We start from the raw sequence: 144,179 nt of genomic DNA, 5'->3' as shown, positions 1-144,179 counted from the left end.
CTTTTTGAAGTTTCAGCTGAAGGAGTGTTTGCTTTTAAGTGTTTGCTCAAGTCTGTCTAGTCGAGTGTTTGCAGCAGCTGAATGTGAAGAGAATTGACTCTTGCAGTAGAGAGGTCAAAGTTGAGTTGCAAAAACCTACATTTTTGTGATGTAAATCTGCCTCAAGTCTCCACCTCTGCTCCGTCTACAGGTTGGAAATTAATAAATTCTTGCACATAAAAAGATAATGAGCTAAAATGTGCAAAACCACCAGCAGGATGCATCCAGGAAACATGCCATGACTCTGGCTCTGGTCCCTTCTCTCCACCCTCTTTGGAACGTCTCACCATATTGCCCCCAAAAAACAATTTTGGGCCCCCTCCAGCAGCTTCTCAGTGTGATGAGATGCTCTATATTTTCATCCATGCTAATGCGACTTACTCAGTGATGCACAGGATAACACCTGCATGCATCTTGAAGACCGCTCTCTGGGTAATCAGATGGAATGCGTACCAGAAAATTTTTTTGGCATTGCACATCTCTGCAAACCCTGGACATGTTAAATTTGTACATTATTTTGCACGATTGTCCTCTGTCACCAATTCTATTTGCAGCATTCCTGGATAGGATCTCAAGGTGCAGCAAGGGGAAGAAAGAAGTCCAGTTTGGGGACCTATGAATTGCATCTCTGCTCTTTGAAGATGCTGTGATTCTGTTGGCTTCAGCACAACTGATCTCAAGCATGCTCTGGGGCGGATGGATGGCTTATTTTGTAGCGGCTATGTTGAGAATTTACTTTCAACTACAGAAAACACTGTCGTATGGATGCCAGGCCAGTAACTGGCGATGTATCTTTGTAATGACAAACCATAGAAGAAAACCACACCCCTGCAAGAGCGGAAAGTATAAACAAACAAGACTATGATGAATGCACACACGAGAACTGACGGCCTTCGTAACTCGCGCATGGCTATTTGTCTAAAACACAAAGTGCAGTCATGATGTCACAGGATCTGCACACTGCCAGTTTACACGGCGACAGAAGGGGTGGCATTTTCAAAAAATTACAGTCTGGAACCCAATTTTAAAAATGTGCATTTTCAGGCCCCCAAAATGCTGCTGTCATGTGAACAAAAGGCCAAACAAAAGTTTAATGTTTCATGCAAGAACTGTCGTCATGTAAATGGCCCTTTAGTGCCTCAAACACCAGTAGAAACGATGGGTCACCAAAAAGCAGCTGGTGTTGTTGTTTGGTGGTCTGAGGCAGTGGTCTGCAGCTTGGCGGGCGTCTAGGTGTCACGCCATCCACCATCCTCTCCACCTCCTGATGACAAAATCAGCTCATACTCTGTCACCTTAGAAATGTTGAAGTATTGCATACAAAAACATAAAAATGTAATGTATCCGTGGTTTGCAAAAACTTACATCGCCAAAATTTTCTCTGGCGACTGGACTGTTCATATGGAGTTGGAGGTTCTCACCAGGACAGAAGTTTAACTCTCTCTTGCACCACACACACACACACTTCCTCCCTCCCTCCCTCCCTCCTTTCCAAACCAAACCACAGTACAGATGTGGTGGGAGCTCCGCTGTGCAAGGAGGAGGAGGGGGGGAGAAATAAGAGCTTCTAAATAAGATGGCTTGAAAGAGGAAGAGTCCACCAATGAGCTGCCAAGAGGATATTTCCATCTTTCTTTAAAAACGTCTGTTAAATAGAAAACAAATGTGCGATTGATGTGTTGGAGTTCGGCGATGACGACAGACGAAAGAGAGGAGACGGCGTCCCCATCTCTAAACATTCGCTTTGAAATGAGAGACCGGCGAGAGAAGAGTGAGGGTGAAATGTTATATGGGATGCAGAAGAATGTGAGGTCACTTTGATGGTGAAATAAAGATTTTCTCTCAAAAAAATATTAGACAAATAAAAAGGCGTGAATGATTCGTGAAGATTTAATTAGTGTACTCAACCTTGACGAAGAAGCACTTAATGTACTTTGACTACAAAAACGTTAACCTTGATAAAATGACTTACAGAGACATCAGGGCCTAAACTCCAATTAAATCGAGACACTGACATTTGGCTCGAGAACTCAAACTACAAATGCTAAATAAATCATTAACTTCCTGCCACAGTCAAAGGCATCCCAGCTGTCACCAGAAAAATTACTTCTCAATCCCAAATTCTCCCTCTGTATTTGGAACCAAGCCTTTATTTTCATTCGTTGCATAGTTATGGCTGGAAAATGCTAATCATCTGTTGGTGGAAATTCCTGATTAACATCGGAAATGACTGTTCTCTGGCCCGGAGTCTGTCCGTCAAATGTCACAGTGATGTGTTGATCAGGTATCGAGACATCCTGCTGGCGGCAAATACTTTAATAACGGTGAAAAATGAAAGCTTTTTGACCAATGTAGCCATGACTCACACCTCTATTGCAAAACGGATAAACGGATTATCTTTGCACAATGAGTCCTTTCAGTCTTTTTAAAGACAAATCATCAAGTCCAACATTTGGTCCATCAGTCATTATTTAGGATTAGTTGTCACTTTATTTTTTCTTTTTCTGAAACAATCCAACAAACTTGTCAAAAATAAAGAGGGAAAGTAGAGGAACTATGTGCCAAAACTGCAAAATAAAATGCTTGATTTGACTTCTTTTTCAGCGTCTCCTCTGTGAATGACATTATTTTCTCCACCATAATACGAAAGTGCAAAATGTTCCTCAATCATCATGATGCCTATAACCACTGCAAAGGCTGTTTTTTTGTGCTGTCCTTCTCCACAGGGCCTTGACTTTCACTGCTTGGGTTTTTTATGATAAGGCGGCCACTCTTAGCAGGACACTATTGTGTGCTAGTGCTTTTCAAAATGCATATTATGATTGCAGAAAAAAAGCTTTAATTTATGAGCAAGAATATTTTAAGGCTCATGCAGAAGTTATCCCTCTCAACAGCCTGTTTTCATTAGGAACTAGCGAGAGACGGAAATTAGAATTTAAGAGGGTTGTTCATCTTTGAAACATGTAAAGTGAGAATGAATTCAAAACAGTATTTCAGTTTTGGGAATCAAATTATGGGAAAGACTAAATGATGAGTTGGATACTTTGGAGTATAATGTTTTTTATTGCTTCATTTATTTCGTTTCTTTGGTGTTGTTGTTATTCTGGGTTATCCTTGGGTTAACTCACGCTTCCGTCTATTCCTTATTTGGTTATTGATTAAAAAAATGTATGTGAAATAAACTGTCTCTCATGATGCATGTAACAGAAAAACGCAGCAGGACGGGAGGTAAAAACGTTGCTGTTAACGAGGTAATATAAGGAGCACGAGGGTGCATATCGGGCAGGTGGGGTGTTGGATGGGTCAAACAAGTCCGCACTTATACATGGGAGTCTGGTGTTCGCTTCCTGTGCCAGAGTGAGCATTTGTTGATGTCCTGGCATTGACTGCCATGCGCTTTTGTTGTCTAAACATGACCACGTGCAGCTTAATCCCACCATGTGCTTTCGTTGACATCACGGTAGCTACATCCTGGAACGGCAGAAGGATACTTAGAGCGTAGATGCATGAGTCCACTGCAAAGCGGCAACATTTAACAATTTGGGATGAGTTGGCTTCTCTTACAAACCATTCGGCACCTAAAGATCTCTGCTGATGCACACTAAAGAGAAGACATCGCACTTCATGTGATAACGAACTAAAACTTTAAATTTTTTACATTGACAGTTCAGAGATGAGATGTGAACCATCATCTCCCACGTCAAAGTCACATGCTTTAGCATCAGCCTTGTGTTATGTAGTTTGTTGCACGTGGTCGTTCCTTTGCACATATATCATGATATCATGTTTTTTATACTGAGATATGTTTGATGTTTTGTACTTGACGTCAGTGTTTTTCTTTCCCGTTGTACTGTTACGTAATTTTTTTAACTGTTGATTGTCAATTGTTCTGCCACCCTTGGTGGTCCGGATGGTGACTCACACCTGCCACCATAGAGATCATCAGGTGTGCATTATGCATAAATACAGGTGTGGTTTCATCTTTTCAAACATTTCACCTGACGAAGATTCAAGCAGGATCGAAACTTTGTCTTCAGTAAACCTGTGTGGCATGGAGTAAGTCACGTTTTTATCTCATGTATGTTGTTTTTTGATAGCCTTACACTTACCTGATGTGCGTATAACTACCCTCTTTCAACCATTCCTTTGCACATCTTTTATTTTCGGTTTGTTGTACATGTCCTGAAAACATATAATTACATTTTGGAATAACATAAAAAAGAACCAGACAAATTTCCAAAAGGCAACTGTGGCACCAGACAAAAATCCTTATGAAAGTTTGTTCTTAGTAATTCTGACAGGCTTGACTATATGTGTGTGTGTGTGTGTGTGTGTGTGTGTGTGTGTGTGTGGGTGCATGAAACTCCACCTTCCCAACTGCTGCAACACACCTTTTTGCGGAAGCTCCCCCCCTTCCCTCCCTGCAGGCAGGTGACCAAAGGACACACACACACACACACACACACACACACACACACACACACACACACACACACACACTTTTTTAAAAACTTCACGGTGTTTTGGACGGTTGAGGGCCTGGCAGAGGTCTGGCTGGACGACCTGCCACCACCTTGGCATCCAAACAGACGGGACATTCTGAGATTTAAGGGGTGTGGGTGGGACAGCGGTGGAAGCCCCCCCACCTCCTCCCCTTACCCGCTCTCCCCCCAACAAACAGTCTGGCAAGGTGAGCAGAAAGATGGCGGGAGGAGGAGAGAGGTGGAGCTCCACTGTCCTCCAATGTAAGACTCTGGCAGGACGGAGGAGAGGAAAGAAAAGGGGAGGAGAAAGAGGAAGATGGTGAGGAGATTGGAGGAGGTGGAGGGGTGGGGCTCACCTTGTAGGAGACTCCCTCCATCCCTCACCCCCCCCCTCCTCCAACAACACACCCACAGACGCAGCCTGGCAGGAGGGAAGACAGGTGGAGCTCCCTCCTTCTCTCCCTCTCCCCGCCTCTCTTCTGCGTTTTCATTTAAGTCCAGTGTGTTTGAAGGGCGTCCACACACACACACACACACACACACACACACACACACACACACACACGAGGCGGTGGTGGTGGAAGGCTGCCAGGTTGCTGCTGCTGTTGATGAGAGGGAGAGAAGCCTTTATAGTGACGGATGCCGTCCTGAATCCAGCTCTCATCCCCACCCACCAACACCAACAGCAGCGCCGCTCTTTGTTTACCGCCTTCAACTCCAGGAGAACAAAAAGAAACCACTTTTGGGTTTAACATTAAGATTTGAAGAAAAAAGGAGAATTAAAAAAAAAAAAACACATATAACTTCATAAATATTAATACATCTTTGTTTTAAAGCTTTTATTTTTTCTGCTTTTTGCACTTGTCTATTTTTCATCTATTGTAAAGCACATATTAGTGTTGTAGTACTTGAGATCGGCCTTTGGCTCGAAACCACTTTTAGAGTCTTGTCTCTGTCTCGGACAAAGCATACTCCATTTTTAATCAAGAGCAATCGAGATCACAACGGATTTATTTGTTTACAGAATTACTGTGATTGGATGTAAAACTTCTTTCTTCAAATCCAGCCAATCATGTAAGTCACTTGTAGTTTGCTTTTTTTGTCACCGATATCAGCTTTATGTGTGTAAAGTATGTATGTGAGTAAATTTCATGCCAATCCATCCATAGCTGTATAGACATTTCAATCAAAACTACAAATGTCAACCTCATGGTGACACTTGAGGAAAAGCTGGAGCATCACCAAAGTACTGGGAGTCATCCTCTGGGGAACATGAATATTTATACCAAATTTCATGGCAATCCATTAACTTGTTGAGAACTGGGGTGCCAATATAGTCATCCATAGAGGTGGGCCTCTAGCATTAGCAAAAATGAACATCATGTGTTGTCTGATTTTAATGAAAATATTGTCATAAACTCGTAATATGACATTATACAATATAGTTTAGGAGTTATTTCTCATGTAGCACTTGGGATTCAGGTGCACGTCAGCCTTCGCCAAGTGGAGTTATATCGTGTCCAGAATCTTTTATTACTTCCCCTCTTCATAGTCAGTGTTTTTGTTTTTTTCCTCGATGCTTTGTTTGGTTTTGCATGGGCGACTCCCGTCACTCAGTTGATTGGTAATTTCAAGGCCCCAGCAGGCAAAAGTCCTGAGTATGAGCAGCAAATGAAGCAATTTTTACCTCTCCTCAGGCTGTAATGGAGTCAGATGAACACTATATGTGCCGGGAACGTCATTCTTCTATAATATCAGATCCAGGTCGGAGCAGTTGAACTTCATTAGTGAAGTTTTGTGGCGTTGCGTGTATGCTCTGTTGCAGTCACGGCTTGACTTCGTATGTGATGCAAGTTTTCACAAACAAGTCCTGCAGGTTGGTTTGAGTTCTCTGCAGTGGCGCGATTAGGGCTGGGTGACCGAGTTCAACCCTGAATGTTTTATAAATGGCCCTGGATCTAAACATGCATATAAATATATAATTTCAAAAATAAGAATAGACCTAGGGCACATGTTCTTTATTTATTAGAGGAGGGGGTTGGCTGGATTTTTGTTTTTGACCCACCCCGAAGCTACAAATATGTTTTCCTTGAGCCCCACTGAGTGACTCAAGCGTTCATACAACACGATGTGTTCAAGGATGTTAAGTTTAACAGTTTCTAACTGTGATAGTTGTAATTGTAATTGTTGTGATTTTTATTTTGGTAGGCCTGTGGGTTGTTTTCTTTGTAAATCATACATAAAAGAAAGAAAAAAAAAGGAAGAGGGCCAATATTTTTTAAAATCACCAAACATTTTTAAAGACAAAAAACGAATACAAATGTTTATAAAAAAACACCAAAAAGTTTAAAGAAAAAAAACATTTTTTTTAACGAAAACAAAAGTAGCAAAACACACAGGCTCCCAGATTTGGAAGACATGTTTTCTTTTAAAATTGGCTGTAAAATACATACAATACCATCTAAAGTTGTGCGTTCCTCCCCTAAGCCAAGGGGGACAATTCATTTTAAATGATAGCATTTGTAAAGTATTCTCTCTTTATTTAGTACTAATTACTATTCATTTTAAATAACACAACTCATAATGAAGTTTAAAATAAAGTTTTTCAGGGTAAATTAGGTACCAGAGTGCATAAAAAAGCATCAAAATAGAGCTTGTTAATCAAAAAGAAGGATCCACCCCCCACAGAGGTCCAGACTAAGCCCCCATGTCCTCAAATCCTAGAAATGCCCCTGGTTCTCTGGTACTTCTTGGTACAGTTAGTACTACAGTATGTTCCAAAATCAATTGAATTGAACACATTTAGGAGCCTGAGCCCAGTCTGGAGGAGTAACTGCAGTGATGGGACTTTGGGAGCTCTGCGTCCTCTCGCCACGATGGCGAATAGATCTCATTCAGATGGGGATGGATGATGCTGCGTGCACAGTCGCTGCAGCGCGGCTACATCACCATTTGTTTTCATTACGCAGCCAAAACAACCTCGCCAGACAGAGAGACAGTGGAAAAGCACAGTATGGATTTTGTGCTGTGCATCATTGTTCACGTGTGAAGAGTGCAGCAAAAGACAAAAAAAAAAAGTTTTTGTTCTTTTTGTCGCCACTCTCTAAACTTCTGATTCATGTGTGCATAAGAGATTCAGTGCAGGTTAAACTGAGACTTGAACGGCTCGACTCCCTGCACACCTCACACGCAGACAGCTGAGAGTCCGTTTTAACCACCTCTCTGTGATTTCCCCGCCATCAAACCGTCTCAGGAGCTTCCCGAGGGTCGAAGTTTTAGCGGCAGCCTGCTCTCCTCACAGTAATGTGTTGTGTTGTCAGTGGACAGGCTTTGTGATAGAGTTATATTCTCAGGGGTCGAATCTTCTTTTCTTATTCAGAGACAGACACACACTTAAACATGAGTGAAAAAAAACTTATGAGCCACACACGCCAATTGTTTTATTTTGGAGCAGGACAACAGGAGACATTTTGAAGGATTTTTCAGCGGCACGTCAAGTCGATATTCCCCGAGGTGCTTCAATGTCAATGCTATCGAAAAACTTTGAAATGGAAACTAGTACTAGTCAGTGTGACATTGTGTAAACTAGAAAAACACTTCATATGACAACACCTATAAAAAGGATGCAACTCTGCATGTCTGTGGGAGTGTTATTGAAGGTACTGTGAGAGAATCAAACATGAACCAGAAAATCTAGTCAGGGTTTTACATTTTGAGTTTTAAAGAAGCAGTAGGCGACAGTCAGAGAGTATCTATGATTCAAAGTCTAAACTGGGATTGCACAACTCTTAACATGACTGAACCAGCATCTGGTAAAAAACAGTGCGACCAGTACTACCATCGTCAAAAATGATAACAGTGCTAATGGTGTTAACATGGAGGGAGAACTGGAGGATGGGATTCATGCTCTGGGTCGGGGCAATGTTATCAGCACAAACCGTTCAGTCAGTGCACAGCAGCAGCCATTATTTAGCTGGTGGGATACACTCAAAGGGACTAACATGCATTAATAACCTGTTTCCATTCCCAGGGCGCCAAATACTACAGTCAGGACAGTAGCTCTTGGCTTCTGTCACTAAAAAAAATACTTCACAGTATCTGTTCTCAAATGCAATCTCCTTCACAGCAATAATATATTAAAAAAAGAAAAAAGAGAGAGAGGTCTGATTAGGATGGGAGGGTGTGAGGGTAAGTAAATGGGTCAAACACACACCAGACTTTTACCCAGAAGACAGGTGTTTGTGTCCCATTTGAAACCAAAAGTCAACTTGAGTTTTTTCAACCATGCAATGTAGTTAAAGGCCTACGTCATGTTACATCATCATCAATGACAATACTTGTTGAGTTACTGTTGATTTGTTGCATAAGCCAAAAGTTAATTTAAGTGGCAGAATTATCTTGTTGCTTAAGTCCAGGTAGTTCTGGTAGCAAAACCAACCTTTCCAGTGAAGACCCAAGTTTATTTTGAAGGACACTGTTGCATTTAACAAGCAGAAACTGATGATAGAGGAGTTACTCGAGGGTCGTAGTTTGAACTGCATTATTTGACGTTTTGGGAGTGAGAATGTGTTGGCAACATGCAAGCACAGCGGACTGGCTCCCTCAACAAAAAGCAGAGAAACTCAGATTAAATCCACAAAAAAACAGAGAAGCTCAGATTAAATCCCAAACAGAAAGACCTAATTTGTGACTCATTAGTCTGAGTGTTTTGCTGCTATATTAATGCCCTGAATGCCACATAGAACTCCTTTAAGGCTTATAAAGATGCCAAAACATTTTCTGATGCAGTTTTTTTAACTGCTTTTGAAGTATCACTGATCAAAGCATTGGTTTGGACATTTCCAGGGAAAAAGACATCCAAGCGGCGTCAAGGTTAAAAACTAAACTTGGTTGATATGTGAAAGTTTTAGATGTTAGGGTTCAATATAATCATTGTTTCAACACAACAGATGAATCTGACCCAGATCCCTAAAAACTCTCTTTTAGAGTTTTACTCTACTCGCTCCAAGAGTTTTGTGACCTACAAATCAAGAAATCGATGCTTTTTAAGCAGCAGAAGTTGCTGGACTACCTGGGGACTGTGTGACGTGAATGTGAAGCAGCGGTTTGCTCTGGCAACTTCTTCCTGATGACTGAAGGTTAAAAACATCTGGGCCTCCGATTGGCAGACAGCGCCAACAAACCTGACTGGAATTGTGCGAACCTGCTGAGTGGAGCGTTTCCAGAACGACGTGTGAATCCAAATGCAGCAGAACCCGCAGAGAGCTGCCAGTCCAGTTGTGCTGAGTTGAAACAATGTGTGAATTTGGCCTCAGTTTATGAACACTGGTCCCTTTTCTTCCTCAACCTAACAAATGGGGACAGTCAGAAGGGGATTTGAACAGCCGCTTGTGTAAAAAGATATGACAAAAGGTTTTTTTCTAATATTTTAAAATGATGAATACAACTGCAGTTCCACACGATCAGTAGGATGATACCAAAAACCAAAAATGTAACAAAGAGACAACAAAAAATTAATTTCATTTTCACTAGCCACATTTTTCTAGTTGTGTCCAACACATTCTTTTTGAATTTTTGAATTTTGTTTTGATTTGATATATTTCGAACACGTAAAAAAGAAAATAGAGAAATTATTGTACAAACAAGCAGACGATGAACAACATAAAAAAAAGAAATGGTCAAACACATGATTTTTTGGTTTTACATATTTGAAAAAAGGAGTGAGAAAAAAAACAAACTTATTTAATCCCACCCCTTCTCCGTAAGTCATTGAATTTAAATTAACCAGCTTCCTGATTAATTTAAAACTATCTTTAAATTAATTAAACATAAATGCATACACCAGCACACCCAAAATCAAATATCAACGAATTTTTGGAAACATGAGTCAGACTATATTCTAAACTTGAGTTTTCTCACTTCATAAACAACAAATTATTACTAATATGAAGTTTTAATACTAGCAATACTAAGGGTGATCCGCTGAATATTTTTTGGGTCACAGTAAATGCACATTGAGTCAATGACAATGAAACTTTAACATAGTCAAGCAGATTAAATAATAATAATAAGAAAATTTTGTTTGTGTTACACTTTTCTTGACAGAAAAAAAATGCACTAAAAGAAAGTGTATGAAATGGAAACAAATTGTACACACTGTGATGATTTAAACATTGACTTCTCTATTTCAAACATTTATTAAGCCAATGAAGTAAAAATCAGCTGTTGAAACATTTAACTGCACAGCGATCTGTCCACTACAGCAGATTAATTCTCTTTGTATATTCTCGTGTGAGATTTCGGTTGAAATATAGAATTAAAGCAGGAGGCTTAACTTATTTGCCATGACATTATGCAGAACTGGTGGGATAGAAGTGATTGATTGACTCGGGCTTATCCTTTTAAGTGAGCGGGCACTTATGAATCTCAAATATTGGTCGATTTCACGGATAACCGACACTCGGGCTTCACGTCACGCTCAGCTTTATCTCTCTCTGCGGTTTTGTGCGGCTACAGGTCGAAAACCTCAAGGAGCAGTTGATGAAATTTCATGAAAGAACAACGAGGAGTTAGTCACACCGCTATACTTGGACACGTGGGAAAGTTGATGTGTTCCCCCCATCGGCGCTCCCCCCTCGGGTTAGCTCATACTGTCTCAGTGTGAGAGAGAGACCCCCCAGATGTCTCATTAGGTATATCATTAGGGAGACAGCTGGAAGGGGGTGCAGACAGCTGACACGGGGCTGCAGGGGCAGGATTAGCTGTGACTTTTTGGAGGGGTGGGGGATATATTCAGATCTCATGTCCAGCGTTTCAGGGTCTCATATGATATCCCACAGAGCACAGTGGAGGGAGAAATGCTCAGAGCTTTTAAAAACAAACCCACCAATGTATTTACTCTGCAAATTTTTGCTCACTGACCAAAAAAGTCTCTTACAACATTGGAAATTCTCAAACATCTCCTGCAGAATAAACCACTTACTAACAGAGGGCTGACTACACAGATAAGAGGCTTACAATAGTACAATAGGCGGGTTTCCATCATCCCTCAAACTGTGCAAATTATAAGTGCGAATATAAAAATATGCCTAATGGAAACGTCAATTTAAAAAAAAAAACAAATTCTGATTTAACACAAAAAAAGTTTTTAACGCTCGATGAGGTGGTATTTCAGGCAATTCAAAAAAGCCATATTTTGCAAAACTGCAATGGAAACACTTTTTTGGCTTTTATAGGTCATATAACTTGACGTGTCACATGTGCTTGTCAGTAGGAGCTGGCTCCCTCATGATGCAGCAGGAGCTACAAGAGCTGTTATTGCATCACAGAACTCCTCAAAATTTGAGTGGATCATTCAGAGGTTTTGAATCCACAATTCCTCCGTAAAATCGTGGACGATAGCCTCCCAGAAAGCCCTCATATGTGGCGGCTCACACATGTGAGGGGCTCGTCTTGCCATTATCGCTCCAAAACACGCCTAAGTCACCTTCATTTGGAAATAAGGCCGCAAAGAAATGAACCAGCTAATGTATTAAACATCCATCGTCATGCTTCTTGTAATGTTATCCTGAGAGGAAAAGTTGTATAAAGCTACTCAATGGAATCACAGTCATCTTGCAATTTTGTTTTATTGACATTTCAAAAATATTACATAAGTTTTGTCCAAGTCTGTAATGGGAACCTGCCAAGCGGCGACTTTTCCTCGGCGGAGCATCAAAAGTGATGCATTTTTACCTTCACCAGTCAGAGCTAAAAGGGGCAGCTGCAGTAGGATCATGGTGGAAAATCCTAAGAAGTGTTGAAGAAAAGTTTCGGAAGTAGATTCACCAGATAAAAAAGAAACTTGATGATCAATACACCACAAGCAACATCTGAAGTGATCTGTTCCCACAGAAAGGCTTCTTTGTCTCTGTTGTAACAGCAGCCTAGCTACAAAGCGGCAGTGACATCATGAGCGCCTTTCTGAAAAGTTCAGAGGTTTTCAAATGGAAACACCTGAAGCAGCCACACAAAAAAGGCGGAGTACACTGAAAAAAGATGCTCGGTGAAATGCTTTTTCTCCAGACGGAGAAACAACGCTAAGTGGACACATTCCCACATTTACGTTCTTTTTGGGCAGCGCCCTCTAGTGGCAGCATTAATAATTTCAGAGGAGAAGGAGGAAGTCAGGTGGTATAAAATAACAACCGACAAAGTGTAATGAGGAGGTCAAGGTGATCAGATCGGTCAAAAATCACAGGACTTCCACCCAGGAGACCACTGTTTGTGTCCCATGTGAAGCATAAAGTCCAGGCTTATTAATTGTGACTATGTAATGCAGTAGGTACTTTTTTCAGACATATAGGCTGTATGAAAATAATGGACATAGCCACAATTACGTCGCTCATTGATTTATGTGAGATATTTTAGACTGGAGGCTGTAGGTGTGGCTCTGTCTGAGAACATGAAGATACTATCCACAGACAGTGACAAACAAAGACAAATTAGCAACATTTTGTAAGGAAGAAATGCATTAAACACATTTGTTGTAGCTCAAGGTTACACATACGTTTTTGTGAGTAACACTGAACATAAATATTATGTTCATTTACATGACAATTTCATAGTGCAGTACTAATACGTTACTTGTTTGCTGGACAGATTAAAAGTGTAAATGGATCTCAAAATTATCATTATAGTATTTTCAGAATATTCATTGGAAACGGGATAAACAAAAACGGTGAAAACAGCATTTAGAGAAGTCACAACGGACAAATTAGGCAGTTAGAAGTAGCCTGCGGCATGATAAATGAAGAGGCGGGATAAACATTTGCAGCGGGTCGTGTTGATCGGCTTCAATACTTCACCCATTAATGCGCTCTGCATTGACTCATGGATCACTCATGGCTAAATTATAGGCTTTGCCTCTGCTTATGCAGTCGATGGGGAAATTAATGACGTAGCAAGCCACAGTTTTTTACCGTTGATTCGTTTACAGCGTAATATGGTTTCCACATTACAACATGAAAAGTTGCTCCATTGGCTGCAAACCACAGGGATAAAAGCCTCGCTGTGTTTTCATCATATAGAGTGATGTGTGCAATCTAGTGTCCCTAAATGTAAGACACGGGTTATTTTGTATGGCAGGTTTGCAGAGTTTCTCTTCATTAATCTAAGACTGTTCTCTGATAGATTAAAAAAAGGCACACAAAGAAAGAAAGGCCAGAAAAGTGGTGCTTTTATGCTGCACTTATGCTCCCTCAAGAATTAAACACAGCCTCTCTGTGGAAACACAGCACAACAATCTGGGCCCCCTCCCATTTTAATTTTAATACCCCTATTTTCTGTGCATACACCTCAATCAACAATAAACACATGCAGCTGTTGTAGTTATTGGGATAATCAGTAATGACGTGTTTATGTTGCATTAAAGAAAATCTGATATCTCAGCATATTTCAGCCCTCTTTTCTCCACTTACAGTAATAATTACTTTGTGAAGCTTTTAGAATATTACGGAACGTCATTTATGTTTGTGGACCTTCATTTTACTCTGGGAACAAAACAAAAAAGAAAAGGAAAGCTCTAATATTGTTTAGGGTACAAGAACTAGACTGTCAAGCTACTCAGCAGTAAAAGTTTAATTCATATAATGTACAGTTTGACCTTTTCCAGGCTTTTTGAAGGCACTCACTATGTTTTGGCCCTGGGTAGTTATCTCAATATTCCCCTTACTATAGGCCCCTGGTTCTGGGACGCAAAATTAACCCAATGAAACCTGAACAAATTATCTCGACTTTTTCAAAGGCAATGAGTAATTTTTCATTAAAAATAGTAAAAAAAGGAAGGCAAAAAGGAGAAAAAAGTACTTCACATATTTATAATACTGTAACATAATTTTAACATAAACATAGTATAGTATAATATTACATTTTTGCCAAGTTGCTCGTTGCCTTTTTCCACATTCTGGACGAAAAAACAATGCATGAATGTTGCTCAGGGTTTAAAGGTTTAGATAACTGAGTCTGAAAACAGCAAGAAAAATGATGTCACTCCAGATTTCAAAGGGTTAAAAACCCTGCAAAACAAGAGAGACCAGACCAAACAGATATGGAAAAATACCAAACATTATTATTATTTTACTTTGTAACATGAGACAGATCAAACATGCTGCATTGCAAATCCAATAATAACTATAAAAAAGAAACAAAACAAAAGTAAGAAACAGAAAAAATGCCAAAAAGTATTTAGATTTTGCTTAGTAACACAGGACAGTTCTAACAGGCTGCACTGAGAATCAAAAAAAGAAAAAAAACTACAAAAAAAAAATAAAAAGGTAAAAAAGAAAAAATAGTATCTTGCACTCAAGAGCCACCAAAAGAAGACGAGAAAGAAAGAAGTCTGATGGAGATTATACATTTGATAAATAAGACAAGAGTCAATTTTAGTTATATATTTTTAGCACTTCCATAAAAGGCCGTCTGTAGCTCCCTGTGCAGTTCTGTCTTGGAGGAAAACCAGCGTACAAACGTGTGCGATGAACATTGCAGTGTGATAATTGTAAGAACAGCACTCGGGGTGTTCGGGAGGTTTGGGGGGGTCGGGGTTTACATTCTTGGGGTATTGCATTTTGCTGCACTTCTGCTCCCTCAACAATGTCGTGCCTCATCGGGGCCACAATCCTCCGCAACCACAGGGCCGAGCGGGGCGACAGCTGCCGAGCCAGAAAAACAACGGACGCCATTTTACTCCATGTGAACCCGCGGAGAAATTCCTGGAATGGCCCGTGATTGTAATGTGGTCCTATAAGGTTACATAATGAGGGCGCTTCATAAACATAATCTCCGCTTCCTTTTTCCTTCCTCTTCCCTCGATGTCACCTTCTCATCTCCTGCCCGTCCACAGGCTCATGTTCTGGCAGCGCTGGATCCGTTTACCAACCTGTTTTTGTTTTTTTTTTACATTTTCACATGATGCATTTGGACTTACACATCTGTGATTGCACAGCTGTTGTTTGATTATGATTTTGCTTATTTCAGCCCCACTGACAACAGCTCAGTTTGGGCCCCGAAACAGTAAATATCTATAATCCCTGATATGTTCCAGGGCTGAATGATGATTTCTGTATTTTTAGTGACCATCTGATGAAAAGCAAACTCAAGACCTACATTTTTTTTAGTGTGTGTATTTATCTTTGAGTATTTATCTATACATTTTAGCCTGTTTCACAGTTTTACTACTTCCTACTTATTTTATTAATTTTAACATATTTATTATTTTACTTTGTGATGTTATACTGTCATTTACCTCTTATTTACAGCTGAGTATTTTACTGATTTATTCTGTATTATCACTATTATCATTTTATCTGTTCTATCTATTTATTATTTTTTGGTTTGCTTATTTATTTTTTATCTGTTTCCTCACGTATGATAGTGTTTCCTCAGTTCCTGGTTTTAATGATTAATCCTATTTTTCCGTGCTTTACTTAATCACAGTCATGTTTTTATTCATGTGTTTATGTGCTTGTGTGTGTGTGTGTGTGTGTGTGTGTGTGAAGCACTTTGTGTTACAGTTTGTTTGTATGACAATAAAGTCTGATTAATTGATTAAATGACTGTTCATCTTGTGCCACCATAAAACACCTGAAAATCTATTTTCTTAAAATCAGTGTCTTCCAATAAACCATGAGTCCTAGATTTATACACATCAGCCGAAGTTAAAACAATACCGAGTATTTCACAACGATTTCTGCATTTATATTCAGTCTGTGCTCTTCTCGGGGCCGATCAGACCAGCAGCATCAATTCACTCTAACAGAATCAGCCTCTCAGCCGGCTGCCAATTTGTCCCAGTTGCCATATGTGGAACTGCAACAAAAAAAAAAACCCCCTTGTGGCCCAAAAAACATTTTCCCCAAAGACCGCATTATAAAAGAGATGTCTGTAAAACTGCTGACAGAACACCTCCAAGTGCAAAAGAAAAACCCTTTATTGTTGCTCTTTTATTTTTAAAACCATGCAGGTTTTATTTTTGGAAAGACTGTAAAAAAAAGTTTTCTGGGTGTGACGTCATCACTATGTAAGGTGAGTGGGAATGTTTGTCAAGAGAAGAATTATGGAAATAGAAACCTGCATCAATGTGCACAGCACCACTAATTTACTGAATAAGGCTGAAATGTGGAAGGAGAGTCACAGGTTTTTAACCATCTACAGTCCAGCTAACTCTGCAGACGGCTTCCATCACCAAACTTTTCCCGTACGCGTGATGATATTATGCCGCTGTCTATTTGGACGAGGCACACAGCGGTTTGAAGAGGGCAGCCAACGTAAAATGCCCACAACCTCTTAATACCACATTATGTGGCGTTGGCATGTGATGTGTTAAAAGTTGCCTGCTGGCAATGGAAAGTCAATGATGATCCTTGAGGGTTGTTTACACGACAACGGTTCTTGCGCGAAACATTGACCTTTTATTGCAGTTTGGCTGTTTGTTCACATGAAAACGGCATTTAGGGGACCTGAAAATGCAAACTATTTAAACTACTAAAGGGGAATAACCCATTTATCTTTTGATGACTCGATCGTTTCTTCAACCCGACAAAAAGGTCAAATCTTATGTGAGCTGTTCGTTCTGCCAATGTCTTCATTTTCTGGGATGTAACAAACATGGAAGCCTTTCGGGTCATTCTTGCGGCTTTAGACCTTTAGTCCAAATTCTGTTTTTCACAGAACATTTTATGGTTTTGTAAAAAAACAAAAAACTGAATGCATAGCAGTTTCAAGTCAAATCTTTGGTTTCAAAACATCAGACTAAACTTTTTAACCAAAGCATCCTGTTTGAGCAACACTCTCTCTTCCCTTCCGATTTTGTGAATATTGCACAGAAAGCCACTTGACCGAAAGTGTTGACAGCATGAAATAACAATCGTGTAACAGAGGAGAACAACAGCTCACTTTTTCCACAACAGAAGAAACTACAGTTTACGTCTGCGGTCCGTAAACAAGCAAAGATCGGCTTCGATACGTTTGGTTACGGTGCTCTCCTCCTCGTCTTTGGCCGGCTCCTCTCCCTCCTCTTTGTTTCTTGGAGTACTTGGAGTGGGTGTTGTATGAAAAGGCCTATTTAAAAAGGACCTGAGGGACCCTCGGCTCTCCCCAACAGCTGCCCAGCTGTGCCCCTTGTCGCCCGCCCCCCTCTCAGCCCCTTCAGCAGCTCACCAAAGCCTTGACATCACAGCCGAAATGCGTACAACAGCGCCAGCAGCTACTGTACAGCTGTAATGAAAGGAGCCTTTTTCTGGGTTCTCAGGGTGATGCGAGGGTCAGTTTTCAATCTGTGTGAGGTTACCGGCTCACTCTCATAAAAATATACTCTGACACTTTCCGTCTCGCTGCTAAAAAAAAAAGAAAAAAAAGTTCCTTTGATTGCAATGCAATGTAATGAATGCTAATCAGCACATCAAAAACTGCATCTGATATCAGAAAGATGATTTTCCCTTTCTCTTTCCCCTGCATGCATTGTGTCACTCCTCCTGCCTCACCCTCGAGATCCAACCCCTCCTCGCCCTCCTTTTTCCTCAGGCAAGGAGCGGCAGATGAAAGGGAGCCCGAGCGAGCATGAAAGGCAGCGTCTTGGCAGTCAAGTTGACCTCCAGGCTTTTTTCCCCCTCTCTCTCCTGCGTTTTTTAATCCGAACCCTCCCACCTATTCACCTGTAAAGCCCTCCACCTCTCCTTCCTAATGCCCGTCTGCTCCTCCAACAACCCCAAAAACCTCTCCTCCGCATCTGTGGGTGGGACTGAGAAGTTAGGAGAAGGTAATTAAGACTCCATCATCCCATTATTCCCTGTTTTTGCACCAGAGGGACAGCCTTAAAATCTACACATAGAGGCTTAATGGTCCGGGTTTTATTTTTAAAAGCACAGTTTTGTTGATCGCAGAGGGAATATTAGAGTGTTATGGCTTTCTGGAGGTCTTATTTTAGCACTTTGCTGATAAGGAAAGAGGATCAGGGTTTTACGGGGGGGATGGGGGTTTATAAGAGGTTGAATGAAAGTTGCTGATCTGAGGCAGTCGGCTTTGGACGCGCCTCAGAAGGCAGCTGCAGTGTAAGCATGAAGTCATGGACGCATGAAGTCAGGTGTGAATGTTATCAAAGATGAATGATGGAAAACTGAGTTATGGATATGAGATGGTTCCGGTCAGCGTGTAACAATGGAGGTCTGTTTCACAATTTCTCCATTCACGAAAGTGCTTTTAGTAGACGCTGGCCAGCAGACTGACATCACAAAGGCCTGGAAGATGACCAACGTCTGACCTTTAAGATTATTAGTTAACAGAAGTACCTGCAGTTTATTTTACTTTGTTTTACCTCGACAAGCTCAAGATCTTTTTTTAAACTTTAAAACCCAGAGTGGTGTGATTTCTTTAAAAACATGGGGAAAATGCAATAAGCAACTTGGTAAAAAAAATGTTCCACAAATTGCAAGAAATTTGTATATATATATATATATATATATATGTTAACACACATACATGTTAACACACACACACACACACACACACACACACACAAACAAAACATACACCACTTGGAAAAGGTGGCAAAAAAAATGATAATAATTCTGTAAAATAATTTTATATGTAATCATGATAATTATATAGTTTATCCCTACTTTTTTGTTTTACCAACCTTTTTTACCAAAACAAAAATCAATAAATAAAAAACATGTGTGTGTGTGTGTGTGTGTGTGTGTGTGTGTTTTTTTTTTTTTTTTTGCAAACAAAAGTTTGCGAACAAAACAGAGCAAAAAAGAAAGTATATTTTTAATCATATTCTCCCGGTGGATATAAGCGGAGTGAAAATGGATGTTATTCTCTGTCTACTGGATGTGTAAATAGGTAATCTTCATCTGAATAAAAAAGTGAGTAAAGAAAAGAAATTGTATGCCAAGTTTTTTTACAGTCCACTTCAGCCTTGTTCCCAGTGTTGGATAAAATTTCGGTGTTGGTGAAATTCTGCAGCTCGACTCTGTGACAAAGACGTTTTTCTGTGAGAACAACAGATGCCTTTACAACTGGAGAGCACCAAAGGAAGCAAAACATTTAAAGGAAGAAAAAAAAAACCAAACAACTGGATGAACTCAACATCCCATCCCCGAAAGCACCTGTCAGGCCTTCTGGTTGCTAGGCAACAGCTCTCCTCGGTGCTCTCCTCCACTTGGCTTCATTCAGATAGTCTGTTTTTTCCCTCTCTCTTGCACACACCCCGAAAACTAACCCGGTGTTCTGCTCAGCAAAGAGGTCTTATTACCTCAGGGATGGGTATTGTTTTACGACAGCGAGCGGGAGGGAGCTGTGTTCGCTGCTGCGGTGCGGACAGTTTTAGCGTTGGCGCTAACTAGGTTTGGAAAGCAGAGTGTTTTTCTTTCTCTCTCTGTCGTCTTTCCTCTCTGCCTCTGTTCATAGAGATGAACAGCAAGGCGCTAACAGCCATGAGAAATCAGCCATGGAATTTATTCAAAAAGCAATTCAGTCTAAACAGTGGGGAAGATATGGAGCGGGGCTTTCACTGAAGTAGGCACCCACTGAAAAACACCCACAACTCTTCTTCATTTCACCCCGAGAGTGATTAAATGTTGGAGCTCGAACACTCAGGCTGTGACTTCTCTGCACATAATTCATGATTTAACAAGCTTTCATAATTATATACAGAGAAATGTACAGAATATACAGTATATTGGAAGTTCAAAGGGGACATATTATGCAAAACGCACTTTCATGGCTTTATCATAAATATGTTTCTCCAGTGCATCTGGAGAATAAAATAGAAAATAAAGTTGCCCCCTGTAAAGTTTATTTTTTTGTGCCAGGCTGTAAACATGTTTATTGCTGCTGACTGACTCTTTTGGAGCCAGCCTCATGTGGCCGTCAGAGGAACTGCAGTTTTTGGCGCTTTGGCATTGGCTTAATTTTTTTAGCCTCGGAGGTTGCAGCTTGGTACCAACAAGCGAGTCAGATTTGATGCTGAATGTGATTTCCAGTGGGGTTTGTGTGCCATAGAACCACTTCAGGCGGAGTTTGAGCCACTGATCTCGGGTGTTTTTATTGACCCTTTGCTGTGAGCCACCAATCCTGTTTTTTTTTTTTTTTTTTAACCAACTCTTGGCAGCATTTTAGCGCCTGATGCCAGTTTTTTTTTCTACAGAGCCTTTGCTGCAGTTTTAGGCAACATTTTACCTGTGTTTTTTATTGACCTGTCCCCTCTTCAGTGACTTTTATGCCATCAAATGTGAGTGTTTTGAACATGATCTTATTTGAAAAAATGACCATGTGTTTTTTGTGCCCAAACCCTAAACAAACTCATGAGCTTGAAACATAAGCAGTAGCTTGTTGCTGATTCTTCTCTCCATCATTACTTCAAATTCATAAATACTGCTGTGAAGGGCTTTTTGTTTACTTCCTTATATTTATGCTACACAAACTCAGTTCTGTCTTTCACACCTTAAGTTAAAAAAGAGATATTTTCTCAAAACAGAAACAGCAGCAGCTGTATATCTATCTTTAAACATGTTTATCAGCTACTTTGTTTTTTTTTTTTTACATTATTTGTTGTCTTCCAAGTGCTGTTTGCTGTGTATTTGTGCTTTTGTCTTGAAGATCACATCAACAGCAAGGAGAAACCTCAATGTCATTATTCTCAGACCTTCATGTATAAAGGTTTTTGTCAATGAATGCACAAAGTTGCATTCTTTTTCTTTCTGCAGCAAGGTTTGCCATCATGTTATCTGCTCTGTTTGCTGATAAAGAACTCAGTATTCAAACATGACATATCAGCTCCAGATATAAAGCACTTTAACTCAAATACTCAAGTGAAACAACAGGCTGGCAGTCAGATAACCGGCGATCTGACAGGACTGCATGGATGGAGCTGCCTTTATGCCTCCAGGCTGACGAGCCAACGACGAGCAGCTGAGCAGGCAGCAGGTCAGAGGGACCATCAGCTGATGGGAGGCAGGTGTGCAGGAAAACCTGCCAAAAGCTCTCACAATCTGCAATCTACTTTGTGCATTTTATATATCTGCCTTTTTAAGACTTATTTCATCTAAAACTATTGTAGGATTTTAAGATTTTTTTTCTGGAGTTTTAGGACATTTTCAATATTTCAGGACATTTCTAGGATATTAGGAGAATTTTAGACACTTCTTGGATTTGAGGACATTTCTAGGATTTTAGGACATTGCTCAGAATTTAGGACACTTCTCTGATTGTGAGACATTTCTCATTTATGATTTTAGGACATTTCTAGGATTTTAGGATATTTCTTGGATTTCAGGATATTTAAAGGTTTTAGGAAGTGTCTATGACTTTAGGACATTTCTAGGACTTTAGGACATTCAGGGCTTAGGTAGGACCTCTGTGTCTTGCACTTACTACTTTTTATAAACAAGCTCTATTTTGATGCTTTTTAAAAATGCTTTCTGGCATCTTATGTTTAAAAGTACAAACATGATTTATTTATTTTTTACTGTGAATAAGAAAATGGTTAGGGGGACAGGTTTGGCCTACGGGCCATAAATCGAGTATCAATGGTGTAGCGTCATATCAGATAAAAGACATCCAAAGGTTTGCTGCACCATCATCATGACTCCACATTTGTTGCTCAATATTACAATCAGCAAATGCCGGTGTGAAGGGCCTTAAGGGAGAGGCGTTGCCATGAATCATGCCATACTGTGGACTACCAGTTTTTACTTTTACTCCAAACAAACCAAACTCTGTGTTTCGTTCGCACATTTCCCACAAAGCAAACTTTTAAGTACAAAACAGCACACCGAACAGAGCCTCCAGCGATTGTTTCAGATGCTTTCAAATCATCAAACATGTCTTGTATTTTGTATCTCATACATGTGGGTGTGTTTGTTACTAATGGTTGTGTTTTGCAGGGAGTCTGCAAACTGCAGATACTGACTCAAATTGCCGTTTCTGCTGCTCAAACCTCATTCCTGCTGGTTTTGTTCCAAAATTCGTGTCCCCCAGAAATGTTTTTGTCTTATACAACTAAAAGACAAATTGAATCTATAGCCTGGTTACTTTATTTCCAGTTTTTGTAATCCTTACCCCATGATTTTGAAGCATGTTGTTGTGTTTGCCAAAAGAATAATCCATGAATTTGAAATTTGTTATTTCTTCCCACACATAAATTTCTATTAATAATTAATATACTGTAAACAAATGACCAGGGGGAACCAACTTTGCGGGAGAAACAAATAATAGCACGATGCAACACAGAGAAGCAGCTACTCATTCTGTCTTCACTCGTCTGTTACATCAGCCGCTGATAAACAAAACCAAGAAAACAAACTTTCATTTGTTTGTACACTTGCACATTATCTCGTAAAGTTTTTCTGCATCAGTTAAGCGAACGAGTTGCAGTTCCAGATGGCGACATGGCGGTGACCCGGTTGTCTCTGATCAGATGAAAGGTTGAGCAGGTGCTGGATGTTTACAGGAGCGAGGACGTCAGGAAGAATGTTCCAGATGTGATAATTGTTCACAGTTGAAAAGCAAAAGAAGGGAAAGGGGAAAAAGGCAGAAAACAAACAAGCAGAAGAAGATGAGTGGAAAGGCGACCGGAGAGCTGAGGAGACGAAATCTCTGGGTGCTCAGCGGGGGTCAACGTATGATACTCTGTGTTCTACTTTGAATTCACCCTCCAAGCTTTCTACATCTTATTATTGCTTCCTTTTCTTCTGTCTGTTCCCTTTGTCCCCTTTCATCTCCCACATGTCAATCTTTACCTCTTTTCTCTCACACTTCTGTTGTCTCAGCCTTTCTTGTCCTCTTTCTACTTTTCTTCCTCTTTTTCATATTTTTTTAGCCAAGCAGTGTCTTTTTAAGGTCAGACTATCCACCTTTTTGGCCAAGACTGAAATCTTGCAACAAATACTGGAAAGAAATCCATGAAATTGTGTGCAGACAGTCATTGTTTGCAGACGATGCATTTCAACGACTTTGGTGATTTCCTCTAGCGCCACTGTCCCTCCATTTCCACCAAATTTGTTCTGCTTTTTTAAACCATTCAGGATTCTTGGAACCTTGGTGCTTTGTGGCCAATATGTTCACTTCCCAAGACGTGACATCTTGTGGCTTTGCAGTGGACGTCTGCGTCTACATCTTATGCTCTAGGTATCCTTCTGCTTCTGCTGTAGACTTTCTGGGGGTGCCGCCACTGTGATGTCAGCAAAAACACATGGTGGAGGATTATGCTGCACGTGGTTATATTTAGACAACAAAAGCACATGGCAACCAATGCCAGGACCTCAACCAGCTTTCTGGGTTCTGAACCTAATTCTTGGTCAAAAAGCTGTAAATGGTTCTAAATTCAGTGTGGAAAGTGAAATGAAAATAGTTCCATGTTGGTGGCAAAGTGGTATGTGAGGTTCACAATTGTAATTCAATGAAATCTCTCAATGACTATTGGAAAGATATTCAAAAAACTGTGTACAGACATTCATTGTATGCAGAAGATGCATTTGAACGACTGTGATTTCCTCTAGCGCCACTGTTTCCCTCTCTCCACTAAAATTAGTTCTGGTTCTTGAAGCGGTTCTGTTCAGGATTATCGGAAAGTTGGTGTTATCTAGCAAACCGGCACACCAGTTTTGAGTGGAATCATTGTCATCAAGGATGTGTCGTCAATGGAGGGCATTGCACAATGCACAATTGAAAAAGACAGCTTTCTTTCTTTCACTCTATTTCCGCCCTCCATCTTCTCTTCCTCTCCCTTTCTTGTATCGTCTTCTTCTTCTCTGCTTATTTCTCTGTGCACTGCAGCCTCCAGGAAGTGCTTTGTCAATGGGAACTATTGAGCGTGCCCGGCCCTGGCCCAGTTGGGGCCTCTCTGGCCCGTCAACAGTTGTCTTGGAGAGGGACAGCAGCCGCCAGAGCTGGCCGTCCTCCCGCCGTGCTCCTTTGACCCGGCCCGGACCGAAGCTGCTCGCTTCCAGCCCAAACAAGCCGGTCCAGAGCCAGTGGTGGTGCTGCTGACGGAGGATATGTGTGTGTGTGTGTGTGTGTGTGTGTGTGTGGGCTGTTTAGTTGGCTGGCTGGAGTTCAGTATCACAGCACAATAAACCCTCTGGCTCGGATGGACTGTGACAGTCACTGACGACTGTAAGCTACAAGATTTCTGCGATTTCTGTGTTTGGCTTTTTGTTTTTTACATAATGCAGGAGAAAATACATGTCTGTTATACACACAATCATATTTTGATGCATTGTGCAGTGAAATGCTGAGATGTCTGTTCTACTTTCAATGCACGTAGGCTGAATGCATAAAGAAACCTGAAGGACACTCAAAGAGCATAGACCTCCGCAAATCTCTCAGTGTTAAGGTAAAACATTATTTGAAAATAAATTGTAAAAAAATAAAACCCACAAGTGTCTCTGCCCCATGTAATGGGTTCGTCATTAGCTCATGCTGCACCCATCCACCAAATTTCATGAAAATCAGGCCAGCAGTTTTTCCATAATCCTGCTGACACACACACACACACACACACACACACACACACACACACACACACACACACAGAACTGAAAACATAACCATCTTGTGAAGGTAATAACTTTATGAGCATGTTGATTATTGTTGTTAATGTTGCCGTACACATTAGCTTGGCAGCTGGCGTGAGCCACGCGTCAGTATCACACATTCTCGTAAGCTGGATCAATACTGAAATATATCAATAAGGTCTCTGCTGGACTAATGTGAAATTATGCTTGGTGGCTGAAAAAATACTGTATTTTGTATTTGAGCAACTTAAATGACCACATGAAACACACCTTATGAGCCCTTTCCCTTGAATGAAACTAGATTTCTCAAAACAAAAAGAACATAGGTCCAGTCATTTTTAGATTTCAATATGAAAATGTTACGTATTATATCTTTTAAGACAAATGAAGCATAGTGAAGTTCAATCAAAGACTCTTTGAGCTTTCATTTTATTCACAAATCTCTCAACCTCGTTCTCTGGCTTCTACTCTGTCAGCTACGTGTGCAACACGTTCTCATCTCAACTCTTGACAAATTGCTTCTAAATAGTGGACTTTTTCATCTACATATTCTGCTCTAAGAATCGTTCTGTGACTACAGGATATTCTGCGATGCTGACAGAACAAAATATATCACATTCAGACAGGAAGTGAACACCAGACTCCTGCATGAAAGTCTTTGGTGTGTTGGATCCATCCACTGCCCCTCTAGCTCACCCTATAGGGACCTTCATGCTCCTTATAATATGTGATTACCGGCAACATTGCAACTTGACGCTGTCCAGTGGCATGTCTGCATGGATGTCAGCAGATGTTTTCCGGCCGTCCGGCGCTGTTTAATAACACGGAGAAGGTTTCTGACCAGCGGCGTTCTGACGCCATCCAGGGCATGTCATGCGGATGCAGAAATTGGCTTTTAATGTTGGGATCTCTTGCGAAAAGACTGCAAAAGCGGCGGTACATGACAACTTCAGAATGAGAACGGGCTGAATATTCCTAACTAACCATGGCTTTTCTCTCCCTAAATATACACGTCACAATGTAGTCCAGTCACTACAGAACTTTCTACCATTTATCTTTATCCTGCAATATTTAATAAATTATTGTTATTGCTTAAATTCCTGAATTAAGTCTGTCCTGAAATAAGTACATTGACTATGGAGATAAAGTATGTAAAACATAAGAAACACTGTGCCATGTAGTGTATAAAAAGAGCAGCGTGTCATATAATGTACACCCGATATAGATGCAGACACACTAAAATTAAAGCCGACAGTCTGCACTCTAATCTCAGATGTCTTTGTTCAAATTCTCTGTGTTGGAGGACATAAAGAAAACATATCGCTGCCCTGCTACTTTCTGACTACCCAGTGCTATAATTACACATTCAGTGTATGTTTGTACGTTCTGGCTGCAGCCCTCAGTGACCCTGAATAGGATAAACAGATGTATGGATGTATGGATCTACTATATAATTACACTAATCATTTGCAGCCTCCGATTCGCAGAGAGAAAAAGTCAGAAATATGAGATTTATGTGATTTTATTTTTGCTCTCCTTTACAAAGACACAGTCTATCTGTAGAAGTTCATGCAACACTGTAGTTACAGCATATAGAAAGTATGCTCTGGGCCACAGTTGTGGCCTCGACTCTAAAGAAGAGAGTGATTTTATTTGGCTCTTCTTTGGCGTGATGTAGGAAAACACACTGCAACTGTATGACTGCATGTGATACTATAATTACACAATGTACATACGACAGTATGTGATTATACTGTAAACCACAGCCTGTGGTTTCTTTCAACAAGAAGAGGCTGTTGTTGAAGAAAAAAATAGAAAAAAAATATGAGACTTCTGTGCCTTTTCTTAACTCTGTTTAGCTGTGAAGAAACTTTGCCACCAATGTGAACAAGTCAGCTGCAACATTTTGAATATTTCTTAAACAGTCCCTTCATATATATATTTATTTAGTCAGGTCAGATTGCACGGTCAGCGTGTGTGAGATGCTTAAAAATGCTTAAATCCAGCCTGTTGTCATTCCTAAGTCATCGAATACCGTTGTTTTTGCAGTGCTTTTGGCTCAAGACCCAGGTGCCAAAAAACACTTTTACTGTTCTCAGGATATGCTGTTGGACTGTGTCAGCTGAACATGAGGTCAGACAGAACTGTTTGTGGTCTTATATGACACAGGACTTCCGCACAGCACGCGAATGGGTTGCGTCTGTTGAGAATACGGTCAAATGAAACCTGTCTCATCCGCATGATATGCAGCTGCACTGCATCAGCTTGAAGCACCCGAGGCAACAACATAATATAAGGAGCACAAAGGTGGCAGCAGATGGGTTTATCGAACCCCGGACTTTCATGCGGGAATGCGGAGTTCGTTTCTGGTCTGAATGTTCTGTTCTGTTTTTCTGCCTCTTTTGCCTAAATCTAACCATCCGTGCCATCACGGTCGCAGCATCCCTGAATGTCAACAGCAGACACAGAAGGATAACTAGAGTGTAATATGTAAAAGTCCACTGCAAAGCGACAATATGTGACGACCAGAGTTTCATGCAGAAGTTTGGTGTTTGCTCCCCGTCTGAATGTTATGTTTTTTTGTTTGCCTTTTTGCCTAAACCTTAAACTGTCTGTGCAACTCGCGTTCTTATCCCAACTTGTCACAGGGTGCCGCTCTGTCAGTGATCTTCCGCGTCTGCTTATAATGTTTTAGGTATCATTTTGTGTCAGTTGTTTATGCTCCGGGATGCTGTTACCGTGATGTCAACAAATGCACATGGTGGGATGAAGCAGCACGGTCCTTATGTTTACACAACAGCACATGGCAACTAATGCCAGCTGTCACGCCATGTGCTTTTGTTGACATCATTGTAGCGGCATCTTGGAACGTCAACGGCAGACACAGACGGACACCTAGAGTGTAATATGCAGACGCAGAAATCCACTGCAAAGCAGCAACATGTGAAGACTTGAGATTTATTCTCTTTTAAATTCTTACATCTCTACATGTAATTTATGGAGCCCTGCAGGATGTGGGTCAGGCAATAACAGACTTTGCTGTTTTAAACCCAAAGAAAACAGTAACATTTTGTGCTCTGCTTTAAATACATAGAAAACCACACTGTAAATGTAAACATGGATATGAGCTCATAATAGCCGTGCATATATGTACTGTATAATTACACATACCACAGTTGTGCAGCCTGATGTTTACAGAAAAACAATTCACATGTATATGCTTTAATTTGGCTCTGCCTTGACATGTTGTAAGAAAACAGTGTCTCCATCATATGGGTCAGTCGGTTCACCACAGTCACCATCTCTGTTGTTGAGTGTTGTTGTATGAGACATTCCAAGATTATGATTCAGACCATAGACTGTGTATACAGTCTACACTTAAAAAAAAAATGAAGCAACGATATATATAATAGTCAGACGGGTGAACGGGTGGGAACTCGATGTTGCGTAGATCAAAACTGCACAGAATCTGGCTCAAAATGACGTCACTAGCGCAAGATGGCAGCGGTCGTATCCGGGATATTCTGGTTTCAGACAAGATCATTGAAAACTACAATGCAGGATTAGGGCCATGTTAATGAAAAAAAGTTAGATTTCAAGAATAAAGTCATAATCTTAAGAGAATTAAGTCGTAATTTTGAGAATAAAGTCGTAACATTAGGAAAAAAGTCATAATATTTTGAGAAAAAAGTAATAATTTTATGAGAATAAAGTCATATAAAGTCGTACTTTTATGAGAAAAGGGATGTTATATTACGGAAATAAAACTACTGCCAGGCAAGACCCCAGGCAGCCTCCTTGGCAACTAGTTGGTTTCTCATAATATTATGACTTCATTCTTAGAAAATTACTTCTTTTTTTTTTTTTTTGTAAAATTACAATCTCATAAAACAACAGCTTTAGTCTCAAAGTTTTTTTTTTTCAATGTGGTCCTAAAACTCCATCTGGCACTCTGGATGAAGGACTTCTTAAATACATTGTTAGTTACCAGATGGACTCTATAGGGGCTTAAACTTGCTGAAAAGAGGATGGGAGTCATCTGCCAGGATATTCCTCATTTTTCTCCGATGTATGAGCTGCACGTTTCTGATATTGAGTGGAACACCAAACAATCAAAAAAAATCCATTACGTGGTTTTGTTTACTTTGTCGTGTTGAGAGGACAAGAATGATGGCACTCTGGAATACTTAATGCACCGTAATCACTATAAAACACCATGCTGCAAAACAAGCTGCACTTTGAATACATTAAACACTATAGCATCAAAGCAACCGCTGCTGTGACACCTGCAGCCTCTGACTGATGCTTCAATAAAGGAGAGGCATTGAGTTTATTTCGTTCTGCTTTGACTGACAGTAATGTATGAAAATAAGAAGGGTGGCGAGTATATGAAACTTCCCCAAATACTCTAAAATCACAATAACACTGCAGGTCTGAATGAATAAAATATGGAGACATCGGCAGTCTCTGTCTGAGGTGATGAAATCTTAAAGACAAACCCTTTATTCTAATAATGTTTTTAATATGTTAGTTTACCAACATATATCAAAGTTTCCCTATGGAATTAGTAGTATTACCAAAACTAATATTATTTCCACGTATTTATTCTAGATATTTACAATTACTTTGAGTGTCAGACATGGTGACAAAAACCGTAAAGATATATATTATTCATCAAATATATGATGGGATAACATTACATGTGGTATTAACAACAGTGAATATTCATCCTTTTTTATTTAAAAATGTAAATGTATTATCTTAGCATTACTAACTGTACTAGAAAAGGCTATCTCAACAGTTTGGTTAAACATGAATAAAAAACAAATTTAAAAATAAATTATATGTATAAAACAACCAATTTCACTTGCATTAGCTTAGCTTCACAGGCAAACAAGGGCAGACTGTTCAAAGACACAGCGACACCTAGTGGAGTTTTTTCGTATAACAGACTTAAACTGAATGGTAGCGATAGCTCAGTCAGGTTTTCATTAAGATGTTGTGACTGAAAATGTGCTTTATTAAATGGTTGAGCAGCTTGTTGATGTGATGAAACCACCCATAAATACACCACTGTATCATGTATGTATTTTATCAATACTATTGCTATAGAAGCACTCTACCATGATACACTATATTTTCCAATCATTCTAACTGAGCTCCTCTTACAGTGCTAGAGGTGCTTTCAGTCACTGTATCTCCATATTGATTGCGGAGAACAATAGAGACCTGAAGGGGCTTTGTAGGCTCTTGACAAAGGGTCTCGTGCCGTTTGGAGACAGACAGAAATGCAGCGTGCAGCACAGAGCCGCCGGACTCACCTGTCACTGCACACTGAGGAGCGTTTCATCTCCCTCACAGCCCATCCATCACACGCTGACAGCACAGGAGACAGCAGCCGTGTTTACATGCGCACAGTGTTCATTTCTTAACCTGGTTACTGGAGCGTTTTTAGGCTCGGGGACAAGTAAAGGACCTTTTCAGTGAGTAAAACTTTAATTTATTTCTGCAGCACATAGATCTGCTGTCCTTGCTTCGGATGAAAAACAAATAATGCTGAGAGACACTTTTCTAACAGATATTTCATTTACATGCACAGCAGCAGCCCTCTTTGGATCAATGCATATAAATGTCATAACTCTAAATAACCTTGCTAAGCTCATAATTTAATTATGGGTCATAGGTAGATTTGGATGTCAATAAAACTGCATGGCAAGCGAGCACGATCAGCGCCGCCATGGGAATCCTCATTTATTTCCCCTGTAGGCTGTTAGAGGAAGCCTCAGTCACCGCGCGAGCTGGCAGCAGAGCCCTTTCATATATTTTATGGAGACGACTTTTTAGGAGATGACTCGGAGCAGACAGGAATTTTCTATTAACTTTTTTTTGTGACAAGAGGAAACTCAGTCCCACGGTATCAAAGGTTCATGTAAAGGTCTGACAGCTTAACCTGAATAATAAGTGAACAGTAGCAGGGTGGCTCTGTACAAGTCTATATATGCTGTACTGTGTTGGACCAATGCTGTTAGTGCTGGATGAATTTCTATTGTTTTTCATAAAGTTCAGATTAGATATTTAGTGTTTTTGTCCAGGCTGGCTACTTTTAAAAGGGTCTATAAATAAAAAAAAAAAAACAAAAACATAATTCTGTTTAATCCTTGGTGCACTACATAAAGATCACATCATTTTCTCCTCTAATGGTCCTTGGACTGGCGTCCGGCAACCAAATTTCCAGAATAAATGCTGGAATTGGATGTTTCTGCAAACTACAGATGTGTTATATTTGTATGTTATTATGTAGCTGATATGTTGAAACTTTGTGTTTCTTAATCCTTCAACAACAATATGGTTAACTTTTGGTTATCTTTAGGCACAAAAAACACTTGGTTATGTTTGGAAAAGAGTTGGAAAGTTTTTCTTGAAATGCAGCGAGGGGTCACTAAATAACGCCCATGTTTGACGGCACAAAAGCTGCTGGAAATGCAACCATGGTACCCCCCAAAACCCCGACGTTTGTTGGCACCATTGCCACTAGAAACACAGCAATGGGTCCTTATGAAATGTATAAATGCAAAGAGTCTATGGTTTATAGAAACGTACAATGCCAACATTTTTTTCTGGCATCTGGGCTGTATCCTCTGTCCTACAGGAAAACAAGCTGCGTGTAGCTAATAGAGTGTGATCATTTTACAGTGAAAAACAAGCACCCTTGTTTCATTATTGTTCTTGTTAACAACAAACAACAGGATGGTAATGCCACACTAGGAAACACCCTCAAAGTTGGAATAGAGAGCTGAAGTGAAACCTGTTTTTTTTCTAGAAGTAAAATTACACTGACATTTTAATAATATGCTAATAATGAAAAATTCAGCCTTGGAACGGTCTAAATCACCCAATAATTTTGTTTTTTCTACCTTTGAGGGCTAAACATCACTGATGTAGTGTATAAAATATCAGCCTCCAAAATACTCCAGTAAAGTACAAGTACCTCAAAATTGTGCTCACTCACAGTACTTGAGTAAATATTCTACCCATTAACTGCTGTTCAGTTTATCATTTTGCTCTGGATAAAGAGCATAATCTGAATCTGTTGAATGCACTCATAAAAACAGTGACCTGCTCAGTCGAGGCTCCTGCTTCATTCACATGCACGGTTCTGCAGAGCGCACCGCAGTAAAGTTTCTAAAGTTGAGAATTAAAAGAGAAGATGCAAATGGTTGATTTGCAAACTTGCAAAAGCTGGAAAAGTTGTCCGCACTGCTGAAAAATACATGAGCCGTGCTGTTATTTTGCAGCATAAATAAGTGTGTTTCATCACGCTCACAGGATACTGGCTGATGGCAGCGTCGAGGTAACTACAGGGGGTGATGTTTTCATCCCCTTCTGTTATTGATCTGTTTGCAGGATGATATTTCGTAAAGTTGCAATCTGATTTGGATGTGATGCATAAGGTTCACCATGCAAGTCTATTTCCATCAGGAAATGAAAGGGAAAACATGGAAATTAAGCATGATGAAAACAAAATTATTCTTAGTCTTATTCTAAGTCTTATATTGACTCAACAGGTCAAAACTTTAAGATCAGCATTTTTTCAGCATTTTCATACTTTTGACTTAGTAAATCAAAATCCTGATTGAGAAAGTTAAAATTATGAGAAAATAATTAAAATAGTTACTATCTGAGATAGCAAATTATTATTGTGAGTATTTTTATTTAACAATTTTGATAATTTAGTATCTCATAATCACGACAAAATTTTGATGAACCAATTTTGACTTGCTCTCTGTATTTTGAATCTGAATCCCACAATTTTTATTCAGTTTCACCAGTATTTAACATTTAAGCAACAGCCTTGGCCAGAAGCATTTTATGTTTGGGTTGTCCATCTGCCTGTGCCATTCTCGTAAATGCAATATCTTGCGAACACTCAAATTTGGCACAAATGTCAATAATTTGGTGGTGCCAGGTCAAAGGTCAAGGTCATTGTGCCTTTATCCATCTCAATCGTTTGAATGCAATATCTCATCACATTGTGTTAGTCTCTTTTTTGTGAATGTGAAATCTCAAGCAGACCTTGAAAGAAATTTTCTCAAATATGACGCAAAAGTCCAGTTCATTTTTTCAGGACTCAAAAATGAACTGGTAAGAATTTGGCAAGAGTCAAAGGTCAAGGTCATTGTGAGTTCACTTGTCTCATTCTTGGGAACTTGATATTTTAAGACAGCCTTGAGGGAATTTCTTCAAATTTGGCACGAACATCCACTTGGAGTCAACAATGAACTGATTAGGTTTTTTCCCGGCGGAAACAGGCCTTTATTGCTTACAAATCACACCGTATAAACACTATTTTCTCATACTAAGAAAGGTTATTCAGCTTTCCTGTCACAAAGGAAAGGATGCCGGTGTAAATCTCTAAAACCGTGATGCCTGTTCTCCACTTGTTGCCTTTTCATTTCGTGTCAAAAGTGTATCTCACATGACAGTCAACAACGCCAAGGTCACACAGTTTAACCTGATGACGTCATCGTGTGTCAACGTCTGTGAAAATCTCCTCTGCCGCCGTCTGCGAAGGCCATGAACTTCCTGTTCACACCTTCTATCCATCGCCGTGTGCCCGGCCCTCTGTACGCGGTATGCATGAGCCCTGTCTTGATGGTAGCAGCTAAGTTTCACAGGCCTACTTTAAATTCCACATCAGTAGCATTGCGTTACCTTGGTGTCATCAGTCATGTTCGTTTCTGGCTGACAAAAAGAGGAGGAAGTGTGTTTCTCTGTGTGTGTGTGTGTGTGTGTGTGTGTCTGTGCAGGATCAAAAACTCTGCAAGGTCAAACTAAAATGTGAAATGTGAGGGTGAGAAAAAGAGATATTGTTGATGTTGTACGTTGTTAAGTTTGTCATTGATGCTACTTTCTAGGTCAGACGTGAGGGGGAGATTTGTACTCTCAGTGGGGCTACCTGCAAAGAGCTTAAGGTTATAAAAATAAAAGAGTCTGGGCACAAAGACAGAATGTGTGTGTGTGTGTGTGTGTGTGTGTATGAGAGAGAGAGAGCTGTCTTTCTTTGTTGTTTACCTTGAACGTGCGATGGAGGACGGTGTTCGCATGTGGAACCATTTTCCCTAGCCTTAATGACTCCTAATTTCATGGCAAATAAACTAAACAATGATGCCTTTGAGTCTCGCTCCATTTGTGAAGCATTGCTACAAGACAAAATCACATTCTTTTCCAGTCAAAGTGCAGCTTTAAATGCTCCTTTCTTATCTACCAACCGACCTGTGAGTGCACTTTGTTTGTTGTGATCTTGTTTTTCAGGTTTTGCAGCTCATTTAGGATCTGGTACCTCATGCTGGGACACTAGGCAGGTTTCCATTAACCTTCAAATTGAGCAAATTGAAATTGCGAATGTAAAATATTCCTAAAGTTTTTACGCTTGCGTGAGGTGGTATTTCAGACGATTTGAAAAAGCCATATTTTGCAAAACTGCTACTTTTTTTTTTGCTTTTATAGTTCACATGATGCTATAGCTTTGTCAGTAATAACTGGCTCCCTCAGGCATGATGCAGCAGGTGCTAGAAGAGGAGTTATTGTATCGCATAACTCCAAAAGTTTAGTAGATCGTCCTAAAGTTTTAAATCCACAATTCCTCTGTGAAATTGTGGACCTCCCAGAAATCCCTCTGATGTGGCCGCTCCTACTAAAAGGGGCATGCCTTTCCATTATTGCTCACATAACACGCCTACGTCACCTTCGATTGGAAATAATGACGGCTAGTGCGGTGGCTGCAATAGAAATAAAGCTGCTAATGTTTTGAACATCCATTGGCATGCTTCTTGGAACATTATCGTGAGAGGAGAGGTCACATATCATCACATATCGCAATTGTGTTTTATCGACATTTCAAAAATACCGCATAATATTTGTGCAAATCTGTAATGAAAACCCCTTCTACTGTCCCTCCAACAGCCCCTTATTAATTTGGAGGATTGCCCCCTCAAACTTAAGTGCTGAAAGTTGTTGCCTTGAGTCTCAGCCCAATTTTTTAAATTATCATCAATTGATAGTAAATGACAAATCTTTCAAAATTTGCAGAAATAACCAAACTGAATTAAACTTCGCTGATCAAGGGAATAATTTTGCAGCTAATTTGGCTACTTTTAGTTCAGCAGTGCTAACAAGCTGATCTAGATAACACTGTCAGCGGTCACTGGCTAATGAAAATTTTCATGGCGCCCAGGAACTGAATTGTAATTTCCATAATCTTTTGTTTGAAGTAATTAGTTCCAACACTTTTTTTAGGAAGATATGACTAATATCCTTAACATTTCTGTTCATGTTATGCATTAGTGAGTATGCTCACATCTCTGATGGTGTAACATTGAGTTTTGTTATGATGGTAGGCAGAAATCTCTAACATCATATTATTCTCTTTTTGCAGAGTGAAGTGAAACAGAATACACAAATATAAAACAAAGATAACAAAGATGTTTTGTTTTAATTAGCAGCCAGAATGTATCTATGTGAGACCGGTGCAGAAAGAAACCAGATTCTCATTATCCGGTAATTTCCCACGGAGCCGCCGCTGCAGCACAAAGAAGGAAAAAGAAAATAATAGAAGATTTTATCTATAGTTCTGTAACAGCCCGGTCTGTGTTCTGTATTAATATTCATTAATATTCATAATATCCATTCCGTGTTTTATCTCTCGTAGCAAATCTTGCATGTGCTAAACAACTATTTTAAATATCTAGCAAAAGTGTTGTAACACACACTCATCATATATCTCGTCATATGTGATTATCCCAAAGGCTGAGCAGTATTCATTGTATCTGGGGCTGCATGCCGACTGGTTGTAACCAAAATAAAAAGCTTCTTAATGCACATTGAAGTAATACTATAGATGGAAATGTCATGTAACTGTAGGACACTTATGATAGTTCACGCTGCACACAGGGAGTTATGACTTGTTTGGATGACCTCTCTCTGTAAATCAGCCTCAGAAAACCACCAGAGGGAATCATAAACACACCGTGCCCTCCTCGTCCTGTAAAATGCTATCGAACACTGAGACACCGTGACCCGCACCAACATTTTTCCCTCATGATCGCACATCATGGGTGAACATGTCAAAACAGCTCAGAGACGACTCTCAACAACCAGGGCCTTCCCGTCACCCTCTAATCCAGCAATTAGAGACGAGGCCAGAGAGATGGAACAGATGTTCCATAAATGGGAATGGCAGAGGGAGTCCTGGCCGACGATGGTATTCCTAATCTCTCCGAGGAGGACGACCAAGGAGAGAAAGGGAGCAGCGACCCCGCTGCAGCACAGACCGGGGTCAAACGGTGCTCCGCTAATAATTCATGGGGCTTGTTTTAAGCACCAGCCGTTGCCAGGAGGGTGGGGTTTGCTCCTTGATGGATCATTATGCTTCAAGTAAAGTGATTATCAGATCACTTTTCTTGAAGTGAAGTGACCTCGGGTGTTCGACAATTTTGGTAACTTTTTAAAAGCACACATACTTCACACTGTTATTGATAAGTAGCACAGAGGTAAGAAATTAAGCCATGTTTCTACTATTAAAAAAGAAAAATCTTCACACAGTTTGAAACTTTTTTAATATACAAACTACTGCAACACCATGAGCAGCTTCGAGGACAGGCTGTTCGAAAGCGTATGATTATCACGCCTCACGCTTCTGTTTCATTGTTAGTTAATCCCCTTCTTTTAAGTGTCGCCATTGAAAATAAGCATAAACACTTTTACCCTCAAAAGTCGCCCAACGTTCTTTTTTTACATAAATTTTATGATAGATATGTTTGCAGTACACAATGTAAGGATGATGAGTACTCATGGTTACTAGTGGTAAAAAAAAATATGTTTTGATGAAACAGTACATTAGTTATTTTTTATTTTAGAATTTTATAATTAAAATGATTTATTAATGGTCTAGTGTTGCCTAGAATTTCTCCACCACTCATAACTATTGTTAAGTTCAAGTTTTAGTTTAGTTTATTTGAACACAATTAAACTGAATAAAATCCGGTTAAATTTAAAAAAAAAAGTGAGAGGAGACATCAAGAAGCCAAAAACAAACAAAGAAACAATTATCAAACAAATGAATACCCCTTAATTAACATTTTACAGAACGATACAACAAAAGAAAAAAGACAACAAGGAGCAGAAAAATTATCAGTCATCCATAAAATCCAAAAAAACAAGAAGTACATAGAACACACAATACAAAGTGTAAAAGAAAAATGGAAATATTTATGTATATACACACAAAAACATGATGAGCTCTTGAAACCATGTATTTCATCATTCATCCATATCTGTAAAACTGCGATATTTGAGTGTTTTCTCTCGTTAAACTGAAGAAGAGGAAGATGATCAACCTGTCTCGTATTATATGAATGAATCTGTGAATTAAATATAAAGAAATGGGTGTTATGGGCGTCCTTACTATAAAAACACTGAATTTTCATGAATATTTTGGCATGAAAATGTTCACATTTATCAAAACTGATTAGGCCACCTGCTTTTCAGGAACAGTTTGTTGGCTCCAGGTTTGAGACAGTAAAGAGCTTGTCTGCACAGCACTGTTTTAGGTGCTGTGAAACTGATTTGTACAGTCGGGGTTAGGTCCAAACGCTTCGTGTTTTGAAGTTGCGTCCAGTGGTTTGACAGTGATCTGCTTTTGGCTGCAGACTCAAAGGGTTTTATGTGCTACTTCTGGTGTCCAGAAATACAAACGCTGTGAAATCAGTTACAGTAGAAACCCGCTGCGAACACAAAGCAGGAGAGGAGGAGGATCCTTTCTGTTATGAAACGAGGCATTCATCATTCATCTATTGCCATATATGAAAAAAACTTTAATAAATGAAAAAGTTACTTTTTATAGTTTCCTCTTTTTATACTTTTTGTCTCCAGTGAGCTGAGCTGCAGTGGAGTCTCTGCACTGTCACCTGTCAATCAAACAGTATGGGCGGGACTGTGCAGTCTTTTCTCCATATATGGATTTCCTGTCAATGCAGTTTGAGGTTCTTTACTTAGTTTTTCCTTTATTTTTGTACTCAGACATTATGTTCAGCTGCACAGGAAGACTTTCAATAAACCTTTAACCCTTTGAAACCTGGAGCAACGTCACTTCTCTTTTGCTGTTTTTAGACGTATTTAAACCTTTGGATCAAGAGCAAATTGTTGCAATTACAAAACAAAACAAAAAAAAGGAATAAAGGCAGTGAACAACTTGGCAAGAAATGCTCCACAGATTGCAAAATAAATAATTGATCTGAAAATTCATTTTAAATTTTAATTTTAAAAATTATAAAATTAATTTTTATCCCTGACAACAAGCTGGGTCAGTTTCCTTTGTTTAAGATCATTTAAATGGGGAAAAAAATGTACAAAGTGTGATAGAAAATAGATAGTACATAATCAATGTTGTGAAATTACCACTTTATACAACTCAAATGTTGAATAAAAATAAAATTAAATAAATAATTTTATATTTAAAAGAATGTTACAGAATTGTTAGAATTTTCATTTCCCATAAATATAATTACTATTATTATTAAAATTTCCAGGTAATTTCCTTGTACTTTTTCAGGTTTTCTTGATATTTTTTACATCATCTCCTCTTGCTCATTACCGTCTTTGTTGTTCTTGAAATAAATAACGCCAATTTGCTCCAGTTTCCAATGGTTAAATAAACGTAATTCATTCATGGACTGTTCCCCTGTTTTTGTCTTGATTTTCTGCTTTGCATTTAAAAGAAAAAAATGATTGAAAATTAATAATATCAAAAACCAACTGTTGCTTTTCTGGCCGACATTCGAGAAGAACCCCGCCGTCAGAGGGGCATCCACAACCTAAGCAGCAAACAAACCTATGTTGGTCCCCAAACTATCATCAGGTCTATTCCTGCTGCTCAGTGGGACCCGAGTTCTCCAAGGAGCGCTGAAAACCGGATTGTTTTACACACACCTGTTCCCGAACGTCACTCGGCTACACGCCTGTCTCAGAGGGAGCGCAGTTAATCGCTGATTTGGCACACTTACAGTGACAACATACCAAGGTCCAGTTTCAGGAACTTGGTACACACACATACACACACACACACACATACGCACACAAAGATACTCCCACGCCTATACACACTCTCATACACAAATAGATGCACAGTACAGCGTCAAACCTCTAACCCACACACATCTACACACATTACAGTGCACATATTACTGACACACACACACACACACACACACAGGCACAATGGTTGTGTAACTAAACACACTGAAACCTCATCATGAGACGACCAGTCCGGCCCTGCAGCCATCTTTGATTTCCCTCCGACTGTCGAGTCACCAAAATAACTTCAAACTTTGCAAAACACATAAAGCTGCGTTTTCAGAGGCCACGCTGAAACGTGCAATTATTTTCAGTTGTCTGCAGAAAAAGGGCCGATAGTTTGTGTATACTGGAAGGCCTGACGCTTTGTGGCTTCGACTGAATGGGAAACAATTAAAGTGCTTCTTGGCAGCACATGAAGCCAGACGGCGATAAAAATGGCTGAGCTTTTCAGCGAGTGAGGCCCCACAGCTCGGCCCGTCTGGAGTCATGAGAATCTTTGAGAAATCTTTTTCCTCCAGGACTCTCGGTCAGTTTCTGCTCTTCTGTTTCCGCTTTTACTTCTCTTCAGTTTGGGAGCGCAGTTTACTCAGCAGCTGCAAAATGCAACTTTCTCATCACAAAATATCTTCCTTTTTCATTTTCTCAAAATCTAGTCTTTCAGTCAGCATACAGTGGGGGCTGGCTAATTAAAGAGATTATTTCTTTCAAAATATGTATGTATGTAAGAAATGTACAAGTTGCAAGGAATTAGCAGATATAGAAAACTTTCTTTTTTAAAGTTAGGGAAAAACTAAAATGTTTAGGGGGGAAAAGCTAGGGTGAAGCTATATTTCTATTGTCACAATTGCATATTCAAAATCGTATTATAACATATAACATATTTTTTAAAGCATTTTATAAGGTATTTAAATTATTTTTGGGGGGTAATTTTCTAGTTTTTCTTTTCTTTTTTTCTTTTTCAATTTTTTTTTACAGATATTTTGCTAATTTTTGAGTCATTTCATGTTATTTTTTAGTTAGAAAATGAAATCAAGCCAATTTGCTTAGTGTCTTTGTTGTCTTATTACTACAGTGGTGGAGTGTGTCCTCTTCATGATCTGTTTCTGCAGACAGATGCTCTGAACAGAGTCGGTGTCTTGTACAATAGAAGGTACAGTGGTCTCATTTATAGATGGTCCATGCTTGTTTTTGGAAAAAAACAGTAATAACAGAACAAAAGCTTCTGTTGTGCATAGTGCAAAGCCCTCGGTTGATGTTGCATCACTCATTACAACTGGTGGAAAAGCAGACTGGTTCATGAGAAAATAACAAAGCACTGGGCAGTATTTGTTATGTTCTCAGGACCTCTTTATGCTTTCTGTCCCACAGACAGAAACTGTGAAGGGCTTTTGGGTTTCTGCACCCTCAGCCTGGAATTTGTTGCTGAATGACTTGAAATCAAGGAGCTGGTGTCGTTGAAGGTTTTTAAATCTCTCATGAAAGTATTAGAAGCAGATTCTGTGGGATGTTTTTAGACTGCCTGGCTGTACAGCTGACTCCCAGAAAGTTCTCTGATAATGCAAATTTTAGTGCTTGAATTGTATTTTGTCTCCTTTTGTGTCTGTCTGCAACTTTGTGTTTTCACTGCTGACTGTCTTGGCCCTTGAAAAAGAGATCCTTAATTTCAATGAGACCAACCTGGTGAAATAAAAGTTAAAAAAATAAGTAAAAAACAAGGTTACAAGAGTCCTCAGGGAAACTGGTCCAAGAGCTAATCTGGGGAAAAGGGGCAAATGAGTGTGAGCAGCATGAAAAGCTCCTTATATAGAGCCAGCCCAAACCCTCACACAGGTGTCCTGAATCAGGTGTCATCAGTTAGTCAATCAGTGAGCTGCACCTGGAACACACACACACACACACACACAAAAGCAAAGCAGTGAATTAAATCATGACTGAAAGAGAAACCACATTGTTCTCATACTAAATAACAGTTTTAGAGTTACAGTGTTTTGTATTATGGGTGTTTAGTCGGGATGAGAACGTGCTGTATTGTGTCATATTTTGGAGGGAGGACAACTCGATTTATTTTATTCCTAATCTAACATTTAAAAAATATTGCATTGTTTATTTTGGTGAAATGAAAAAGGAAAGCATCAGATTAATTAACCCTTTGAAACCCAAATCAACACCAGTTTTCTCGTACTGCATTCGGCCCCTCTCAAAATCTATTTAACCATTTGAAACCTGAGCAAATTGGTCTGATTTCTTGAAAAGACATGGGATGGAAAGGCAAAGGCCAACAATAAATGTCCCACAAATTTCAAGAAATTAAAAAGTGAAATTACTTAAAAATAATAATGTTTAAAAAACTATATTTTATTCACTATACGTTTTATTTAAAATTATGTTACAGAAAAAATAGACCTTTATATATGTATTTTTTTCAAATAATTTTTTGGGGTTATTTTCTTCATTTTTTTCTCTTTCTTTTCTTCTTTTAATTTTTTTTTATTTACTTATTTTCAGGTTATTTTCCTCCTAATTTTTGGGCCAGGTTTTGGTAAGTTGCTCATTGCCATCTCCCCGTGTTTTTGAAAGAAATCAAACCACTTTGCTCAGATTTTAAAGAGTTAATAAGCCTTGCCACATTTTCTCTTTCGCTGTTACAAAAAAATCTGTTCAGTGTGAATTTGCCGCCTGCAATCATCACTTTTTGTAAATTGACCGGCGGGAAAATATCCCATCACTAACCTATCACTTTATATCTACTGTACAACCACACCTCCTCCTCTCCAGCTCCTCCTCCTCCTCCTGCTGGCGGCCGGGTGAAAGGTGGTTTAAAGGTCGCACAGCGGTCTGAAGAGGCAGAGTGATGACCGGCAGCCAATAGTGAGCAGAGAGGGGAGAGGGGAGGAAGAATGAGGGGAGAGGAGAAGGAGGAAAAGGGGGAATGGGAAGGAGAAAGAGGAGGAGGAGGGGGGAGGGAATGGAAAGCGTCCACCAACGCAAACACCTCTGAAACAGAAACATCCATTTAGCAGCGAAAACAAGCCCCCCTCACAAGACCTCCGTGAATGGGCCACTTCAGCCGGCCGAGGAAGTTCCAACGAGGGGCAGGATGTTCCCCTCAGGACGCACTTGAGACGGGCTGAGGGCCAAAAGCCTGAATACATAGACCCCTCTCTCTCCCTCTGTCACTGTCCAGCTTTGCCCTCCCACCCGGGCTGAGAGGCTTCAGTACCCCCCCGCCACCTCCTCCTCTGCCTGCCAGCCTGCTCCCCCCACCTCCTACCAGCCGTTTGCTGAGCCGCAGCCAGCGAGGCGGCGAGGGAGGGCGTGGAACTGTACTCAGCAAACAAAGACAGAGGGGCAAAGACTTTCCGTGATTAAAGAGCAGTTAAGATGCTATGAGAGGCTAATTTGTTCACTGTGTGACAGAATCAACAGGAACTGGAGGCAGAAATCTGTGCCGCCCGCATTTCCTGCTGCAGTTTAGAGGAGAATACTGCTTCGATTTAGAGTTGGAGCTTGTTTATCGATATCTACGTCCGTTAAAATTACTGCATCTTTTGTGTCCTTATGTAACCACATTTTTACCCTTTGAAACCTGAAGTGACATCACATCTAGTGCTGCCAACAGACACCTCTCATGTGTTTTTAAACCCTTGAACCCTGAGCAAATTGGTTTAATTTATGTCAAAAATGTTGGATAAACAGGCAATGAACTATTTGTCAAGAAACCTCCAGCAAATAACATGAAATTAGTTAAGGAAACTGTTTTTTTTAAAGCTAGGGGGAAAAAATTCAAGAGAACTATATTTAAAATGATCAAAATTATATATTCAAAATTATTTTTATAGAATTTTTTTTATATTTTTAGGATTTTTTTTTTTTCATTTTTAAAATTTTTTTTTTTTTTTTTTTTACTTTTTGTCAATTTTCAGGTAAATTTCATGTACTTTTTGTAATTTCTTGATAATTTCGGGGTCATTTCTTGTGTTTTATGTTTTTGAAAGAAATCAAGTCATATTGCCCAGGTTTCAAAGGGTTAAATACAGATTCACTGAATTATTATTATATTGAATTTAACTGCTAAACATTTCTTGAATGAGAAACTATGTTTAGATGCACACGAGTAATCAAATCAGATTATTGTAAGCATCTGATAATGTGTTTAGATGTGCTGCATTTGTGTTTGGCCGAAGATATATTTGCTGTTAACTACGCGCACGCATGATTGCTGCATGATTGCTGCATGATTTATCTGCAATTCTTGATTACAGTCATTTATTTGGCTGCATTGATGGTGCAGAGACACCGAAAGTGCAGACCTGGAGGACTGGGAAATACCGACCAATAAGAAGGGATTTGTTGAGACAGATGCTAAAATAGAGCGTTTCGGACTGACGGTAAATACAGTTGTATACAGGCACATAGTTTGAGAAAAAAAAGTGTTTTTTTGATCATTAAAGCATAACATATTCTAGTAGAAAACCCAGAATACAAGTATGAACCTGATAATGAGTGTAAGAGCTTCCCTTTTCCACACATTATCCCTGTTTAGCACCTCTCAGTGTACACTCTCAGTGCAGCGTCTGAGCCTTGTTACCCTGCGTCCACGTCCAGAGCTTGTTTGTATTCAGTTTCACCCACAGTTAGTTTGTGTAGAAGGAAAAACAAGCCTCGATACCCACGACTGTGCTGACAAAGAGTTCAGACAAAACAAACCGAGACACTCTGCAAACAAACTCGCCGTTGTGTGTATTTTGGTTCCATTTCATTAACATAAACTTCCAAACCTGCGATTTGTTCGACATGAATCGCAAAGTCTGTTTGGATTTTTTTTTGTTTGACTTGTTTTTGCCACGGGATCCTGTTTGTTTTTCCTAATACATGCTCGCAGTGACAGACAGCAATGACAGCGGACGCTATTATAACATGTTTATTGAAAACCTTTTTTGACAGCATAGTTTGTCAGGCACAGAGAGAGAGAGACTGAAAGAGAGAGAAAGAGAGAGAGAGAGTTGTGAAATTGTTATTTTTCCCCGGTGGGAGATGTTTGCCCAGAGGGGTTGTTGTGGTGGAATGTTACAGAGGATTCATCATGATCAAAACAGGTACATTGCAACAAGCAAGCTATGAATTACAAAAAAAAAAAAATATCACATAATGCCAAATGGTTAGTTCCACCTTTCTATGTTAGAAACATGAATACAGAGGGAGGAAAATAAATTATGTGGGATTGAAAAAAAATCAAAGGACAAACATGATTTTGTCTTGCTATTGTTGTAAAAAAAAAACACCTGATGTAGAATGCAAAATAAACTGTATATGATTTCCTCTCCTTATAAAATAGCTCACACAGCTACATAAAACTCTACTCATGTACATCAGCAAAGCATATTTCAAACTATAAATTATCTGGCCTAACATTGTCAGGTTAGCGCTGCATGGTAAAATAAAAATGGGATGGAAAAATGTTTGAAAACTAACCACTCCAACCCAGAAAATAACGGAAAACAAACAAAAAACATGTATAGTTTGATATCTCTGGAGGGACAGGTGTGTATCTCTGACACCAGAGGACGCCGAGATAATGCGCCTCTCCTCCCAGTTTCATCTTTGATCCTGATTTTCTTTTTGTTGAGCAGAAAAGAGAATAAATAAGTCAGTCAGAGTGGAGACAACAGGTGGTTAAAGGCCGATGTGTGACTGTACATACAGTAAGAGTCCCTCCCTGCTGAGGCCGAGCTGTTTGTCATCCAATAAAGAAAGCACTCTTAAAAGCATGTGTTGTTTTTAACACGTCTGTCGAGGAACATATCCTAAGGCCAATACTTATATTTTTGCATTACTGCTGATGATACTTTTGCTGATACAAATCCTGTTTAATGTGAGAGTGGCATTCCCCAAGGATTTTGCATCTCCTTTAATAATAAAAATGCTTCTGAAACTTAATTTAGACTATTCTTAACTATGAAAATGCTTAACCAAAAACTCCAGATTCTTGTTTTTTTAATGTTTTTACGAAACATCATAATTCCAAGGAAACATTCATATATAATTATGAACACTTTTAAAATAAAATTGCATCCTTTGCCACTGCTGTACAACGACAATGTGTATCTTTCTTCAATTTTGCAGAGTATAAAAATTACATGAACAAAATGTAACGTCTAGCAGGAATCGTTGCTAATATTAGCATGCTAGCACTGATGGTTACAACAATACTAGTTGGTGGCACTCCGCTGTAACTAACGTATCCTATACCCCTTTTCCACCAGATTTAAAGCATGTATGCAGGTTTTTTGAACACGTAGAAAAAATAAGCGATAGACTGCTTTCCCATTGCCAGTAGAGTATTGTTATTTTCTTCATTTTTTTCTCTTCCTTTTCTTCTTTTAATTTTTTTTTTATTTACTTATTTTCAGGTTATTTTCCTCCTAATTTTTGGGCCAAGTTTTGGTAAGTTGCTCATTGCCACAGTAGTGACACAGTAGAGCAGTGTACACGGCTCTGCAGCAGACGGGTGAACCTTTCTGTGTGTGTGTTATTGTTTTGGTGTGTCATGTTTAACATCACTGATAGAGAAAGCAGCATGGAGGCCGGCGAAAATGTTACAGTGGTTGGGGATATCTACCTAGAAGCTTGCAGCTTTTTATTACTATTTCTTTACATTTTTAATAATTCATACTATTCACTAAAATGGAACTGAATCATCGAGGTCTCTTGTTTGCAATGTACCTACTGATTTACAGAAAAAGTATCAAGATCATGGTCCATGGTCATGAGTGTTTAGTGTGTTTTTTAAAGGTATGTGTTGTTTGTGTAATTGTGTGTCTAATTTGTGTATGAACTTCTTAAGTGGAGCTGCCTGAGGATACAAAATTAATTTCAGTCTAAATTGACAATAAAATTGTATCGCATCACATCGCATCTCATCGTATCACTTCCATACTGAAAAGAAAAACCCCGGTTATTCCTTGGCAAATTCTGGAGTTATAGCCAATGTCTTTTGCTATGATTTCTAAGCAGAATTATGTACGTCCCCTGCTGAAACTTCTGCTATAAAATATACTATATTTCCTTACACAAACAAATTTGGAAAATCTAAATTTAGGTATGACTTTAGAACACCCATTGGGTGATCTAAAATGCACGTCACAAAGTTGAACACAGATTTTTCTAAGCTCGTGAAAAGTTGACATTTTGGAGATAAATGATTTCATGCTACAGCGAGGAAATGTTTCAGCAGCTTGACAGATTGGTCTAATATGAAGCTTCATTAGTTCCAAAATGGAACAAAAACCCTGAAGGACAATCAATTAATTCAGTTCTTGGCCATTTCTGTTTGTCTATGCTAGATATACTGTTTTGGCACATGCAGTAATCCTTTACTTTTGTTGCCATAGACAACACGTTAAAAACAACACAACAACCTTTAAAAGAGATCTAACACAGAGACGGAGGCCGTCAGTATCAGATTAAAAAGCTCGACAGGGATGCAGAAAAAAAAGGCCAGGGAGGGCAAAACAAAACAAAAATAAAATAAAAGATAAACTAAGCCAGGAGCAAAGCCTGATGGGGGGCATCAGTAGCCTATCTAGTAAAATGACTACTCTACATCATCATCTTCATCATCTTCTGGCTCTTTAATGAAAAACAACACTGAAAAGCAGATAGCTATGAATAAAAATACTCTCACCATAGGGAAAGCTTTTACCCAGCATGGAAGAATAAATAAAACAAAACACTGTTTCATTAGATCCATCTGACCTTTACACAAGTGCCTTTTTGTCTGTCTTGTTCACTCAAGAGAATTAAAAAAAAAGGCTAATACTTACATAGCCTGCTTCTAGTGAGAACTGCTTCTTTTATTTTTATATATTTTTTGCAATTATACATTCAAAACGTGATCAGAATGAATCCTTTTTTGTTTGCTAAATTATTCCAGGCACTTCATAGATTCGGGCCAAAATTGTACAACAATAACTGGGTGTAACCTTTCACTTTACAAAGGCCTTGTTTGTGTGCATAAACCATTGAAAAAAAAAAACAACACAATTTCGTGCTAGAAAACACAATAATCTCCCAGTGTAGCAAAGAATTAAATACAGATTTTCACGCGTTTAAGTACTTTAAATATTGGGGAGGCATGTCATTAAGTACCGACACAGTATTGTTGGGTGATTACAATAAAAGTCTACAAAAATTCAGTTTCACACACTTGAATAAGGCCGTTGCACAGCAAAGTGTTTCCACCGTTTCCATTTAGCAGCGAGTGAATCGTGTTTCTGAACTCTTCAATTCCACTTGAATGTTCCCTTTTTTTGTGACTTTGCTAAAAACAGACTCTGTAAACATTTCAACCCTTACGCTTTTTTGGGGTCAGCTGGAGAGACGACTGCATAAAAAAAGGGGGAGATATCCATTTGGCAATCCCATGATCCTTCGCTGCACATGTAACCTCCGCCCACCTACATTCCACAGTGCAGTATTTGGTTCAGAGATCTGGAGACTCGGTGAAATAGACTTTTAAGACTAATTTGGCACTTTTTTTTCCGAAGTTGAGGTTTCGCCACAGACTTCAGAGTCCCCTCTAACAAACTGACACATATACTGTATAGTATTTGTTGCTGTGCGATCTGTAAATCACACAGCATGCCTTCATTTCAGTATTAATACTATAGAGCAGCGATAAAATCTCAAGCGTCTGGGCAGTTTTTTTTTCCTCAGTAACACTCAAGCACTAAAGGACATAACAGCTTTACAATTCTGCCTTCAAGCTGATGTTTTATCCATGAGTGTGCACACAGGTGCTGAGTGTCTTGCTCAAGGGCACTTTGACAACCGCACGCAGCTTTTTAGCATCGACCCTGTGACCTTTCTGTTACAATATAAGAGTTTGAAGCCTTCAGAGCAACCTTTAAAAAAAATCCACCTAAAAATGGTTTAACACTGTACAAATACTCTGGATTTCTGGGTCATTTTTGTCATTTGGTGAATTTCATAAATTCTTGTATTTAATGATAACAGTCAGAATGAAGGAGCGAGACCTTCTTTCTAGACTGGAGCCATTGACATTCAGCAATTAAGCATTGCTGTTAAAGAGGAACAGTTTCCGCACTTTCACCGGACTTACAATGTATTCTCATATAACAGTTCAAATAATATCTAACAATTTAGCAACCACAGAATTGGTGCTCCAAGATTTCGGAGAATCATGGATGGATGTCATTATGTTACCTACTTAACATTAAGTTACTTACTTCACCTACATTCAGACTTAACATTATGTAGGTTAGGTTTAAGAAAAACCTGGAAAAGTCATGAAATTTCCCAGTTTTATTTTCCAGGCCTGAAAAAATAATATAACTAACAAAAATCATTGAAAGTTTTGGAAAAGTCAGGGAATTGTGTTGTGTGTAATGAAATTTTCACAGTCCCACAACATAATGCACCTTAACAGAAAATGTATTTGCTGTAACTAATTATGTTTGAATAAACTGAAATGTTTGAAAAATGCCGGGTAAGTTGGGGCAAGACATTTTTGGTTTACTATCATGGGTCCTTGAAAAACCATGGAAAAGTTTTGTCCATAAAAATGTGTGGGAACACCGAACATGGTTTGGCGTTGTCATGTTTCCTTACTTAACACAGTGGGTGTTAGGTTTAGAAAAATAAACATAACTTAAAGATCATGTGGTTTCACACAGGACACAAACACCTGTTTCCAGGGGGAAGTCCTGTGCTGTTTGACCCACCCAAAAACCCAACCCACCTCCTTACACAGACTATCGCTCTCTGCTCTTCATTCTTTACTCCCGTCACATAACTGTAGCCTTTCAATACATGGGTTACATAAAAATTCTGGTGCATTACTTTTGTAATTATACATATGAACAGAGCATGGGGACAGCTTGATACCCAAAACCCCCTAAATGCATTGCAGCTAAACGCATAGTAAGTTTGGGTTTGCCAATGCAACGTCAAATTTTCTTTTTTTGTTTGTTTGGTCTACTGCTAACACAAGTTCTCTTGCATGCTTTAACATTTTTCCATATGCCACAAGTTCAAGTACGTTCTTTAAGAAAAAGAATTATTGGAAATGTAGTTAACCACTAAAATTCAGATTTTTTTGTACATTACAGACTGAACAGTGAAACCGTATGAGTGGGAGGATTTTTCAGACTGCTGAGGTTCTCTGAAGGCTTTTTATGATTCACAGCTAGTTCTTGTTGATGTTCATTTTGTCTTTAAGTACTTGAGTCATACTAAAAGGCCTCTCCGTAAATACCTTGAAGCGCTGCTATTTCTTGCCCAGCAAGAGTTAATCGTTGCTTTGATATTGCAAACGTCAACTTTTTCAAACCAGAATTGGAACTCAGCGGAAACATCCAGCGTCCCTTCAGCGGGAGCCTTCAGTTCACAAGTCCTCCTCTAGTGGTCGAATCACACTCGCTCTCAAAAATCATCTTCGCTTCTGTCATACATTCTCATTATTAAAAAAAAAAAAAACTGTAAACAAACAAACGAAAAAAAAGATGGATCAAAACCAGAGGAGTCTGTGAAAAATAACGTCGCAGTTCTGTTGTAAAATAAGTTACAAAAAAAAAAGAAATAAAAATCTTTGCGTACAGTACTAAAAACCTAAACTAAACCTTTCGAACTTAAGAACCACATGTTAAGTCTATAAATATCTTTACAAATATACACGTTAATTATTCAAATAAACCTTTTCTGTATCACTTTAAATGATTAAATGTTTTACACTTTCATGACAGTGTCTTCTAGATTGCAATGCTTCCATCCTAAAACAATACTTTAAAAAATGTAATTTTTTGTCTTTTAAGTACATGGCTGTGGACAGCAATATGATACATATTTGCATTTATATATTTACAATAAATCATTTTCTAGATACATAAAAAAAAAAAAAACAAAAAAAACCTCTGAACCTTATTGTACTAATTACTGAATGGCCCTGAAACTTCGCCTCACATCTGATGAGGAATTTGTTCCATGATTATCACAAAACTTGTTTTTCGGGATGCTAAAACGGGACGATGGCGTACAAATTTGTGTGAAAACACATTTAAATGCTGTAATCCTCTCTGCTGTTGAACGTCCTCTGTCAAAGAAAAGTTATCGAGTGTCTTCGGAAGAACGAGTCCCATCATCGAGTTGATTCTGGCTTTGCTGGTATCTTTTCTCCTAAAGATCACAATCGTGATCTGAGGCCTCCGTGCAGACGAGAGGATAAAAATCTGAGGTCCTCGCCTACTGGATCGCCAACCAGTCACTGACCAATGCCCTTCATGCCCTCCTATTTTATCCTTTTTGTCTTTTTTTTCAGTTTCAGGAGGGTTTTTTTTTTTTTAATCCCAGTAGGCACGGAATGGTTTCACCCCACAGATTGTCCGTAACAAAAGACTGGCCCGAGTACAAAAATATAATTTCATTTCTGAAAAGAAGAACACAAACATGGTTCAACGGCAAAAAATAATCCTTCAATGTTTCAAGAGTCTCTTGGGGGAGGAGGAAAACTCAAAGAGGATTTCGACCAAGAGTTTAAGACGAAGCGCTGTGGAAGTATTGCATGCTGAGTTTTCATTTCCATATCTTGAGGAGTCACTGAGAGGTGTTTGTTAACCGCAAACTGTGGGAGGAGGTTAAAGTCCGACCCGCCTCCCCCCAGCTCAGGTTTTATGTCCTAATCACCCCGTTACTGGGGAGCTGTTTGGGAAGACAGGGCTCGTCGGGCAGCGGGTCGTGGGCGAACACCGAGTCGTCTCCTGACGAGCAGGTGCTGTTAGAGTCCTGACAGGTGGGCGAGTACTGCTCGAAGGGCACCGCCAGGTCCAGGTACTCCTGTCAGAGGAGAGGTCAAAGGTTACACCGGGGTGTCACAGTCACATCCTTTCTGTGGTTACATGAATAAGTGACGAATTATATATTTTTACTGCAATGTAACAAAATCATTAATATCTTAGTGAGTTCAACAGAACATGTTTAAAAAAGACTTTAACCCTATTTTATTTTGTGCTTTTTTTCCGACATATTTCGCAGATTTATTTGATGTTGTCTAGATTGTTTTATCTCAGCTGCTTGATGACAAGCTGATCATTTAACCCTTTGAAACCTGAATCTTGATTTCTTTCAAAAACATGGAAAAGTGACTCAGCGGTTTTCAGTCTCCAGACTTGGGTGCTTCTCATTGCTATATTTCCAGTGACTTTTCAGCTCCAAATGTGAATGTTTTTTCAAGACCCATCATTTTTAGGAAACTGTCATTCAAACCCTTTTTTCAGGGACAAGTGTGGATGTATTTTTGGGACTCATCGCTGTTTTATTTGCAGGAATAGTGCTTTTCCAGCGAGCATTATGCAACTGAATGCACGTAGTTTAAGCCAAAATATGATCTTTTTCTAACCATAAACAAGTGTTTTTTGTGTCTTTACATAAACACACATTATCCACAGTGCTTTTGAAATGTTAATATATCCCCTACACTAGTGTTTCCCAAACATCCCCTTGAGTCCACTTGCCCTGCTGGTTTAAATCTGCTGCAACACAGCTGAATTCAACAATCATCAAGCAGCTTCAGGAGCTCGTAACGAGTTGATCATTTGACTCAGCTGTGCTGCAGCAGGGAGAGGTCTAAACATGCAGGACAGGTGGTGCTCTGGGAGAGGTGTGGGAAACACTGCCTAATAACGTACAAATGTAATGTATTCGTGATCTGCAGAAATGTAAAACTTGCTTGACTATAACATTTGCCAATACATAAACTGTAAAATAAATAAATAAATAAATAAACAACTGAACATTTTAAAGACACAGAGAACACGTAAAAGCACATTTCTCTGTTAGCTTTTGGGTCATGGTGGCTAAATGAAAAGTTGCGATGGTCCAAGGTGAAACTAAAGGCAGCGTTTTGTGTTTTTCCTGGTGTTTCCCTGTTCTGAGTGGGCAGCAGCTGTGCGGAGAGACTTACATCAGTGGAGGTCATCGATAAAACCCGGTCGTGATCTTCGACCAGCTGTCTGAAGGTCGGCCGCTGCGACGGCACCGCGTGCCAGCACTCCCTCATGATCATGTACCTGAAACACCACATCAAAAGTTTAGTTTCTCTGCATCTCATCCATTAAAATGAAATATAAACCTACAATAAGTACTCTCAGATCTGAGATGGACTGTTTCCAGGGGTTCCTATTGGTCTACTTGATGTGCAGCTGGATGGAGTTGGTCTGTAATTAAGGTTAAAGCAAAGCAAAGGCTCATCACTTTTGGTTTTTACCAGTTTTCACTTTTATTTGTTGTGATTCCAGCTGCAAAAAGACACTGTTCACCACACAGAGGAACTCTTTATGACAAGCACAGACGACAAAACCCAAATGAGCTGCTAAACCTGCTCTATGATCAATAGATCTCTCTGAGTAACTGATGGAAAATGTAATGAATGGATAAACTCCAGTCTTGGATAACTGATCTTGAAAACCAGATTTTCAATGCTAAAAACAAAATGCTGATGAACTTAGCCTAAATTCAATACAATTAAACCTGGAAACAAAACACATAAAATTATCTAAATGAAGACGCTTAGATAATGTCCTTTATATTTTGGCGTATGCAGAGGTTTTTGCAGCCAGTTTCTATGTGTGACCTTAAATTCTGGTGAAAATATATAAACTAAAAATGCATTTTAAGCCTGGCCACCAATATGTTCTATTCCTGTGTTGTATATGGCCTTAATTTAACCACATTACCTCTTTTTACACAGCTCCTAGGCATCATGACCTGGGAGCTGGAGGTTAAGAAAGCTTTCACATTGGCACAATCCTAACACATACCAAAGTGGGCTAACCCCGACTTTAGCCTCAAGCTTACTAACTCTGCTCCGGAGCACGGTTAGCCTCAAGTTTGCAGGGTTATCCCCTGAAATTTAAATAAACACAGGACAAAAAGCTGCCACTGTGAAATGGAGCGAACTTATAACATGTTTTTGTTGTACAATCACACCATTTTTTGCCATGTGAATTGTATGCGCATGCTTTATGTCTTGATTTCAGTCATCAAGGATTTTGTGGGCTCTTTTTGAAGCCTGAAATGCCTGATTTCACAGCATCTTTTGTTTTTCTAAAGAAATTCCGATGCTATGCTTTTTGCAATGAAATTGCAGGGGCAAAGAAAATTGCAAAAATAGTTGTGATACTGTCTTTGATTCAGAGCCTAATATTATGAGCAGCCATTGTTTTGCACCGCTGATTGCGGAGGATCAGCAGTTTCTGCCGTTCAATGCAGCACTGAAGTACCGTCTCCTTCAGCCGCTCACAGTCGCAGCATTCTCACACCAATACCAAAACTCTCGACTCTGTAATTAAAGTCTTTGATAAATGTAGCTGGCTAACTTAAAAAAACAATCTGTACAGAAAAGACTTGAAGGTAAAACAATAGACGTCTTTTTTCAGTCTTTCCTTTCTCCACAGTTCTTGTTTTTTTTTTTTTTATTTAATATTTCAGCACCACTCTTACATAAAACCCTGATAACATTTTAACATTGCAGCTTAGATTAGTCAAGGGTCACTCTAAAATGTAAACATTAATCAGGTGACATATTTTAAATGGTAAAAGTAACATTATGTAATCATTTTAAAAACATTTTTACTAAAAATAAGGCCTTTTATCACTTTTTAAAAATTGTGTCAAATTACAAAACCCAAAGTCCTGGCTACAGGACTTTCTTTCTATATTTTCCACTCCAGGTCAGGTTTATCTGCACTGAGCTGCCTCCTGCTGTAACCGCAGATATTATAAACTAACTGTGATTTAAAAAAGCACCTACAGTTCATGGGTGCAGTTGGCAGGTTTGTCCATTCGATGTCCCTCCTTCAGCAGCTTAAAGAGTTCTTCTACTGGGATCCCTGGGTACGGCGAGCCTCCCAGGGTGAAGATCTCCCACAACAACACCCCATAAGACCACCTGAACACACACACACACAATACAGATTAGAGGTCGAACTGTATTCATGGCCTGAAGCGATCAAAGAGCCGCGTGTTCCCCAGATAACCCATTGAATCTGGTTTGGGCAAATATTGATCTTCAATAATGTTTACTGCACTGAGTTTAAGAATCAATTTGACATTCTTATTGTCTGGGACAGTCAGTCAATATTTGTAAAAATAAACAACTTGTGCCTCAAGCCGGAGAAGAGACAAGTGAAGACTCAAAGTCACTAGAAAGAAATGAAAGACAGATTGTGCAAGTCCATTTCTCATTGGATCATACTGAGGAGACTCATTTGTAAAATGGGTCATAATGTATAGTTTCGCAGTCAAAAACAGTTTGTTTCCTAAAACAGTTGTATACTGTAGTTTATAGTACACGTTAGTCAGGAAGAAATGGTGCATTTGTTTGGAAATCCACAATGCCTCTGTGAAATCATGGACTATCACCTCCCAGGAAACCCTCATAAGTGGCCACTTCCACGTATAAGCGGTTCGCATTTCCGTTATCGCTCCATAATACGCCTACGTCTCCTTCGATTGGAAATAATGACGGATAGTGCGGTGTCTACAACAGAAATAAAACTGCTAATGTTTTAAACATCCATCACCGTGCTTCTTGGAGTGTTATCACGAAAGGAGAAGTCACTTAACATCACTCGCTGGAAACGCAGTCAACTGCTCTTTATTGACATTTAGAAAATATCGCTTAAGTTTTATGCAAATCTGTAATGGAAACCTGCCTACTGTCAACATCCTCTGAAACTGGGCCAGTAAGAGCTGCAGTCTGGTGCAAAGAAATAAAAATATGCCTCTTTGTTTTAAATCCATTAGTCTCCACTGTGAAACTTTTAATAAAGCACCACAGTGGCATTTAACCGAGGCTGAACATTGATTCGGCAGTGCAAGCTCAATAGGATTAAGCATGCAGAATAAAAGATATTTCATTATCTTCACATTGTTTAGACAGCTCTGTTTTGTTAACAAGCTGAAAATGTGGAATAAATCTTCTGACACACGATGTTTCTTGAGTACCACACTGTTTCCAAAAATCACTATTACACTGTATCTACAGTTACAGAGCAGCTGCTGCCAGATCCAGAATCTGCTGCACCTCTAACCCGAGCCATCCTCTCTTTCTTTCTGTCTGCAGCTCCAGTGAACTGCTGCATTATTCCTAAATGGCGAAAAAACGAGGGACGGTAATCAGATAATGGCGGTCTATTAACCCAGTGTACTATTGTTCGGCCGTTTCGTCCAGTGAATCTGAATCAGGCCCCCCCCCTCCCTCTGCGGGCGCTCAGCGGGGCTTAATCTAATTATCCACACTCCGGTCCAGAGGGTGAAAAACAGCCGCTACTGGCCGAGCCGGCGAGCCCTCCGTCCAAACACACAGAGTGAAAGAGAGACATCAATATTCAGAGGTAGAACACGGGAAACAGAAAAACCACCCAGACAACTGAGCTCTTACTAACTCATTGTTATTTTTGTGTTTTGGACAACAAATCAGGTCTTTAGGGTCAGGGCCCATTCAGGACCATCTCAGGGACAACCGCAGGTATCAGCTGCAGACTTGAGCTGTTTATATTCACTGTTAGTTGTCCGAGATGAATTTCCATAATCAGTTAGGCAGCAATAATAAAGTGAAACTGTTGATAATAAAATCCACCCCCCTCCAAGACACTGACAGTGGGAAGAATTAAAAGTAATCTATCTGCATGAAATACCCTCGCATCTGAATTTATAAAAGGCTAACTTAGGTCTTAATTATTGGGAGAAACTGCCGCTTGGAGTCACGAGGAGATGATGCAAACAGTGTTTTTCTGCACAAAAAATGTGCAACGACTCTGTAAAATTCCCCCAAAATATGGCTCAGCGCATGTTCACACAGTCAGCTCTGCTTTCAGAGCTGTAAACGTCTGGAAAGCTGCTTTAGCTGTGATGCCAATTGTGCCGTTTGAGCTTCTGCACGCAAAACTTTCCTTACATCCAGTGTTTTTCTCACTGTTTGCTTGTGTGGAAAAATAGTTTTAATGTGTTTTAATTGTTCTCTGTCTGTTTCGGCGTAACATATTTCAGTAAAAACCATCACGGGTCAAAAGCCAGGGCCCCCCGGGGGTGTGTGAGAGTAAACTGGCTGCGGAGCGACTACTGTATAAAGGGAGGAGGAGGTTTGGCGGGAGGATCGACTCTGTAATCCAGACCTGCTGAAATAACAGAGCAGGCTGATTCTCCTCTCGGCTTGTTCCCAGTCTGGTGTAATCACACGGCGAGCCAGTGTTGACAGGGGCCCGTGTTTGGCTTGGATGGCTGTGCTGGGGACACAGCGTCTGGCTGCATCGGGGGGACGGAGAGCAGTTTAGGGGGTGTCAGCTACCGCAACACAGATTGACTTTGTGACCTCCCCTCCTGAACTCGCCTTTCTGCTTCTGATCGCAGCCACACAGGAGCAATCAGAGGTCGAGAAGGTGTTTGCGGCGCCCCAATTCCTTTGAATTGTTGTGGAAAAACACCCCGAGGGAACTCGTTGAGTTAAATCCACTGACCCTTTTATCGCCGTCTGTTCTGGGGCAGATTGGGTTTATAAAACGCGATAAATCCACTGGACCTCTTATCTCCTTCTGTTCTTGGATTTACGCTGACAAAACAACAGTAAGTTGTCAAGGCTCGTTGTGTTTCTGTCTCGCTCTCATGTCGCGTTGGGAGATTAAAGAACAAACGCAGCGAGGAATGCAGAGCCGCCGATACACAAGAAGCTCAGGATTACCCAGTTAGTGCAGATGACAGTGAGCGGGAGATATTTGGTAAGGGAACGCTACGATTCCATATTCACACGCACAGAGTCGGCGTTTGATGCTAACACGCTCAGTCACGATATTTCAACACCCGGATTCCTCCGGTGTGCAGCGGCTCCACATGAGTGGGCATCTGGCATGTGACCGTTGGTTTGTGCAAACTCACACGTCGCTCTGGTGCGTGTAGACCCGGTCGAACAGAGCCTCCGGAGCCATCCATTTCACGGGCAGACGACCCTGCAACAATAAAAGGGACAACAGAACCGCTCGGTCAGCAGAACCATTCTGTACAGAGCAAAAACATGGACCCAAATACACAGAGTCCAGCCTCGTCCTGCCGTGACTGTCCCGACACCTTGAACTTCAGCTAACCTGGCTTATCTGAAGAATCTCAACAACATGAATTCACCAGAGTATAGAGCTGTGATACTCAACTGACAGCAAATCTAGCGTCCAATAGGGTGCCGAGTGCCCCCCCCCCCACCATTTTCAAATTCACAATAAAAAGTACAGTGATTCATACTGGGAATTTTTTATGCACTTTTAGCATACATCTGGTGCCAGAGTGCATAAAACGGCATCAAAATAGAGCTTGTGCCAGTGGAGGATCCCCCACACCCACAGACAGAAGTCCTAGCTAAACCACTAATATCCTGAAATCCAAGAAACATCCTAAAATCCTAGAAATGTCTTAAAATTCTACAAACGTCTAAATCTGAGCAATGTCCTAAAATCATAGAAACGTCTTAAAATCCTAGAAATGTCATAAGATCCTAGAAACATGTAAGCGGCTGCTGATTCTGGCTGTTGACATTTTGCAAAATTGGCCCCCAAGCAAGGCAATTTGAGTATCTCTGCTCTACCTGAATTAAAAGTTTTCCTTTCGTTTTCTTGAGTTTAAAAATCCTCTAAAAGCCTTCATGGTTATAAAATCTTCACAAATTATTAAATCACATAATCTCAGTTACAAACTAAAGTTCCAACTTTCCTTTTAAGAGCTGCAGATTATTTATTCCTGGGCGCAGTGGCCCTCAGCTCACAGTACCTTTTTCTGTTTTCAGGTTAAAGCCTAAAAGGATGAATCAATACTACTTCTCCGACAAGCTGATGGAATGAGACTCACGTTCGTGGTCTTTTTGTAGTAGTCTATATTGTGCACATCTCTGGCGAGGCCGAAGTCGGCGATCTTCATAACGTTGTCCTCTGTCACAAGGACGTTTCTGGCTGCCAAGTCTCTGTGGATACACTGAGGGGAGAAGTACAAATGTTTCAGAACAACAAATTGAACAAACACACAGACACACACACACACACACACACACACACATTTGCGCATCGATGCACTTGAGGCTGAAAACTTTCATTTACCTTTGTCTGACTATATCACCTCCAACATTAATCCTTGAAACTTATTCCAAACTATTAAATAAAATTCAAATTGATAGAAACCTAATCACAATGGGGTTATTTTTTATTTCGCAAAGATCATTACTGTGGTTATAACTTTTAGGTGTTTATAATACACTAATCCTTACATTTTAAATCATCTAACCCAGGCCAGAGTCCTGCACAGGTCGGATTTTCAAGACTGGCTTCCAATCCGGCACCACGACGACATGCAATACCGCAACCGCCCGGCCAACTGCACATTCGACCAATTAGTTCCGCAAACTGACCCAACCCGTTGACACAAGACCCAAAACCGCAAATCCTATAATAACCATGTCCTGTTTAAGTAATTCAGTTAGGCAGCATGTTGAAAGTGAACATTTTAGGACATTTCATACATGTGAAAACAAGATTTTATACTTAAAAATTAAGGTAAGGTTAAGGTAAAGTAATTCGGGAAATGCAATTTAAATGGATATTTTTCATTTATTCTCATAATGTTGAGCAGCACATTTCAACAGTAAACCTGTTAGCAATACACGTGATCCAGGAGGATCATATTCCAGCTGGTGCAAGAGACGAAGTCGACACAGCCAGATGATTGAAATGTTGAAATGTTAGAATAAATGAACTACTTTTCAAAATAATATATATTAAGCATCCAACACCTGCGATCTGACCCATTTGTTCTTTTTTCAAGACAAAATATCACCTGTGAATTCCCTTTTTGCTGGTCACTTGCCAGGTAAGACTCTGAACCAGTCCTGATTCTAATCCTACCCAAAAAAAACCTTCAAATAACCGCAAAAGTTAACGTGTGACTTAATATGTGACTAGAGCTGCAAAGATATAAATAAATCAAAAAACAACATATCACTGAATATTTTGATGATCGATGAATTGTTTCAATCATTTTTCAAGCAAAAATGCCAAACTTTTGTGATAAACTGTTCTTTTCTTTGTCATTTATTTATGATAGTAGGTGGAGGGTCTTTGGCTTTTGGACTGTCGGCTGGACAGAGGAAGCTAACTGAGCACTGGACAATCAGCATTTTTTTAACCTTTTTTTCTCACATTTTGTAGACTAAACAATTCATCATGAATATAATCAGCAGATTAATCAACAAAGAAAAAAATATTGCCATGTAGATCACATTAGGATTGTAAGATTTAGAAAAAAACATTAAAAAAAATGTTTTTACAACATATAACTTTGTTGTTACCATGTTTGTCAGCCTTATCCAACACGTAAAAACATATCTGATTTCCTCATTTTGTTAGAAAATTTAGAAAGTTTGTCAAAGCATCCTTAATTTTGGAAAAATTTCCTTGTGTTTTTATGTCCTTGGGATTAATAATTATGCTAAAGCCTTGAAGACATCTTCTCCACAACATGCATTCCTCCACACACAGAGGCTCAGCTCAGAGAAACAACATTTGCATATCAGCATCAGTGACATGCAAAGCATCATGGCGGCTGACCTTCTGCGAGGCAAGGTACTCCATGCCTCGGGCCACCTGATAGGCGCAGGACACCAGATCTTTGAAGGTGAGCTGCTCGTCTGGGATTTTGCAGGTGTCGAAGGAGTAGTCCATGCCCGGTGGCCGCCGCGCCCGCAGGTACTCCCTCAGGTTGCCTTTGGAGGCGTATTCCACCAGGACGTACAGAGGACCTGCGTGCAGCACAGAGCACAGGGTCACTTTCAGGACACAGTTAATTATTGGGTTATTATCCTCCTCTGTAGTGCACCAGGTCTCACCGTCCTGCGTGCACGCTCCCAGCAGGTTGATAATGTTTTTGTGTTTCCCGATCATCTTCATCATCTCCATCTCTGACACCAGGTCGGATAAATCTTTATCTGTGGCGTCATCTGAGACAAACAAAAGAGAATGAAGCAAATTGTGTAAATATCTAGTGACAAAAACACAGTATGAGGGGAAGACTTGAGACCAGACAAACCAAATTATTACGTGTATGGAGAATGCAGAGGCAAAGACACAATTCTGATGATTTCTTTCACTCCAGAACGCAACACCATCGCTGTCACTATCAAGGTCGTGTACAACTGTGATACTCAACTAACAGCCCACGGGCCAAATGTGGCCCCCCCCAACCATTTTTTCATTCACATTAAAAATAAAGTGATTCACACTGGGAATTGTTTTTGTAATTTTAGTATTTATATTGTGCCAGAGTGCATAAACAGCATAAAAATAGAGCTTGTTTATTAAAAAGTGCCTGTAGAGGGTCCCCCCACCCCCTGAAATGTCCTAATATCCAATTAATGTCCTAAATTTTAAAAATGTCCTAAAATCCTAAAAATGTCTTAGAACTCTAGAAATGTCCTAAAATCTTAGAAATGTTCTCAAATCTGAGGAATGTCTTCAAATCCTGGAATGGAAAAAAAATAGAATCTTAAAACTGTCCTAAAGTCCTAGAAACGTCGAAAACTCAAATAAATGTCCTGAAATCCTAGAAACATTGTAAAACCCTAGAAAATGCCCTTAAATCCTTAAAATGTCCTAGAACCCTAAAAATGTCTTAAAATCCCAGAAACGTCCTAAAGTGTGAGAAATGTCCCAAAATCCTAAAATCCTGGAATTGTTGTAAAATTGTAGAAACGTCGTAAAATTAGTGAAATGTCCCAAAATCCTAGGAACATGGCTGCTGGGACTGGCCCCTGGCCTCCTGTCATTTTGCAAAAGTGCCCCCAAGCAAAGCAAACTGAGTATCCCCGCTGTACGACAATCACTCACCTTTCAGCATTTTCACAGCAACAGTGAGCGGCTTGTTGGGTTTCTCCTTGTCGATGCCGATGGCTTCGGCCATCACCACCTGACCGAAGCAGCCCTCGCCCAGAGGTTTACCCAGAGTCAGCCTGCAACACAAGCAAGACAGAGTTTGAATTTTTGCTCCTGGCAATGTTGAGGGCCATTTTAAAAAATCAGTCTCTACAGTTTTGAATGATTTGATTGCCAAGTACAATAAGCGTGGAGGAAAGTGTCGCTGTGACCTTGATGAATTGACGGCTCATGTTTTCACAGCACATAACGTTACAAGGACAGCAGCACAGGATCTGTCAACTCTGAAATATGTTTCCTGACAACGCCAAAAAAAATCCAAAGCACATCATGTTTTTTTCTTTCTGACAGGCGTTTAGAGAGCAGCGATGGATGAAGAAGAGTGGAGGTTTTTTTTTTTTCCTACCGTGTTCGAGGAAACTCCCATTTGGGGTCGGAGGGCAGCTCCAGCTCCGAGACGTTGGCCAGCATGGGTCCATCGCTGGACGACAGGCGGGCGATCCTGACCAACGGAGTGTTGGAGTTCATGGAGGAGTTGGAATCCAAGGACACCTGCTTGGGTGCAAAAACAAACTGTTATAGACTCTGAAAAGGACGAGGTGATGAGTGTTTAAACAAAGAGACAGAGGGAAGAGAGGAAGCTCGACAAACCAACAAAACAAAGATTACTTCAACACAGCTTCTAACCCTCAGGGCTTTTCCACTGTCTCTTTTGGCCGCTCTGAGTCAAACCATGCCACACCAATTTGTGTCTCCATTGTCAGTTAAAAAGTGCAGAGTTGTGCCACACTGTACCAAGATGGACCATCATCTCCAGAGTTTGGCCGAAAGCAAGGGAATCAGAGAAAAAGATGTTTTCAAATGTCTGTGTTTTTTCAGCTGTCAGTACTTTAGCAGCTTCTAACTGAATCTTTGTAGTTTAGTTTCTGCTTTATTTTACTGTTTCATGTTCATTTTTTATACGAGTTTGTTAAGGTACTGCTGATGAAAACTCAACTTATGCTGTTTCACAATTAAAGCTTTATAACAACAAAATTACTTTTAACTTTTAATTGTGAAAAAATTATCAGGAATTAAATGTGTTTATTACTGAATTACTTTGTTTGCTTTTCTTCAGTATCAACAAGTCTAATGATATCCCAGTCAAAAAATGAAAAGAGCTAAAGTGCCATTTGGAAGTATTTTGCATACGAGGCAAACAACCATGGAAAGTTTAAAGATATCAATAAGCCTGTATGCAAACAGCTGTAATAAGTGGTGGTGACGAAGTCAAGTAGCAACTTTGCAAAGCAGCTGAAGGACCGACACCCGGTCTTTATGAGGAATTTCAAGAGGTAAGAAAAGCTAAAATTTTAACATTATTGAAGTATTAAACATTTGTCATGCTATATTCATCTCATGCCATTACTGGACTAATTTTTTACTTGTTAGTCTAATTTTAAAAGTTTCAATAACTCAGTGTTGGAAAATTAAGATGACACATTTTTAAAAAAATAATTTAACTTCATTAGTTTTTAAAAATAACATTTAAAGACTGCGTCAATGATTAAATCGCTTCAAGACGGGATGTTTTTCGGCAGACTGCAAACATCACATCTCTGGACCGATGTCGGAGTTCTCTCAGCAGTTTCTCTGAAAAACTGCCGGACTTCTGACACTAGCAGTGACTTTTACAAACAGCCGGCTTGTGGCTGTGCACAGGAGGAGGCAGGCGGTAACAAAGACGAATGAAGGAGGGAGCAGAGGTGGGCGAGCGCATGGTGAGGTGGGATGGACGTCTCTATCCATCAGCGGGCTCCATTTCCAGACTGGCGGTCCTGCCGCCGAGCCCGCGGGCTCGACATCCTCCTACCATTTATCTGACTGCCGAGGGGGAGCTGATGGCTCCGGCCCCGTTTTTGATGAATCTGTTTGTGTCAGCCGCCTCGGCCCCTTCAGGTGGGGTCCTCAAACAAACATGTCCACTTAACAGACATCCCTCCTAAACTTCTCCACTGGAGGAAAATGAGAAAAATACTGTGAAAAAAAACAAAAAAACCCCGACCACAATTTCAGAGGCATGAAAAGTAATATCTGATAGAACATGCCAGGGGGTTTATGGGAGATTTACTCAGAGTTATGAAAAAGAAAGGAGAGAACCAGGAGATTAGCTTTATAAAAACGAAGCAAAGATTACAGAAAAATGCAATAAGATCTCTCCCTGCACTACCTTATAAGAGCATGAAGGTAGCAGAATAAAAAAAGATTTAGAGGCTTCAATTAGGGCTTCTTTCAAAAGACGAGGTTTCTCCCTGATATAACCCAACAAGGCTGCTTTTATGTAACAAGGCCTAATTACAAAAATACATCATTGTACAACCTTTCCAGCTAAATCCAGACATTGGTTTTAAAAGACGTGTTTGTTTTCCAAGAACTGAATTATGACTGTCAAGCAATAGTTTTCCTCTCTAAAAATGCATCTTTTTGCATTTTGAGCAGCACAAGCCTTCAATTATGAAGCTGGAAAGCTGGAGCTCGCACAGAACAACCACACGGCGGCTGCGGGAGTCCAGCAGGGTGGGGCAGCCAGACGGATAAACTCATCTGCATTTGCACTGATCTTTGCATCCACAGTGTGATCACAACATGGATTCGGGATCAGAGTTACTGCAAGAAATGAACAGAATGAGAACCACACTGCACTGCCCGAAGACGACATAAGACAGAGTGATAATAAGACACGAAATAGAAGCTTGGGAGCTCAAATAGAGGTCTTTTGATGAGAGTAAAGCCGAGTGAATAGAGGAGGACACAAAGGTGAGGGTGTTTCAATTAGTGTGGAGGGGGAAAGCCTGCTAAAGGAACTCTGGCCTAACCTGCAGAAAGCTTTGCTCCCTTCTCGGACATGTTTGATTCTGTTTGGACTCCGACTCGTCCCGGTTGAACCACTGATGGATTTTTTCCTCCCTGTCTAAAGAGCATGACCTCCCTCAACAATCTCGTTACAAACATCATTCCTACCACTTAAACTATAACTCAAACCATGAGTTTAATTGATTTCTTTATCTGGAAACACACCTTTAAAAGGGCAGGTCACCACAAAATCAATATATTTTCCTCTTACCTGTCATCCTATTTTTCATTCTAGATAGTTTATGTGTGAGTTGCAAAGTGTTGGCGATATCAGCCGTTGAGATGTCTGTTTTCTTTGCCATGTGCCATGGAACTAGATGGCACATGGTATATGCTGCTCAAAACAGCAAAAAAGTACACCTGAAAAACTCAGCAGCAATGCCTCTGTTCAGATTTTGTGAACTTGTACTCACGATAATCCACAGACCTTTTTGTAAGCACATTTATGCATAAACTATTTTCTTTTTACGAAACTACACAGCCAACTGTATCACAGTGCAGAAGGAAGTGTGCATCTACCGCTCGCTCACTGATTGCCACTGAGCTCCCTAATGTAACAGCTCAGCTGAGGAGGACGCCATTATGGCAGGGTGTCTACAGGTATCAGACACTTAGATTTAATGCCTTTTAACACTTTTTCAAGATGATTTTAACCAAATTTAAGACTGATTTTTGAGTGAGTTTAGTTAATCTACATTTTGCCAACAAGCAAAAAAACAACATCAGTGCAAGTAAGTAAGTAAAGTAAAGTAAAATAAAGTGAGTGAGTGAGTGAGTAAGTAATTGTGGCAATAAAGGCCCCACAAATGAGAAAAAGTTCATATAATGTGACGTAATGACGGCCCTCGTAATAAAATAGAATTTAATGCATTTTTTTTTTAGGAACTGCATGCACCCTGCATGAGTAGATGCACACTTCCTTTTGCGCAGTGATACAGTCAGTAAAAAGAAAACAGCTCCTGTGTGAACTGCTCATAATAAGGTCTGTTGTTTATCTTGAGTACCTGGATCATGATTTCTGGAAAGAGACATTGCTGTTTTGTTTTTCAAATGGTTTTTTTTGGGGCGATTTGAGCACCACAAGCCGAGTGCCATCTAGTTTCATTATATTTGAGAGAAGGCAGACATCTCTGGCCGATATCTCCAACACTCTGCAGCTCACACAAAAACAATCTAGAAAATCTAGGAAAAACATGTAATTTTGGTTTGGGGTGAGCTGTTTTATCAAGAAATGGAGTAAAGTCTGTAGATGATAATATACCAGAATCCTCAGTTCTGGATCTACCTCAAATTATAACAAACCCGAGTCTACTCAAGAACTGTTTGTTTTCATAGCTTTATATTCAGGAGACTCATATGAGAACGATATGAATCTTCTGATCTTATACTCTGCAATAAAGAAAATAAGTACATTTCCCAAGGTGTCCAACCATTTCTATAGTCCTTGAGATTTGCTTCAGTTTATTGCCTATTTTGGTTCTCAGCAGGCCTGAGTTTATCTCGTCCTGCTCTGCGTTCTGTTTGAACTCGGTTTTAGGTTTGACTCGGACTCGACTGAGGTTCGTCTTCAATGCGGCCCCTGAGAGACAATGACGTGCAGGAGCTGTGCAGACTGCAGGCCGCGGTGATGCAGCTGCTCCACTTTATGTTTCTCCTCAAACAGTTGAGGGCCGAGTGTGCGTTACACAGAGTGAAATCTAAAACTAACACTGACAGTCACAGGAGGGCATAAATATCCCTGAGCTGAATCTGCTCCAAGATAAATGTGAACACATGTCACCAGAGCGATGCCTTCCAGCGTCTGCGCGACGTCATCAAAACAGCAGGACGGAGAGAGATCCACGACAGACAGACGCACAATAACTTGCGAGACCTATCCTATGAGTTTTTCTTCTTTAAATGTTATTGACAGATAAAACAAATACACACTCATCTGCAGATTTTCTTTTGTGGCACCAATGCAGAAAATTACAGTATTTTTCCATGACTCTCCATAACTAATTCAGAGTTCTTCCTTGAGTTAATATCGTTAGTCTCTCCGTGACTTTTGTCGTTGTTTTTCAAAATAATTCTGCTGCAGTTCAGTCTAGAGAAAAGAAATGTGGAAACAGCATCTGATGGCTGAATGTGTTAAAAAAAAGTACTTTATATTGCTTGATTTTTTCAAGACAAAGTATGATTTTTCACAAACTTTCTGTGTCGTGAATAAACCTTGAAAATGCAAAGGTTTTCCCACCAAACTTTGTAATGCCTTCAAAGCCAACAAGGTTTGCTGAAATGTTAATGAATTAAAAAAAGATGCTCGGTAACTGTGGAAAAAGTACTTTTAGGAATTACAAGGACTGGGTATCAAACTCTGTGCTTTTGAGGGGATCAATTACACCATTACTACCAAGTACCGATTAAAGTTAAATCTATCAGTGCCAAATCATTACCTGAGACATTAAGCTTTTATTTTGAACAAGCAAAATAAAATGAAAAATGAAATACTGGAATGTTTGGTTTGTAATTGGTTTGACAACCAAAGACACATAAAAACATCCAGTTTATATGTGATTAGAAAAGAGCAGAAAAAGGAGCAGATTTACATTTTAGTCTACTACATCACCTCTGAAACTTGCTCAAAAATTAAATGTTTCTATTTAAGAGTAAGTGAAGTTTGAAAAAAAAAGATTCTGTTGGTAAAATATTACATACTACATATTACAGATGTAGTCTCTGTTTTCTAGCACGTTTTATGATGTTTTTCATTCAGTTTTGTGGAAAAAAAGAAGCCATATTGCTACATACTTTAAACTTCATCATCTGCATAAAGTTTGACCAAAATTGTTGTGCTAAAAGCTAAACAAAACAGATAGGGAGAGAGAAAATGAGGGAAAAGTGTTCATACGAATCTTGTATCTACTTTCTGTTACCTGTCTCTTGAGGGGGAACTTGGACAGTTTTTGCACGGGAGGCGTGGGCAGCGTCTTCTGCGTCGTCATCCTCATGCGGCAAAGAACAACGATGACAACAGCGAGGATGAAGAGCACGCAGCCTGTCACGTAGATGAGGATGTCGGCGTAGTAGTCCTCCTTCTCCGGGCTCACTGCTTTAGTAGGAAGAAGGATGTGAAAATACACACATCAAATGAGAAAAATGACAATCTATCATCAATTTACACTTTATTATTATTACACTTATTTCCAAATATGGTCTCAGCAGATTTTTCTGCTTAATGATTAAAAAGAAATATTGCTTTGCTCAGTAGCACATTTAACCCGAACAGATTCTTTTCTATGGAATAACATCTATAAATCAAAAAACATCAGAAAGTAATCAGCTTGTAGTTTTATCCTGCAGCAGGTAATTGCACCTGTGATACGCTTCTCCCCAGGGAGGTAATTATTGTCTTGAACATAAAAAAAGTCTTTAAATTGCCTCGTAGCCTTGAGACATTTAAGCAGACGATCTGCTCTGATTAAAAAGCATCTTTCAGTGGAGGATGGATTGCATGTTCTGTTCGTTCAATTAAAAGGGCGATTGCATAGTTGCAGTGCACTTTAAACGTGTTAACAAGTAACAAGCTATGATAATGTGCGATAATTAGGTTTGAAAATGAGCGTCAGAGATTGTGCAACTGAGCAAAACAAAAAAAGCTACAGTAGCTATCACAGTAGCTATCATGGTTTTATGGTGTTCAATACATTTGAGGTGGAAGAAATGGATGACAAAGACCCAGAGAGAGCAGAGGAATATACCTGGAAGCACCGTCAGCCAGGCAGAGTGATAAGCATAGCCGATAGAGTTCCCTGCCAGACAAGTGTACTCGCCCGCATCCTCAAAAGACACATTGGTCAAGAGGAGAACCTCTAGCTCCTTATCTGTAGTGTTAATACCAGCAGTCTGTGGAAGATGAGAGGGGGAAAGGATGGAGGAGGGAGAAAAGAAAGAGAGAGAGAAGGGGGAGAAGAGATATCATGAGCCCACAGCTTCTTAGAGGAAACACCAAATACACCCTGGAGGAAAGAACAGGAGTAAGGATTTAAAGGAGTCAGCGGTGCTGTTTTCTTCAGCTGACAGCACAAACACCCAAGCAGCACCATCACCACGCTGGGAAAGAAGCCAGCTGGTTCAATTTAAGATCACAAATTGTCACGCTGCAAAACATATCCCCCTTATCAAGTTATTTCATCTGTCCTAACAGTGAAAAGTTTGACATTTCAGTAAGTATATTTGAACATGTTTCCAATCAGCTTGTTTTAAAAATATTCTAAAATCTACTTTATTCTGGTTGAAATGTTCTTACTGAAATGTCAGATTTTATAACTTGTTTTAAGAAACAAGACTTCTAGCGCTCAGTAATACACAAAAAATACTTCATAAGATGTACATTTTTGCAGCATCACACATGTGAGTTTGAATTAAACCAGTGTAAAGTTTACCTGACGCCAAAGCAAAGCAGTTCCCTTCACCAGAAATGATGCCACCTCATTGGTGTGTTGGCAACAAATGTGGACAACGAACAATTGCCATTTTTTTTCTGGACCTTTCAAAAGCCTTTTCAGTGTTGTTAATCATAATAGTCTTCTTTGAGCGTCAAACTTGGAAGTTAGAAAGTACATTAATATCTTTATTTTCTTCCAGGGGTGCCTCAGGGATCTATACCGGGCCCATTTATCTTAAAAAACAAAATCAATCATAGTTATGGTTTGTTAAGATCGTTTTCTATTTAACATAGAGGGTCAGGATTAAACAAGGTACTGGCATTATACCTTGTATGACTTCATGTGAAAAATAAATGGACTGATTGAAGATTTTAGTTCACTAATACAAGATATATTTATTAACCACATACTTTAATTGTTTCAGCTGAGCAAACTTACATTTAGTGCCATAAAGACAAAGACTTACAAGGACCTCATAATGCTTTGCAATACCCTGAAGATTCAGCAGGGTTACTTTTAAATAACCTTGAAATCACTCAAAAAAGAGCATCACTGCAGTAGCGGCTTTTCGCCTTTGACTAATGATTGGTGTGATGACCAGTGGGGGAGTTTCAAACCCAGTGTCTGATGTGGCTTGGTGGGGGGCGGGGCGGGGGACTCTCATTCCCCGGGCCTCAGTAATGAACAGTGACATCTAGACCCAGTCATGAATCAGAGTCCTGCTGCATGCTTTCATATAAAAGCACATTAATACAGCTGGAGAATGCACTCCCGGGGAAATCAATACTGCTCGGTGTGTGTGTGGGATGGTTTGGTCGACGGGGGGTTTTTACGTGGGCCTTTATGTATGCGTGTGTGTGTGTGTGAAGGTGGTTTGTGGGAGAGCGAGGCTTTTGAGGTTGTCGCAGTAATTAAAGGTGTGATATTGTGTTTGTTATTGATCGGGGAGGAAGACAAAGTGGCACTGGGCGTTAAAATGGATGATAGCAAAAACCTAACATAATATAAGCCTTTTAACTCCGCAGAGGAATATGTATGTGTTTATATATTGGTGTGCTATCCTATTAGCAAGCCAGTGAGCCACTGAAACCCACAACCAAGAGGAGCCCCGCAGAGAGGAGGAGACACAGCAGAGGATCAGACGTATTTAAGGCGGCTGTGACCCGGAGCTCAGGATTTACCTGGTTTGTGTACCTTAAGCCAGAAAGCGTTTTCCGACTTGCCTACAAAGTTTGTGGCACGACACCAGTACTTCCCAGCATCTCTCTCTGTCACGTTGTACAGTTTCAACTTACTGTGGGCCTCAGTGTGTTTACTGACAACACTCTGTAAAGGGAACATTGAGAGGCACAGTGAGGCCGATACAGCGAATTCCTGCGAGAACACATGTACAGAACATACATGGCAACACAGACAAACACATGCAAATATGTTACAGACATTTTCATTCTGTGTTTGAATGCAAACTAAGCAAATGAGATAAAATGTATTAATTAATGAACTTTAGGTGCAGATGGGCTTAATTTTGAATTTGTGAGAGAGCTGTTTTTCAGGTTTTATGCTAAGCTAAGCTTATAACACCTGTAGGCTCTAGTTTTAATAACTGGCATGAGCAAAGTATTACATTTACTCTGTTAGATGTACTTGAGCAATTAAAAAAAACAATTCCAGGGGAAGTTGATTTGCAGAAAATACTACACAGTTTCACCACAACTCACTCTCACAACTGCCAATCCTTTCACACACAAGGTCATACCACATGGCTGTTCTTGGCTTCCTAGTTTAAAAGATTTTTCTAAAATGTTAAATGGGAAATAATATGTCATTCTTTTCTCCTCTCAATCTTATCAAGTACCTTTTCAAGGTCCAAATAAAAAAACAAAACAGATTTTTAAGGTATTCCAGTACTTTTGAGTGCCAAATTCAAGTACTTCAAGCACCTTAAGCCAGCCTGTTCTCGTTCCCAACTCTTCATAACGCTGCTTGGTCAGTGATTGCAGCATTAGACAGGACAAAATAGATGGTGTCAGTTTATGATGTGGCCTGGTGGCACCTTTTGTGGCAGTATGATACGCTGCTGGTCAGCCAGACAGCACCTGTTGTAGCAGTATGATACGGCACTGGACGGTGTCAGTTTAAATGGTGTCAGTAATGATGTAAGGAGCTGGAAAGTCCCTATAGGAGGGGCGGCAGTGGCAACGCATGGGGTCCAGCAAACCCCAGACTTTCACCCTGGAGCCTGATGACTGCTTCCCATATGAATGTTGAAACAAACTGTGACCGTGAACCGTTATTTTGTAAACCAAACCATGTACTCTTGTGACCTAAACGTAACCACTTTTTTGTGTTGGACAAGGAAATAAACGTAAATATGATGTGTTTTTCTGCCGTTCTACGTTTACTCTGAAAAAGACTTTATGCATTTAATGACCAGAAATAGTACATTTACTTTGAAAATGAATAAATGAAAGAGTGTTTTAAAAAGACAGTGCATTTAACAAGTGTTAATTAACACACCTACCTATAACGTCAACAACACACGCAGTAGGTTACTTAGCACGTAATATTATGTGATTATCACTGACCAAGTAGAGATATAAGATGTTACGATGAGAATGTGTTGTTGCTCAAGCACCTTTTATGAACCCTGAAATAAAAGTATTTTCCAGTACAATAGTACAAATGCAGAATTTTAACATGTAACTGACTACTTTGGCATAGGCCTGCAAGTATTACTCATTTACATGGAAACCTTGATACATACGCGTGCACACACACACACACACACACACACACACACACACACATTGCACATGCATAGTGAGGCAGGCTGTCTGAGAGATTAAACACCAAACCTGTAAGATCACAAAAACACACACACATACACACACTGCACATTGCATACTAATAGCAACACAAACTGTGTATCTGTAGATTAAAGGCATTACAATATGTCAATCTCCCCAAAGTGTGTGCACTGAGCACAAAAACACACACCAAATTCTGATCACACACGTGCTCACACACACATTGCTTGTGACGGTTCTCCGGCAGAGACGGCAGATGAATAATTAAACGGGCAAAGCACATAAAGGAGAAAACATATCATGTTTTATGGTTGCTTAATGAACATCCAGGCCTCGGCTCCAGACGCCTCCCTCTCCCTCCCCTTTGCTGAGGCAAGTCGCTCATCGTTAACTTTTTTTTTCCAGGCATCAAAAGAGCGATTCAAGCATTTCTTAAAAAAAAAAATCATGCATGACCCCCTCCTCCCACCCTCAGTATTTAACTCCCACAGTATATATGGCACACATGAGATGTCGCAGAGAGTCTGAATGAACTGCGGTGGAGCCAGAGAGAGAGAGAGACGCACACACAGATCTCAGTAAATACTGTTTCAATTATGTTGGTAGTCGAAAATAGAGCGTGGAGCCGCGGGCTGGCTGCCCCCCCACCCCCCCCTTCTGTTGGCCTGTCTCTCTCCTTCTCTTTCTCCCTGCCCCCCCCTTCATCTCTCTATCATACTCCTTTTTCTCTTACTGTCCCACCTCCTCCTCCTCCCTCTTTTTCTCACTCTATATCAGACAGGCACCTCATTGCTGAAATGTGCTGGAAAGTTTGCACATCAGCTTCGTGTTTCAGTCACTTTTCCGTTAAATTCCCAATCTGGACCAGAAACATTTCTGGAACACCTCCAACACCTCAGACATCTGAATCTAACGCTATTATATTAATGTGAAGCACGTAAAAGGTTAAATCAACAGCGGGAGATATTGAGAGGCCGTTTTGTTCTGTCTTCTTAGAACATTGTAATAAATTTGTCATTTAATTATCACTTCTTATACACGCAGAAAAGAAATGAATGTCTGTATCAGGCAGTCTAATAAATCACGAAATACTGTGAATGAGCCAATTTTAAAGGTACTTTAACATTTAATTAGTGAGCTTTAGAGGTGCTGGAGGGCATATTTTGAAACCATTTGTTACCATTTTTTCACAGATAATGGGATATATTCATATAATTTTAGTCCTTTCTTGTGATAACTGTGTTTCATGTTCTTTTTGTGTTTTATATTGTTGCTTTGGTGTTGTATATTTTGATTTTGCATTTTTTGTCCATGTTGTCTGTCTGTAACTTTTGGTGATGGAGTCAAAATATATAACTAGGTGGGTTTCCATTACAGATTTGTTAAAAACTTAAGCAAATTTTTGAAACATCAGTAAAACATAATTGCGAGATGACTGCGTTTCCATTTAGTGATGTTACGTGACTTCTCGTCTGGCGATAAAATTCCAAGAAGCATGGGGAGCGGCCACTTATGAGGGATTTGTGGGAGGTGATAGTCCCAAATTTCACAGAGGAATTGTAGATTTAAAACTGCCCGATGATCTGCTACACTTTTGAAGAGTCATGTGATGCAATAACGCCTCTTGCTGCATCATGCCTGAGGGAGCCAGTTCATACCGACAAGCACATAGCCATAGCATCATGTGACCTATAAAAGCAAATAAAGTGTTTTGCAGTTTTGCAAAATATGCCTTTTTTAAATCGCCTAAGATATCACTTCATGCAATCTTAAAAACCTTTTTGTGATAAATGGAAGTTCATTTTAAATTGACTAATTATTCCATTGGGCAAACTTTATGTTTGCAATTTTAATTTACGCATATTGAGGGTTCATGTAAACCCACCTGCTTTAACTTTCCTGCACTTTACATAAATTCAACACAGCCGCAGAGACACACCACTGACTACTGGTATTTTGGAGTTTCAGAGCAACACAGGAATTCTACTGCACAAGTATAAACGCTTACAACGGCATAAACACCTGCGGAGGCTAAAGGGTAGGCTCTGCGTGCAGATGCATGACTGTAAATCTGCCTTTTGATAGAGCCATGCTGAATGTTTCTCCTTGTTTCGAGTCTTTGTGCTAAGCGAAGCTAACCTGCTATTGGCTGTAGCCTCATATTTACTGTACAGCTCTAATGAGTATCAATCTTTTCATCTATCTCCAGCCAAGAAAATAATTTAAGAAACCCTCGAAGATCCTAAAGAAACCACAATAATCATCAGACCATCAGTTTACCCCCATTTTTTTCCGCTTTCATGCCAAGTGTTCATAATATATTCTATTTTCTAGCCAGTAAATGATTAACCCTTTGAAACCTGCAGCAACATCACTTTTTTGTGCTGCTTTCAGACACCTGCAAAAACATGGGAAAAAAGCCAATAAGCAATTTGGTTAGAAATGTTCAACAAACTGTGAGAAATAAGTACATTTAGGAAATTATTTTTAAAAGGCTAGGGGAAAATGTCATGGGGAAAAAAAACTAGAGTAATACTATATTTTTAGCTAATTATCATATTTTCACATTAAAATTAATTTACGAAATTATTATTTCAAGCACTTTTTATACGTCCTTTTCTTTTTTATTTTATTTTATTGAAAATGTTTTCTTGAAAAATTTCCTCATACTTTTTCCCTCGTTTCTTACAAATTTTTGGGTCACTTCTTTTTTGTTGCTGATTATCTTCTTGTGTGTTTTTGAAAGAAATGGAGCAAATTTGCTCAGGTTTTAAAGGGTTAAAAAAAGATTAAAAAGCTCATTACAGCTTCCATCAGCGAGATGCTGAGACAATGAGCGTCCCTCACGAAGGTTATTAATTAAAGCTTCAGCTACAAAATAATCCATCATCGATGTAGCCGGCTGCAGCAGTGAGAGCCTGAGAACGCTGTCATAGCTCGATATCGTTATTTTTCAATTCGCTTAAACTCACTGCTGAATAAAGCCTCAAATCCATCACTTCAAGAAAAAGATGAAGCCAGCGATGTTACAGTCTCCTGTCACTCTTCTTCTTTCCTTCCAATTTCTGTCTCTCTCTTCTCCTGTTTCAGTTTCTCCTCTTATTTCTTTCTCTCACTCCCTCCTCTTGTCTCTGTGCCTCTCTCTCCCCCTCCCACTCATTCTTTCAGTCTCTTGCCCTCCGTCTTTACCCACCACTCTGTCACATTCTCTCTCTCTCCCTGCTGACTTTGCCCTTCCTTGTTTTCCTCCACTCATTTTTTCCATGGCTTTTTTGGGTGCCTCTTCCCTCTTTCCTCTCTCCTCCTCCTCAAACCACGCGACGCAGCACATCTGACGGCAGCGGCGGTTAACAGAGCCCCGTCTCTCTCCCTGCGTTGCCGCCACCACGGCAGTTAACTTAGTCCAAACCAGATGTTTGTTTTATTCCCTTGCTCTCTCTAGAGGCAGAAAAAAAGAAAAGGGAGAGGCTAAATAAGAAAGCAAAAGGCCTTCTTATTTTTTTTTTTATTTTTTGCGATGGGAGTCTTCCTCGCTTTACCCCAAATAAAATAAAAAAAAGGGTTTAGGGTGTTGTCCTCCTCAGCTAGGAATGCTTTCTGCTCTATTCTTAAACACCATCGCTGCCTGGGGAGGTGATGAGACCTCCAGGAGTTATTCTTTAGCAGGAGCAAAACCCTCTAAGACTATCTGACACCTTCCCTGCTGTGTTTAGTTAACCCTTTGAAACTTTTGCAGTCTTTCAAAAACATCAAAAGAGAGCAATGAGCACCTGACAAGAAATGACCCAAAAATGAGCGAGATATTAGTAAAATGGCACAAGGAAATTACCTGAAAGTCAGCCAAAAAAAAGAAAAAAGAAAATTAAAACAAACAAGAACAGTAGGGAAAAGATAGAAAAGAAAAAGACAAAAATAATTAATAATTTTTTTTTTATATAATGTGGCATAATTATAAATATAGTTGTCTGGACATATTTTTCATTTTCTTATAATACTCTCTGCCTGTCTTTTCCTCTCTCTCTCTCTTCTTTTAGCAAATTTTCAGGTCATTTTCTCTTCATCATTTTAATTTCTTGGACATTTCTTGGCAAGTTGCTCATTGGATTTAAATGCTTGTGAGGCGTCTGAATATGGTACAAGAAAACTGATGTCAGTATAGCTTTCAAAGGGTTAACCTTCATTTCAGGAGAGACTGCATGTTAATGCTTTCAAAGGAGCAACAAGCTGCAGCATCAGAGCATCATGTAAAGTATGTGACAAAACATCGCTAATGAATGCAGACAGAGTACCTGGAGATGCAGGTCAGATAGCCACGCTCTTTCACACTCTTGCATGTTACTTGATGTATCATTGACGAGTTCATTTCAGAACAAGTAAACAAAGAAATCAGCAACAAGACAGATCATCGGTTAATCAAAGCTGGACTGCCGGAGTAGCAGGTATGGACTCAAAATGTCCAAAACATGACCTTTAAGGTGGATTTATGCTTTTATCATGGTGCTACTGTCTCATATATTTTTTTGTTTGTTTTGTCTGCTGGCATTTTCTTTCCCGTGTCTGCCCTTTTTCTAATATCCCAGAAAGTCGAAATGAAGTTCAAGATGTTGAAAATTCAATAAGTAAAGTTCAAGAAGAAATGGACACACATAACTGATGGGATCGGCTGTTGTAGATAAGATTGCAATCTAGCTACCCCATTAACTATCAACCACAACCTCCTTATTATCAGTCTATATCAGATACTGAATGTAAACAGGATTACTTCAGATATACAAAACACAGACATATCCATGTATTGTTGTGGTAGTGTCGTGGGCATAAATCAGTTCTTTTGGTGGATGCTTTCAGTGCAACACAATCGAAACACTTTGAGGATTAAACAAACAAACCACTTTTCAAAGAAAACCTCACGCCCATAATGATTAGATTTATATCAACTACTCACTCTGTGTTACAGTGAATTCATGAAGAAAACTTTGTTTTTCTCACATGCCTTAACGACAGTGATCAGAGAACCCCAAAAGGCTTACAAAATTAAAAAAACAAGATAAATGAAATAAAAAATAGCCAAGGAATGCTATTTGTGAGACTATGTGTGAGACTATTCTTACTAACATGTTTTAAATGGTAACGTTTTTGCAAAATGCATGTGTTTGGAAAGTACTGAGCACATGACTGGAAAAATGAGTTATATAAGAGTTTGTAAACAGATGTTTTAATATGATTTTGCTGTGTTAAACGAGGATCCCCTTTGACTTCTTTCATCAAGAACTTTCGCCTTTTTGGATTCTTCGTTCACCGTGGAGGCATGCAAGAAAAATAATGTTTTCTTCATGAATTCAAGGTGAAAATTTGTATTAAAATGCTAATTTTAAGGGTAAAGTTTTCCTTTAAAGGTGGATTTTTGATTGATTCAACACTAGAATAAAAGGCCACCCTAATCATTTCAGTTCATTCATTTAGTTTTATCAAAACTGAAGCTGTGCAGGTGCAACATTTAAGAGTAGAAACCTAGACTGTGATTTACAGTGATATTATTGCATTAATGAGTGTACATTTCTGTATGCTGCAGAGTGCACGAAAGTGCAGGTGAGGGTTTTCTTTCTTCATAATGAAGGTGTAATGTTCGAGGAATGAGCTCGTCAATTACACGCTGCGGTGAAAAGAGCCTGTGGGCCCCGCGGACCCACCTACTGTAAAAACTCATTAAACAAGACATTTAGGAGAGATTAATTATGAGTAAAATTATCATAGGCTCATATCTACTCGAGGCTGGTGAAACCCGGACTCATTAAAGATGTGAACAGCAGACCCACCTTTAGGATATTAACGTAGGGAACGCCGTCGGTGCCGTAGCGACTGCCATTGACCTCGATGTGTTTGAGCCACTGGATGTGCGGCTGAGCGTCGCTGTAAACCTTACAGTGGAACTCCACATCGCTGCCCACCACCACCGTCTGATTGGCTGGCAGGCCTGCCTGGAGGATGGGTCTGTGGGGGGAACGCTCTGAAGGAGGAAGGATGAAGTCATTAGTGAGAGCCATGCATGGGAATTACAGTATGTGCTGCAGGAAAGTTAGAATTTTTTTTTGACAAATCTCGTGGGTTATTTAAGGCACTGGCGCATGTTAATGTATTCATTGTTTGCACAGAAGCAGGAGTGAGAGTAAATGTTTCCGTGTTGTTTACCGAGCACATCCAGCTGGTAGGTGTGGGTGATGGCGCCGTACTTGTTCTGCACCACACAGGTGTAGTTCCCCCGGTCTGATGGCACGGCGCTCTCCATCACCAGACTCCACTGCTGGTGTCTCAGCTGAAGGGAGGACAGAGAGGACAGTACAGTCAGGATATGTCATTACAACACCTCTAAGTTTGTGAGGACACTGAAGCTATTTCGAGGACATTTTAAGTCTCTTCCTGGTCGGTAATAATTTGACATTTGACATTCTGCAAGTGAAGGCTAGGGGGCCCCCTGACATTTTGGGCCCCTGGGCCTGTCCAGTAATCCATCCATGTGGGCTCCTTGAGTGTGGTGCTCTGAATAATGGAAGAGTATATTATTACAGCGCACCTAATAAACAGTACAGCCCCTAAAAACAGATAATCAATCAGTGGTGTGGTGGCCCACCACAAACAAACAAATTTGTGGGAAAGCTTGTCTGAAGACTTAGCATCCTTTGGTGCAACACAAGAGCAACGTGTGAAGACACTCTTCACAGATGGAGATGAAATATCGTGCAGTATCTCACAAACCACAGCTGAAAAAGAGACAAACATCTCTTTCACTAAATGAGTGCTCTCTTCAGAAAAAACCTTCACTGGCTCTGTCCTTTGATACCCTTTGGTATAAAACATCAGAGAGCGGCCAGGCTGGTAAAACGGAGCGAGCTGTTTGCAGCACGTGTTTACCGAAGGTGCAAACCCCTTCAAACAAACATTTAAAACGGTAATACACCTTTCACCTATTTAACCTAACGTATTAATTGCAGGCTGGCTGATGCAGAACAGACGTGATGAGCAAAAACAATCTTCTGACATTTGATGGGAAACAGTTCTGTTCGCCCACAGCACAACGTGCAACTGGGATTCAAACGCATTCAAGAGCACGGAGCAGTCTGATTAAGTGTCTGCAGACTGAGGATCAGATTTTCTAAGAAAGGTTATGAAGAAATGTGACGAGACTTAGTTAGTCATCCTCAAAGCAAAAGATTGCATAACAAGTTGCTAAACAACGATGACATTAAAATCAGAATGCCACAAAGCCCCAAATGTTTGAGCAATCACTTAAATTAATTGATTATTTTCCTAAGAGAGAGCTCAGTGAAGTCTCTTGAAATCATTTCTTCTCTCTGTCTGCACTGAGGGCAGACAGAGAGGCAGAGATTTTCTTTTTTTGCACCTCTGAAATTGGTTCCACTGCGCCAGTCAAGAGCAATCCATCCCCGGAGAGTCGAAGGGTAAATTTTGCGTAGTAATTCAAACCAGGTGTGTCTGGATGGCAGCAGCAGACAGATACTAACTTGACAGATTCAGAAGCTGCTCAGAAGCAGAGTGAGCGGCGCAGCATGGCGAGGCGAGAACAGAGAACCTGCTACGCATCGATAGGCAGAGTCTCCACGGGCCAAGAGGGACGACCTCCGCAGCTTAAGTGGAAACATGCGGCGCAGACGCCGACGCTGTGCTCACTGCTGCAAGACAAGCGTGGAGTGAACTCCTCCGAAAGAGGTCAGAATTACTAAAGACGGGAGTGAGTGATGTCAACAAAGAGGCTTTTCAGGGTGGAACACTTAACATCACCTGCGTAGGAAAATGTGCCGACCCGGAGAGGGCTTAGTGTTTTCACAAACGTTTAACCCCACGCGTGTAGGTAGGACGCCAGCCATTCACAGGACGTATATATTTGTAGGTTGAGGATCTCTGGCCCTCCTCCTTCTCCCTCTGTCTTACAGTATACACTCCTTGACTCTCTCTCTTGGAGGCGCATGCGGAAAATAATGTAACAGTGTAAATATTATGCCTGTGTGTGCTTTCTGCAGTTGCGTGGTAACATAGACCAGGCAGCCCGCTCAACGCTGGCAAATGGTTTTTGAGAGCGGCTGGCTCCACCCCGTCTACCCCTCTCAGAGCCGGGAGTCAAACTGAAGTCAATGGCTGCTCTCATGAGCAGATGAGTGACGCCTTCTGCTGCGGTCGCTGAGCCCGAGCTGAACACAGAGGAGGAGGGGGGCAGAAAAAAGTGGCGACGCATGAGGAGGGAAGCTAAAAGGTGGTAAAATACGAGCTGAAGCCGATGCTCAGAAGAGGCCAAGACCACCAACAGAAAGTGAACGAGGCTGCGATCAGAGCTCTGGTTTTATTTCAGTCTCCATTTCATAAAAAGACCTCATTTCATAATAACTTAAAGTCACGGAGGGTACATTTACTTCAGAGTTCTGTGCTTCTTCTGGGGTTGTCGTACTTGAAGTACCTTTTATGCCACCACAGGGCTCAACGTTATTTTTTTTTTTCTTACTTGCCCCATCAGAAATCCATTAGCCCAAAGCCCATTTTTACTTGCCCCAATAATAATTGTCATGAAAAAGTGTTGTTTTATCTGGTTTAGGGTTAGGATTACAGTTTGGGTTAGAACTGGGAAACTCAACTTTGCCTGAGGGCCACTTTTGCAAAATAACAGGAGAATACACTCTAAGAATCACATTTTACTTTCAGTTTCATACAACATGTTTTTTTGATATAATCTGTAGAGCAACATTTAACCCTTTAACTTAATCAGTCAGCATGAATGTCCCCAAACTGGAGATAAAAGATTTATGACCAAGCTGATATTCAATTTGTTTTGCAGCTGCACATTTAGGGATTTTGATATAGTCACTATTCAGTTGTTTTTATTGAAATGAAAATAAATGTAAAAATCTAAACTTCACGATTCACTCCCACTGGAGATAAATAAAGTATTTCAGATTGAGATTCATAAATCTTAACATCTCTCTAAAATGTGTTTAGTTTTATTTATTTTAAGAGAATAAGTCACTTTTGAAGGAGAAAAATAACACAACTTTTCACTCACAAATGAAGAGTTAAATTCATAAATAAAACACTCTCCTGTCTACGTGAGAACACTCAGACATTCTGCTGATGCAGCTTTACTTTGCACTATAACTAATAATTCCCACATGAAACACAAATATAGTGCAGAAACAGACATAAAGTGCATTCAAATACATGAAACACTGCCCTTCAATTTACACCCTTTCTTGAGTTCAGGGGATTCAATGATAGAGGGATGAAAGAGTTTACAAGGACTTCCTTTAAAATTTTAAATAAAGACTTTTACTGTCACCACTGTTAGCTGCTAAAAAAACTAGACAATTATTTGATTTTCAAATGCAACATACACTAAAACTGAATCGCTTGCATGTAGTAGTTCTCAACTTTAAGTGACGTTTCGACTTTAATTCCCCTCCTGTCTTTCGCTGGTGCATTTAATTACTTTCTCCATACATGCTGCTTGCTTTAATGACCATGTTACACTGGCTAACCCCTGTTGAACTTGCAGCATTAGTCCCCAAATGTGATAATCCCATCCATTCCAATCATGCCAGATTCCAAACAGAATTAAATTATTAAGGAGCTTACGTTAGAGTCATACGAGGCTTTAAAGGTTTTAGGGTTTTGGCTGTGGACCTACAGAGGGGCACAAGCCATGGGAATGGACGCAGAGTTTCACACTGCAAAAAGTGTGCATGTGATGGAAACATTAGCATACAGAGTATATGCATAAAGGAAAAAGAAAAGAGGGTTTGTGTTGAATTTAGCATTTTGTGCATGAAATGTCTTGAGACAAATAAAGTTATCGGCTTTATTTTGAGGTCTTTGTGCTGCCTGCCATGGAAAACAGTGAGGTCACCTCACCTTATTGGCTGATTCATTTACTTATTTAATCAAAACAAGAATTCCCGATTCGACTGCCAGATTTAAATGGTTCATAAAGAGAGACAGACATTTTTTGCAGCGTAGCAGTTGTCTGAGAAAACACAGGAAGCTCTGCTCCCTTTATAGTCCAAACCCTCCGTCTTCACCTCGCAAAATAGCCCTGTCAGAACCAGCGGGGCCAGTTACCAGAATTTATGACTGTGTCAGAGCGGACCAGTGGCCCGGATCTGTGCTACCGTCTAATTTGACCTACAGAGAAAGCGGAAATAGATAGAAGCGGCCCTCAGGGCTTGCTGTTAAAGCTGGGAAAGGTTTGTGGGTCTATTGTCTGAGTTTGGCTCTGCGTGCATCAACATACGGTAGAGGAGATGGTTGTAAAACTGGGAACATGAAAGTTCAAAGGACAGAAAAACACACGAGAAAACAAAATAAACACGATAATCTGTCTTTTGATATCCCTGGTGTATTTGGGTAAAACAGCAGGGGGGGAAAGGTGAATGACCGTGGAAGGTTTAAATTTAAAGAGAGTCCAAAAATAATTTTGCAAAGTGTAGAAATTCCTTTGCGTCCCACAGAGACTCACAATCCAGTCTGTGTTAAAATCTGAACTGGAAAAACAAGGATTTAAAGTGCTTAAAGTCTTAAAAAGTAACAGTGTGGAGCCACTTTAAGAGCCTTGGAAACCTGTCAAAACCGGGATTGAAAAATCAGTTAAGCGCCGAGCGACCTGCACAAAACCAAACACAATAATTACATTGTCAACTTTTGTCCCACTTGCGCTGCCGCAGTTTAGCATGAACACAATAAAATCCCTTCCACCATATGTGGCAGAACACAACAGCATTGGCTTTGGCTGTCAAAGCCTCAGGCCGGCTCAATGGGCTGGCGACACGCCCATCTCTCCCCACCTCCATCTGATGGCTCAATAGAGACGTGAACTTTAACCTTTAGGCCCTGCCCCTCCATAATGGACGAGGCTCCGAGCGCCACAGTTGTCTAGGAAGGCGCACAATGCTCCAGCATGTCGCCCTGCTGGAATTTCATTTTCCATTTTACCAATGAGCCACACATCCTATTTACCGTTTCATTTAGTTTCAACAAACGTACCGTTTAGTTCCTTGTGTTGCATTTCAATAGACTTACAAAGCGTTTGTTAGATCAACCTGAATGTGTGAACAAACTGCAGTGTGCTGATGGAAAAGAACGTACCGAGAGGACGTTGGTGTACAACTGCACAGGCCTGTAAGACTGGATTTAGAGGATTTGTCTCATTTGTGCATTTAAGAGTGAATATTATACTTTAGGTTAGTCATGTACGGTACCAGAAATTTAATAGTGGGTACCACTACCAGGGAAATCCCATGAATCTTGATACCCAATTTTATACCACGGTTTGAAAAACACAAAACAAAACAATAAATCCCATGTATATAAACATACACTCAATAAATTTGATTTAATGATGAGCCGCCTTGAATGAAAAGTATATGTCTACGTGGATTCGTGATTTTGATATATTAATATAGTATTATTATTACATTATAGTATATATAACATATACTTCTCCACCCTCCATTGATCATCATTTGCACGATTAAAGGACACTACAACTGTCCACTGAAAACCAAAATTATAAAACTCTTTGCTGCAGCTCTTAAATGCAGTGCGACCCATACCTAAACTTTCTAAGAAACATAACTGCTGTGAAAAAGTCCTTTGACAGTTCATTGCACAAAATATTTTTCACAAAAGAAGCAGAATAAAATCCACAAAGAAAATACATCAAAGTCTGAGACATTTTGTGTAGGAAGTGAACCTGATGAAACAATGTAAGTGTATGTATCCCTTCATATTTTCAAGAAATAAATGTTATTTCAGGCTGGTATGGAAGATGAAACCTGTTGTCAACATGGATGTCTTCAAGGAACAAAGCAGAGCACGGTGTATCCTCAGAGAGGCCACTTTGAACTACTCCAGTGTGAAGACAGGAGGTATTTTTGTAGGTGGGTAATGGACCTTAATGGTCCCGTCAGTCAGTAACTTTCTCTCACACTGATCTGAAGGCACTTAGAGTAAATGACAAACTGTGCTGGTGGGCAGCGCAGAGTGGAGAGGACTCCATTGTGCTGATCATGGATCAGTAAGCAAGTCAGTTACAGTCTCTCTTTCTCTCTCTCTCTCTCTCACACACACACACACACACACACAAACACACACACACACACACACACACTTCCAGCCCTGAGAGACGGGTGACAGAGTCATCCCATCGCTCGTCCAAACTTTAAAAATCAGACACGGTCGCTGTTCATTCAGCCGAAATTAACCACGGCTGTCAAATCAAAAATGATTTTGTCATTTCAATGCAGATGCCACAGGAAGACAGCTTCACCTTGAGGACCCTGTTGCAGGAATAGAGTCTTTAGAAGGCCATTGTCGGGCTGTCAGGACTCAGGATGCCCCCCCACTCAGCGCTCATCTACCTCCGACCCTGCACGATGAACTCATCACAGGCACATGTGAGGTGGGGCGATGAGGGCTGTGACACGGAGAGACTGAATGCGCTGCAAAAAATGTTGCAGTTGTCTATTATGTGTCTGTCTGCACAATGACGTTTCAATCTTAAGTCAGTCTGTAGAAGACTTAATAATTGGGTTTTATAAATCTAAGTAAAGTAAGTACGAGTGATGGACTGCTGTTGGATTCTTCTCACTGTTGTTGACTGAAACTAAAATGTATCTAGTGAGCAACAAATCATGCATTTTAGCAGCTTCCATGGTGCAGTGCATTTCCCAAAAGTATCATGAAGAGACCAAGAAGGTACTTAGCATGAGTAGCATTGCAATCCAATCACCAGGAAATAATTGTTGGCATCATATGTTTGTGCAAACCACAGATTTGTTACAATTGTATGTAATTATGTAGCAGATTCATTGAAATTTTACATTTCTTTACATTTTAACAATGCTTTAAGGTGTGATCAGGTTTACGCACAAAAACCACTTGGTTATTGTTAGGAAAAGATCATGTTTTGGCTTCAAATATCTGCTTTTCTTGGCACTATTCCTGGTGGAATCACAATTGCAGGTCGCTAAAAACACCCATGTTTGGGAGCTAAAAGCTGCTGTAAACAGTGAAAAGTAGCTAAAAAGCAACCTTTTGGGCAAAAAAAAACCTCAGGAAAAACAACAGCAAACAAACATCAATGTTTGGGAGGTGAATAACTGTTGGAATCGGCAATGTCTCGCCAAAAAACAACCCGTCTTAGTGTTTTTTGGTCTTGAACGGTGTTCTGCAGCTTGGCTGTACAAATGTATCATATTCAGGATTTGCAAAAACGTTCAATGCCAACATTTTGTTCTGACGACTGGGCTGAGCACGATCACAATGACTGACAGGACAAAGACAGAAGAGGCATCTACGGAAACATTTAAGTTCTTCTCACAGTGTCTGACTGACAGGTGATCTCTGGGAAACGCAGCGCACAGACACTAACAACAATGAAAGTACGGCAGGAAGAAAAGGAGAATGTGAAGGATAACCATGTTAAAAATTAGGTGACAATATAATGGTATTAGGCACATCACTCAACTTAATTGGAGATAATGTGACTTGATTTTCAAATGTCTCAATCATCTTCAGATGGAACATTGCTTTAAAAAGAAAAAGACTGATGAGGTTTTTGTTAATTTCTACTTTTTACATAATGGAGCACAACAGACAAAATGTGAGTCACCTCCATTGTTTCGGGCCGCACAAATAAGCCTCATTTTTTGCAGGATGGCAGTGGTGGGGTCAGCAGAGGTTTTGACAGAAGGACGGGTGAAGCTGTTACCCCTGACCCCTATGAAGCCAGGCCATGTCACAGACTTGTCTGTCACCCAGCACCCTAATTCTATAGAGGGTGACCTCTGTGTTCACCTCCCTCAAGGCCAACAGCGGCCACATGGTGACTGGCTAACTGGATTTTAAAACAGCCCCGAGGGAGGGGAGGAGCATGTGATAGCATCTTGATTAAGACACAGAGAAAAACGTCTCAATAACTGCCACCTCCGATCTACATCTCCATCTCCATCACTGGCAGATGTAATTAATCTGCAGCAATTTGTTTTAGACACAGTTGATAATAAAGTACACGTGACTTCAACTTTTCATAGTGATGTGCGCACCAGAAGTAATTAAAGAATGTCGACTAAGGTTAAGTGGCTTTAAAGTGTAAAGTTACATAAAGCCAAGTTCACTGAAAGAGAATTAAAGGGTCAGTTCTGCGTTTCAAGATAAGGTAAGTGGTTTCTTTTTCGTGATTTAGGTGAACTAACCCTTTCACCCTAAACCAATTAAAAAACTCCATAAAGAAGAGTTCAAGAAGTATTTCACTGCTTGAAAGACGAAACCTTTATGCAGTAGAAAGACACAAATACTTCTGAAATTGGTGATCAAAACAAAGAAACCCAAAAAAATCTTTCACTCAAGAGGTAGAAAACCTACAACTACCAGAATGCACTGCGCCTCACTGGAACAGCAAGAAATGCTGCTAAAAACAGGCTGGTCGCAGATGATCTTGTAATACAGTTAATCGGCAAGCTAAAATATGTCTCTAAAAAATGTTTAGGTGAGAAATAAGCAAGGCAGTAACAGAATCAGAATTTGGTCTGAACATGAGAAATAGAGAGGGGCGGTTCGCTCTCAGTCACTCTCTCTCTTGTTCTCTCTTGATCCACTTCTATACTTTTGGTAAGCAACACAGTAAAAGAATTTTGGTTCATATTTGAAGAGAACTTTCTAATTTTTTGGCTCTTTTTTCGATTATTTGTCTTTGTCTGTGTGATAATTTTATGTCTCCTTGTCATAGTTTTGTGTCTTTTTTGGTTGCTTCATGTCTCTGTAGTTCTTTAGGATTTCTTTCCAGTAGCATCTCATTGTAGTCTTTTTGCATCTCTTTGAGGTAATTTTGTGCCTGTTTTGGTAGTTTCATGCCTCTTTGTGATTATTTGGTGTCTCTTTCCAGTTCCTTTGCATCTCTTTGTAGTCTTTTTGTGTCTCATTGAGGTAATTTTGTGTCTTTTTGTGGTAATTTTGAGTCTCTTCCAGGTCCGTACATGTTAATTTGAGTGACATTTTACAGGTGAAGGCCAGGGGGACCCCTGACACTTTAGGTCCTGGGTCTGTGCCCGGTAGCTCCATACAGTAATCCATCCATGTATAAACCCACAGCCACTGCCAAACATCTCTGACAGAATCTAAATCGACTCTACCACCAACTTAGCATTAACCACGAATACAACATGTCCTCCTTGGTTGGACAGATCAACACTTTACTGCACCATGAGTGCCTATACTGTCAGCATGGGTGGTCACAGTGGGAACGGACCCCACAGCAAAAGCTGGTGCCAAGCACGACCTACTGAGCTATACAGAGCGGAAAATGTACAGGAATTTGTCTCTGTGGCTCGGTGACAACTTAATGTCACAGCTCACACTGACACAACACAGTACAAGGCCAACAGGACATCACATACGCTGTTAAGGCTTACTATGGATACTCAGCTATACATATCACTCGCTAATTATACATGTAACATCCCATAGGAGCATGTGTTAAAGCGGGCAAGTGTACAAGACGGCTACTGCTGCAGATACACACAGTCTACCTCCAGGCATTATGCTGATTAGGCTGAGATTAATATCTTAATTTGGCTTCAGTCACCACAAAAACATCTCTATTGCACTCTTTAATGTGCCACTGGTGAATCTTTTTCTACACCAAAAAGACACTAAGGGATTTGGGGGGAGATGTCTGAGACTTGGTGAACAGATGGAATAAATATTTAAGTGCTCTGCTCGGTCAGTTTGGGATTAATCTGCTGCTAACAACGAAGCAGAAAACTTTATCATCAGCAAATCTTCACGCATACTAAACATGCTAAAAGTTGCTGTCGGGGAGCTACTCCGGAGCGTCCTGAGGGCTGGTGACAGGTGTGTGCCGTTCTGTGTGTGTGTGAGAGAGAGAGTGGGGACAGAGGGAGGGAGACAACTGCTGTTGGTCTGCTGGGAGCAGATGTTGGAGATCTCTGTAAACTGTTAATAGCTGCAGGATCTCATTACATTTAACTCTTTAAATGCCAAAGCTCCACTGGGGAGAAAGCATCTCTCAGTGCCTCACTCACAAACTTTATTCTGCTGAAGTTAGGCCACATTTACACTAGGCGGGTTTCCATTAAGTGAAAATTGAAATTGAGAATATAAAATACGCCTAATGGAAACATGTCGATTTAAAAATATCCTATTTATTGCAAAAGGTTTTTAGACTTGCATGAGGTGGCATTTCAGGCAATTCTAAAAAGCCATATTTTGCAAAACTGTGATGGAATTACTTTTCTTGCTTTTCTAGGTCACATGATGCTATGGTTACGCACTTGTTGGCAGGAACTGGCTCCTTTGGACATGATGCAGCAGACGCTATGAGAAGTGTTATAGCATCACATGACTCTTCAAAAGTTGCTCATCCATAAGTTTTGAATCCACAATTCCTCTGTGAAATCATGGATTACCTCTGAGGCAACCCCCTTATAAGTGGACGCTCCCATGTATAAGGGGGTTGCCTTTCCATTATCGCTTGCATAAAATGCCTATGACGCCTTCGATTTGAAATAATGACGGCTAGTGCGGTGGCTGCAAAAGAAATTAACCTGCTAATGTTTTGAAAATCCATCGCCATGCTTCTTGTAAAGTTATCGCTGGAGAAGTCACAGGACATCACTCAATGGAAAAGCAGTCATCTCGCAAACCCACCTAATGTGTTCACAATTTCCCCCCTGGGGATCAATAAAGTATTTCTGATTTTGATTAGACGTGGCTATAGTGGTTTGGCGTGATACGTCCTGACTGATGAGTCCTAATTGGGAAAGAGTGTCTGCGATGTGATTTTCAAAGGTCTTGGTTCCAAAATACTGGAGTAGTGAGGAGACTCGGCATAAACGTAGGAAAATGTGTTTTAAAGTGAAAAGGCAATGGTGTGAGTGTAGCTCTATAAGATGCAATGTCCCAGGAAAAAAAAGGCCATTTTGTGTACTTTCTGCTTATTGCCTTATCCTCTCAAAGTAGCTTTCTGCAACACAATTCAACATCGAAAAGATAATTTTTGAAAATGTGAATGGGACCAATGCTTTGCACTAAGGGACTAAATGACTAAAATCTGTACAGCTAAATTGTCCACCCTCATCATCATAACTTTAAGGCAGTGTGAAGACTGAGACGGAGGGAGAAGAAGACACAGGACAGAAGGATCCAGGAAGATTTTATATCTCTGGGCATCATTTTAGAATTTAGATGTCATTAAGTTTGAGTTTATTTTGAACCAAAACACACGTTTTGACTGTTTGAATTCCGATCTTCTTACCACAACGAGTTTGCCTTTTAATCCTACAGCTCAGGGCCATTAAAGGAACACAAAAGTAAACCAAGCCCTGTTACTTTAAGCAGTGCCATTCCACATGAGGGCCCAGTGTTTAGAGTGAATCCGATGACAAAACGGAGTACAGCAGCTGTTTGCTGCACTGCATTACTGTCAACATTGAGCTATCACGCGAGCACGCATGTATCTGTGTACCACTCTGTTTTCAGCACAGCAGCTTGACCCTCCAAATTTATTTCGGTCAGCTTAGCCACAGCTAAGAGCGGTCCGCGTCCTGCCCGGGGCGTCGAGCCCTGCGGAGCGTTTTCTGACCTTTATTTACCGTGAGAAGCTTCACAGAGCACGAGCGTTCTTTCAGCACTCTGCTTCACACTCGTCCACTTATAGCAATTCCCACCAGGGAGCTTCGCAACACCCCCACTGATCTACTGATGGACACACAGCAGCCTCACCGGACTGGCGGGAGGATTAAGATGCCTTGCTAAAAGGCACTCTGATGGGAGCTCAAGGCGAGCAGAGCATCACCTCCTGCTGGTAGATTTTTTTGGGAGCTGGTGGGAGGTATTGAATGTTTAAAATCACAGTGCTGCTCCTGTAACCTTTAGGTGTTAACATGTTTGAAGTTCTCTCACCTTGATGCCTCCCATCCTCTGCTCTCCCTTGAACTCTTTGCCGTTCTTCAGCCAGTGGATGGTCGGCGTCGGGTTTCCGGATGCGGCGCAGCGGAACTTGACGGTGTTGGCGGCTGGAACGGCCAGGAGCTTCTTGTCCATCCGGTCAGGTCTGGTCCAGTATGGAGCTTCTGTTGGTGGAACACAAAACAGAGTGTTGGGTCAGTCATGGAGGACGACAGCTCTCAAGTCATTTGCAAAAACTCTCTTGCCTGAAGCTTAATACATTCTTTTAATACTCTTCACACTGCGTACAACACCGTTATTATTCGCGGCCCTCTCGCTGCTTGTTCAGAGCCCGATTTGTTTGAGGCGGCAACATGTCCTCACATTTATCGCCTTGACTTTTATTTCTTAAATGGAAGCATGTTCAACCTCCTACTCACGATAGGTGGCTGAAAGACATTTTACTTTTACTAATTTTGAGGTATGCGAAAAAAGAAAATCTAATCTTTTCCGTGGACATAAGTGACAAAAGTTTTGGAACCATAAGACTTAAAAAACAAAATGCAAACCTTTCAGGTCTAAATCCTGCCCACTAAAATGACAAACTATTTAAAATGTTCCCCCTGAAAGGATTGATGTTGTTTGTTGTGCAGCTGGGACCAAGTCCTTTCAATTAATATGATTCTAGGTCAAAACCCAAGACCAGGTTTTTGTTTTCAGGTCTAAAGTCCTTATTTTTTGTAATGTGACTCATTCTTGACTCTGACTTGCTCTGCCAAAATGTACCACTTCCTTATCCCAACAGATCGGCCCTTAGTTTTCCATTTTCTGGTATATTTTCTTAGATCATAGAACTTTGGGGAAAGACCCTCCAGGAATTCATAGTTACATGTTTTTATAATTGCTTAAAGATGGCACACACGTTACAACTTGCTCCTCTGCCCTGTCTTCAAATTGGTCCATCTTGGATGAGTTATGTACTTTACTAGAACAGATGTGAGCTTGTGGTTTCAGTGGAGGTCTTCCCTCACCGCTCTGATAAACAACACACAGTACCTGCACCCATTTTTCTAAACTGTCAAGCCCACTCTTCTGTCCCGAGAGACGCAGTTCGGTTCAAGATGCGCAAAAGGTGTAAAACACAGTTTGACGGATGTTGAAAGGACACAAAACGGTTGTGTGAAGCATCACAAGGACCAAACAAAGCTTATCATCTTCTTCAGCCCCGACAACAATGCAAGAGTTCATTTGAATCGTCCGATCCTGAGAGTTTGGAAACCTGTCAGGGCGATTTATTGAGTTGTATTGAGAAGACGGAGGACAAAGAGCGTGTAGCGAGTCAGAGAGGCCTATTGTTCCTGCTGTGTGGGTGTGGAGGGTGAGAGCACTGAGGCATGGCTCACTCACTCTCTTTATAGGTCTGTGAGAGTGTGTGTGTGTGTGTGTGTGTGTGTGTTTCCAGGACAAAAGCTGGGGAGGTGGCTGACCGGTCATCAGATGTCTCTTTTACTCTCTAAATGCAAAAGGAGAGGAGCTAATTACCATCTGAATGTCTGGGCTTGTGTGTGTGTATGTGTATGTGTGTGTGTGTGTGTGTGTGTGTGTGTGTGTGTGTGTGTGTGTGTGTGTGTGTGTTATCAGTTGGGTTTAACAACAGTTAAAGAGGTAATTCTCACCCTTGAGCGCCACATGAGCAGGTTTTTATCTCATACTGTATCTCAGTTGAGCTGTCAATCATAGACATGACAACTTTAGTTGAGATAAATCTATTGATCGGCCAGTGATCCGAATCAGCTGATTTTCAGCTTGATAACCGGTGACCAGCTGGTCAGTGGCTCCTGTATAAGGCAGGAATGTTGCAAAATCATTGTGCCATCCTGTTCTGTCAAAGAGGTACGATCACACAAAGGGGTTAGGGACAGAGTCATCTCACCCTTATGAGGAGTAGTAACAGCACAGAAACAACGTCTGTGATAAAGGGATATTCAGCAAGACAGTTCTGATAATGTTTTCTGTGAGTGACCCACTGCCAGATTTAAAAAGTAGTAAGCAGCAGTTAGCAGCTAACTCAAACAGGAAGTACAGCAACAGAAAGTACCGGAGCTCCATGCCCTCCGAGTATAGGGAGAGATCGACCAGCATAAAACAGGGACTGTAAATGCTTGTTGTTGCCATGTCAGGCTTTTAAAACATTGCAAATTGGAATCGGTAAGTCAGAAATTTGAAAAGTTGAAAATCAGACTCAGCAGATTAGACTTTCAGAAAGATGGAAATTGGATCGGCAGGTCAGACTTTAAATAAAGCCAGAAAACTGGACTCAGCAGATCAGACTTTTCAAAAAGTCGATAATCAGACTTGACAGGTTAGACTTTTAAAAAATTGGAAATCAGAATTGGGCGAAGTGGAAGAGTAAGAATTTTACAAATTTGGAAACCTGCATAACAGACTCTTAAAAAAAAGTAAATAATCAGACTCAGCAGGTGAGACTTTAAAAAGTTACAAATTTAACCTGGCAGGTCAGACTTAAAGAAATTGGAATCGGCCACGAAAATTGCATTCGATCTCTGGAATAAAACACCTGTCTGTGATTGACTCCGATCCACCGCATGTGTGTGTGTCTGTTTATCATCATGCTCTGGGTGTTCTGATATATCTCTGACACACATTTCTTTGGCTCCTGCCATCAAACTCTGGCTCCGGCTTCACAGAGTAATTACAACCAGAGCAGGAGAGAGAGATTCAGCGATGAAAGACGCAGACGTATCTTCTTAGAAAGCAAACAAACAGAGCGTTACTTCACTCTGCTGAACAGGCTGTAAACTCGGTGTGTGTGTTTACAAACTCTAATGGAGCAGCTGAAGCACTGCTCCCTGCTTGAGTTAGAGACTCCCCAGCTCGCTAAGACAAACGTTCTCCACGTGCAACCACACGCACTAACAGCCTCCACCTTAAAAGGGAAATATCTGTTAGATTTCATTACTTCTCTCTCCCTGCGTCTCCTCCGTCTCGGCGTATTTGGAGCGACACTGTGCGCAGCGTGGGACAACCCTCCAAGGAGTCTGAACACATTGTTTTCTTGGCATCGTAATCAGCCACACACACGCTCGGTCAAACAGAAACACACACTGGGTTTTTAAACAGTCTCTCTCCTGATGTGTGGTCCTCCTCTACCTCCTCCTCCTCCTCCTGCTGCTGCTCCTGAACTCATCTGGGCCTAAGAACACCTTCCTGCTGCTGACAATCCCTCAGCCACCGTGATGTCTTTAACCCAAAATAGACACCTGGGTGGATTCAGCACGTCTCCATGGTTTTGTCCCAAAAACACACTGAGATTGGTTTATCCGCTGACCTTTAGCTGCTAAGTGCTAACCGCTGTGGTTCTGCACCCGATCATCTGTCTGTCAAACGGGGCGGTGCTGCGACGTCTTCTTCTTTGCACTTTCTAGCAATTCGTTTTCTGCAGGTAGTGCTTAGGTTTTTTGTCTGTTTAGAGCTCATAGTACTTGTGCTAACAATTTTGTTCTTCTTGTTCTTATTCCACAACAGAAATACCACCACATCCTGTGCAACTGAGAGCCTGACCGCCCTCAGCTGGTGACTAAAGCTAAGGGTAATTATTTTCATTTTACCATTTTATGAAGAACTACACACTATTTTCAAAGCAGGGTGGGTATGAATACATTTTTTGCTTTTTTCTGTTGTCTTTTGTTGTTAACAGTAGAAAAAAACCTCTTGTGAGAATCATCATAGAATATACTTTAGAAAAAGAAAAAAGCAATCAAATAAGTTTTTTTTTTATTTCATCGCAAACTGTATTAATGGAATAAAAAATATTTTATTTAATTCTTAATTTCTCTATTTTCTTAGATTTTTTAAAACTAAACTGTAATTAAAATTTTTTATTCATTACAAACTGTCTCTTTTTTCTTTCGAATTTCTCTAATTTCTTTGATTAGACTTATTTTCTTTTTTTAAACTCAACTTAATGAGCATGGTATGAACTTAAATAAAGTTTGATGCAGAAGCAATTTCCTTATTTTAAGCCATTTTATTTTGTGCAACTCTGTAGATTTTTGGGAAGTTTTTGTTATTTATTGGAGGAGGAGGGGTGGCTGGGGTGTGACTTTGTTTTTGTTTTTTATCATTATAATGTCCCTCCCCAGAGCCACAAATATTTTGCCTTGGGCCTCCTTGAGTGACTGCGGTATGAGCCTCCCTCCATCATAAATAACCATATGTTTTTATATTCAAACCAAATGTAAGTAGTGCTGGAGCCAATGCAACGAGCAAACAGCACGAAGGGAGTATCACCAAGAACAACAGCTGATTTCTTAAGCAACCGTCGGAAATGTAAAATTCTGACACTAATTCCTGTTTTCACACTTTCTGACTATGACAAATTTAGTCATTTTATTGTTCGTCACTCCTCAAAGTATCAAAGAGCTCGTCAACAGCTTACTTTAGGATGCTGATACATGCTCACTGCAATGTAAGAGAGTAAAGAATGCAGCCTTTTACAGTCTAGAAACAGCAGTGAATATTTGTATTTAAGTATGTTTTTGATTTACTGTGGAGATCTGCTTCGTACGCTACAGTCACACACAGGAATCCCATCCCGTGTTTAATTGGCTGGCTGGAATTTCCTCAGCATGGAGGGGGGGCGAGCAGATACCCCTCAAACCCCCACGGGGACCGGGTCTGGAGATAACCCTGCCCTGCGTGGATATGCAATCAGCGCAGTGGAAAGTGGTTTAGCATAACATCTTCTCTCAGCTCAGCAGTTACAGAGTCACGTCCACCTGTCAGCTGCAGAGGTTAACCGAGCAGGGGAATCTCTCCGGGAGCCTAAAAATACTCGGCTGTATTCCTGCTGTGGTGTTTGTTTGCTTTACACCTTCACACACACTAACACACACATTCACTAGATATTTTTACTGTGGAAAAAGTATTCAATTACAGCTACCAGTATTGTAATGAAGGCTGGGCAATGTGTTGATATTGTGATATGAGATTAGATATCTGCGTCACTTTTGGATACTGTAACATCCAAAGTGTTGTCTTTTCCTGGATTTAAACAGTCTGTACTCACTCCCAACTCGCTGCTTTGTTATTAGGTGGGTTTCCATCAGCGATATATCCGAAAAATCAATGTTTCCATTGAGTGATGTTATGCAACTTTTCTTGTGATGTTATGCGACTTCTCTCGGGAAATCATTCGTAGAAGCATGGTGATGAATGCTCAAAACATTAGCAGGTTCATTTCTATTGCAGCCATTGTACTAGCCATCATTATTTCCAATGGAAGGTGACATAGGCATGTTATGTGAGGAATAATGGAAATACAAAGTTGTTTAATTTTCCTTTTTTGACTATAAAAATTAAAAAAAAACAACTTTAGTATCTGCATTCAGAATTTTCAATAACTGTTGATAAAGAGGTAATAACTTTAGCTGTTTGTATGTTAATGTCTCACATTTTTAAGTAATTTGAATGAAATCAGGAGGAGATTTAAATTTTTTTTAAAAAATTACTTTTTGGAAGGGATTCAGAATTTTTTTTAATGCAGGGTTTCCCTCAAAATCATTTATTAGTGGCAGCCCTCCATGATTAAAACATCTACCACCACATATTGATTTTCTATTTTTGGAGCTGGGCTTTTCGTTATGAGTGCGATTAGAATATATACATACTGTTTGGTTATTCATTGCATCACACCCTCGGAGCGCAGAGCGTACTCTGGCCACAGATGGAGCAGCAGAACACAAGATGCAGTGAAAGTGAAACTTAACTGTTTATTAAATTGGGTCTAAAAGTTTGCATTCCCCGCCTCTCACACATTGATCTGATCGGATCAGTATTGACTGGATCGACTGATCAATTATCCTGCCCTAGACTCAAACTCCAAAAACTGCTGCTGAGGAAAAAATATGTCATGAAGAGTTCCGCCTTTTAGATTGGATTGAGATTTATAATATTTTCTCATGAACTACTGCAGTTACTCAAAAGAGGGAAAATCTGGCACATTTTCCCCTAATTGTCTGTCCCGGTGTGTAATTTGATGCAGATCCAGATGCTGATTAAAATGTTAAACACTTTCTATTAACAGAAGAACAACTTCAGAGGACTATGCAGCCTTGCAGGGATTAAGCTGTAATCCCTGAGTGCTTATTTGTTAACAAAATAGTATAATTTCATGTTCTTTGTATTTGCACTTAGCATTGCAGTGTCTGCACACATAGAAACACACCCACACACAACCCCTGCAGCTCTCTGCTCACTTTTCCTCTGACTCGCGGCTCTGTGTTGCAGGTCGGAGGAGCGTGACTGTGTGGCTCTCTATCTGCCCAACTTCAGTGCAACAGCCATTAGCTGGAGCAGGACACACTGCGGTGCGGTTCGCCACGGCACAAGGCCCTTCAGCGCTCAGACACCGATCTGGGGAAAAGGAGGGGGGGGGGCTCTAATTGTGTAATTGTATAATTTGCCCTCACTGACGCCTGCGAGCACACAGGCAGATTTCATTACAGATTACACTGGGGTTCTTTGAAGGCACGCTGCCCCGGAGGGCCTGCAGGGACTCAAGGCAAACAGAGCCGGAGGAATGGCGGCCGTGGAGCAGCGTAGCGTGGCCCGGCGTCCGGCTCTCTGCTCTCCTGCCAGGGTAAACAAGGAGGCTGCATAGCTCAGGAGCACAGCACAGCACAGATTAGGCTCTGTTAACATCCCCCCCCACCCCCGACACACACGCTGCCCTTTCACTTCACACAGACCCTGAGTGTGTATGCCACTTTCCACGCTGCAAAACTGCAGTGTAAAAGTTACTCTCTTTAATAACTTGTATACGTCGTGTGAGGGCAGACGATGGTTCGATGCGTGACTTTTTATTTGCTTGCCTGTCAGGTCCACATGATAACTCCCCCCAGGAGTTTTTGAGGCTTTTTGTTGACTAATACACCTGATTTCACAGCATCTTTTCTGAAAAATTACAATGCACAATGCAACGTGTTTAGGCAGTTTTTTGCAGATATTGCAGGAGCAAGTGAAAATTACGACAAAAAAAGTGTAATCTGTTAAAATAATTGAAGGCAATTTGTTTCAGTGAGAATAAAACTGCATTGTTCTAAGTCTGTGATTAATACGACACTAATGTTATCACTAATCATTCACAATGAATCTAACTCTTGCTTCTTTCAGCACCTGTCAGAGGTGTGGATGCAACAGCCTCTCTCATGGTGATTTGTCTTGTCTGGTTTTTATGTTTATCAGCTATCCTGTGGGTGTTTTGGGGAGTTTTTTCCATCAATGTTGTTTGTGTTTCACCACAATGTTGCACACTTTGCAAAACAGTTAACCCTGCTTATGTGCAGATCATCAGAGATTTGCCTCGTCTGGTCTTTAGCAGCAGTTTTTGTTGCTAAGTTTCTTAGCGTGGCACATGTCTGCGTCTCCAACACCAGAAACAACAATGTGAGTTTGGTGATGTTTTACAAGGGAGTTCTATGCAAACTATGACAATCGGTCAAATTTGCTGAAAAAAAGTTGTAATTGGATGACATTGCAAGGTCCTGCAGACTTGATTAAATTTGCATTTGCAGTCGTGATGTCAAGGGCCAGTCACTCCAACACAGCTGATGCAGGACACCTAAAACGTCATAAGTAGACGCGGATGACAAAGTGGTAACGTGTAACAAGTTGGGACGAGAACGTGTTGTCAAGAACCAAACAATCACAATGGGCAGATGTCTTTCCCATCTCCTGTAAATATCAGTCTGACACCCAGAGCTTTACATCTGTCCCCCGGGCAAAAGTTTAGGCCTAACACACACTTTAAAAACAACGCCTGGAAGATCTGCTCTGCACTCAGGATATTTGGTAACATGGCCATGATACGGTGCTGGTTATGGTTGCCTGGCAACCTCAGACGCATTCTGCCTTCGTGCCCTTGAGAGTTGGCACAGAATGGACACAAGAGCAGCACCCGAACTTGTCTTTTCCAGGCTGTTTAAGACATGACATGTAACCAGGCCTTGAAACTGACTTGAACTGAACCCATGTGATTCAGAGTAGTAATTTCAACCTCACAGGTTAGTCAATTATCTACTGTATCTCCTGTGTAAAGGCCTGTTAGACTCATACCTGCTCACTCGGTGTCGACACCTGAGAGTTTTCTGTAAGATACAGAGGCAACAAACATGGCTGCCGTCTCTCTTTTCGAATAAAACCAAACACACATCTGGTGTCAGTCTCACAAATTGGTCGATAATATCACTTGCACAGGCATTACTGTGGCTCCTGGGCGGGCGTCTATCTTCTCCGCCTTTTTCCCAGAAGGCCGTGGGAGACAGCTGAGCGAGTTGTGGAGGCTGGTGAAGAATGAGCTCATGACTGCAGCGGCTTGTCTGTCTTTCTGTCTGTCCTGTGTGTCCCTCCTCTGAGAACAGTCAGCTGTGGCCAGCAGCATCATTTCGACTGGCAGCTTCTCTGCGACGGCTCAGAGTGACTCAACCCCTCAAATCTTCTCTTTCTTTTTCTCGCAGCAATTTTCTCTGTCTCACTGTCAATCAGCGACTGTTTTCTATCCCCTCTCCCTCATTAACAGCCTGACTCTTTCACCGTCTCCACATCTCTATTATCGCCCTCTCCCTGCGAGTGGACAGGGACGTTGTTCCGCTCACTGACGGGGACTCTCCGTCTGGCGGCGTGGCTCGTCACATGGCTCCTTCCTGCTACAGCCGGCTAATTAGCGGTGGCTTAGCGGACATTAAGCAGCGATAGGGGTTTAACGTTTCTGGGCTAATCCCTCTCCTTTTGGCCAGGAAATCGGAGCCTCGTATGTCATGAGGTGGACTTACATCCAGAGATTAAGTCTGGCAGTCTGAGGCTATTTACCGGCATTCAGGATGTCTGCAGTAAGCTGCTGCCGCTGCTGCCACTTCGGCCCATTTAGAAAACACTTCAGCCTTTCACCGCAAAGTGAAGCTGCGCATTCAGGTTTTACATCGCAGGTGTTAAGCTTATCCACAGCGACTTTCAGCACAAAGACATCAAGCTTTCTGCAGTGTTACTCTACAGCTTATTCTGCCGCTTTCTTCTATAATCTCTCTGGATAAGAGCTAAACGCCTTCGAGAAAAAAAGGCAATACTGTATGAATATAAAGCTAGATTACATTTTTAATTCTCTAACATCCAAAGTGAGCAAAATGCAGGGATTAAATGTTGAAAGTGAACCAAGACAAAGAATATTACCAGACATTCCTGCGTTCATTAAAATTCAGAGTGCTTGACCGCTGCCATCAGAACAAAAAACAGCTATGACTTCATGTCGTAAAGTCATAAAATAAGCGGATTAGGATAAATTAGGAGGTGATTACTCGATGTGTAACTCTTATTTTTCCAGGCACCAGCTTTACTAGCAGTTGCTACCTGTTTTTGACAGTCTGTCTTTCTAAAAGCTGCCTTTGCAAACTGCCACCAGCAACAACTGTCTCATTAAAATACAGACGTCTTTCCTGTCTCCAAACAGAAAGGAAATCCTTAACTTAAAAAAAAAAAATGCAGACAAACAGGAATCAGCAGTTGAATAAAGTTCATTCCAGGTGAAGACATCGTTTTTTTTCATGCACTGGTCAATTTTAATCCCATAACATGTCTTCTTTCAGACTAGTGGAGGGAAAACGTCCAAAATACACATGTTGATGTTTAGTTAAGTTAAGATTTCAGTTCTGGAAATGTATGCAGTTTAATTAGATAATGCATCATTTGCATTTGGGTTAGGGTTAGGGTTAGGGTCTAACTGTTAACTGTCTTAACGTAAGTAATCAACATGGGAAGTTTAATAGTGATATATATTAGTTAGTATTTCCACCCTACTGTCTTATTTTTGTCTAAAATCTAATTTTCATTCGCACTTATATACACCACATTTTAAAGCTTTATTACTTTATACATTCTAAATGCTTTTATTGAGTGATTTATTCTTATGTCATTAAAAAGCCTAATTTATAGAACTTTTTAATTCTGAAAACAAGGCGAAAATTGATTTTCAATGGCAGTTGAAAATATTGTCTGATTTATGGCATAATAAAAAGAGATATCCAAAATAACCTCCTTAAAACTGTTGACTCTAATAGGACAAAAAAGTGTAGCAAGAGTTACTGAGAACATTTTATTCCAAAAAACAAAATCAAAAATTTATATTTTTTGCTGTTGACAGTGCGTCATTAGCATATTTGAACATAACATTTCAGAAAACTTGTAATATCTAAGCAATCAACTGGGAAATTTTAATGGTTGTTGCTGTAAAAGCGCATGATATCTACATATTTTGTTTTTATTTTGATAGTAAAGCCGTGACAGGAAATGAGGGGAGATAAAGGATGAAAACAAGCCCCCTCTAATAGTGAAAATACTCTCAGCTGTTAGTTTATTTGGTACACCTGGTTAAAACTAATGCAGTCTAATACAAATATCCTTCATGAAGGTTAATATGTTCAGTTTTAACATCATTTAAATAACTAAAATCTGTCTTTTTGCCCACCAGTCCATTTTTTCACGTCTTTCTCTCACCATGTAACGACTGTAGTTTGATGACAATAGATTGGGTGAAACATTAATGACGACCATGTGGTATTTTTTCAGCAAGCTCAGCGTGAGTCACCGTCACTGTCTCAGTGCTTTACTTTGAGTCGAATGTGACGACACGTGATTTGGCTCGGAGCTTTATATCGACGTTTACAAAGAGACTTTGATTTCGGTTGGGCGTCCGCCTGTCGCTCCGTCACCGAAGCAGTTCCACATTTCGCCTCTGGCTCCAATTTTGTCGAGCAGTTAAGGTGGACTGGGATCCAGTTCAACATATGATGGACTGTTTGACACTGCCGGCATGTTTTTGGCTGTTTTTCACTGACAGCTAATCGAATCCTTCTTTGAACTTTTGTGAACTGTATGAAAACTGTTCGAGGATTCAGTGGAAATTTAAGCGTTTGTAATGGTGTAAGCATAACTTAAAATCCGCCTATCTCTTTCTGTAGATTCCTCAGATTCTGCATCAGGCTCTGTTGTCTGCCTCGCTTCACTTCTGTTCTGTCATCTCTTTCTCTCTCACCATATTTCCATCATTTCACTTATTTTTTACGTCTGTCTCGCTCCATACGATACAACAAAGACAGCACAGTGTTGCGTCTGGCTGGTCAAAAGGCCGCTGATGGGTGGAGACGCTTTCTGTCTCTACAGTTATGTTACCTGACAGAGCAGGGCGTGTAAAGCACACGCAGCCAGCAGAAGCCGTCCCTCATCGGTCTTTGTTCACCTGCGCCTGAACTCGGCACGTCTCCGAATGTGCCAAAACAGCTCACATCACGACGGGGCGCAGAGAGGGGTGATACCAGCCGGAGAACCACCGGCTTTTGATCTGTGCAATAGTGCCGTTTAGTTCAGTGCTCTGGGGAGAAGCTTTAATGCGAGCACAGCGAGACAGTGAAGCGGTTATGAGAGCCATATAATTCCAATTACAGATATAAAACTCTCATCGCACTCATATAAATCTAATCAGTTGCACAAATCCAATGAGAGTCACGTAATTGCCAATAAAAGCTCCGTTCTAAGCAATTCTTGTGGCTCCTACAGACAAAATCTTTTCTCACAGTGACAAGTGAAACTCTAAAATGCAGATTAACTGTTGACAACATAAATAATGCCAAGACACAACTGCTGTTGCACACAAGGCCTGTGGAATAAACACTTTGCTCTCACTTTTCACCTGTTTAATAAAGTTAACTAAACAACTTAAATGAGAAACAACCTTTTTAAACCGATTTCTTCAATTGATTAATCGAGAAAATAATCGCTAGTTGCAGCCCAAATTGTAAATATCCTCATGACGCCTTCAGAAACAATCTTTACTTACACAAAATGACAAAAGTATAAAAAAAAGTAGCTGAAAAATAGTAATTAAGAATTCACCATTTCCATTACCTGCATCTTCTGGATCTTCGTCGTAATCTTCATCATCACCAGACGACAGAGAATCTTAAAAAAAAAAAACACTAGAGTTAGTATTTACATTAAAAAAAATATATTTTGCATCTTTACTCATTCATTTTTAGACTGCTTGAACTATATCAGATAACACAAAAAAGTACATCTGGAAAGCTTGAAGCCCAGAACTGATTCTGCTCACGACAAGAGGAAAATTAGGTGGGAAAAAAACGAAGCAGGAATTTAGCGTATATGAAATGCCCAGTGGAGATTAAATGGTGTGTGTTCACCAACAAGTTTGATTACACACACACACACACACACACACACACACACACACACACACACACACACACACACACACACACACGTGCATGAATGCATATTAAAACTGCTCATTGAGAAACTCATGAATGAGTCCACAGTTCTCTGCAGCGTGGCGGCTCGCACAGAAATCACAACCAAAACATTTCCACAGATTTTGAAAGCGAGCGTCATTAGCTCTCGTGTGCGTGTGTGTTCACATGTGCACACACACACACACACACACACACACACACAAAAACAACTCACTGCAACACACACAGACGCGCTAGCTCTGGCTAACAGTTAGCGTGTCGGATGACGTCTAATTATTCTCCTACCACAGATTTGACTGTTTAGGCTCGCTGTATCACACATTTGCACGGCTGTGTTGTAATTATTTTCAATCTGACCTCCAAGTTTTCTGGTTCAGCTCCGCAGGTCTGGTTAATGAGAGCCAGCTGCTCCATCGACAGCCACGGTGAGCTAAAACGGCTCCTGAAAGTCTTGACTAGCAGGTTTTAGTTTCTATTATCTGACACCTCGTCCATGACTCCACTCCACCGCTGTTGTCGTGCAGCTCAGCAGAGAGAGGCGAGTTTGACTCACATTACAGTCTGGAGGAGATCCACCATTGTAAAAAAAAATTAAAAAATGTAGCTGTCAAAATAAATTTGACAGAGTAGACGGGCTTCTTTTTACCCTCAAATTTCACACATTTTAATTGCGAATATAAAATATGCCAAATGTAAACATGTCAATTCCCATTTATCGCATAAAGTTGTTATGCTTGGATAAAGTGGTATTTTAAGTGACTTGAAGAAGTCATATTTTGCAAAACTGCAATGGAAACACTTTTCGCTTCCATAGGACACATGATGTACAACAAAGAGTCACATGACACTCTTAAAAACATGCAGGCATGATTCAGCAGGCGCTATAAGAGCTGTTATTGCGTTGCAAGACTCGTCAAAACCAGAGCGGTTCATGCAAAACTTTGATTCCACAATTCCTCTATGAAATCGTGGACTATCGCCACATATGGCCGATCCCATGTGTAAGGAGCTTGCCTTTGCATTTTCACTCCTATATCACCTTCGATTGGAAATAATGACCACCAGCGCAGGCGCTGCAAAATAAAACCTGCTAATGTTTCAAACATCCATCGCCATGCTTCTTGAGGGAACGTTCCCACAATATTTGCTGACGTTACCTACAAGTTGCAATAATGTTTTAAGGAAAATGTTTTAATCCAATGTTCAAAGAAGGTTTAAAGGATGTTTATCATTTCAAATAATGTTCCTGTAAGATTAAATGCAGACTACGAAGTAATGTTAAAAGTGCAGCATTCTGAGGATGTTTTGGTGATGTTGAGAGGCGACAGATCATACAATGTTCTTTCATAATACGTTCCCACAATGTTACATGAGAATAAAGGAAGAACATTCTCAAAGCAACATTCAGAACGTGTTTCTGAGGCTTGAGATTACAGACCATTTAAAAAAAAAAGAAAATGTAATGTAATGTGATACGTTAATGAGAATGTTACGGAAATTAAAAGGAAATTTAAAACATGAAAACATGACTAAAACATTGCAATGGTGTCACTGCACCATTGTGAGAACGTTTTTAGAACCAAAAATTGCTGGCTGGGAAGACAGTTTTGTTGGTCCTGAAAATATGGAAATAATTATGTCTACATACTATTTGCTTTTCTGATCTACACTCAGGTAAATATTTCACTTCTCTGACAGCCCTCCAAAGATTTAAACCACACCTACAAAACCTCTCAACAACCTGTGATGGTTTTCATACATTTCGTGTTGCAGATAACTTCTTTCACCCTCTCACATTACAGCCTCTTGCTTCCAACATGTGTACCGTGTGTGTGTTTGTACAATTTGAGCTGGCCGCTCTCTCCGCCATTTGGACGCCGTCCAGGTGCTACATCTGATACGGCTTCTAAATATCTGACACCTTTGTCAAATATTTGAGGAAAAACACAATGTGTGTCTTAGATGAAGCTGAGACTCTGTGTTTAAAAAAGAGGGAAGAGAACAGGATGTTTCCACCACAAGTCCAAAGTAATTTAAACATTTACTGAGTGTTAAAATGATATGAAATGTCTGACAACGGGCTGCGATGAACTCGCTTCATGCGTGGTTTTTCTGCTGAAACACGCTGAGCTGGAAGCAAATGCAATTATCTCACCTCATCTCAACAGGAGATTTTTTTCTCATTAAAATTTTTAAAAAAAATCTGATTTTAAAGCCAAACATACAACACAGGACTGAGGCCTCTTTGAAAAAAAAAATAAAATAAAAAATTGTAGATTTCGAGAGGAAAAAGTCATAATATTTTCAGGAAAAAACTCATTGATTTACAAAAATAAAGTTGTACTATTAGGATATTAAAATCATACATTTACAAGAAAAAAGTTAATTAAATGTGTTATTTTATGAGAATTAAAGAGACAGATTAAGAACGGAACGGTGGGCGACATGAGAAGATCCCCTGTCCATAACTTACACTTTTTATCTAATATTTTCATTTTATCTAATAATTTTCACCATTTATACATCACTTCTGATAATTTAATCATACTTTATTGCTTTTTATGACATATCACTCAACTCTCCGCTCTTAATCTGTAACTTTTGTTTGCACGTGTCGTCCTGCAGTCGTGAGATGATATGAGGGTCCAAGAGGAGAAGCTGTCCACCTCTGATCAGTCCTGGAAAAGGCCATTTTCTCCCAGGCTTGCAGCCAAACACATGCATCTGTGTGTGTGTGTGTGTGTGTGTGTGTGAGTGTGTGAGGAGGTGGGGGGTGAGTTGAGAGGGAGCGAACTCTCTCATTTCTTGCCACCCCATCTGTTTTCAATGATGAAATGTTTCGAGCTAATTGCTTTCTAATTAGTTGTCAATAACAGGCTCAGCTGGTGTCCATGAGTTTTACGGGAAAAAGCCGCCAGACTTTTAAGCTACTGCTCGCTCCCTCCTGACCCCACACCCACACTCCCCCACCCTCACCTCCTCCCCTCCCGCATTCCTATTAGAGCTCTGTTTGCATCACACACTTGTTTAAGATGTTACTCATCCCTTCATACGATAATGAATTTCACCTTTGACTGTGCATCAGGAGGGGGAATCTGTGTGAAACTTGGCTGGGTGTTAGCCGGTGAAAGTCTGTGCCGGTGTCATGCTGGAAACGTGTGTGTGTGTGTGTGTGTGTGTGTGTGTGTGTGTGTGTGTGTGCGGCTGGGTGTGTGTGTGTGTGTGTGTGTGTGTGTGTGTGTGTGTGTGTGTGTGTGTGTGTGTGCAGCTTGGCAGGCAGCTAACCCCGCAGTTGAAACTAAGCAGGAAGAGAAAATACCATTTTACTCTCGGGCAAAGTTTTCACTGCGTTTCTACGAACCGTTATGAAAAGCTGTCATGTCCACACATCACTGCTGTAACTGTTCCACTGTGTTTATGGATAGGAAATACTTTGATTCTCAAGTTGTCCGTCAGACAGGCAGAAAAACCGAGGCTGGTCGGTTTTCGGAGCGCTCCACATGGTGCAGCCAAAGCCTGTTTCCATTGGAGCTCTGCTAGTGACTCAAGTGTCTTAGAAAATTAGTATGTCCTTAGTTTTATATTTTATTTAAAGGGAAATGCCATCGAATATTAGATTTACATCTTTATCATGGAAACATGGCCAGGTTTATTTCTTTTGTTCTTATTTAGCAATATACAGTATACTGTATTTGCTTCAAGGGACAGTCAAGCAGTTAAGGCGGACTGGGAATCAGTTCAACATATGATAGACTGTTTGGCACTGCTGGCATATTTTTGGCTGTTTTTCACTGATGACTGGAGCCCCGACTGTAGACTACAGGTTAAATTCCCTCACCTGTTACCCGGATGGTGTAGTTGCTGAGCAGTGTGTTGCTGTGGGCGAGCCGGCACGAGTAGACGCCCGAGTCCTCGTACGACACGTTGATGATGCGCAACATCCTCTGTCCAAGCCGCGTGCGGTTGCTAGGCACCAGCCCGGCGCCGTCTTTGAACCAGACGACGGGCTCCGAGTGGTCCTCCAGGTCACATGACATTTCCAGGGTGTCCCCCATGCCCAGAACATAGTCCTCCAGGAAGGCTGTCTCGCTGGACACAGAGTCTGCAAACACAAAGAGGACACAGTGGGTTATGAGACCGATGACTCATTTTCAACATATTTCAAGATAACTTTAGGTATGATTTGTTGATATCTGTGAAAACATGAATGCCTCACGTACGTCTTCTGCCTAACAATATGGAGGACTGATACAATCAGCACAGTTTCAATGTGGACACTCAAGATTACTGAAACCAGTTCAGTGTCTGAACAAAAGTCTCCCCTTCTGTTTCTGAGTTATGACATTGAGAAATGGCCAGAAGTGTTTTTGCAGAACATTATGATGTCACAGTGAAGATGACTTTGACCTTTTTGATTTAAAATTTCATCACATCAACATTTTATCCTGTTAGACATTTGTGTGAAATTGTATTATAATTAGTGTATGAATTGTTAAGTTATGGCCAAAATTATGTTTTGTGAGGCCACGGTGACCTTTGACATGCAAGCATTAAATTCAAAACAGTTTATTGTTATCTCAAAGTAGACGTTTTATGCCAAATATGAAGAAATTCCCTTAAGGTATTTTTGAAATATATCATCTTCACGAGAACGAAATGGATCCAAGGTCACGGTGAAATTCCCTCTCGGTGCTCTGAGATATCACGTCCACGAGAATCGGACAGATGGACAATTCAAAGAACGTGATGCCCCGGCCACAGCTATCACATGGGCGGAGTCATAACAATGCCAGATAATCTCTGGTGTCACTTCTCAAATTTGAGGGTTTGTTTCTTTCTGTTTGCATGTTTAGACGCTAAACTGAATACATAGTGCAGTTTGGACTTTTGGTTTAGGCATTCAAGCACTTTAAGATCATATTTTATAGGCTAAACGATAAATAAATTAATTGAAATTCAACAACAGGGTAGATACTGAAATTGCAACTAGCAGCCAATGGCAGCATACAACATTAGTATACAATGGTAGCAATAATGATGGAAATCAAGGTGTCTGCCTGTTTGCTACCTAATCTAACTCACTTTTCTCCCCACAGGTATATGCCGAAGAATTGAAATAATTAAGGGTTTAAGATTTTGTATAAACACCTTCTTTTCCAGAGTGTAATTAAGAGGCAAACTCAGCCACAGAGTTTTCTCAGTAAAAGAAAAGACGCCCCCACCTCCCTCCGAAACAAAGACTCAGTGATGCAGAATTAACCGCAGACCCGCTGGCGAGCTATCAGCTAATCTGCCTCTGGAAGTCAGAAAAGTGCAACTTTTTATTCCAGCGTGAGGAAGGAGACAGATCTGGACTGTGTGGGAATGAACCTCCATCCCCCCCTCCAGCTCCAACCTTTGCTGTCAAACACCAGCTCATTTACTCCAGGAGCCTCGTGTGCCAGCTCGGTTAGAGCCAGGGAAAAATCAACATGTTTACTGGCTCCGCTAAGGATGCCGGCCTCTACTGAGGACGCAGGAGACATCGAGGGCACGTCTGGATAAATAAACACTGGGTCCCCTTGTGTCTCCTCCTGTCTGTCCATCAGAAGTGTCTTCTCATCCAGACCTCAATTATACATCATCTCCATCAGGGAGCAAAGTAACCTCATGCACACTCTGGTCGCTCTGGCAACCAATCAAGCGAACGCCACCATGTACAAGCACACATGCATACTTCCACATATGCAACACGCTTTGAATGAGCTGCTTGGGCAACAGTGTACACAACACACACTTTGTTTGCACACACAAACACACACACACCCACCCATGGGAAAGACTGGACGAGGTGTGTTAAGAGCGTGATTTATGATGGCAAATACACCCACTGTTGACCCGCCGAAAGGGCAGCGGCCTTACAGAGGCTCGCTGACAGGCAGCGGACGTGAACGCGGCGCTCTCGCAGACAGCCTCGAACGGGAGGCGAGAGGCAAGGTTGGAATCTGGAGCGGCCCAGACGAGACAATCTTCACGGGGAATACATAATAGGTCCACTAAATTATAGATGGGCTCTTTCAATGAGAGACGGGATGCTGGTGCGGACGAAGCCAAGGAGACGAACACACACACACACACACACACAAGACAGACAGACAGAAAAAGACAGACAGACAGACAGACGTGCTGTTAACCCTTTGAAAACTGGATTGACATTAGCTTTCTTGTGTGGCATTCAGGCACCTTTCATAATTATTAAAACCTTCTTACTTATAGTTGGGAAACAGAAAGTGAGCACTTTGGCAAGAAATACCTGCAAATTGCAAGGGAAAGGCGACAAGGGAATGAACTAAAAAATCATTAAAAATTAGGGTTTTTTATGGGGAGGGGGGTTTCAGATAAAAAAAGAAAAAGGTATTTATAAAAAAAAGTAAAAGGAAAATATAAAGTAAACTATCATTTTTAACTTATTATTATTATTTTTTTTATTATTATTATATTTCTTTTATCACTTTTTTAGGCAATTTCCTTGTTATTTTTGTTTGTTTTTTAACGACATTTTTTTAGTCTACATCAAGATGACTTTAGCATGATTTTTGTTACTTTACACATCTTGAGACCATTAAAATATTAACAGCATCTGATGTCATTAATCTACATTAAATTGACATTGGCAATAGACATTGTCATGACATTAGATCAACAAAGCAACAGGTAGATTGATATTTCAGCCACCTAAAAATATCTTTATATCTTCTATCTTTATCTTGCTGTGAGACTGTGATTTTCAACGGGAAACAGTTTGTTACCAGTTTGTTTGTGGTTAGCTTGGATTTACCAGTCAACAACAACATCAAAGTTACTGGTCAAAGCAGCAGAACAGCAACTCCCATGTTCAACGAGGTAAATTGCTGTTTTTGTCAATGGAGTCTGGTGGTTTTTATGAGAGTGTACACGGGGGCTTTATCATTGGTACAGTCTGATAGCAAGTAAGTTTTATGTGGCTAAAACATGTTTTTCTGCCTCTGCCGTCCACTGCAGTATATTGCATTTCTTCCTCGTGATACCAAAGCCTGCTTCTCCAAACTGAGGCCGCACCGACAGACGTCTACTGTATGTAATTCACTGGCTATGGATAAGTGCCTCATACAACGCCACATGAAAAATCTGAACTATCCCTTTATACAAAGTGAACTGAATAGATGAGTTGTGAATTGTTTTCTCTCTCTTATTACACCCATTAAAAATCCTGGAGATGTTAAGTCAATACCGTGCTTGATATGGCTGTGCAGTTCTCTGCATGGCCTCTGGCTTTGACAACAATATTTACAACACGTCTTTTAAAAAGCAGAAAGGCCCATTCAGGAGAAGAAAAACACAGAGGCTGCGGTGCACAGAGCATAAATTCAATCCCAGCATGAATGGCTCGCTACCTTCGTGTATTACTTATGACCTCTGAGAAAGAAAAGGAGAAAGTTGGTCTTAGAATATCTTCAGGTCTTAAACATGGTGAATTGGGCTTTATGGGGTAGATATAATAATCTCCAGAGACTCATAGCTCACTCCGGCTTTATGGAGCCCGAGCGCATGAGCACAACCTTCTCTGGCTGCTCTGAATGAGCGGCGGCAGCAGCGAGGCTTGACTGGAGCGGTTTCTTTGTATTAGGCACATATTTCCTGCTTAAAGGGTTAGTTTGCCCAAATTATAAAAAAACATATTTTCTTACTTAATGGTATTTAATCTTGCAGATAGTTTCAGTTTTATAAGCTGAGGTTTTTGATCATCTGTTACTATTCTCTCCATTAACAAAACCTGGAGCTACATAACTTTTCTCATGCTGCTTCCAGACACTTTTCACATGTATTTTAACCTTTGACCCCTGAGCAAATTGGTTTAATTCTTTTCCAAAATATGTGAAAGGCAATGAACAGAACAAAAACTAAAAAAAAGTAGATTTAGAAAAAATGTATAAAATAATAATAATATAAAAAACATTAGAAAAAAAATTATTTCTGTAATAAAAAAAATGATTTTGAAAGAAATCAAGCCAATTTTCATTGGTATGAAAGGGTTAATCTCAGTTGGTACATGCTCCTGTGTGTCGTCCACAAAGTAGGCTTGGGAAAGACTTCATGTATGGATAGTTTTCATAATTATGAGAATTATGATATTTTGAGCACTTTTTCTCAATTATTTCCTGTTCTTTTCCAAAAAAATGTTTTCTCTTTCTTAAAAAAAATAATTTTTAGGTAATACTTTTGTACTTTTTTACTAATTCCTTGCAAATTTTTGGGTCATTTCTTCATCTGTAGTTCACTGGCTTCCTCTCTTTAAACATATCAAGTCTATTTGCCCAGGGTTCAAAGGGTTAAAGCACACTGTGAGTTAGACATATCAGCTTATTAAATTAGGATTATTTAATAGCAAGGCGAGGCAGTGCATTTGTATGATCCTGTTGCAAAAGAAATATTTTTTCTTTGATGCTTGGAAAATAGATCGGAGCAACGTTTGTGCACCGCTCGGATGTTTACACTGCCAGAGGCGAAACAAAATGCAATTTACTGAAAGAACAAAACAAAACAAAGATATGTCTCGCATACATTAAAAAAAAAAAAAAAAAAAAACTCCATTTCTCAGGTGTCACACAAAAGAGCAAAGCCCCCTTTTTTCGGTCACCATCAATGACAAAATATCTACTTCTGCTTCAGATCCTGCACTTTGAAATGCAGATTTAAATATGGGGGAGTGAAAAAAAAGCTAATTTGAATAAAAGTGGATTTGGTTTGAAAGGTTTCACTGCGCAACCTTTCAGGACACATCGACCAGACGCTGAGCTTTAGTAGAGACTGTGGCTGGCGAGCTGCACCTTTCAAGCGGACGTCCTGTAATGTGCGGCCACAGGTTTGATCACACTGTCTCCATGTGCTGTGTGTCATAGAGAAATATGCAAAAAGAGGAATTCCTAATTAGTGAGTGAGCACTTTAAATTCCTGAAGAGAAAATTCCAGCTGCTGTGTGTCCAGCTGTGCTGGTGTTACTGAGCAGCTCAGAGGTGGCAACAAACTAAATGTAAAAAAAGGGCGTTACTCAGTCACCTCCCTCTGCGTGTGAGCAAAGGTTATAAAACTCAGAGTGGAGGTTGGAATCAAACGGGGCCAGTTTGTCTCATGTGGTTCTGAGTCTGACAGGGCGGTTTAATGAACTGGAGTCCTGGAAAGATGGGTATTAGGTCCACGTTTTGACCGCAGAAAATATTCAAGAAACCCTTAAAGAAACTCAGATGTTTTACCTGCATTTGACAGCAGGAAGTGCAGTAATTGGGAATTTCTTTTTATATTTATGACACTAAAACCACAGCTAAAGCTCCCAAATTAGTCACAAAACAGTTTTTGCTTATTTCAGCCCAGTTGCCAGGAGAAAATGTTGGCATTGTACGTTTCTGCAAACCACAAATATGTTACTTTTTTTGTATGCATGTGGTTTTATTGCTTTTACTGTTTCTGTTATTGTTGTTTTTGGTCTATTTCTTTGTATTATTTTATACGATATCAACTATATCAACGATGCAACATATAAACAAGGAAATAACCCTCCATGGTAATGTGCTGCCGAAAGGTAATGTACATCCTCAACTGTGGGCCCTAAAGAAACCAATGGCAAGGTTTATATTGACTTTTTGAAGGTCACGTTGAGTCCCTTTTCCGGGGCCTTCCTCGCACAGTTCAACTCCAACTCTCCACAAAAACGGTCTGAATGCATCATTTTCAGTCACTTTACAAACTGGAAAAAATTTTACAATGGAAGCAACACCGTACGGCAACAGAAACCTACTAAATTTCTTTAAATTATATTTACTTAGTCTATTTTATGACAAGAAAAAACCAACAAATTATTTGTACCATAGAGGGCTTAAGGTCTGTTGACGTGGCTGCAGTCAGAAGAAGATAGAAGAATCTACAGACAAACAATATGATATCAGATATCACCATGATGCCCATATGTAAATCTATGTATACTGAATCCAGGAGAAGACGACAGTGTGACCGCGCTGATGTCACACTGAGACATTCCTGCACATAGTTTTGTTCTTTGTGATTAAAAGCACTAATTCAAAGGCTTTGTCTTCCTCAGATCTTTTGTGTTTACGTCCTCTGTTCCCTGTGAACCTCTCGGTGGCGAACCGGTTTGATATCAAAGCGCTTCATGAATAAATCAGACCTGAAGTGACTCTGACAAAGCAGATAAATGAAAGCTCCGCTGCAGCACTCTGGTGCCGTCCAGCCTCGTATCATCGAGACATTCCCGCTGTTTTCTCGTCCGGCGCGGCATGTGTGAGCTATCGGCTGCCTGGTGTGTGTGAGTGTGTGTGTGTTTGAAGGGGGTGGGAGCACTCTTGCCGGAACCTAGGGCCAGCTGGAAGCAATGTGTGATATGTGCTCTTTGGGTGTATGTGTGTGTGTCTGTGTAAATGTGATATGTACATGTGCACGTATGTATCTGCGATTGTACACGGGGAACAGTGTGTGTGTGCATGTGGACGGTCACTCCATAAATCAAGAGGCCCCTGCCCTCCTGGCCCTTCTTACCCTCTCGGCTCAATATCATAACAAATAGCCCTTCAGAATAATATAAAGTCTCTCTTTGAGATACTGCGGCACGGCTGTACGTTAACACGCCGCGCACAGACTCCATCTTTTCTGTCCGTCTGAAGAGGTTTATTTATCCTCTACAAACTTCTCCAGGGGCCGGCGGGCAGGCTGCGGCCCTGGGGATGAAAAGACCTCTTTATGTGGGAAGCCTTTCCACGCCTGCCTCTCTAACACACACACTGAGGGAGTGAGTGAGGGATCCTGGACCAACAGGAAGGAGTGTAGACCAGACGGAGGAGCTGTCGCCATGGCTGCTGTCATATCAGGTCACAGGAGGGAACGTGGATGACGTTTAGCTCTGTAAACGCACTTAATCCCAGTGTATCCAACTAGCATATATCTTAAAGGGTTGATAAAAAGAGTTTTACTGCTTTATAACACGGGCTGACCATCTGCAGCTGACTGACTCAAAGAAAATATTTCCAGAATCAAACGTCTTTTTCGCTTATTTTTAGAGCATATATGTGAGGTTTTGTGATTCACTAAAGGGCCAGTTCACTCCAAAATAAAAAACAACATATTCTGCTCTTGTCTATAGTGCCATTTATCTACATAGTTTTGGTGTGAGTTGCCGATAGCTGGAAAACCCAACATGTTCTCATTAGGCTAAACTTTTTATTAATCAACAGACTAGCAAGGTGTTCTGTTTTTTACCTCAACATGTTTCGATTCTTGTCTTACTGCAGTCCTCCTCAGTAGAGTCTCTCTAGAATGAGCCTGATAAGTTTCAGTGGAGACTAAATAAACTTTTAGACTAACGCGTTCTCATCCCAAATTGGCACGTTGCTGCTTTGCAGTCCACTTCCACATCTACACACGTTCTAGGTATCTTTCTGCGTCTTGTGTTGACGTTCCAGGATGCCGCTACGTTGATTGTAACGCAAACACATGGTGGGATGACGCTGCAACAAAAGCACATGGCAACTAATGCCAGGATGTCAATAACCGCACATGCTGCCACAGATGGTTAGGTTTAGGAAAAAGAGGCACATGGTAAGGTGAAGAAAAAAACATCACATTCAGACGCGAAGCAAACAGTGGACTCCTGCATTAAAGTCCGGGGATTGTTGGATCCACTGCCCGTCCCACCTGTCCTATAGGGACCTTTGTGCTCCTTGTGTTGTTACCTGCAGTGTTTAAACCTGACGCTATCCAGTGATGAGTCATGCTGCCGCGGCATGATGTCCATCCACCCGGTGGCGTATAATCCACCACATTCTGTCTGGCCACGTTCACAGCTGACGACAATCAAAAGGTGGCTTTTGGCATCAAGATCACTGTCAAAGCAGTGGTATTTGACGACTAAGGAATGAGAGCGGGCTGATCGGCCACAAAGATGTCTGGCCTCTTTCCACTATAATGGAGCGTAATGGAAGGTTAGTGATGCGAGCTGAACTAGCAGTGGCTTCCTTCTGCACAGTATTACAGTTGGTGGGTGCAGTTTTGTAGAAAGAAAATAGTTCCAACATGAAACTGCACACAACTAGCTCTGTGGATTATCTTATTGGATTATATTATTAAGTAACCGGGTGCATGATTTCTGGAGAGAGACATTGCTGTTGAGTTTTTCAGGTTTATTTTTTGGCACTTTGAGCACCAAAAGCTGAGTGTCATCTACTTCCATTATATTGGAGAGAAGGCAGACATTTCTACAGCCAGTATCTCCAACAATCTGCAACTCACACCAAAACAATCGAGAATAATAAACCGCTCTACAGCTAACAGAAAAAATATGTTTGTTTTTTTTTTATTTGGGGTGAACTGTCACTTCAAGTTGGATTTTTATACAATAATTATTTTATTTAGTTAAATTCTGAGGAAAATAAAGCAAATAGCCTTGTAGCAAGTGAAAGGCTTTTGGTGCATTTTAAAAAAATATTTGGTATTTTTTTCCAATGAACTCTTGCGCTTATCTGAATGAAAATACAATACCATGCAGATTGGAATTCAGATGAACATTTTTTGCTCCCTTATTCTTCAGGAGCAAATCTGTTTCTGCAGAAATTGTGACCCGTCACCCCATTTTCAGCTTTGTTAACACATCTCTTCACTCTGACGCTGCTGTCTAAGCGCTTGACACCTGGCTCAGGTAAAAATGCAAAACTCCACATTAAAGTTAAAACGAGACAACCGTGAATCCAGACATGATCCTTAAAATGCTTAAAAGATTGTTTTGTGTCTGAGTGTGTGTGTTGTGTTTCCCGATGCGTGTCCCTCTTTAAAATTCGAAAAAGCGAGGAAGGTATTTTCTGAACGTCACATCTGTCAGTAAACAACTAAATCGTGGCATCACTGCGCTGGCAGTTTGATGAATTCATTTTCTGCTCTGGAGGAGATAAATGCAGAGTTTTTCATCTGTGCTGTGCTGAAACACTGAACCAGTGAGTCTTTAATAATACCAGAAATCCTCAGAAAAAAAAGATTTTTGCCAATTTAGTGCCCTTTAAACTTCCCACTGGCTCTCCAGGCTGATTTACAGAGCTGTTTCAGAATAAAGTCTTCTTGTTCCACCAAGCTGCTTTGCATAAAGAAACATCCCTGCAGATTCAAACAGGCCGGCAAGATGGACCATAAACAGCAAAAGATTACAAGACTCTTTCTGTAGAGAAGCTTAACAGGTACTTTTATTGAGTCTGGTAGAAAAGCAGCAGCACATACCTTTTTAAACCATATCTGCGTTTAAACCACTTCTGAGAGTGATGGACTCCAGATGGGCCAGAGAGACATTCATCTCTATCAAGCTCTCGTTTTTTTTCCTCCTTCTCACTACATGGAGCTAATAATACAACAAGGCCATGCTTCCAACATCTGCAGAGCCGGCTGCTCCCAAACCAGTGGCAAACATTTTAGCGACAAATGGACTTTTTTATTGCAGGTAATTAGTTGTTTGCCTCTGCTGCTGAAAAAAGAACGGACTCTCCTTTTCTTCAGAACTGGGAGCAAATGCTTTCCACATTTCTGTGATCACTTAGGGCCAATTGCTGTGAATGTGTGTGACGCCGGGATGTGTACAGTGTGTCTGCACACATGTGGGTGAAGTTAATCTGTGTATTTCTTCAGGGAAAAGGGCTCAAACGTAAATAAAATCTTTAGCCTTGTTCTTCCAATGTCTCCCAGATCTCAGCAGTTAACCTGGTAAATATCTTAAGTTTACTATTCATTAGAAATACTTGAAAATACTTAAAGCCACTAGAAGTGTTTTGCCAAATTAGATTTTGCAGAGACTTTGGATCTTGCAGGGTCACTATCTGTAAGACTACAATGAGATTCCCATTCTGGACCTGATGAAAAATACTCAAAAAGTCGTCACATTTTGCTGCTTTGCAGTTGACTTCTGAGTCTACATATTATGCTCTAGGTATCTTTCTGCGTTTGCTGTTGATGTTCTGGGATGCCGCTTCTGTGATGTCAACAAATGCATGTGGTGGTATGATGCTGCACAGGATAATGTTTTGGTGGCAAAAGCACACAGTAACTAACACCGGGACGTCAACAAACGCACAAGCTAACACGGATGGTTAGGATTAGGCAAAAGAGACACATGGAAAGCTTTAAAAAAAACATCACATTCAGAAGTGAACACTGGACTCCCTCATGAAAATCCTGGGTTTGTTGGATTAATATGGTTTGGCACCCTTTGGCCATCTGTGGCATATAGTAACACCACAAACAATTCTGTCAAGATGTGCTCTCTCTGGCTGTTGAGAGTGCAGCTAATTCTTGTTCACGCCATTGAAATTCACTATTTGCATGAGCCAAAAACTTACGATAATATTAAACACATATTGGAATGAGTTTTGTGTTTTATCACAAAGCGTGCACCGACTGATCTCTAATGATCTTATTCCGACTGGGAATTTGTCTGCAACGGTGAAATCATTTGAACACACCGACGTCTTTGTAAATGAGAGCTTGTTCTCAATGATCCATCAAGATTAAATGTAGATTGAATGAATGAATTTGAAAAGCTGTTTGGTATAAGGCCACCATTAAGATCAGGTAAGATGGACAAAACTAAAAAAATAATTCAAAAGTTGCAATAGAAAGAGATTATTTTTTAAAATTTCCTGTGGAGCAGCCACACACAGACAGACAGCCTGCCTCAGAGCGTGATGTCCTCCACAGCAGCCCGTCTGCTCGCCGCGTCCCGCCAACAGATTCTTTTACTTCTGCTTCCTATGCTGAAAAACCAGACCGGCTGCCAACCGTTTGGCACGCTCAGCACCACCTCAGACAAGCCAGCATCACATGACCTTCAAACAGGATCTGTGGAGCCCCCTCTTCTCCACCACCACCAACACCACCAACCATCACCCCCCTCTCCATAAAGAGCAAATTTCTCTTCCTCCATTTCACAGCTATGTCTATTGTAAATCCTGCTCGTCTTGGAAAAGCTCCCTCTTCTCTTTTTCCCCCTCTTTTTTCTCTTTTTTGCAATGTGCAGTGAAAACCCCTAATCTCTGTTTAATATGGTTTGGCCGGATGTAAATACCTTCGGACAATGCCCTTAATCTGGGCCAGCCTGACAACCTCACACCGTTGCGGAGAGGCCTGCCAGGAGAAGATGGAGAGAAAAGAGGGATGGCTCGGCGGAGATCAAGGAGGAGAGGAGAAAAGAGGAGAGCGAGGGGGAGAGGAGGGAGGGTTTCCCCCAGCTTGTTGCCTCTTTTCTTCACCGAGCTGAGCCGCGCTTTATCAAAAGAGCCCCTAAAATCAAGTTAAAGATAGACGTTGCCTCTAAACATCCCGCCCCGGCCTGTGCCAGCCTCCCCCTCGCTCCTCCTCCTCCTCCTCCCCCAGCGCCTGGCCCTCCGCTCGGCTGCGCTAACGAGCATCGGAAGCTACTGTACATCCAGAGCATCTTGGCAGCGCCCAATCGTCTTTGCTCCTTTTCATACCCCTCATCATCACCCCCACCTGCCCTCCATCCCTCCAGCCTCAGAATAGGGCCTGGGCTTGGTCCATGGTAATTGTCATTCCAAAGACGAACTGGCCTAGTTTCAATTCAACAGACAAGTGTAAGAAGCTCGGCCCACAAAAGCCAGGATGTCTGCGAAGTGTGTGTGGGGCTACTATACAACATAATCACACTTCCTTTAACAACACGGAGGAACCAATCCGATTACAAGGCGGCTTTTTGGATCTCTGGATGTCAAAGCTTCTTTTTTTAGGCAGCGACTTGTCTTAGTGCTTAATTTTCCCTTAACAAAGAGATTAGTGGTGATATTTGAAGAGTCAGCTGTACAGTGTATTGATTTAAGGTCACTCTGGGAAAAGCCACATGATTTCACACAGACTTTGGAGGGATGCTGGGTCAGCACTGCTGTATCCTGAGAGGGTTTGCTGAATCAGATGAGAAAAAGACAAAAAGCAGAAAATGGGACAAGAGCAAAATAAAAAAAAAAAAAAGGTTTGTGCAGGATGTGGAGAATTAGTTACAGAGCCTAAGAACAAAATGGGCCTTTTGAAAACAATCCCAAAGTCTTACTAAATTATTCCAAACTCAAATACCTGAGCAATCAAAGTAGCATCGTAAAAAATAACTCCACGTCAACTTGCCTTCAACCAGAAACATTTAAGCAGATATTTTTCAACCTGGAACCTTTTTCTTATGTTTTGTTTCTAAGAGACTAATGAGGACAACCCCCCCCCAAAAAAACTGCAATGTAACCACTCCAGGCAATCGCGCACGGTCAATTACGTCCCCTAAAAGTGCTTGTTTTTGCCACTGACAGACTCAGATTGTTGTTATTTGTGTCTGACAACTAACTGAGAGGATCCCTACAAAGACAGACCTGTTTGTTAAACAGTAAAATGCTTTTTGTTTGACCAGAAACAGCCCCCCATATTTTAAGAGTAATTTTATCATCATAAAAAACACTTACTTCAAAGTTGACAGAAACACAATAAAAACTCACAGAAGCCGTCTCAGTTCATCTTTTCACTGTTCCGACAATCACCAAGTCTGGTTTGGTTGAAATAAACCTTTAATTAATCAAGTTAGACGTGAAACATCTAAAGATTACATGTTTTTAGGGGATATCCTGAATTTCAGCTGCAAATCATTGAAATCGATTACAAAGAACAATGTGTTTCTAAAAGTTCAAAGTCTGAATGCATCTTATCTAAAACCTCAAAGACAAGAAACAGCTGATAGAAACCATCTCCAAACACACTGACACAGCACGAGGAGGATTGAAACGTTAAACTTTGACTTCGCTGACCTCAACTTCTGCCCTGACCTCTCAGCGTGCTGAATGTACCCCCCATCTACACACACACACACACACACACACACACACACACACTGACACCTCAACTTCTGAGACTCCCCAGCTGGAGTGACCTGCCCCCACACACGTCTCTGGTAGTCAGTGTGTGTGTGTGTGTGTGTGTGTGTGTGTGTGTGTGTGTGTGTGTGAGGTGACAAAGATGTCAGTGTCATAGAACGTGATCAATGTAAAGGCACACTTGTTTTTTGGACTTGAACACACACACACACACACACACACACACACACACACACACACACACACCTACACACACACATATATACAAAACAAGACCAAAGCCCGGATTGTTCTGCATTGGGGCGTCGTCGTGGCAACGCTGCAACCCTACACAGCAGAATCAGTTGTGCATTCACCCTATAAGAAGAAGAACCCCACAGTATTAGTGTTTACACTCTCTCACAGTGACTTTGTTAATTAATCTGTCAGGCATCACTAAGACGCAGCTTTTCTTCAGCCTCCTGCATGTTGTCGTCACTTTGAATGAACAGCACCAAAAACATGAAGCACGAAGTTTGATGTCCAGTCATTCAGGTGTCTGCATGTCCTGTGTGGTTCTCTTTACAAATGCAATGTAATACAGGGTGCATAACTGACGGACAGATGCTCATTTGGGAGGTGAAGTATTCCCTTCCCTGAGGTCATGTCCTTTATGTTTTTCTACAAATTTTATGGGATTGTGGAGAGAATCAACACTTAAATTTCACAGATGAAACGTACTTTGAAAGGTTGATTCCAGCCTGACTTTGATATTCGGTTTCAGTTCAAGAGTTCAATATTTTCCCAACAGAATTTTAAAATGATTCGATCCCGGATAAGACTCTGAATCCATATTTAAACCTTCATGGGGGGAAATAAAATACAGAACATATACTTGAAAAAGTAACAGAATAAATTAAATGTGAGAAATCCAAATAATTGGGACATTTTTGAGAAAATATTTGATTTTTGGTGTCTGATCTAAATTAAAAAATCAAGGTCAATTATAGCTATGCAGCCTGAATTTGTTTGATCTGACGAAGGTCTGATGGTGGAGGCGGTGTGTGTGTGTGTGTGTCCCCAGGTTGGAATCAGCAGGACATAAAAGCGTTTACTGCCCTGTTTATGATGCTGTTTATTAGTGCGGTGGGACTGCGTGGGTCCGTCTCTCTCGGCCTGGTTGTTACCTCTCTACGTGAAACCTGCTGTAAGTCTCAGCTGCCATGTGCCTCTGATCACCAGGAGAAACCCGCAAACACTTCCTGAGCTGCTTCCTGTCCCGGACCTACTGAACAACCAACCATCAGGCTCTTCTTCTATCTCCTTTCTTTTTACTCTGAAGAGATACTCAACTTGCTTCGCTTGGGGGCCACTTGTGCAAATTAGATTTTAGATCATTTCTAGTATTTTGGAAGTTTCTCAGATTTAAGGACGTTTCCAGGATGTTATGATGTTTGTATGATTTTAGGAAATTTATGGGATTTTATGATGACTCTAGGATTTTAGCATGTTCCAAGGATTTTAGGTTGTTTCTAGGATTTTAAGACATATCTAGGCACCCTATCAAAGACCAGATTTGGTCCACAGGCCTAAAATTGAGCATCACTGCTCTGAGAGATCTTTTTTTTCTCATTAACTATGTAAAAGCCCGATGAGAAGAAACCAAGAATGTGATGAAGCAAAAAAAGGACTTCCCCGTGTCTCCATCTAAACATGGTAAAAAAAAAAAATCTGGTGTGTTAAGCGTGTTTGCTTATGAGAGCAGAACGAGAGCAGGAAAGCCTCTAATCCCATCATCCCTCCCTCCTGCTTCCCTCCAGGACCTGCCTTCACTTACAGCACAAACAGGCCACAGAGAGGAGCCTCTGTTTGGGAGAAAGAACAACTGGAGCACAGTTGTCCTAGGACATCTATACCAACACAGCCTGAACACTGCACAATAGTCTTCTGGAAGCAGCGTTGATATGAACAGACTGAAAAAACATCTGCCTTTCAGTTTTTGTGTCACATTCTACTATAAATGCTAAACATGTGAAATCATCATTTTGCAATGCTAATGTATCTCCAGAGAGAGTGTCAGCATCGCTAACTAGTTAGCCATGCCCTGCAGGTACCCAGACAGCCCAACGTATCTATGGTAACCACTTCAGTAACCAGGGTGACTGCGCCTGTATGCGCTCCACTGTGGCCTACAGTCCTGCTTTGCCATTCATTAAGGAGTCAATGGAGGTTCCTACAGGGGACAATGCGACAGTATAGTGCTTCACACATGAAAATGTTCAATTGCTTTCCTATTCAGCCGGCGCCAACGTGCCACTGAGCAAAGCGCTCGCACTTGACTTTCAACTGCTGCAGAGAAGCAGATCGCTGGCCGACAGTTTGGGGCGGCAGTTGAACAGTGCAACAGGAATATGAGACGTTCTGTGTGACAGTGGAGCAAAGTGATCACAGCCGAACAATGGGGCTGCAACAAATGTTTTGTTTAATAAAGTCTTGATAAATGTATCCGTCTATAACATTATTACTGTTTCATATAAAGCTGATATGATAGATGCAGACAGGAAACAAGGGGGCAGAGAGACAGAAGGGCACGGCATGCAACAAAGGCGACCAACCAGAATTAAACCTGGGACGATGAGTTTATATGTAACCCTGTCTCCTCCAAACTAAGTTTGTGTATTGCTGAATTGCTTTCATAATTTCATTGTGGTGACAACATAATTGCTGCCTGGATTCTGTTTGGACACAACGTCTCTCTGAGTTTATGAAACACTACATTTATGTGTACCACGCTGGATTAACATGAAGGTGGTCGAGAGCGGTGCCTCACGTACAAAGTGCATGACTGAGACAGCAGAACCCCCGGATTCGCATCCAGACTCCTGTCTGTGGTTAAGCAACTAAAGCAATTCGGTGACTTTGGGGAAGATGGAGATTTTGGATAATTGTAAATAAAAATGTTAATAATGAAAATGAATGCTGTAGTCAGTACGGATATTATATTTCAAGTCTTTTGACAGAAAATAAATTTAATTCGTGGTCAGTTCTGCCTGTGCAACATTTTGATGATATGTTCAATATCAAAAATATTTGCAGTTTAAGTTAATTAGAAACATTTTGTGTTAATAGAAAACATAATTTGCTCTGCATTATGGTTCCTCCAAACATATTTGCTGTTTTAAATTAGCTGACAACAAACATAATTTCTGGGAGACAGGGCTGTTAAATGCATAAGGGTGGTTGATGTAGCCAAAATTTTCTATCACAGCATATGTCATTTTATATCACAATTACTCTATATATAGATAGCTTAACGGTCCCCGAGAACAATATTTTGAAGCATTAGAGGTTTCTCTTCTCTTTGCTGCTGTGATAGTGAAAATTTCCCCACTGTGATATTAAAAATGGATTATCTTAATTCATGTTAATCTCAAGGCAGCTGGATTCACGACATCATGCGTCAAGCACAAGATCATGTGAGAATTCAGCTCTGATTTCCTAACATGTAAGCATTTCGCAGAATCTCTTGAGCATCAGCAATTACAGCCTTACTATTAAGTTTTTAAACAACTAGAGACAAAAAAACATGACTATTAAAACAACTAACTGACATTAGTAGAGAATGTCTTGCTTTGACCGTGATGTACAATCCAACGGCCAATAACGCACCAACATTTCTATATCTTTGGTAGAAACGGTATTACCAAATCTCTCCCATTGCACAGTATATATCATCAAGTTGCCCACCTTTAATGGTATACAATAAATGCTCATAACAAATGAGCACTGGAAACTGAAAATCATGTCCGCCAACAAAAACTAACAAGTCTTGCTGTTAAGTTATTTTTTCCAGTGCTGTTACTTCTCCTTGTCATCAATCAAGGTCGATAAAGGTCAAAGATGACATCATGATCCTTTGAGGAGTCTGCACCAAAGTTATGCTTCAAAGGACCAGACACACTGCTCCCCTGTATAAACAAAAATTAAAACCCAGGCTGTTACACTGTTAGAAATAATTTAATGTTTTCCGATTCTGACTTTGCGGTTCCACACGGCAGATAAACCGTCGTGCTGTGCGCCACCGATGAGGAGAAAGTTGTCACACAAGGAAAAAATGCACTCAATTACCAGATACACCGCACTCAAAAATAACATTTCATGGGAATTTTTGAAACAATTTCTGACCGTGGGTTATTTTAAAAAACCAAAACTCGAGTCAGCTCGACTGTCACTGCTCAACAGCACAACGCAGAAGTCTCTCTTTCTCTTCTTTCCAGGGGAGAAAAAGCCTTCCATTACGCTCTGCAGACGGGACCAGGGTTTATTATTTTAGCTCTCCTGGCAAAATAACATAAGGGGAGAGAGAGAGAGGGGGTGACGGGGAGGAGGAGGGGAGACGTGGGAGGGATGGAAGCCGAGTTTGGTTTCAATATTAGATGTGTCAGCTGCCCTGGATGTGGGGGGGCTTTAAACAGAAGCGCATGTGAGGGTGCGAGGGGAGACCCTGGACGTTTTTGAACGAAGAGGCAGTGAGGGAGGTGAGCAAAGACGATGGAGAGAAAAAAAGAAAGAAAGAAAGAAAGAAAGAAAGACAGAAAATGAGACAGAGGAGGAGGAGGAGGAGGAGAGAGTAATTCACAATTATCACCCTCACACTGTAACCCCTGTATACTCTCCCTAATTATGCTCAAGCCAATAAAGCTAATTTGAATTAGTCCTGGCAGACACAGAGAAAAAGAGGAGGGATAAAGGAGGTGGAGGATGAAGGGACAGATGTGTGAGTGTGACCACACGGAAGGAGGGAGAGAAAAAAAGAGAAGAGGGAAAGAGAGAAAGACAGAGGGAGGAAGAAGATGAAAGAGGGACACACACTCACAGTGACAAGCAAGGAGGTACGCACATACCCCTACACACTCACGGCCTCTCTCCCACTCTGCCTTACACCCACACACCCACACACACACACACACACACACACACACAGTTGAACACTGTCTGTTGGCTCTCTGTTTCCATTCACAGAAATGTAAATGGGGTGCAGCAGAGCCAGACAGGACAGCTCTGCTTCTGGTTAGTGGTCAGAGAGGGAGTGGGGGGAGAGGGGCGGGTTTTTTGGGGGTGTGGATTAGTTTATATGAAATATTTAATGTTTAGCATGTGATTTTGAAACACTTTCATAAATACGTCACAACAAACGGATGAATTGAGACATACATGACACATAAGTTTGAATGTAAAAGTGAGTGTCTGTATGTGTGGGGAAATGTGTGTTTATGATGGAAAAAGAGAAACAAAGCAGGACGTACAGCGTGTATGCTGGGAAGTCAGAGGAGGTTTATACAGTGTATGCATTGAAAGAGAATTTGAAATTAGAGAGAATGTGCTGATATTTATAGCACCCTACATGCAAAGAATGTAGCTTCAAAATATGTGGGTTTTTGGACAGAGGCTAAGTCCACACAGACACATATTTATGAAAATGGGGTTTTTCCCTCCTTTGTTCTCACTAAATTCCCATTCACACAAGCACTGTTATAAAATAATCTTTGTCCACATTAAAGGCAAAAATACAACTGAAGCGCTGCAGAGCGCCAAAAAAAAAGGCCAAAGCATTTAGAAAAAGCTACATTTTTTAAATATGCCTGTGTAAATGAGTACTAAGCCTGGAAATTGTATCGAACAACAGTGGAGCAAATATGCTCAGGTAACACATCAGTCTGACGAGAAAGACGTCAAATAGAAGCACAAAGAAACAAGAACGAGACTGTGTGTGTGTGAGTGTGTGTGTGTGTGTGTGTGAGTGAGAGAGAGAGAGAGAGAGAGAGAGAGAGAGAGAGAGAGAGACTAAAGAGCCAGTTGGGGTGCAGAGGGGCAGAGGTTCAAGGAGCTGAGTGATGGGTGGGACAGATCAAGTCTGTGTGTGTCTGTGTGTGTGTGCGTGCGTGCGCTTTGTGCCAACCCCACTGGAAGAGTGCATTTTGTTGCTGGCAGAGGCAAACAGATGGCAGGTTGTGTGCCGAGCTGTACGAGTCCAACACACAAACACACACACAAGCACACACGCACACATGCAAACATGTTTATACATGCATGAGGACAGAGTATATTGGCTCCTTTTTGCAATTGCCATCCATCACAAGAATTCAATCAAAATTATGCAATTATACCAATGGTGGCAATAAATCCAGGTGTCAGTGAGCGAGAGAGACAGAAAGAGAGAGTGAACAGTGAGAGATGTTTGAAAGGAGACACGTAACTTTCAATAGAAGACCATCATCCAGTCACTTCACAGCACAAAAATATTTTGTCAGATGTAACTGCAGCTCCAGCTGACTGACCCCCCGCTCCTCCTCCCTGCGCGCCCTCCAAACGCAGTCCTCCTGATACGATACAACGAGCCTCTTTGTTCCCCTCCATGTCTGCCTTATCTGTTAAGTATCTCAACAATTTCCTTAAGGGGAGCTTTGTAATTAAAAACCCACCGTATGTCAACGCCGCTGTCAGCCAGCAGACTAAGAACCAGCCTGAACCGCAGCCAGAGGTAGAGCAGAGGACATGTACAGGTGTGTGTGTGTGTAACACACAAGTGTGTGTTCGTGCTGCAAAGACATCATTAGGCTGAATGGGTAGTAAGGCAACCTTCAAAGGGCAGCGAAACTGATGTTGATTTGAGGCAAAAAAAAAAGCCCCCCCCAAAAAAAGATCAGATAACTGGGGAGATTTAAAGCTTAAAATGTGTTTGTGTAAAAGTCACATAATGTCTGTTTGCCGAAAGGGAGCGAAACTCAAAAGAGACATAAAGGACTGAAAAACAATCCCACTGCAGAAGAGGCGGCCGGGGTTAGACGTGAGCAGAGCAAACAGACAGGTCTGTATTTTCATCCATAATTCATCGAGAAGACATGCAGAGGGGGTTTCAAAGGGCATTAATGAGGTGTATTAATACATACATAGCTGTGGCCCCCGGACAAGGTTCGTACGAAGGCCCCTGGCTGACAATGACCTACTGATCTACAGCTGTCTGCTAATTCTTTCCATGCTTTGTGAGAGCTCGCTGAGGTGTACATTTAACCCAAACCTGAGACAGCCTGGTGACTTCTGGGAGGATTTTACACTCTGTGACTACAGATGAAGGATAACAGTGACAGTGAATATCTAAATCAGATTACATTCAATCAATCAATAAAGCCACGAATCACTGAAAGCTTGTTTGATATCTTCCTATTCCTAGTACTTGCAGCAAAATGTTTCTAAATTCCAGACTTTGAAGCAGCTACAGTCAATACTTACATACTATTATTAGGATATTTGTATTGATTTGTATGAATGTGTCTCGTTTGTTTTTCTTTGCTTTATGCTGCCTCTTGGCCAGGTCGTCGTCGTAAATGAGAATTGGTTCTCAATAGACTCACCTGGTAAAATAAAGGAAAAATAAAAATAAATAACTAATGCTGACATGGTTTGGTGGCACAATCACTGTTGGAAATGCTGTGATTTTTCGCAAGGCAACAACCAGTTTTGACATTCCCAGGTTCAAACTTCTTTTTCTCTAGTTTTAGAGCAGGAGTGTGATGCTGTGTACTCCAGTAAAGTGAATTTATATGCAGAAATTCCCTCAGTGTTAGTTAACTACCTTCAAACACATTTTGAGGCAAGTAAAACCCAACTACCAGAGCTGGCATTGTACATTTCTGCAAATGTTACATTCGCACGTTAGTATGTAGTGTTGTGTAGTGTATGTTTGAAAAACACTTTGGGTAACAAAGTTTGGTTTGGGCACACAAAACACTTATGGTTTGGAAAAGACCATTTTTGACTTTTAAAAAATCCTATTTGGGAGCCATAATCCTGGCAGAAAAGGCAGCCATGTCGCTTTTTTATGCCTAAAAAGCTGCTGAAAATGCAGCAAAATCCCAACCTGTTTTGTCTTTTTCAGGTCACAAACTGTGGTCTGCAGCTTGGTGCTTATGGCTCATGCCATCTATCCCGCCCTCCACATCCAGATGACAAAGTCAGCTCATACATGTAATCTAAACTACATTGTATGATGCGTATGAAATGTACAAATGCAAGGTATCCGTAGTTTGCAGAAATGTACAATAACAACATTTTCTTATGGTGACTGGGCTGCTGTATGGATTGTTTCAACTCATATTTAGGGTTGCTTTATTGTTTTAATTTACTCTAACTGCTAAATTAGTGTTGTTTCTAGCAGCAGAGGTTTTCATTAAATCAGAAAAGTATAAGTAAGTGAGCAAGAATACAAATCAGACCTAAGATTCAATGCCAGCTTTCTGCACTTGACATTCAGTCATACGTATAATAATTTGTACTCAGTGTCAAAAGTAGTACTTAGATTCAACACCCAGCACTGATCCTGAAATACAAGGCGCATTTTGTCTCACAATTTAGTCTCATTCAAGTCGACCATTTTCACTTCAGTCTGCGATCTGATATGAAAACCTTTAATAACATTTTGCTTAGCAACAGGCTTTTTCCACTTGTGCTCAACTGTGTGTTATCCTTGGAAAAATATTGAGTCTAGACTGTAATACTCAGCAAGTACTTAATGAAAATCTCTCTAATACATGATGTACTGCAAAGGATGACAAAACATAGGAGAGCATCAGCAAAGGTTATTAAAAATGTACAACTTATAGTGCCATGTTTTTTGATAACTTAAAGATGATCATTGTGTAAATTTAAGACTTTCTACAGATGAATATATAAATTCATTATAAGTGTTTCACTGTAAATCCTGATTGGCTTTCAGAAGAAGCTTCCCACTATGACCTCTTGCTAAACAGCGCTAAGAGTTGTGTTCAGTGTTTAATTCCCATCCAACAAAGTGTCTTAAGCGTCTACTGGATTAAGTGCCTGATGGACTGAGGATAGAACAGCCATTGTTCAACAAATCGTCATTCTCCAAAGCTTATTTGGACTGCACGCCTCTACGCTTGCCAAAAGATTTCTTGATAATGTTGCCAGGGAAATGAACATTCATGCAGAGACTCGGAAAGTGTTGCTGCAGAGGAAGAGAAACTCGCACGGAGAGTAACTTTACGCTTAAGCTGTGATGAACAGTAGCATAAAGCCCACACATGGAGCACTGCTCATTTACATAATAGGATGATTAAAGGGTGGTGATGTTGAGTGCCCCTCAGAAGATTACACCGCCATCATACTTGAGAAAATAACCTTTCTATAAATGCACTCTGGAGAGAGGCAGAGCTACTGTATCTCTTCGGGAGGAAAAACATGCTGAACTTCAAGAGAACAAAAGCCGAAATGATCAGCAGAACTGTGTCAAGGTTGCCAAAAAGTAAAATATGTGACCATACTACCTCTCTGTTTGATGCATTATTGAATTCAGACAACACACACACAGTTCAGCATCTACTGAAAATCAGAAACTGAACCAGGTATTTTCATTATGGAAGGATGTGGACTCGAAACAGAAAAGCACTTACATGGTTGTATTGAAATTTAAGGTGTGTTTATGGATTCACGTTGTCAGCTCATACATTGAGTAACATTACAAGTAAACGTCCGTATGAAAAACTTCACGGTATGAACAGCGGTTAAAGCAGCCACAGCTCAGCCCTGAGCACAGAGAGTTGATTCTCTACCAACCAATCAATGAACTGTAGTGTTTCTCCACCTTTTAGTACCGGTGTGCTAGGTGACAAAAAAAAGGATGGTTCAAAAGTACAACCTCTCACAACAGAAATGCAAAAAAACCCCAACAAAATCATATTAAATCTCAATAACAAACTGAACTGAACCGAGCCAAACCAAACCTCCTGGCGGAAACGCCCCAAAAGGCAGACCAGAGGGCTGTTTACGCAGACTTCAGGGGCATGTGGCAGACCAGAGGCTCACTAGCGTGGATTAGAGAAATACACTTGTGCTGGCTTGGCTTGATTCGATCTGACTTGGTCCATCAGCTGCAGTTTTATTTTTTAGCTGAATGCAAAAAAATTTCGTTCCATGTGCACTGTTGTGTTTAGTTAGAATGACAATAAAGTTGATCGAAGTCTACGACATTAAAAAACCAGCACCCTCTTTGGTGCTGCTCACTATTGTACTTTGCAACAGTTGTTGGTAGCCAGCTACTTTTATCATCATTGATGTTTAGACGTATACAATTTTGCTTAGCATCTAGTTTCAAACTGTTGAAACTGTTGTTGAGGTATCCACCAAGTTTGGCAACAGCAGTGGAGGCTCTTTAAACATGTCCCTAATTTGTAGCCCATCTGACATTACCATGACCTGCTTGGAGGCAGTCTGGCACGCTTTGACACCACTCTGAAGATGATCCGTCTCGGGTGCAACTTGGCACAACTCGGCATATTCAAAGTGGTTATGGCAACAGAAATAAATGCAGCATGGTTTGACTTGGAGTGGCCAAAAGTGCCAATAGTAAAGCCCGACAGAGAAGTTTACGGACTCACCAAAGTAGCAGGCAAGCAGACCAGAGGAGCACTCTGGTGGACTAGAGGGAGGCGAGTGACAAAAGATGTGTGCTTTGTGACAAGAAGGGCCCTGGTGGGACCTAAGCTGAAAACAACAAACCATGAAACAGATCCAGACACTTTCTGGTTACATTTTGGTTTAAAAAAGGGACCTAAAGTGCTTCCATTTAAAGGAACAAGACCGTTTTCTCTACAATGACAAACTGTACGGAGAGTATTTTTCACGCTGGAAACTCAGACTGTAAACGCTGCCTGATTTCACTGAAGTTCTGCACTGAAGCTGCTGGTGAACACATTGTATGTTGGACTACAGCACACACACACACACACACACACACACACACACACACACACACACACACACAGACTGCCTGCAGGACAACACTGCCACAATCAAAGACTTACAGAGCACAGGAGAGCTTTTCAGAAGACAAGTGTGAGTGAGTGTTCAAGAGAGAGCGAGGAGAGTGGTGGGGAAGAAAAATGAAATTCAACAGAGAAAAAGAAACAAGGAGAGAGTCGAGTGACATTGTGCATGTTCATGTGTGTGTGTGTGTGTGTGTGTGTGTGTGTGTGTGAGAATTGTAGAGCCTGGGCGTAAATCTGTGGATGGCGTGGTTTTAACGAGTCTCCTAACCACCCAAACAACCCCTGCTGACATTTACAGTCCTTGCCAGGGGGGAGGCAGGGGGGTCAGTGACCTCACACACATACACACCTATACACACAGACACATACACACACAGACACGCACATGCATGAACGAACACACACACACACACACACAAAAACGTTGACGTTTTCTGTCTCTAAAAATGAGACACATATTTGCTTTCTTCTCTGGTTGAAGGGCATAATGACCACACACGCCCACACTGTCTCTTTCTCCCTCTCTCACCCAACACACACATACACACACACACAAAAACACATACTCACACACACTTACACACACACACACTCAGCTATCCTTTAATTTTTATCGTTCTCTCTTTTCATCTTCTTTTACTGCCTCCCTTTTATAATCCGCCTCTGCTCATACAGACATAACATTCACTTAACTGCAGACTCCACGTAGGCCTGCTCTGTCACACACTCACATACACCAACACACACACACACACACACACAATGGCTGAAAACGGAATGTGTTGAATTTATACTTCTGCCGTTTCACAGAAAACGTCGCAGCAGAGGAGACACATATTTCATGGCAGCTCCACGGGGGCACCAGCAGGGAGTGTGTGTGGTCAGTAAATACAGAGGAGAGAAGAATAACACACACAAACACACACACACACACACACACATACACACAGACTCTGTTCTTTGTCATCAGTCTCTCACATCGGTCGACTTGCGCTCTCAAAACTTTTTTTGTTCTCCTCAACATTTGGAAATGCCACCAGGAGAAATAAACAACACAGCTCTCTAAGACAACATGATGGTGAACACACACATACACACACAAACCAGTGTCTGATCTCACACTTGCATAAATACAGGGGATGACTTTAATATGACATATGTCCAAGCTAGGCCCCTAATGTCCTAAAATCCAAGAAATGTCTTTAAATCCTAGAAACGTCCTAAAATCCAAGAGATGTCCTAAAATCCTAGGAACATCTTAAAATTCTAGAAACATGTATGGGGCTGCTGCAATTCAGCCCTGACCTCCTGTCATTTTGCAAAAGTGGCCCCCAAGCAAAGCAAGCTGAATATCTGTGATTGAGAGCGTTTGAAGTAGAGCGGTTCTGTTTCGTGAGGCATTTTTAAAAGTATGAAATGATCTGCTTGTTCGACATTTGGTGAGATAAACTCTTTATCTATCTTTAAGTTAAGCCATTACTTAAACAGCTTATCAAGCATACTGTGTTGTTTTCTGATCCATAAAACCTGTTTATCTTTGATGGAACGCTATTTTATCTTCTTTAAAAACATCCCTACGGTGGCCCACAGGCACTCAGCGGTCACAGCCATACATTAATCAATTACCTTTAATGTTTATTTACACGCCTGCTGTACACTTCCAAGGGCATTTTTGTCCTCAGCACCTGCTAATGTCTGACCCTGAAACAGATACACACATTAATCTGCACCCCCACACAGTCACACACACACACACACACATAGAGCAATACACACTGAAAACCACAAACCTAAGTGACAACTTTGCCCAGTGCTGTGGCGGCTGAGGGGAAATTGTGCCATCTGCCAGTAAACGACAGTCATTTTATCCCCACTGCTCGTCCATCTGTGGACGTGGGGAACTCTGCTGGAGGCCAGGGGCCCGTGGGGGAGACAGGGGAGACGAGGCGCAGGCCGGAGATGCCTACCAGGTGCAAAGGTCGCTGTATGTGAGCTCCAAAACCTCATTTACCTCATGATTATATCGACAAATGCAAAAACAACTGGATGATACAACAATATATTGTGAATGTTAAAAGCTAAAGCAGATAAGAAACAGTCATGGATGAGTTTTTCTTTTGGGGGGCTTAGGATTAGAGAGTCAGACTATGAGATTTAATATGATTTCAAGATCTTTCTGACTGATTAGGTTAGTTAAAAAATCAGTCTGCAGATTATCAGAGGCAGTAGATTATCGGTTAAACACAAGAGGAGATGATAAATCATGGTTGCTGGTAATAAAACTTTTTAGCTGGACGGCAATAAATCTGAGACATTTATTAATTTTCTTGTAACCTAAAAACTAGGCGTGCAACAATCCTATATTATAAATATATCCTGACTTAAATTGCCGGATTGGATATCAGTGACAATGAGCCAGATCTATTTACTTCAGTTCTATGTTAATGACACGTGTACATACTTCGTCATGCATTAGCAGCACATCGTTAGACTGCGTAACTGAGAAAGCTAAAAATAAACATGGTAGCTGTTTAGGGGTAATTTTGTATTGTATGTATTTGTTTGTTACATTTTGTTTTGCAAAGTCAGGAAAGCAACACTGTAAAAATATTCAATTTATTATCTCAATGTCAACAACTTTAAATTTTACAGCAGCCAAGACACGAACATTTTAAGTTGTAATAAACAGACAATTTTTTACCATTAATGTTTAAGTCAAGCCTGATGTTGCATTACAGATACGCTTTCACATAATAAGGTATACAGCTTATTATTTTACATCTTGATAAGGGCCAATTCCCAAAGCCCTGGGAATGATATCGGAAATTAAAAAGATGGATTGGTGCATCCCTAGTGAATGCATGGAAATCCAGAAAACAGACAGTATAAAGCTTTTCATTTTTGTTAGTTTTCTTCAGGATTCAGGTTTTCCAGAGTGTTTTCTGTATCTGTGGTCACAAAGGAACCTCAACCACATCAAAAATGGATGACACTGTCTGAAAAGGCTAATAAACATGTCTGACACCCAAAAGAGTCACTCAGAGCCAAAAAAAATGTTCCGTCTCAAACATCTCTGCTAAAAACATGGCTGCACATGTTGCCTATTATCACCTGACCATCATCCACTTCACGTCAGATTGATCATCACACCCAAACATGACAAACATTAGCAACTTGAAACAATATCCTGTATCTGGCCCCGTCTGCTTTCGGCACAGGTACACGGAGATCACAGCCTGAACACCCGCCACCCTGAGGGGCTTAAAAAACTGCTTTTTGGATGATGCCAAGCATGATAGACTGTGATGGCTCCCAGCAGGGAAGGCAATCAGGCAGACAGAATCACAACACCTCTATTGTAACATTGTTTTTTTTTTCATGAGGGAGTGCAGAAACAGGCGAGCAGAGGAGCTTTTTTGGGTATGAAGAGTGGAATTCACACACAGGTAGAGGGGCTGTCACACCAGCCTGACGCAGAGCTGCTTTTAAATCTTTTGGGGCAAGTCTGTGTCAAAATGAAATAAAAAATTTAAGTAATTTAAACCTTCAAATGCTCAAGACATTTCACATTCGTTCCAAAGCTCTGTTAACCGTGCTTTTCTTGCATAGTTAAGACCAAAACGTCTCAATGCGGAGGCCTGAAACTGAAAGTTTTCTTGTTTCAGGCATTTTCCAGGTCAAAACTTGAGATAAGAACATTTTTGCTGTCAATCACAAGTCTTCAGGGAGACACGTGTAGCAGCAGCAGCAGAGTCCAAGTCAAGTCAAAAGTCTTAATTTTATGACTTAAGTCCAATCTCAAGTATATATCTCTGGTCTGACATCAGTTATTCGAAAGATTGCACTGTCTAAAGTGTGTCAAAGAGTCACTACATACATGCACAAGTTAAAAAATTGCATGTCCATGTTTGTGCATACACACACTCACACACACAGGGTATCTCAACTTGCATAAGACAGCTGGGTCCTATCCAGAAAGCGCCCGGCTCCTCGTCTTTCTTAATGCACTGTAGCGTGTAAAGTGTGTCAAAGACTCATTTTAAATAACTCACATAAAAAGAAAAAAAAGGGAGGGAAGGGGGAAGAGAAGAAAAAACAACACTTGGCTAACGCCTCAGAAAAAGATTACTCTGCTGTGTTAGTTTTTTTGCGCAATATGGAGAGATTAAAGCAAACACAGTCAACGTTTACTTTGGACTGATCTTTGGGTATTTCTCCGCCTCGAGAACAAAGAGGGAAAATCGCACTAAGCTCAGCGAACCAAGAAGAGTCCAATTAAATCCTGCTCGTAAAAAAAAAAGACTCTGCCACATTCGTATAAACAATAAATGTGCCTTTTGAAATGCCCTTATTTGAAGTGATGAACACACAGCTGAGCAGATGTCATATTAGCATGGAAAATGAAGCGTGGAACAATTGAGGATAGAGCGAAATGTGTATGAACAGCTAAATATTGTCTTTCTTGATTTCGGACGAGCACACTTTCAGGCTTCTTTTTATCCCGGTTTATGACTGAGTGTGAAGCTAAACTTGAGACGGGAATTCTTCGGAGGTGTGTTTTTGTTCTACAAGAAAAGTGTCGCTTTAAGTTTGCTTTTCTCACCTCGTGTGAGCAAAGATGCTTGTTCCGTCTGACAAACAGTCAGACTGGAAGATCTTTAGTTCGTAGTGATTTATAACAGAAAAAAAAGCTAGAAATCTTCATATTTCAGCAGTATTATGCACGTTCACACTTCACAAGCAAGTTACACAAATAACATGAACTAGTTTATGTTCATAGTTTATCATTTGACATCTAGACAAAGTTAACACATAAGTGATTTCTTCAGTTTTTTTCTGTAAATAAAATAAAATCTAAAGATCAACATTCAAACGCAGATATTTCCGAAGACTGGTCAGATGCTTAAACTTTATATGCTGTATAAAATTTATTGCACATGTGACTGACATTCAGGCTCGTTGTTTTGGAGCTAATGGGCACATTTTGCAAAGATTTGTGACATTTTTCTGTTGGAATATGCACTGATTTGTTGGTAAAACTCCAAACTAACCCTAACCCTAACCCTAACCCATATAAACTTGCTTTCTCAGTAGTAGCTATGTTGTCTAAATTGTCAGTTGCACAAACCATTCATTGCAAATGGATACATTCAATTCATCTTTCACCAAAAACATGAACACGTTCACGCACAACAGTGCATTTCAGTGACAGGATTCACACAATATCTTATCAATAAGATAGGTGTTATCTTATCAAAAGTAAATGTTAAATCAACCAATGAGTTCAACACTGTGTAACGCATAATGTTTTTTCATGTGTTTAATTCTTATGGACTTTGAAAAAAAGCCTATGAACACCCAAGATGCCTTTATGAATATTTTCTCCTCAGATTTTGGCTGTGATGGTGGCAGAAAAAGGATGCAACACAGGTAATTTCATATCTAAAATATGTGATTACTACTTTCGAGTCCAGCAGTAACACTTTGGATGCAATTCAATGTATGAATCTTTGTTTTCTGTCCTGAGAGTCATCAAATTGCTTCAAAATATTAACAATATTAACAATAACCGGTGTTGTGTCAGCAGTGGTATCAGCAGTACAAACATGCTTAAGGTTTGATTTAGTTTCCTACCTGTGGGCTGAGCGGTGGGCAGCCTGGCCGGAGCGACGCAGAGTGGCAGGAGGAAGGAAATCCAGAATGAGCACCACAGAGCCGTCATTCCTCTGGACGACGAGGTGACACGTAGAGCAGCGAGGCCCGACTCAGACTCAGACAACATCCTCCGTTCGCATGCTGTCCGGCAGAACGGCGGCCTCCGACGCCGCAAGAAACTATCCAACAACTCCCCTGCGCTGACCTGAAAGACAACAAACATGAGGAGAAATCAATCAAAGCTGAAATATGGAGGTTCTTCTTCAGATTCTGGCCCAAATTTGACTCAGGCAGACCATGCAATCAACTCTGAAAAAAATAAAATAAACTGCAAATTGAACAAAGTACAAAGAAGCGCCTCAGGGTTTGCACACATGCTACCATATTCTGACCTGACATTCCACACAGATTTCTGGGATTAGAGTGGAAATCCCTCTTCGCAGTTTTTCTCAGAAACTTTCTCAGAGCACCTGATCGTTAAGATGGGCGCACAGGAGCTCTGATGTTGGAGCAGTTCAAGAAACCGGCTCTCTGTACCCCCAGCCAAGAATACAAGTTCATCAACTAATCAATTAGCTTTGCTGCGATAGGATTAGTTGAGGGGGAAGAAAAATCACATCATTTCAGACCTAAACACCCTGTCATTCTTTCCACAGGACTCTTTTCTGCTTGAGAAACTCTTCTGCGTGGTTTAGCAACCGATTGACACGGATTCACTAATCTTCCTGCAGGATGAGGAATGCTGGAGTCTACAGTATCAGTTGCCCAACTTGCCCGGCGGCTCGCAAGAGGAGGAGGAGGCGGAGGAAGGAGCGTGACGGCTCCGGCGAGAGACGGCGGAGTGCTCTGCTTACTGTTTGCTTAAGCAGGGAGAAGCTGGAATGCACTGAGGGTTCGAGGAGAGAGCTCTGAGCGAGGTGCCCAGAAAAGCAAAGCGCCAAAACCCCCCACATGCACAAACACACACACACACACACACACACACACACACACACACACACATGTTTACTTATGTCACTTTTGGGGACACTGAATAGACTTACATCCATTTCGTGGAGACTAACCCTAACTAGCCAAAAAACTCTGCTTTTTCCCACTTTGACCCAGGTGCATAAGCTGTCCCAACTAACTGGTCTGGAAGCCTAAGTTAGGCACAAACACACAAATGTTTACTCCTTTCCCACCAAATATAGCATATACACACAAAAGTTTTTCAAACATGGATAAACCCGCTAAATATAGGGAATTGACTGCATTCCTACTGCCAGTGAACACACCACTGCAGCTGACGAGTCTGCTTTTCTGTCAGCTGGTGTGTTTTTGGGTTGTTTTGTTGGTGTGTCTGTGCAACTTCACAGATAAACAGTTGACAGCAGCAGGAACAGAGGTCTTTGAAAACTTTTCAGTGGTTTCTCATCTTTCTATATCTCTTACTTATTCATTCTCTCTTTCAAACTTGGTGCAGACTACCTTGGAATAATGTTTGAGTGCGGCTTGGGAGGAGACGGGCAGTAATTAGTGACAGCTCATCATTGCACAGTCATTTGATGTGGGTGTGAATACCATTGGTACACATTCTCAGAGCGAAACAGAGCAGCTGGTGTTCCTGTGTTGCTGCTAGAAGCTAGCGGAGTGAGACGCCCATCCAGAAAAGTACATCATTGTTAAACTCATAACGTAACTGTTTACATATGGCATGTGCCCTGTCTGTTGACCCTTATTTTCTCCAAAATTCAAAATAAACATAACATAATCCTCATGGTCTGTCTCTTGCTTGCTTGCCATTATCTGCCTGCTGCTGTTTGATGATGATAAAGACTTTCAAAATAAAGGAGTATCCTAAAGATGATGATATGGAACAATGTTTCCAATTTGCATCGATCCAGATCAATTACACCCTATTACTTTTTGGGTTATTACACTGACTTACATTCATTTCCCGGAGACTAACCTTTCACCCCTAACCCTAACTTCTACTTGCCAAACCCTAACTCAATAATCAGCTTTATAATATTTAACATTCCCTTTTTTTGTCCCCAATTGCACAAGCTGTCCCCAGTTGACTGGTCCTAAGTCGATGTCCCCAAATGTAGTCTAAGTTAAACTCCAAACTCCATACAAAGTGTCAAACTTTAGGGGCTCTGTCCAGCTTCAAAATAGCCCTGGCTGTGAGATGTCCACCCCAACGAAAACAGACGCACAGGTTTGCCGAACACACACGCAAACATTTCAGAGTGGGCTTAGCTTCTGCACACAGAGGTGTATTGTACACACACACACTCAGTCCAGAGAAAGGTTGTGTTGTCTTAAGTCTTAACGGTACTGTTTTTCTTTCTCTCCGAGGACCTGTGACCCACTCCTTGCTCAGCACAAACCAAAGCCTGGGGCCGGCTCTGCAAGGCTCTGTTTGCACATTATCACTCCTCGACACAGAAAACACCAACTGGAGGAAACTTCACAAGACACACATGAACAGATAAAGCAGCGCAGACACACTGAGTCTAATCTAAACACTGCACCTTTCATGCTTCGACATACAGCACTGCAGCCTTTTATGTTCACTATAGGCACTTCGATGAGCTTTTCTCCTCCTTGCCGAGCCCATCCTCACCCTCTTACAACACAAGACGCCTACACGCTGCTGCGGTTTGTTTGTACAGCTCGATAAGGCCTTCGCTCGCCGGGCGTGGAGGTAGCTGATTGCAGGCCTCACCGATTTGAATCTTTTGTTTTCTCTGGCACACACAGCAAAATATAAATCTCCAGCTTTTTACAGCCACTTCACTTTGAGAGTTGACAAAGTCTTCAGAGTTGTTTCATGTCAACGTGCAGATCTGTTTAGACAAGTAGCATGACGGCCTCTCGAGTCATGTGAGAAGACATTGGAAAACAATACAGGCTTTAACGTTGACTAATTTGGTGACGGGTAATAGCCAGAGGTGGATGAAGTACCTGTAAGTGATACTTGAGTTAAAAGTTCAGATTTCTAACCAAATAATGACACCTATGTGAATACTACTTGTGTAAAAGTCTTAAAGTATCTGATATTTACTGTACTTAAGTATCAAAAGTAATTTTTCATAAGTATTGAAAGTAAAAGCACAAGTAAATTCTGGTGATGAAGAGGCAAAAAGACTTGAGAATTGTAAGGTTTATTTAACAAATACACTGTAAAAAAAACCCCACTTATTTGTTTTAACTGGGGGTGATAATTAATCAACAATTGATTAATAGGTCATTAGAATTTAATCACACGTGAAATGTAATCAATTAAGAGAGGCTATGCAATGTAGAAAAACCTGCAGTATGTTGCTGTGAGCCTTAACTGAGGAAAAAAAGTGTTTGGTATTATCTGAAATAAGCAAAGTTTGTTTTTTTTCAAATAACAATTAGTTGATTAATCAATCATCAGTTTTACCAATAATTGAGTGCCGAGGCTGCCTAGGAATTTTAAGTTTACTGAATTTCACAAGTCAAGTTGAGGTAATTCTGTATTGATTCAACTTGTCTTTCCAAATTCAGTTTATTTTAAAATTTAAGGCAGTCTGGGCACCAACCTTTAAGTTAAAACAAATACATAAACAGTGTCTTTACAACAACTTTGAGAATTTAAAGAACAAAATCCAGTTTTTCCTTCCCTCCTAGTCCTTCATTCGTCTGTCTCTTCCTTACCTTTTGTAGAAGGTAACTAAAATGCTTAAAGGAAATGTAGTGAAGTAAAAGTTAACGTTTAAAAACTCAAGCAAAGTACAAATACTTCCCCAAAACACTTAAATCCTGTCACAAAGTATTAATACTGTGTTACATTACACCACTGGTAATAGCTAACCTCATGCACAAAGTGAATCCTTGAATACGAGGAGCAGCCAAGTGTTGCAACATGATTGATAGCATGAAACTGGAACAAATTAAATCCCATGTAAGCGCAGTAGGCAATAAATGCCCTTCCTTGACAAAACAGTAACCTTATATCCTCTATTTTGAGTGATAAAACTCAACTAAGAACTTTTTTCACACCAAAGTGGACATGCTGAACATTGGAAATGAACTCTTCACAGACTCCGACTGAAAACACTTTGATTTCACTTAACAACCTCCAGAAGAAGAAGAAGAGGAGGAGGAGGAGGAGGAGGAGGTGGTATGGATCTCAAAGACCCAGCGAGGAGTTCAAAGCCTCCACAGTGTTTTCATGCTAATATTTTCTTAAAGCATGAAAGAGAAACACAACTGCCGCGGTGAATAATACATGAACATTAATCATGCAGAACTATCCTCACATTGTAATAGCTCCGAGGCAGAAAAATGCTTTAACCGGGGTTCAAATCCCTGTCATCCCCCCTCTCTCCCCTCTGCGAGGATCAATGCGAGGCGGTCACATGCTAGTCACACCTCTCCGGAGTGTCAGTAATCTTTAATAATTAAGCCGGAGAATCAACAGCCGGGCCCGGATCGACTTTGTCATTTTGGGAAAAGGGGATTAAAGGGTTTTTTGGGAGAGCACAAGTGCAAACAGCAGCCGAGTGGAGGGCAGATGGGTGGTGGAGAGGAAGATAGACAGACGCACAAGTGGGTAATCTTCCATATCAGTGCCTCTTTCTTCTTCTAATGCTGTTTTTTTCTCCCATTCATTCCCGTGTCTCTGCTCCTCACCTTGTCCCCTCGCTGCTCCTCGCTGCCTTCATCACATCACCGCCCTCTTTTCAAAAACAAACGCACCCTCAGGTGAGAGGAGATATTGATCAGTTGAAAGGACTCTGCATTTTAAAGCTGTCAGAGGTGCAGTGTGACTCAAGGTATAAAGCGCTGCTGCAGGCGGTGGAATCAGGCTCAACCCGACGTAAAACATCTTGTCATGTGTCCAATACTGCACGTGTAAAAGACTATACCTGTCCTCACATTTGTCCTCTGAGAAGATGAGAAATGTCAGTATGTGAAGTGACAGAATATAGGTTCATTTAACCCTCTGAAACCTGGATCAACAGCACTTTTCTCGTGCTGCGTTCAGATGCTTTTCACAAGCTATTTAGGTTATTTCTCAAAAAAAAGGATACTTAATTTGCTCATTTGTAACTTTCTTGTAATTTTTTAACTTTTTTTAGCAAATTTTTGAGCAATGTCTTGTTAAATTGATCGTTGCCCTCTCCCCATGTCTTTGAAAAATCGAACCGATTTGCTCAGACTCAGTGCTTTGGACATTTAACTTTTGTGGCCAATTAAGGTATAAAATACTAAGAATATAGGCCAATAAAGTTCACAACCGAGTATCAGAGACATATTCTGCCTCAGTGGTTCCCAACTGATGGGCCATGGTCCAAAAGAGGCTCGCAGGTCATTCTGAGTGGACCGCATGTGACTCTTGAATGTGTCAAGTTTGTAAAAAAGTAGAGACCTACAGACTTTGTTAAGGGACTAATTTATCATGCCAACCTATTTTTTGTCCTGCGTCATTTTATAAGCATCTACCACTGCACAGGTGACTGTCAGATGTTGTTTTTTTGTTTTTTTTTAAGCTTTTGGGCTAAAACTGTTAGATTCTTTCAGGAAAGGACAAAAATTGCCATTGATTCTGTCTTGTGACTTCATTTTATCTGGTCCACTGGCATCTAAAGTGACACGTACAGCGCTCAAATTCATAGACCTAATAAAGGGAAGCAGGCAATAACAGGTTAAAGCACTAATGGGCACTTTTTTAGCTGCAGTCCTATTTATTTACTGAGTTTTAAGTAGTTGCACTTCATTCTTGCATTATGTTTGATTCCACTGTGATCTCAGCCTACGTGTAGTTTACATTTTGTGAAATAAATATTTTAGATGTGGACCTTGAACTAATGACTGAGGAGAAATCTGGACAAGTTGGGAACCACTTTTCTGAGTGATGGGAGTCCTACAGAGAAATAACAAGATATAAATCTGCTTAAAAAGGCCAGATAAGGTCGCTGCTGCAACACACAGGGTTCTAATTATTGGAATATTACAGTGAATTAATGTTGGAGCCTGAAAAAGATCAGCTTTTCTTCTCAAATTAGACAAGTTGGGGCGGATTAATGCACTATTCTACTCTTTATAATAGAGCGGGGGGGCACCAAAAACTCCGCGCAGAGGGATGGTCTCAGGCCAATTTCGGTAATGAAAAGAGGCAATCAGAGTCTCATTTGGAACAGAAATGTGTGCCTCTGATTGAAAACGCTGCGAACTGGCGTGCGTTATTTCTCGGGTCAATAGATACAATTAATTTGCAGCATTAGCCAAACTATTATCATCCACACGCTTGTTTTACAGCTCTGGAATTTAATAGGCTAACGCACTACAAGTCCCAAATCTCATTTTCAGCACCCCCTCCTCTCGAAGGATGCAATAATCCGGTCATTTTCTCCGGTGATGGTTTGACATGATGGGAGTCAAAGCTGAGCTGAGTGGCCAAAACTCACCATCTGAATCCGATTGAAGCGCTTGTGTTTGAAGAGGGGGGATGAGTGATGTGCTGCTGAGGGGAGAGAACCGCACAGTTCGTTCATTCAAAGGGAGGAGAGAAAAAAATGCGCTGCTTTCTGGAGGGACTTCAGAGATGATCAGAGGCATTAGGGAGTGCGGCTGTGTGAAAGAGGCTGATGTGTAATTCATATTTCTGCTCCTAACCAGTAAAGACGTCACTGTTGCAGTGAGGAGAAAAGGCGTGCTCGTCCTGGCGAGCACAGGACGGCGATGAAAGTCAATATTTCACTTTTTTGACAGTGAGATTATTCATGGAAACGTTTGATTGATTACAAATGGAAACAGAACTTTTATTAGGTGCATCTAATGGACATCCTAAATCCACCCTGATGGACAGAGTAACGTGCGTAATTCCACAATTCATACATCTGTCTTTGCACGATTTCTCTTACTCCAAGAATTTTTTGTCGATATTTTCAAACTTGACAGACTGACACGGGTCACTGCTTTTAAAATGACTTCTTAAATAGAGACACTTTTTTACGCAAGCTGATTTCCATTTAAAATAAGGCAATAACCACAGCCAAATGCCAGTTCCACAGTGGAAAATGTCATTTTCAGCCACTCACCGTGCGTAATTTCACAAACCAGCGCCACACACACTGCAGCCAGCACCAATAAGCCCAGAAACCGAAACCTGTGCGCGCTTTCTCCAAACCAAGGTGACAGAAATACGCGCAAAAAGCGCCCTAACATCAGCTGAGACGCGCTGATTGCGCACACACCGGAGCCGTTCCTTATGCGGCACCTGTGCGATGGCACAGCCTTGAGGGCTGCTCCTTCACGCGTCACACACACCGTACACACTCCTTAGTACAACACAGCCACTTAACGCTGAGAGACAACCTGTCTGACGCACATCTACAAGGAAGTGGAGCTATTTCTCTCATACCTCTGAGGCTGCAAAAAGTTGACTGAGGATAATAATAATAATAATAATAATAATAATAATAATGTAGTACTTACCCAAAGTATTCCGTTTTGCCAGCAAATTTCAGTATTTCAGATGTCACCAAACATTCAGAGGAAGAAAAACAGGCGTAATTCTCCTGAAAACTTCATAAAAACCCACAAAACTACTTAAAATCCGTAAGTCCTCGCGCCTCGGGGAGCAGTTAAGCGACAGTGGAAAGAAGAAAAAAAAGTCAGAAATCCCCCTCAAGACTGACAGCGAGAGTCCTCGGCTCGGGCACCGCTGCTGCCGAACGCCAACTTCTCCACTAAATCCTGTTTTCCACCACGCGCTGCTGTCCAAAGTGTCCAAACCTCCGAAAAGCGTTCATCCTCTCGCGCACGGGGACGGTGTGGAGCAGGAGGCGGACCGGACGCTGTGAACGCGGCTCCTCGCTCGTCTACAGCGCGAATGCCAGTCGGTGTGTTTCTCGGATCAACCAACTCGGACTGGTGGCTCTCCTCCGCTGGCTGCTTGTGAAGTAGGAGCTGCACGTTGCTGCCGTCAAGAGAGCGCGGCTGGGAGACAGGAGGAGTTCCTGTTTGCACCTTCAAAATAAATAAATTCAAAATAAGCGCTTTAGCCGATGGACCAATGACGCAATGCTTCTCTGAATGTGTGTATCTGAAGAAGAATGTGCACTAAACAAAAATACATTTCCACAAAATTGAATCTAGTATCTTGTAAAGGTCATATTTAATCTCTTGAAATGTTTTTAAGCAATAATAAAGTCAAATAAACCACGAGTACTCCCAAAATACCCAATCTTTAAACCAGATATAGAATTTTTGATAATTATTTTTTAAATTTAGCATAATTGCCCCTATCCTCTTAACATTACGTCATCTGGTTAATTGTTTTTGTTATTTCTATCAAGGTGGTTTCTGAAATATTTTTTAAAAGCAATTTCTTGGCACAAGTATAATAATATGCTTAAATTAGTGAAAAAGTGCAAATCAAAGCTCAAGCTTATTAAACCCATATCACGATTAAGAAGAATCACTGTTGACTTAAGTGCAACAAGTTAAAATGAATGGCACACAAACAGTTAAAACATAAGTAGGCACAATAGCATCAATTAGTAGAAATTATAAATCAATATTATATGTGTGCACACTTATAAAACAGAATAAGACTGAAAAGATCACTTTCATACAGTAAACAGGTCAGTTAAGTGCCCTCTGTGCCATAAAACTGTGCGTAATTCAGTTGGATCGCAATTAAGTCATCACAGGAATCCCATTGTGCCACGCAGCTATAAGAAAAGACTTTTATTTTGAAGGTTGACGTGTGTTTCGCAGGGTGTGCGCATGTGTTGCCCACTTGACGCTGCTCTCCCCTTCAGTCCCTCACCGTGGTCCGGGATGCCTCCTGGCTGCCTTTGCCTCCGCCGGGCTGCGCGCCGCCGGGACAAACAGCAGCAGCGGGGGGAGGCAGATCAGATTTCGGCGCGCGGCTCCTCCGGGGGCCGCTGGAGGCAGCAAGTGACGGCCGGACCAAGCGCCTCCCAGCTCCACTTTTTGGTTCAGGAAAAAAGTGAATCAAGCGTTATTGGAGAACCCAACGTTGCTGTTTGTGCGTAAAGCTGATTTCTGAATGCTTTACAGGCAGTGGGGGCCAAAGTGGGGTTTTGGAGCCCAAAAGGGACCTGGAGAGGGTGATACGGGATCTCTGGGGAAAATATTTGAGCTATTATGTGACTCTGTGGAGTTTAACAGTGACTGAATGTCT

General features: G+C 40.7%; 1 protein-coding gene across 8 annotated transcripts; it reads right to left on the bottom strand.

Moving 5' to 3' along the window:
• Positions 1 to 50,070: 50,070 nt before the first annotated feature.
• Positions 50,071 to 142,832, bottom strand: fgfr3 (fibroblast growth factor receptor 3). Of its 8 annotated transcripts, none has more exons than XM_042500597.1 (18): positions 142,463 to 142,832; positions 134,984 to 135,209; positions 105,446 to 105,709; positions 101,234 to 101,299; positions 89,288 to 89,457; positions 77,498 to 77,621; positions 77,125 to 77,315; positions 69,683 to 69,827; positions 66,990 to 67,165; positions 61,589 to 61,737; positions 61,138 to 61,259; positions 60,141 to 60,251; positions 59,863 to 60,053; positions 58,115 to 58,237; positions 57,158 to 57,228; positions 54,036 to 54,173; positions 52,188 to 52,293; positions 50,071 to 51,061 (listed from the first exon to the last, which is right to left on the bottom strand). In XM_042500597.1, exons 2-18 carry the CDS (start codon positions 135,129 to 135,131, stop codon positions 50,897 to 50,899), a joined length of 2,460 nt encoding a protein of 819 aa, XP_042356531.1. In that variant the 5' UTR covers positions 135,132 to 135,209; positions 142,463 to 142,832; the 3' UTR covers positions 50,071 to 50,896. The 8 variants fall into 8 exon arrangements, with proteins under 8 accessions (XP_042356531.1, XP_042356534.1, XP_042356535.1 ...); XM_042500600.1 differs by having other exon boundaries at positions 66,990 to 67,162; XM_042500601.1 differs by having other exon boundaries at positions 61,589 to 61,734; positions 66,990 to 67,162.
• Positions 142,833 to 144,179: the final 1,347 nt, after the last annotated feature.

This window comes from Plectropomus leopardus, chromosome 14, assembly GCF_008729295.1.
Source record: "Plectropomus leopardus isolate mb chromosome 14, YSFRI_Pleo_2.0, whole genome shotgun sequence".
NCBI classification, from domain to species: domain Eukaryota; kingdom Metazoa; phylum Chordata; class Actinopteri; order Perciformes; family Serranidae; genus Plectropomus; species Plectropomus leopardus.
This window is presented reverse-complemented; position numbering and strand designations above follow the sequence as displayed.

Excerpts from the sequence above, each read along its gene's own strand:
- fgfr3 (XM_042500597.1), bottom strand. The coding sequence starts at position 135,131 with ATGTTGTCTGAGTCTGAGTCGGGCCTCGCTGCTCTACGTGTCACCTCG. Across the intron at positions 89,458-101,233 it reads AGATGCAGGTAATGGAAATG|AAGCTCCATACTGGACCAGA; the intron begins GTGAATTCTTAA and ends TTCCACCAACAG. Across the intron at positions 77,316-77,497 it reads CTACCAGCTGGATGTGCTCG|AGCGTTCCCCCCACAGACCC; the intron begins GTAAACAACACG and ends TTCCTCCTTCAG.